This window comes from Punica granatum, chromosome 8 (assembly GCF_007655135.1).
Source record: "Punica granatum isolate Tunisia-2019 chromosome 8, ASM765513v2, whole genome shotgun sequence".
Classification (NCBI taxonomy): domain Eukaryota; kingdom Viridiplantae; phylum Streptophyta; class Magnoliopsida; order Myrtales; family Lythraceae; genus Punica; species Punica granatum.
In genome coordinates this window covers 19,293,476-19,419,142 of record NC_045134.1, presented here as the reverse complement: position 1 = coordinate 19,419,142, position 125,667 = coordinate 19,293,476, and the positions used below count along the sequence as shown (strand labels likewise).

Here is a 125,667-nt window from a genome sequence, read left to right as displayed (position 1 = left end):
CTTTATGATATGAAGACTCGATATTTGTTCATGTCATGAGATGTGCGATTTTGTGAAACTATTTTTCCGTTTTCCACAGAAAAGAGCAAGGCAGATAATTCGAAGAAATGTTGCCCATTGTTTCTTGATGCAACCTCGCCAATTTTCAGCTCTAGAGATTCAATCTAATGTGAGCTTGAAACGTAGCAGCAGCCCAGGCTGGATTTTGCTCCACCCAGACTATTGTTGTCAGAACTAGATCGGATCGGCTGGTTCGATCGGTTTGATCGGAAACCGGCATCCTCACCGGTTTGGTTCTCAATAAAACTAGATATGCATGATTAAACCGTTAAACCCAAGAAACCGATCGGTTTTTAAGCAAAATCCCTTTGAACCGGTCGGTTTAATAGGTTATGTGGCTTTGCTTTTTGTGTTTGAAAATGTTCAAAATTAAGATGTTTGGGGCAAGAGTAGAACTCCAAACCTCCCACCACCCGCCATTAACACTAACCACACAAGCCATGCTTCTTGTTTGGTCTACGTACTCGACTTTACAAGCTTTATAGTCATTGAATAATTATGTTAAACATCAACTTTCGTAAATGATATAAATAAAATTTTAATTTTAATTAAACTTGCAGTTCGACCCATCAAATCCCTGGTTGAACCCGTAAACCCATGAACCCATGCTCCTTCCGGTTCAACGTCCGGTCTGGTTCTGATAACACTGGCCCAGACAGCGTAGGGCTGAGAGGCAATCGTTCATGCCCATTTCGCAAAGGGCTGAGGGGGAGTCATCATCGAAGCAGAATGAAGGGCAGCGGGGGCCCAATTTCAATAGCGAGCTAGTTTTGCTCGGACCAAACCACGAAGGACAGTAGGCAGCTCAGATGTGTCAGATAGCCCAGTGGAGTTGTGGACAAAGTCAGAAAATGGACAATCTGACATAGATAAGGATGAACAAATGACCAGTTCAGATGAAGATCGGGATACCTCTCTGAAGAAAATGGAGATGGTAGTGCGGCGTTCGAATTGAATCATGAATATTCCTGGACGTTCCAAGGGTTTCATTGTCCACACAATACGGTATCAAAACCCCCCTCACTTGCCCGCTTCATCGGACTCCTCAGGTATACCCCATCCCATTGAGTGATTTATTGATTATTCTCGTATTTCTGATCGTCACAAGGCATTTCTAGCTGCAAGTGATTCTGACAGAGAACCTATGTCTTATCGAGAAGGTGCACAAGAACGACAATGAAGAGATGCAATGGCGGAAGAAATTTGCGCTCTCGAGTCCAATAATACTTGGACCATTGACAAGCTTCCTCCTGGTAAACACCTGATTGGCTGCAAATGGGTAAATAAGGTGAAACAATGTGCAGATGGAAGTGTTGAGTGTTATAAAGCTCGGATAGTAGTGAAGGGTTTTGCCCAAGTGGAAGGAATCAACTATCATGAGACATTTGCAGCAGTGGCCAAACTGGTAACAATATGGTGTTTGTTAACCATCATGTTCATGAAGGGATTGGAGATACATCAAATGGATATGAACAGTGCTTTTTGCATGGACATTTAAATGAAGAAGTTTACATATAGTTGCATCTGGGATTCTCTTCTTCCAAGGAAGGAAATATGCGTCAACTCTAAAAGTCATTATATTGGCTTTAACAGGCGTCGAGAAATTGGTTCTCAAAGTTTGCCGATGCACTTCAAAAATATGGATTCGCCAATCAGGTGCCGATCATTCCCTTCTTGCCTTTACTCGAGGCAGAATATTCCTTGGTGTGTTGGTTTATGTGGATGACTTGATCATAGTTGGAAATAGTTCCAGTCATTGTGCCTTGTGTCAGCACCTAATTTCGGTCCATCGGCTCCGAGGGGGGCAAAATTGTCATTTCCCAATTTATCACCTTTTCTAAAAAAAAAAATTAAATTAAATTAAATTATATATGTATATAAAAAAAAAGAAGAAGAAGAAAAGATTCGGGCAAGGCCGGGCAGGCCGGGCAGCGTTGACCGGCTGCCCGGGACCCGCCGGCCCTAATTTAAAAAAAAAAAAAATCGGGCAGGCCGGGCAGGGCCGGGCATCTCTCGTCGGCTGCTCGCGATCCCCGCCGGCCCGGAACTGCCCCCAAATCGCGGTTTTCCGCGATTTTCTCAAAATTGGCTGAAATTTCAACGGAAACGGGGAAGAAATTGCAATTAAATGGACAGAAATGGAATTCGAATAGGGGGAACAGGACCCAGCAAACGAAATCGAAAAATTGGCTCTCGTTTCAGAGAATTTGGAGATCGGAGAATTCGGGGAACCGTCGCCGAAAGACCGCAAAAACCCCCCGATTCCGACCACTTAAACTCCGGTGAGGCCCAGATCGACCACGGCGGAGTGCCGGCGGCGCCCAAAGCTACCTCCCGCGTCCATTCCGGCCGTCGTCGCGGCGTCCAGGGGCGAGAACCGCCGCCCCCAGCCTCGTCGCCGCCGCTGCCCAGATCCCGGCCGCCCTTTGGCTAACGGGCCTTGGCCCAGTTCGTTCTTTTTTTCGCAGGCCCAACCAGGCCCAACGCCCAGCCAGGCCCAATGCCCAGTTCGGCCCAGTTTCTCTTCTGGGCGGTTTCTCCTTCGGGCGGGCGATCCGATCCGATCCGACCCGATTGTCCGGCGATTTTTTTTATTTACAGAGAAGCCCCTCAACTTTCCGGATTAGGTAAATTCTCGACTTAGTGGCATGATTAGGGCTCATTTCCTGAATATTATTGCTTGCTTGATGGATATAATGTGAAATGAGTATTCGTGGGTCGCATGGGTGATTGGATTTGTCCCGAACTCGATTTTACGAACTTTCTGTTTTGTCACACTTCAGTCCAGAGGACGTATTTTATTTTTTTAAGATCTGCCCTGAATTTAAAAATTATTTTCAATCAAGCCCCGGTCATTTTTATTATTTTATGATCAGTCCTTGGATTTTTCAGAATTTTTCGAAGAATCCCAAAGAACTTTTCAAATTGTTTCAGTTTAGTCCCGGGACCATTTTTCACCCTTTTCAGATCTGCCCTGAATTTCAAAAATTATTTTCAATAAAGTCCCAGTCATTTTATTATTTTCCAATCAGCCCTGGAATTCCCAGAATTTTTCAAGAACCCCTAGGAACTTTTCGAGTTGTTTCAGTTTAGTCCTGGGGCCATTGTTTTGTGTTCGAATCAGTCCCGATTTTCAAATTCATTTCAAATAAGTCCTAGGACATTTTCAGTAAATTTTTTACACAGTCCCCATTTTTTAGAATTTTCAGATCAGTCCCCAATTTCTTAGAATTTTCAAATCAGTCCCCAATTTTTTTCAGAATTTTCAAATCAGTCCCTGCTCTTTTAAAATCGTTCAATTCAGTCCCCTGGACATTTTCTAAAAATATCCGGCCCTTTTCTAAAAATATCCGGCCCTTTTCTACTTGGATCACCCACCGACAATGTATATGCCCCATTTAAATATTTTATTTTTGTAATTATGTGAGCATGTCGGAAATTAGAGTTTATCGGGCGGTCAACTAATGGCCATCTCGACGGCTCGAAATCCGTAGACTAAAGCATTCGGCAAGTTTTTTTTAATTAACCTAAAATTCTACACACAGGATAATCGGGACGTTAAATTTGGCTAAATTAAATCACTTGATTTCTTTAAATGGATTGCACGAATTGATTAATAATTTGTAATCGCGTCAACGGTTCAAGAACTGTTAGTCATGCTCTTTTCAAAATTAACAATTTCAAAAGCACCGAGATACGTACAACGTAATCTTGATTTTCATGCACACACATATTTACCAATTCAAGGGCATGATTACCGGTTCTTGTCCTGCCGTGATCCTAGCGTAGGTTTGTGCATAGAATTGGTCAAAACATGGGAAAACAAATTAATCACAAACTCGGCTTAAATCAAACATGGGCAATAGTCGAATAGAGGGTTAGGTTTTGGGTTTTTAGGTGAAAATACTTTTAATCTGTAAAAGTCATATCGTCGCAATACAGAATAATCTAAAAATAACCCACTCATTCGAGACTTGACTATGAACATCATGTCTATCGGGTCCGTTAAATGATGCCGAATGCTACATACCCTATCCATCATCCTATTTGTTTGTTTTAGGGTAGAATTTGTATGCCAAGATACCCCGGATAATAATTGATTAACTCACATAAATTCGGCAATAACAAAATCTCATTGTTTGTTTATTTGCGCTTACTTGTTGCATTTTTACACTTATTTGTTATGCGGGTCGAGCCCGATCCTTTAGGATACGATTCACTGGGTCCAATACCCATAACCTTCGATCACAGGGTCCAATGCCCCCATACACCGAGTGCGTATTTAATTTAATTTCCGGTCTTTTCTAAGATCATACGGTGAGCATGAGTGAAATAACGGCCGAACGCGAACCGACCGGGATTCAATCGTTGTAATTTATCTTTTATTTGAGAGAACAATGTAAGGGTTTTATGATGCATATTTATTCATGTAATAATCCCGGTCGGAGAGTGGACGGTTCAAGTGTCTATTCGAATTTACGGTGTCAAAACGCGTAAGATGAGCGGAACTTAATTAAGCGGAAATTAAATAAAAATGGCAAGCCTAGACAAGCTAGAGTACCAATAGGGCATGCGAGATATTGGCTCGCATGTAACAGAACCCCCGAATTCGGAACCTCGGGTTTCGCAGACCATATGCCTTAGCAATTAGGTGTACCCCGTACCCTTAGACCCGGGCAACTCACCGGCCCTTGACCTTCGGGTCGTAAACAGGTAGTGGCGACTCCTTTTCACGTGCGTTCGTCGAGCGTCCCCGGGAAGGTGGACACTCCCAAGCCGCGTTGCATTTAGGCGCGCGCATGCGTGCCCCGACGAGACGAAATTCGGGTGCGCACAGCTTGTTTAAAGGATCTATGGATAAGTGCTTTTGCATAAATGACTTGGGATCTCTGAAGTATGCTCTCGGCATCGAAGTGACTTGGATGGATTCTGGTCTTTTTCTCAGTCAATGCAAGTAGGTGAGAATGATTGAGAGGAAAGTTTACAGAATGACAAAGTGGAAAAAGGAAAATGTGGCTCCGAGAAATTGCTCGAGGTACTTATTTTCATGACAAATATTGCATTAACATATATGGTTTAATCTCAGATTTTGCGTTAACTTAGTTTTCTCCTCCAAAATTGTGAAATATCCAAGAGGAACACTAGAGACCAACGAGAAGGCGGACAAGGCGAATGATAAAAAACGTGGAGTCTTCCATATTGACAGAGGGAAATCACAATTTATTTTACTGTAGCATTTTTTTTTTCTCTTTGGTTTGAAGTACAATGGCAATAATAATGCGTGTTCTCAGCCGCTTCTTAGTAATAGTATGTAATATCCCTTTTGTCGACAATATATTGAAGAGTCTCAAAGCCATCTCCATCCGAGTCTGTTTGAGGTTTTAGACATGGTGGGACGGGACTCAGTATCACCAATCCCCTCTCTGCATGGCAGAGACAGAATTTGGGGAGCCAAATCTAACCAACTGAAAATTTTAGGCTCGGTGTGTCAATCGTTATGCAGTTTGCATAACTAAAAAATTTCTAGCGAGGACTAGAGCCTCAAAGTCCCGTGGGTTCCGTCAACAAGTTATAAGCTGCTCAGGGAGAGTATCTGGACTTCTGCATCCCCACTAACTCCGGCCCTGCCTCAGTTCCCGCATTCTTCTGCACCGCAGCAGCATTTAAGACGAGAGGTCACACGGGCAAGATTCTCTCACATTCCGGAGAGAGTGGAAAGTTTCTCTCGATAAAGTTTGTAATAACGTCGACTCAAACTCCCGCAAGGCAAATGTCATAAATAATTCAATCACATTGTGGGCAGTTTCAAGACATCGGGAAACACAGCAGCAGCTCAGTTAAACTGCTCCATTCTATCAAGTTCAAATCAGTTCAACACTGCTTCGTCTTAACAATAGCGACTTCTTTCGAGAATAAAATTCCAAAATTTCATCGGATATCTGAAGGCACTCAAGGGGCTCACCCTTTCACATGACAACATGACCAGCAACATCCCCACTTATGTGGGAAATCCAATTGGCATTGGCAACAAGAGACAGAGTTAAAATGCGTTGCAGGAGGAATAACATTTCTTCATGATGAAGCGGAAACTCAGAGACTTTTTTCCCTTAGCACTCCAATCGACAATCTAGTCCAATCCCTCTAATTGTATCTTTAAGAACATCAGTTACCGAGCATCATGTACAATATTCAGATTTGTAGCTGTCACTAATTTCACAATCTCAGCAGCGAAGGGCATCAATCCCATCAATTATCAAGCCGAGCATATTCCTCAATCCCTTTCCGTGTTTCTACAGTGATCTTTGTTCCAGCATCTGAAAAAGGAGGAAAAGATATGGACAACTACCAACATCTACCCCTTACTAATCTTGTACATTTGCCTTAGCGGTAATCATTCCTTATCTGAAAATGACTCTCCTGGAATAATTATGACTATCAAGTGAGGTTATGTACTGTATATATATGTCTAGCTTGCCAGCGTTTTCCACTAACTTGATCAACATTTAAATGAAATATGGAAATGAAGAGTAGACTTGCTGGTCAACTTAATTGTACTTTAAAATTCAGCTCGGAGCTGAATTAATCGGGCTCACTGGACTTCCAGATTTATGAAATGGACCCACCATGTTTGGATATCTTCATCCTCTCCTCTCATATTATATTTAAACTTCATAGTGCTTGACTTAAACCTTTAAAAACCGTGTATTTGTTAGACAGGCTAAGCTGGCCTCGGGATAGAATGGCAGTGTGTACTTATTGGTATTTGACATCGTACATGGAGGCAATATATCAATGATTAAGTGGCAGTATATCCCGATTTCCATTTTCAAATGGAATGATGGAAATCACGTGTTCTGTTTCTCCATAATGAAATGAAGCGTCTAAATGAGATCAATAAAATCTGAAGCATTTGTCTTGAGTTTCTTGACAGAGTGGTACTTATTGAAATTCGAGGAACCAAATCTATGAGACTAAAGATTCTCATGTATCAACAAGACAGAGACTCGTGTCTACTGTTATTTATAGCCAAAATTGTGCTCCCTCAGCACTGTAAAAGAATTGAGGCTAGAGATTGCAACACTAATTGAACAGCTCAACAAATGGAAACCAAACATTACAAGTTTGGCGTGTCAATCAAGACTCTTATGCACTCTTCATATCCCAAAATTTCGAGCTGAGAGTCGCACTTCATGAATGAAATGACGCCACTTTACTTATAAAGCTGTTCTTTTTCATTGAACAAGGATTGGAGCCACATTGTCCTATAGATTCCTTCAATAGTCATAAGCTACGGATTCTTTCAGTGTCGCCACAAACTCCTGCCCTGTCTCTGTTCCTGCATTCGCCTGCACCAGCATTTAACTTGAAAGGTCACCCAATGAAGATTTCCTCACATTCCTAAGCTATTTACAAGTTATTATTTTTTTTTTGCTTTTTGGAAATAAAAGATGAGGGAGGAAACGTGATAGGCTCTACTGCTGCAATGTGTTTTTTCGAATAACAATAAGTTTCTCGTGAGGCACAATCCAAACCCTCCTTTCCTATTCATTTTGCTTCAAATAATTACTGAAGATAACCTGGGAAAACTAGACAAATTTTCATCACAAACATGAAATGAACCCCAAATATTTTTCATATAGTAACAATTCCGATCAAAATGATTACACCTCAAGAAAAAAAACAAAAAAAAATCTCACCTTGTTCATGACTGATTTTGCACATTAACATGCGATTTTATCAGAATGAAAAAGGGCATAGTATGTACTCTAAACTTTTTTTTTTCCTCCTTTCCATAAACAAACACAAATTAATCAGAAGGAGCACCTGAGGCTAATAAGATTGAAGGAGGAGCAGCAATAAACAATGCACGTGGAGGATTCCATCAACCAAGGGTTATGGCAACTTATCAATGATCAAGCAGAAAGCTCACCTTTTTCAATCCATAAGCATCTTTATTTTTTTTTTCCATTTTCAAGTGGAACGATAATAATCGTGTATTTTATTTCTTCATAATAAAATGAAGCATATGGATTAGATTAATACAACCTGAAGTGTCTGTGTTTAGTAGAGTGGTACTTATCAAAAATTGAGGAAACAACTCTTCGAGAATGAAGATTCTTATGCATCAAGACGACAAAGACTTTTGACATGTCCAATATTTGTTACTTATAGCCAAAACTGTGCTCTCTCACCACTGTAAAAGAATTGAGGGCAGAGATGGAAGCAGAAACTAATTGAACAGCTCATCAAATGAAACCAAAGATTACAAGTCTGGTGCGCCAGTCAAACTCACAATATGCACTCATCATATCCCAAAATTTCAAGCAGAGAATCGCTCCCCCCGGAATTAAATGGAACCTCTCACTGATCAATCCTTTTTTTTTAATTGAACGAGGACAGGAGCCACATTGTCCTAATCCTTCAACAGTCGTCAGCTATGGATTCCTTCAGCGTCACCACAAACTCATGCCCTGCTTCTGTTCCTGCATTTGCCAGCACATCATTTAACTCGAGAGGTCACCGAATGAAGATCTTCTTGCATTTGGAAGAGATTTACAGACCACGATTTTTTGCTTTTTGGAAATAAAAGATGAGAGAGGAAACGTTATGTGACAGGCTCTATTGCCACAATTTGTTTTTTTTTTTTTTTCAGAAAACAATAAATCTCTCATAAAGCAATAAGAATCCCTTCTTTTCTTTTCATTTTGCTTCAAGTAATACTTAAGAGAAAGTGGAATTGCCAAAAAACTCATCTTCATGGCAGCCATGAAAAGGAACCAGGCTTTTCTAGTAACAATTTTTCATATCAAAATGATTACATGATACATAGGAAATAGTACACAGGCTTCCCAGATAATTTCTTCTATGTCAAAATGGTCACATGATACGCAGGAGATGGTACACAGGTTTTCCAAACAGTTTCTTCTGTATTCCGGTGAAAAGCCAAAGTATATACCGTTCTTAAGGCATTAGCCTGATTTAGAGAGCATTCTAACCCTCAATCAAAATATCTTCTTTCTTTTCATAAGCAGCTCAAATGAAATATCCGCAGCAAATCAACAAACAACAGTTTAGAGAAACACACTATGAAACAAATTTCAAAGTGAACAAAAGAGGGATGATAATATCATAAGAAAGCGGATATGCGCGCATCTTAAATGAAGAAACCCCACTCCTAAACAGTTTCCTTTTGTAACATCCCAAAATTCAACTGCTATACACGCATATATATATATATATATATATATATATATATATTATATTTTTGACATATTCGCTAGATTTCATTGATAAATTATTTCATGCTTTTACGAATTTTAATAGGTAGATAATTATCGAGCTAACTTTCCATGTGTCATCTTATCTCGGCCATTTTAAGTTGCACGGCCCAAATACACAGAGAGGAAGGGTGAGTTTTATGTGAAATCGGAGGGGGGCCGAGAGGAAGAAAAAAATGTGAGAAAAATTCTAGAAAATAGAAAACATTCAGTTTTGGATGTTGGGTTTTGGGGGCTTGTCAAGGTGAATAACCCATTCCTAAGCTGGTATTTTTATTATCGTTCTGTTAGTAATTTTTAGAACTACAATGTCATTGCCATGTCAGTATCACGGATCATGCATGTATTTTTATACGATCGATTATGATATTTGAAAATGTGTTGTGAGATTTTGAGTAGTGTAATTGAGATTGATGGGAGTTGGTGAATCATGTAGTGTCCTGAGCTAGTCGTAAGCCGAACAGTAGGAAATGGTTGCCTGGAGTAGAGAGCCACTGTGATTGGGAGTTGGGAATGAGCACAGGGACGATTTGAGTTCTGGAGATCTTAGCGATATTTTATGAAATAACTAAACACGTGTTGTGATCCGACTAGTTTAGGTTGCGGTTATACACTGGGCGGCAAGCTCACCCCCAAAATATATTATCTTGGTTGTTTTACAAGTCAGAATGGCAGTGAGTTTGGGGCATTTTATCGAAATTTTCACTCATTTGGTCGAAAATTGTAATTTTCTGATCATTCCTCGTTTGTATGGAAATTCATATGTATTTATCGATTTTCATCTATAAATTTTCAGATTTACACCTTTCTTTATCCAGTTAAGCATACAATGTTCGCATTTAAGGCATAAGCTTTATTCAGATAGCTGGTCTTTCTGCCTGGCAATCAATACTATCAGCATCAAATGAACAGAAGGAAGACTAGCAATGCAGAGAACACAATCGCACCAATCCAAAATATTCAACATGATTGAACTTTGAAGTGAATAAAAGAAGGATCATAAATTTTTTTTTGGCTCATAAAGCAAACATTCTATCATTAATATCCGAAGAAAGGGTCGCAGGCATCTTAAATGATTAAAAATTAGACGAGGAAGAACAGAGCATACACAGAGAAGAGTCAGAATGTACGAAAGACTGACGGGAGCCCGAAGATTCATGTGTAGGCCCCAAGTGGAGTCCTGACTACATTAACATTATATATCCCTATTCGATTTGATCCCAAAGAAACTGATTAACATCAGGAGACTCATGTCTACTGCATGTCTTAAAAAAAAAAAAGGGTCTGAATTAGCCACCCAAAAGTATTCCAGATTATATGAATGCCCCAGTCATATATCTTCAAGAACTAGGGTGCTTATGCCCAATGCGCATGTCGCAATGTCTAATTGAGGAAGACAATGCAAAGTTCGAAATTACTTTTCCAAGTTAACTAGATGTGAAGGGGAAGGTATGTTGTCTCTTCATTACGCGGGAAATCTTTTTGCGGCTTCCGTTGATCTTTTGCGATGATGACTTCTTCATTAACCAGATAGATGTCAATCTCTATGCGAACACATTCACAGAAGCATTAAATTTGGGTAAAAGAGGAACGAATCAGATGCTGCTTGGCTTCGAGTCAGGATGAGTACATGCAACTAAACCGGATCAAACTCAACTATAAATGCAAACTAAACCAGTCTTCCTAATTTGAAGAGCGTTTTCTCAAGAAGACGGGGGTTGATTGACTCCACAACTATCCAACAGAGTCATCAGCTTGCTGGGAATTGTATATGTATTATATTTCCATTATAAATAAGTAAAAAAAGGAAATGGAGGACCATCTGAAAGTGACACAAAGTATATATGACGAGGCACCTGAAACAACACCAACTATGTATGTTCGTATATATCTCCGACTTTTGGGATCATTGTCTATCTCTAGGGAACTTGCCAAATTAATTTTCCATAGCTCGGTATGAACAGAGTCTATAGAAGCAATGAATTGGATCAAAGAGGCATACATCATATGCGCGTTTTGCTCTGAGTCGATAGAATGATTCGTGAAAACATGCAACTAAGCCCGATAAGACTCATATTAAATCACATCGAAAACATTTTAGTTTTAATTAATAATCATGCAATAGCTATAATTGGTCCAAATTATCATACTACGTAGTAAAAAGCTTTGAACTGCTTGTTAAACCAAACTGTTTATGTGACAACGCATGGATCTATTCATAATAGCAACTCAGACTAGGACATATGATAAATCTGTGCCAGGCCCACGTATGGAATCCATTGTGTTGCCGTAGTCTACATTGCATATTGAACTGAAACTTTCCATCCATAGCCAAAAAAAATCAAAAAGGAAAAGAATAATTTGTTAGCTGTCAATATTAGGAAGAGAAGAACTATTGGGGAATATGAAACTATACACACACACACATATATAAAAGCGAGGTACGATATAGGCCCAGCCATAAGGTTTCAGAATGCTCCATTTCAAAATGAAATTTTCTCAATTTTGAGTTTTTAAAGTTTTAAATTATTTTAGATTACAAAATTATCAACAAATCCTTCCAAAATTATAGATTAGATAATATTTTTATAGGTATTATATAAATTATATTTTATTTTCAAAAAATAAATCAAATTTGTTCTCTAAAAAAGGAAAATAAATTAGATTATATTTTATTCAGTTTTTGTGGGCCCGATCAAATCCCGATTTTTAAATGGAACTCTCTAGATTTCTTAAATTTTAATTTTTGAAATTATTTTTAATAGAAATTTTTTTAATGATATCTCATCATAAAATCCGCTTTCTTGATTTCTTTAATTTTTATAATCTATATTTATATAACAGGAATGCATTTGAAATAAATATTGAATCTTTTAAAATAGAAGGTAATATTTCATCACATAAATAGTATAATCAAAATAAGCCTATTTTAGTACAAATCCATACATAATATGAATATATTAATATGTGGTTACGTGTACAACCTTTTAGTAAATAGTAAGAAAAAGTATATATGAATTATATGTTTTTATAGTTATCTATTTTTGAAAATAGATTAGATAATAGTTTATAGATATATAAATTATATTTTTTTTTCAAAACAAATTAGATTTGTCCACTAAAAAAAGGAAAATAAAGCAAATTATATTTTATCTAGATTTTGTACAATGGTTATAAATATGGATCGTCATACACATAAACCTGAGTCTATTCAGCTCTCAAAGAATACGTTTACAACTAGACGCGAGCTCTCGAAGCATATGTCTATTCCTAGATGCAAGTTAGTTGATTAAATTCATGGTTTGATTTCTTTCTCTCATTTTTATCGAGAATTTTCACTTTTTATTTTTCTCTAATTTTTCACTTTTTTCCTTGTATTCTTTTTCAAGATTGGTGATGTGGGTTTTATCCCTCAAAAGGTATTGCTATCCCTATGCAAGCTCTTTAGAAAGTAAGTTTTAACACTAAATGTGAATGTTGTTTGTTTGTTTTATACATTTTCTTTCACTTATGATTCTCAAATGAGTTTTTGTTTTTAATTTTTTGGTATATATTTTCTTTAGGTTAGTGGAACTATCTCGTGTAACGCATGAGCTCCACGACTAATATATATGAAAGCAAGATATGAGGTGGGATTCCTGTATATATGGGCTTCACATCTATATATATGTTTCTATAGTGGAACTGCAATGGTCCTAATCAAATGATAAAAGAATCACTCAGTTTCCTAATAGATTTTTTTGGGATTTTTTATTTTTAAATTAATTTTTTAATAAAAATGGTTTTTTTAATCTTTAAAAGATATGGTAGGATAAAATCTGATTTTTTCTTTTTTTGAGTTATTAAATTTTTATAATTACTTGTACAAAATATATTTAAAAAAATTGAACGATATTTTTTTGATAAAATCAGAGGAAAATAAGATATTTTTCTAATTTTTACGTAAGATATTGTTCACTACAAAATATATAATTTTAAAATACATATTTATTAATTCAAAGATAAAATGAATAGTTTTTAGTTAAGATATCAATATAACATAATATTTTTGAAAATTTTTAGAAGATTTTATTACCTATATGATAATCTTGAATTTTAGTTTAAGATAAAAATGGAATATCTAATCAGGTAAATATAAGTATCAAAATAAGTATAGATTAATATAAGGTTATTTATGATAAAAGGGTATATATACATAAATTGCTACCATATTAATAAGAGAAGAAAACCTACATGCAACATTTCGCTATGGAATGAAGGGCTGACTACATATATATATATATATATATATATATATATATATGAGAGGATATAATATGAAATTAACTTGAGGTGGTGATGGAGTCAATGAACCCGACCCAGTCTTCTCGAGGAAATGATCTTGAAATTGGCGCTTCTTAGGGACATGGGGGAAACTGTCATCTGATAGATTTGTCTTTTTCTTCGGTAGGCAAATATTAGTCTTCCCCCTTTCGATTTTTTTGGCTATTGATAGGGAAGAGTCCGTTTAATTTGGAGTATAGACTAAGACAATTTGTTAATAGACTATATTCATTCGTTTCGAGTCCACGGTTACGGAGTCATCGGCTGAGATGCCTTTGCGCGTCAAGTGAGGGCCGACAAATGGTTGCCGTATTGGTGAAGGCTTAAAAGTCTGGTGTATTATTGGTGAAGGTGACACAATATTGTTTGCAAATGAAGTAACAGTTTGTCAAGGAAAATCCGGAAAGGATGAAAAATCAAAATTCCCGATCCTGTCTTATGCAGATTGCTTCTTAATTAGTTGGATCTTTCCAATCTCATGCAGGCTTAAGCAGGTGAATAATAAAAACTTTAGCGACTTGGACAGCTGCTTGACATGGTTGACGTCCAGCTTGACTTTGAATAATGTCAGTCGCCTCTCCCATTACATTCGTACAGCCATTACTTCATCATCACTTGAGTTGCCCTTATATCTACCAGTCAGAACCCACCATTTCTTATCTTAAAATGACCTCGTGGAATGATGGGTCAGGATGGATCCGTGTATTATAAATGGAATGTAAAACTTAGTGGTATTTCATAATACAAGAAATTCGGCTCATAATGAAACAAACCCTTTTAGCATACACACTCGCAGAAGCCCAATTGAGCTTCGTATGTCTACGGTCAGAAGATTAAAATATTTATAATTCCGGGATTGAAGGAAGATATGTGAGCATCGTACTGTCTTGGACGAACTTGATCATCGAAGCAGACCCCATAGAACGACAATGGAGGAGGGAAAAGCCTAGGTAGCTATCTTGATTTACAAATTTCTAACCCCTATGGAAAGCTAAATCGAAAGAGAATTCAATGTGGAATTTTCTTAAGAGAGGACTTCGGGGTTGACTTGGATTAATTGGTCCTTCACTCTGATAACGAGTTACAAGTCAATAATATTGTGGAATATCTTAAGCTGTGGCCGAGGTTGCACCCATCCATCAGTTCCCATCATGAGCTGAACAATGTGAAGGGGATGAGAGGAGTAAGTAAATTCTACGTCGAGGAAGAGATAACTGTAGCTGGGGAAGGATTACTAAGGTTCAAAAAAGATCATTTCTGAAGACGATGAAATGGCTACAGGCAAGATGTGTGTTTATAGTGAAAATTTGTTCAAATAAACCCAGACGAAATATTTGTAGGAAAACCAAAGAGTAGATATTTTTTATGAGAAAATCTCTGACGATTCAATGGAGTCTCTAATTTTATATTATACTAGGTGATTCCCTATGTATCGAGCAGGAAATTTTTTTAATTTTTTAACAAAAGTAATATTAAAATTAAATACGTTATGAATTTTTATTCAAGGAAAACACATTGTGAATTAAAATTGTTTCACTTTAAAATGAAATAAGTTCAGTAGAAAATTATATTTCATGAAGAGCAGAATTTTAGGGCTTGTTTGGTTTTAGGATATTATTTTAGAATCACAATTCTAACTTTAACTCTACCCATTACAAAACAAAATGACTCATACAAAGTCAAAGAGTATGCCCCATTTATACCACTTTTTTCCATAACAAAACAACATAACTCATACAAAGTCAAAGGGTGGGCCCCACTTATACCACTTTTTTTCAAAATTAAAATCTGATTTTAAAATCCTACTATGAAACCAAACGCAACATTAATATCTAACTATATTGTGGAAAAAGGAAGTGATGTGCCGGTTTTTCAAATATAAGAAAACGTAAATCCTAAATAATTGTTCTAGAAAAGCAAGTAATTGTTGCATATATTTATTTTCGTCTACGCTCTGTTTGGATCAAGGGAAATAGAGGGAAAGAAAAGGGAGGAAAAGAGAGTCACTATAAGATTTTACGGATTTTCTATAGAAATTTCCTTTCCCCTTAGTTTCCTGTGTCAAAGGAAACAAGAGACTAGTCCACCGAAAAAAAAAAAAAACTAGAGACTATTTATATTTCTATTTAAGGGATGAAATAATGGAACTCCTTCCATCCCAACTCAACATTTTATCATCATTCAGCCTTACTCCCGAGACAATATGAGGAGAGATGTTTGGGTCTTCCTCTTCCTCAGCGTCCTATTGTTCTTAATCTCAAGCCATTCGATAATAATAGCCGTCGTTGTTACCAGCAATACATCATCCCCTTATTCGTCCCAACGCCCAAGCCCTGCCAGTGAGTGCGATGCCCTGCTCCAATTCAGTCAATCATTTACCATCTCGAGGGATGCCTCTGCAGATTACTGCGATTATCCGACCAACACTTCATATCCGAAGACAGCCTCATGGAAGAACGGCACCAATTGCTGCTCATGGGATGGGGTCACATGCCACATGTCAAAAGATTACGTGATCGGCCTCGATCTCAGTTGCAGTAGGCTTCGGGGAGCCCTCCATTCCAACAGCACTCTCTTTTCGCTCCGGAATCTTCAGCGGCTGAATCTCGCTGGTAACAATTTCACTGGCTCACCAATTTCATCGAGGTTTGGTATACTTACAGGATTGGCACATCTCAATCTCTCTGGTTCTTCCTTCTCGGGGATCATTCTTCTGGAGATGATAATTCATCACCATTCCAACCTGATTTCACTCGATCTCTCTGTCAGTCTGATTCCATTCTATCTCTCTGACAGTCAATATTTGACAATAGAAGAGGATCGTAGTTTCAGAAGGTTTATTAGTAATCTCACTCAGCTGAGAGAACTTGCTCTTGATGGTGTAGACATGTCTAGAATTTCTCCTTCTTCCCTCACGAACCTCTCTTCCACTCTAACATCTTTGACACTTGATGTGTGCCTTCTGCAAGGGACATTCCCAATTAACATCTTTCGTCTCCCAAACCTCCGCATTCTCTCTCTTTCTGATAATTCTAATCTCACGGGTGCTCTCCCCCAAACAAATTGGAGTAGTAGTCCACTCGTCCTCTTGAGTCTATCATTTACAAAGTTCCACGGACCAATTCCTGATTCAGTGGGGAATCTCACATCCTTGGAATATTTGCACCTCAAAGGGAGCGAATTTACTGGATCGGTACCACCAACACTTGGAAACCTTGACCGCCTCTCTTCCTTGGCCCTCGGTGGTCTCAACCTTAGTGGTACCGTTGATTTTGATATGTTTGCAAGGCTAAAGAATCTTGAGGACCTTTATCTTTCGGGGAACCTTAACGTAATGCTTCCAAACAATGGGAACTGTTCCTTCCCGAGGCTCAAAGAGTTGATACTGCAGGGCGTCAACTTGACCGAGTTCCCATATTTTTTGAGTTCTTCAGAAGAGCTGGAATTGCTGGACCTTGTTGGAAACAAGATCAGTGGTCCAATTCCTGAATGGTTTGGGAGAGTGTGGAGCAACACGCTGGCATACTTGGATCTCTCTTCTAATAATTTCACTGGAGAGATCCCATCCTCAATCTGCCAACTGAGTTCACTCAGAGATCTAGAACTCTTAGATAATCGACTGGGCACCATCCCGAGATGCTTTGGAAAATTAAGCAATCTCTCTTATTTGTCTATCTCTTCTAATAATTTCACCGGAGAGATCCCATCCTCAATCTGCCAACTGAGTTCACTAAGAGATCTAGACCTCTCAGATAACCGACTCAACGGCACCATCCCGAGATGCTTTGGAAAATTAAGCAATCTCTCTGTTTTGTCTATCTCTTCTAATAATTTCACCGGAGAGATCCCATCCTCAATCTGCCAACTGAGTTCACTAAGAAGTCTATATCTCTCAGATAATCGACTGAAAGGCACCATCCCGAGATGCTTGGGAAATTTAAGCAATCTTCTATTTGTCTCTCTTTTCTAATAATTTCACCGGAGAGATCCCATCCTCAATCTGTCAACTGAGTTCACTAAGTGATCTATCATTCTCAGATAACCGACTCAACGGCACCATCCCGAGATGCTTGGGAAATTTTAGCAATCTCTCCTATTTGGATTTGAGCCACAATCAATTACAAGGTCCACTGCCGCGATCTTTAGCAAACTGTACAAGCTTACAGAATCTAGATTTTGCCAATAACAATTTAGACGGCCCACTTCCGATTCCACCGCCCACTGTTTGGTTCTATTCCGTTGCAAACAATAAGTTTAGTGGAGACATTCCTCATCAGCTCTGCAACGCCACTCAGCTAGACATAGTCAATCTCTCCAATAATAGCTTAACCGGTTCCATTCCTCACTGTTTCATAAATTTAAGAGCATCAGTGTTGGACCTCCAAGCAAATGAGCTTGTTGGTCATATACCAGATATATTTTTCTTAGGGAATGACTTGAGGACGATTCGGTTGAGTCAAAATCGACTTGAAGGTGCTCTGCCGCGATCTTTGGCGAATTGCAAGAATTTGGAAGTTTTGGATCTCAGTGAAAATAAGTTGGAGGATCGCTTCCCTTATTGGTTGGACACTCTTCCGAATTTGCAAGTGCTTGACCTAAGATCCAACAAGCTCCGTGGTCTGATTAACAGCTCCGGGAAGAATAATCATCCCTTCCCGAAGTTGCATATTTTTGACCTCTCTGACAACAAATTTTATGGTCATCTTCCGGCTAAGTACATTGCCAACTTCATAGCCATGAAGGATAAAGCAAGAAGTGCTTCACAATACATGTGGGTAAATAATACTCGGGCAACTTATCAAGATTCCATTACGGTGGTCATGAAAGGATATACCATTGAGTTGGTGAGAATTTTGTCAGTGTTTACGACCATCGACTTGTCAAGGAACTTCTTCGGAGGAGATTTGAAGCTACTCAAGGGACTCAACCTTTCTCACAACAATTTGACCGGCAAAATCCCTTCTTCTGTGGGGAACCTGACGAATCTTGAGTGGCTGGACCTCTCCTCGAACAAGCTCAACGGGGAGATCCCTAGAGGATTAGCGGATCTTACAATGCTCTCCTGGTTGAATCTCTCAAATAATCACCTCGAGGGACTGATTCCTCAAGGCAGGCAATTCGACACATTCAACCACCCCTTTGACGGGAATCCTAGATTGTGTGGGTATCCCTTGCCAAAAGCTTGAGGGGCCGATGAGCAGCAGTTACCGCCTTCGACTTCCTCGGGAGATGGAGAAGAAAAGGCGCAATTTGGGCACTGGATTGAATGGTGGGTAGTGGCAATGGGCTATGGATGCGGAATTTCATTCGGGATATCAACGGGGTATATTATTTTGGAAACCAAGAGGCCAAAATGGCTGGTGAGAAAGGTTGAGCGATGGCTAATGAGAATGGTCGAGAGGACGAGACGAAAAAAGACAACTAGGTCGAAGAAAAATGCTGCTCAGAGAAATCATGCGAGGTACTTGTTCATGACCGATTTTGCACATTAACATGTGATTTTAAAAGAATGAAAAAGTGCGTTTAGTATTTACTCTAAACACTTTTTTTCTCCTTTCCATAAACAAACACAAATTAATCAGGAGGAGCACCAGAGGCTAATAAGATGAAGAGCAGCAAAAAACAATGCATGTGGAGGCTTATATCAACCGAGGGTTATGGCAATTTATCAATGATCAAGAAGAAAGCTCACCTTCTTCAATCCATAAGCATCTTCATTTTTTCTTTTTCCGGTTTCAATTGGAATGACCGTAATTGTGTATTTTATTTCTCCATAATAAAATGAAGCATCTAAATGAGATCAATACAACTTGAAGCGTCTGTTTGGAGTAGAGTGGTACTTATCGAAAATTGAGGAACCAAATCTACAAGAATGAAGATTCTTATGTATCAACACGACAAAGACTATTGACATGTCTAATGTTCGTTACTTATATCCAAAACTGTGCTCTCTCACCACTATAAAAGAATTGAGACCAGAGATTGTAGCACTAACAAATCGAATAGTTCATCAAATGGAAACCACAGATTACAAGTTTGGTGTGCCAGTCAGACTCTCATTATGCACTCTTCATATCCCAAATATTTGAGCTGAGAATCTCTCTCCCGAAATTAAATGGAACCTCTTGCTGATCAATCTGTTTTTTTTCCCTTCATTGAACAAGGATGGAGCCACATTGTCCTATGGAATCCTACAACAGTCATGAGCTATGGATTCCTTCAACGCCACCACAAACTCCTGCCATGCCTCTGTTCTTGCATTCGCATACACCACCATTTAACTCGAGAGGTTGCCAAATGTAGATTTTCTTACATTTCGAAGAGATAAACAGACTATGATTTTTTTGCTACTTGGAAATAAAAGATGAGGGAGAAAACGTTACGAGACTAGCTCTACTGCCACAATCAGTTTTTTTGGAAAACAATAAATCTCTCGTAAAGCTATCCAATTTCTCATTTTGCTTCAAGAAATACTAAAGAGAAAGTGGAAATACCAGAGAACTCATCTTCATGGCAAGCATGAAAGGGAACCCCAAATATTTTTCATCTAGTAATAATTTTTCATATCAAAATGATTACCATTCAGTCTAACGTCTACAACAAGTAGAATGAAGAAAATCTCTTTATCTCAGTTTTAGAAAGAACATGAGGTGGACACACAACGATATCCACCTCATGAATGATAAAGGAAAATCCAGGTTAAGTCACATGAGATGGTACACAGGCTTCCCAAACAGTTTCTTTTATATTCCGGTGAAAAACCGCAGTACATACCATTCTTAAGGCACAAGCTTGATTCATAGTGCATTTTGTCCCTCAATCAAAATATCATCTTTCTTTTTATAAGCAGCTCAACCGATATACCAGCAACAAATAAGCAAAAAGTTTAGAGCAATACACAACGGAACAAATTTAGAAGTGAACTAAAGATGGATGATAATTTTAGAACAAAGTGAATATGCAGGCATCTGAAATGAGTACGAACCAGATCATGACCTGCGGCAGTGTTGCTGACAGATTTTCAAAAAGCCTTTGTTTTGTCATCCTTTTCATCCACCGAATATTCTGCGATAAGGAGCAAATAAATAATTAGTAAGAACTTCATACCCTAATCTAGTTATTGACAGCTGATTAAGGAGCTACAAGGCGCTACATTTACCCCTAATTATCGACATTTACAGTGTACCAGCTAGTCAACTAACATTGGTGGTATTCTTAAGATCATTTCAGTGCAATAACCTGAAAATTGTTTCATAGCGTTTCTTAGGTGCCGCTATTCGAACACTCTTTTATAACATCCAGAAATTTTCACAAAATTATACCCTTATATTTTTCCATAATTATTTCATTTCAATAGAATTTAATAATTGATTACTGATGAATTAAAAACAGTATATAATTTTAGATAAGTTTCATGATGGGCTTTGCATGTGTCAACTTTTTATTAAGCTTAGTCATTTTTTGCCTCGACCCTAAATTCTGACGAAGTTTCCCCTAAAATTTCTAATATTCCATACCAATCAATAACCTGCTATGCATCTCCAAAAAAAAAAAACCATCTCAAAAGATCAACTGGCATGATCATCATGCATCACCCATAGGATAACTAAACAAAATTTTCGGGTCATAACCATCATTCTACATATGCTTACTTTCAAAACTAGGAGTAGATCTAGCTGCCAAAAATCTTCACGTTGATCCTTGATATCCAAAAGTTTCTCCTCCACTGATCTAGCCTCTAAGTCATCTGAATATATATATATATATATATATGCGGGGGGTGAGCTGCATTTCAATGAATACTATATTATAAAGCAAAATGAACTAATATACTATAATATATTCACATACAATCAATCGTATACATATATAATCACATATATTCATATTCTATAATAATTCAAGTCCAATACTAGCATATTCTCTCACACAATTAACTCACCAGTCAATCTCAAGCAACAATAATATAGCCACAAGATCCCAATCCTCACGACATAATTGTAACGGTACCTTGACCCTACATATTTCAAGTAAATCATCCACTTCTTCCCGCTTCCTCTCATAACCCATATCTCACAAGCGGGGGTCGCCCATTAACCTCTAACAGTAAGAGTTTACCATCATTTATATTTTGTCGAGTTTAGCAGCCGATCATACCCCTATTTATATTTCGTTGGATCCAACGGCCTGGCTTTCGATCATTAATAGGAGTAGGAGGTTTAGGCAAGCGAGCAACAACAGGAGGAAGAGTAGAAGTTGGAACTTCTGGTACTCAAACTTGAATGATATGCCCAATTGATGTCTAGAAAGGTATATTTCTTTGTCTTTGATAGGCTAAGCTTCAAGTGGCTTTCCCCGCTACAGATAGATGGGGAAATCACCATTCCACACCAATAATATTGATGAAGATGGGATAGAAAGAGGTAGTCTAGCTATTTTACTTACTTATTACTTAATAGTATAGAAATGCAGCCATTATATTTCACCATGTCCAGCCGCCGATCAATTCCCCATTTATATTCCACCAAGTCTAGCGACCTATCAGGCCCCTATTTATATTCCTAAGTCAAGTGGCCAATCAGGCCCCTATTTATATTCCGCCTAATCCAGCTATCAATCAAGCCCAATTCATAATCTACTGGGTCAGTGGTTTCATGACTATAATCAAACAATAATACCAGTACTCTCACGTTTAAATCTGTCACACTATTCTTCCTAATTTATTATATATTATAGGGATATATATATATATATATCATTTCATAATGGAATAGAGTACTTACAAAGATTCCAAGAAATAACTCAACGAGTTGAGTCTTCCGGATGCAAGGGTTCAGTCTCTTCGGTCCTTATATACCATAAACATGACAAATCACTGAGTTATATCAAGCTCATACTATCCAAATATATGTATATATAATATGACAAATGGTGCCACATCATCCTTAAAGAAAACTCCTTCAAAACTCGTTGGCTCCTAATTATAGATAAGTAGTTAAAGCCACTAATCATTTCGAAGGAAGCAACCAATTTGAAAGAGTTGCTTAATAATTAAAGGCAAAAGAAAATCCCCTACTGCCTTGCCATCGCAACCAATTCTACCACCTAAGTATTAGCTCACTATATATCAAGAGCTCTAATCCCTTCAATTCTTCAATTACAATGCTCTAAAATTTTCATTCTAACGAGTTCTTAAGAAGTACTAACACGCACAAAGAGTTCAAGAATCAGATACAAACGTATAGCTGAGCTTATTGAACCTAGCTTTGATCGTTTAGCGAAAATCAACATAAAACAACTCTACATCAACCACATGCAAGAAGCCCAAATAACAAGTCAAAAGAAAAACCAACATGCAAATCACCCACATGCAAGATAAACCAAATAACAAATAGAGAGAAGATCAACAAACACAACAAAGACAACAATTTCAGCTCTGACATACCAAACCGTGTTGATTATCTAAGCAAATGCAAGCCTCAGCTTCAATTCCAAGATGTCCTACCTATATCCCAACTATCCCTACTTCATTTCCCTCGATTTTGCTCTGTATGATTCCTCTAACTTAGCACCTTAGACTACTTCTAGCGGCAGTCTTTGCCACGTCTCTTATGCCCACGTGGCATGAGAGAGAGACACGCGACAGCATCTCTGTCATTGGAGTGTGCCTCTCATTTGAGCATGAGATACCAATGGGAGGCTGCCGCGTGGCAACCCATGGGCCAACGCTGCAACTTTTGCCCTTTTTTCTCTCTTTTTTTAAATTCAAATTGTAGAACCCACTTTAGAGATTCAAAATAGAGACTCGTGGGAATGGTAAATCTCCCTTTTTGTTGAGTGTATTTGAAAATTAATACATTAAAAATTATTTACTTTATGGAGAAAGATAATTTTGTTTTTAAAATAAACAAGCTTTGGAGAAAACTATCAATTTAATACTCCAAAGACAGTTCTGTCTAACAAAGTACAGATCGTTTTGTCTAACAAACTAGTCCCAACATCAACTCCCTTATAAATCCCTTCTAAATTCCGAATATATATTTCTCCTTTCAAAAGTTCCATGTAACTCTATCAACATGAGAAACATAATCTACTTATTTTACTTCACAAGTTATTATAATTTTATACAAGCATAATTAAAAATTAATTCGAAAGCTCTATATTACCATTTTTATCATAATATAGTTCATGCATTTGATAATCGAGTAAATTAATGATGTGATTCTTTCTGGCATAAAAAAATTATTGCCTATAGTTCCCCGACCGCCCGCTCCTTCTTCGGCTGATGGCAGCTCATTCTCTCCAAGCTCACCTCCCTCCTTTTCTCCCTCTCCTCCTGCCCTCATTGGTCCCCTCACCCCCTTCTCCTCTCCATCTTCCTTTCCTCCTTCCTCTCCACCGTCTCCTTCCTCCACTTCCTCTCCCTCCAATGCTCCCTCTCCTTCCGACGCTTCCCTAACAAACTCCTGATATTTCTCGCCCAGCGTATTCAAATAAGATCTGTACAGTTTACTCGAAGACGCTACTTCATGGCGGAGCAATCGGCAGGTCGGATTCGAGTGGGGCTCCAATCAAAATTCAGAGGAGAGGGGGGTGGGGGACAGGTTCTCCCAACAAGGGGACAACAATGGTGATTCGCCGATGAGCTGATGAGCTACGGGTGAGAGAGAGAGAGAGAGAGAGAGAGAGAGAGAGTTGTGCTACAAAGAGGGAGGCCGAGCTCGAGGAGCAGGGGCGCGGCGCTGGAAGTCTAAGAGAGGAGATGGGGATTTGGAGAAGCAGAGAAGAAATGGGGGTGAGACTGAGAGAGGAGGGCGGAGAGGACCTTGAGGTTGCAGTTGTGGGTGGCAAAGGCGGTTCGAGTCTCGTCGAGGATCTTGTCAATTTTCTTGGCCAATTGGTTTTGTTTCCGAGCCTCTCTGTCGTCCATGCTTCTTCTTCCTACCCTACTTCAGAATGAATGGATGGACGGACGCTGAAGGTGATTCTGGTGGGCAGCCAACCGAGGAAGGGAAGGGAATAGCAAGCAGCAGCCACGGGCGAGGCCAATGGAGCAGAGGTTATATCAGCTCTGCCTCCACCGCTTCCTCCGTTCCTCCCTCCCCCTCGTCCACCACTTGGTCCCCTCCCCCCGCCTCGTCCTCCACCGCGGCTTCACTTCCTTTAAGCCCACTCAACCCATCCCTCTTCTCTATGTCCTCATTTGCCAAAGATTTTTTTTTCCATATTTGTTTTGAAATTTATCAGATTATATTAAATCGTATAATACTTCATTAAAGAATTAAAAAAATAAAATGATTTTTTTAATGTTTTCTGTCCAATTTTTAACGGAAAATTGATGAAAGGATCGATTTGATGTACATTTGGTCAGTCAGAGTCAAAATTGATGTCAAAAATTTCTTGAGGTCAGATTTGATGTAACTTGATCTCTCGAGGACCAAATCATTAATTTACTCTTGATAATTTAAATTGTGGAGGAATATTTGCGGAGACCTTATTAATTAGAAATAGCCAAATATAACATATTTATGAAAGTAAAAATAGTTTCTAATTTTAATATAATTTGAATAAGTTTGAGATATAAGTTTTCAAGAAATGTAATCCGCATCAACGTGCGGCATGAGATGCAACCCCTCGTATTATGCAAATTACATACATACCCTAATAAAAAAATATATATCGTCTAATTTATTGAGAAAACTTTTGTTTTCTGAAATTTTTTTAATATCTATTCATTATGAATGTGGCTTTTATTGTCAACAGACCTTTTAATCTTTACCTTCGATTTTTCATGAACAATCAGACTCTCCGAGTAATAGAAAAGACAATTAACAATGAGATGTGGGTTCAAAATAATGAATCATGGCAAGTTCTCATATGCTCTCCAACTTTTATGTATAATCCATACTACAAAGAGAAGAAGGAGTTCATTCGTCTTTCTATTTTCTATTTTACCCCTATTGTTTATGTTATATTATTTAAGGGCCATTAGATTAAGGAGATAATTGTACACTTATATAAAAAAGGGAAAAGTACAAAAAAACTCCTATTGTGGTTTGAATTTGGGATAAATTAAATCCTGTGGTTTTGTGAAGGATAACTAACGCCTTGTGGTTTACTTCATGAGATATAAGGGACTTGACCGTTAGTTTCTTTTGTCACTTTTGGTCCTCATACTTTAATTTGCCATTATTACCCTCAAACTATCAACATTTTTCAATTTTGTGCTAAAATTCCGAAAAAGAAGGGAAGGGGTTGGGGCTGCCGATCGGTGGCTCCAACCCCACCACCGAAGTTGCCTGAACCCACAAAGGATGCTAGCGACCATGGAGGTGGGGTTGAGGTCGTCGATTGGTGGTTTGGAGGCTGGGACCACCAATTGGTAACTTCGACCCCCACCCTCGAGGTTTCCGACATCCTTTGTGGTTGTCGACGACCTCGGTGGTAGGGTTGGGGTCCTCGGCCAATGGACCTAGTCCTTTTTTTTTCGAATTTTAGGATCAAATTTTAAAAATTAAAAGTTTGAAGGTAACAATGACAAAAAGAAAAATATGAGAACCAAAAGTGACGAAAAACTAACGGTAAGATCCCTTATATCTTATGAAGTAAACCACATGGTATTAGTTATCCATAAAAAAATCACAGGATCCAATTTGTCCCAAACTTAAATTGTAATGGGAGCTTTTGTACTTTTTCCTAAAAAAAAAACCTACCCACTCTTTCATTCTCTTTCCCTCCCTCTTCTCTCTCCCCACTAACTCATCAAATGTGGTTGTGGCCATTTTTTTTCCTTAATCACATGAGATAATTGAGATTAAAAAGGTAGCAAAGTCAACAGGATCATAATGATGAAATTAATACCAAAAGGTAGGGGCATAAACGAGCCGAGACATTCGCATACGGCTCGGGCTTGACTCGATGAAAACTCGGATTCCGCTCACTCTTATAAAACTTGAGCTCTTCCTGGCTCGAGCTCGCCAGTTAAAAAAGCCGGGCCGAGCCTAAACGAGTCTAAACGAGCCCAGCCTGAGCCCTTGCTTGTGCCAACAAGCCGAGCTCAAGCCTGACTGCTTAGGCTCGCAAGAGCTCGGGCCCAAGCTCAAGCTTGCTATATTCGGGCTCGGCTTGGCTCATTCACACCCCTACCGAAAGTGAACAAACGAATGGATTTATTATGAATTTATTTTCATATTAAACGCGCGGTATGTGCAGACATCATCTAGTAATACTAAGTTGCAGCCTGCGCGTTACTCGTGTTTGTAAAAGAATCAATAAAATTTAATTGACTCAAGTTCTATTAAGAATGTTTTAGTTTATCTGAAAATTATTTTTCCAAATCCATTTTAATATTTATATTTGCGGTATGAGAACATTCAAAGGAATTCATTCACATAAGCTCCTATGAATTTACCTGTTTCTTTTTTGGCAATACTTAGGTTTAGTACCAAGAACCTCTTCTGACAAAGGATTCTAGATTGCATATATCCTCAGTCGAGTCTCTGAGGAAAAAATCACATCAAACTTGCAAAGTATATAACTAAACAAAGCGGCAACTAAAAAAAGAACGATAGAGGTTGACTTGCCCCTTCGTTTCATGAGTCCAAAAATAATATGGCCTACATTAATCCTCCAAGATTTCCAATCTCAACCCTAGATTGTGGTTGCAACCAGATTCGACATCTATTCGACCACTTGGGAAACTTATTTAAACTCTCCAGCAGATTCTCCTCGTCCACATAGTCCTCGGGAAATCGGATAACCATTTCTCTCACAGCCACAGCCTTTTCAAGGAAAACCCCAACCATGTAAAGTTCTTCCTGACCATCTATCCCATCACGAAACTTGACAGAAATCTTTGTGAGCTCGGTGAGGAAACACGAAGGCACTTGGTGTAGCAACTCATCCCCTCCATTTTCCGGATAGTACTCGAATCCCTAATTGTCATGATAATGAAACAACTTATGACCAATGTCTTCAGCAATTAAAGCAAATGGTCGAGTGCATCAAGAAGTTACATTACCACTCTAAAGTAGAGGCTTCGAAGATAAAGAAATCTTCTCAGTATTGCCCAAAGGCCCTAAACTGTCATAGAACTTATCCAATCCAATGTTATGTTGATCATATAACTGAACAGAGGAAGCTCATTCCTTGTGGCAAGGTCCTAAAGATGCAGCAAAAAGGCGAGCCTCAGAGATACAAACAAAATAAAATCACAGCTAGAGAGGAAAATGTACTAAAGGAAGCTTGGCCTCTATAATCGAGAAAGATAGGGTTAACTCCTTCACATTAGAGAAGACCCACAGGAGCTTCTTGCCCAGGGCTACTTCTCTATCTCCAATGCTTTCTAAATCTCAGTAGTAGCTTGGCCTCAACTAGCTGTGTGGCGTCTCCCAATATGCGGCACTTGAAGAGACTGCCAAGATAGGGGAAGGATTTAAGACAAGCTCCTTTGATGTGTAGGATGCAGTCTTATGAATAAGTTTTTAGTAATGTTACTTTCTTTTAAAAAAAAAAAATTGGTACAGTTATTCTCAAATTTTCTTTTGACATAGATTACTTTTCTTAATATGTTCAATTATAATATTAATAAGATTTATTGTTTATGAATCTCAATCAACACGTAAAAATCTAAACAGTCTATATCTATATCTATATAAAGCATAAAAACCAAAGCAATTCATCGGGTGATGCCACGTAGGACAAAGATAGTTTGTGGTCGAGTGACTTTTGACGTTCCAACTAACCATAATACGACAGATGGTGTGCTATCCTCTTGCCATGTCACTCTCTAAATTCCAAAGATCTTTTTAGTTATAAAAGTAAAAAATTCTTTTCATATAACTCAGGCAATACATACCAATACACGTTGATAATCTATGCTCAACCCCTCTCTCTCTCTCTCTCTTTCTCTCTCTGTTGGTTTGGTTTCCACCCAAACAGCTCCTCTTCTTCCCCCAAGCTCTCTTTGTCTCGCCCTCTATCTCCTGTCTGCTCTTCGTCATCTCCTCAGCTCAGAACAGACCAAAAAGAAACGAAAAAGAAAGAAGAAAGGAAGAAACAAATGAAATGGACAAGGGATGGCGGTGGAATGGGTTTGCTTGGGGAAAATGGGGCCACGTGGGGCCCTTTCACCCCTTTCTTTTTTTTTTTAGTCACAGAAATTATAGTATATAATATACATGTATATTACATAAGCATATATATATATATATATTTGCAAAAATACATACCGCGTCTCACACTCTCTGAGTTTCAAAGATCTTTGTAGTTATAAAAGTAAAAAAATATTTTCATATATATATATATATATAAGTATTTAGGAAATACTTATATAAAAAAGTGTTACTAAAAGTTCATCATTTGTGGATACCCGAGCTCAACATTTTCACAGGAGCAAAACAAAAACTCTTCTATCTAATGGATTAGGTACACCCTCAGCCTTAGGGAAAAAAGAAAAAAGAAAAAGCAACGTTACCAAATATGGTTATTAAGAAATAAACTTTAACCAAACACGTAGTTGAAACAAAAAAGAGCTTGAACTAACTTATGGACAAAGTTGCAAGTGGTTTTTGGATATATGTTCGATAATTCTAGCCCGTGCATAAGCAGGGGCTTTTCATTTAGTTTAATAATTTTTCAGTGATGTTATAAATTTTAGTTTCTTTTGTGATGTTAATTGGTCATCAAATGGTTAAAAAGGTAACTATGCCGTACAACAATTGCAACATAGAATATTTTATGAGAAAATAATATCTTATCGATTGTCACGACCCGAAATTTCAATAACGTTTCCCCCATATTTCCTGGAATCCATTATAACATTCAAACTGACTTCTCATAAATTTTCAAAGTATATAACCAATCCATCAACTCTAATATGTATATACACTTTTCCGGAGATTTGTTATCGCTCTCACATCAGTGATACAACTAAACCAAATCTTCAGGTCGTAACATTCTCAAGTCCATTCTATACAAAAAAGATATCTATCAAATAACTAAGGTTTCTACCTAGTCCTCCAAGCTGATCCCCGATATCAAAAAGTGGTTCTTTCGCGCAATCGGAATCTTATCCGGAAAAATATATACAGGATGTGAGCTGCATCTCAGTGAGCACTAAATTCCAAAGCAAAATTAATAATATTAAGTGATAAATATATTTTAGACAACCAAATATTCATATAGATAGTAGTAGCATAATCAAGTCTATCAATTAATTCACCAACACGACATATTAGACAATACGTACAGCTGATTATTAAGTTCATTCATCAACAATCAATTGCCCTTATAACCGTATAAAACTATTATTAGAATTAACATTCAACCCAACATCATCTTGCACTCATAGCCTAACTAAATCAAATTAGCAACAACACGGCTTTCACATAATAATTTAGACAATCATAACAATCATCACATTTACAGCAATCCAGCCAAACAAACAATATACAATACAACCAAATCAATATAGCCATAGGGTTACATTTCTTCGCAACAGAGTTGTGACGGTACCGTGACCCCGCACATCTCATTCATATCATCCTCAACTCCCAATATTTATATCTCATAAGCGGGGACCGCCTATTAACCTCCGGCGGTAAGAGTTGACCTCAATTTGAATTCCGCTGGGCCTTAGCGGCCGATCGGGCCCTTTTTTCTATTTCGCCGGGTCCAGCGGCCGATCAGGCCACTGTTTATATTTCGCCGGGTCCAGCGACCGATCATGCCCCTATTTATATTCCGCCGGGTCCAGCGGCCGATCAGGCCCCTATTTATATTCCGCCGGGTTCAGCGGCCGATCATGCCCCAATTTATATTCCGCCGGGTCCAGCGGCCGATCAGGCCCTATTTGTATTCCGTTGGGTCCAGCGGTCGATTAGGTCCCTATTTATATTCCGCCGGGTCCAGCGGCCGATCATGCCCCAATTTATATTCCGCTGGGTCCAGCGGCCGATCATGTCCCTATTTATATTCCGCCGGGTCCAGCGGCCGATCATGTCCCTATTTATATTCCGCCGGGTCCAGCGGCCGATCATGCCCCAATTTATATTCCGCCGGGTCCAGCGGCCAATCAAGCCCTATTTGTATTCCGCTGGGTCCAGCGGCCGATCTGGCCCATTTTGTAATCCGTCGGGTCCAACGGTCCCATGGCTATAGTCACACAACAATCACAAGCACAGTCAACTGCAGCCATGCCATCACACATCATAAGCCCACACCAAATCCTTATTCCCAAATTATCACAGTTCCGTATACATAAACACAACCACAATCATTTTCCAATTGAATCACATTATCATCATATTTTTCTTACGCAAGCCACATACTCAATCACACTGCATATCCCAAATCAAGGTGAAACATAAAAGGCCATATTTCTCAGATCCTTTCCCACAACATTGCAAGACCGATTCCTTAATCTAACTACCACTATATTCGTCTTAGATAATTTATATAATTATAACACATAATTTCACAAGGAAATAGAGTATTCATATAACATACTATAATTATATATATCATTTCACAATGGAATGAAGTACTCACCGGAAACTCGCCAAAACTATTTTAATGAGTCAAACCTCCCGGGTGCATGATTTTGATCTCCTCTGTTGCCTATCATTTGAAGCATCAAACTAGATTATGATCAACATACTAATGCAACCATACTTATCGGTGCTGGCAAGTATCCTCCTGATAGAGAAAAAAACACATCGATACTTTCATAATCAATCACATCTCTATTTTACCCCATATTACCCATTAGCCCCTATCAACATGTTACTTAATTGCTATAACTTAATCACGTAATACCATTAATTTGAATCAATGCCTATCTTTAGATCTTTCGAGAATCACCCCCTAAATGATGTTTAACCTCCACACTCTGCTTAAGCAATTAAATGAAGAAAAATATGCATTTCGATTATCAACAAGATACTTATATTAATAAAAAAAATGATTTCAATGGTGGAATTCGCGAAAACAATTAGCTTCTCAACTCAACCAAGAAAAGCAAGGTTATAGGTAAAAGAAGCTCAATCAATTTAAATTCCGCATTTCACACTCAAGCATATCACTAATTATAAACTTAATCTCTTCACTTATTGTCTTCTCAACCTTTTATCCATTCCCTTCTTTCCATGCTCTATTCTATTTTAAGTAATTCCACTGACCTAAAATATTTCAATTCTCAAATAGAGCACTATTAACAAGAGAGATGGAAGAAGTAAACCTCAGCTTATATTAGTCATTTAACTGCCCCTAACTTGTCAATCTAACAATCCACTTAATCATGATTATAGCTCATCAAATGAAATGCATATATGAGCAAGAAAAGAATCTTATAGTACAAAACTTATGAAATCAATCTCATTTAATCTAATTAGTTGAACTCACGATAATTAAGCAAAGCTAAATCCATAGATATTTCTATCTTTTATCCAACTGATTACGTCAATTGGAATCATCATACATAAAATGAGATCATGAATTCAATCTTGCAATTTTTTTTTCTAATATTGATCAAAATCACCCGAATTTCATAGATCAATTCATACAAATGCCAATTCAACTCAGCCACCACACGTCAAATTTACAGCTAGACAGCCACATAAACTCAATTCTCTGTTAATCCCCATAAAACTCAAGCAATCACAACTAATCATTCCTCTTCACTACTGAATTAATCGAACCCTAGGCTGAGCTAAGATGAAAGAAGAATAACTTAATCGGCACCTAATCATATTGAATAAGAATGTCTAAGGTGAGAAGAATCAACTTACTTCAAGAACCCGAGCCTAGCCTTGCTCTCCTCTTAAGTTTCTTCTTCAGCTCACTCTGTTCTATCTCTCTCCGCTCTCATCCTCTATTTCTCTGTTTTCTCCCTTGACTTCCCACAGCAAAATAGAAGAATGGAAGAAAAAGAAAGCAGCAGAACAAAACAAGAAAAAAAGGAAGAAGTGGATGGCTGCTCACATTTTCGTTCTTCTTCTTCCCCCCAGCTGTCTCTGTTTTCCTTTCTATCTCTTGCTCTGTTTCGTCTTTACGTTTTCCAGCCCAAAAGCATAACAGAGTAAAAGAGAGAAAGGAGACAAGACAAATGAATGAAAAGAATGGCGGTGGAAGACTCCAGGGGGAAAATTTTGGGGGACACGTGGGGCCCTTTCACCCCTAATCTCTCTCTTTTTTTTTTGTCAGTCACCTATATAATATATATATATATATATATATATATATAATAGCACATGTATGTTTAAGTATGCATGTTTCAAAATTCCCAGTTTCAAACAAGCCTTCACTCTCTCTTCTTCTTCTTCTTCTTCTTCTTTTCCTAATGCTCCAGCTTATGCATGTAATCTATATATATTTGTATATAAACATGTAAGTAAATGTACGTGTATATATATATATATATAAACTATGTGAAATAAAAAAAAATTTCAGGTCTCACAATCTCCCCCACTAATTAAAATTTCGTCCTCGAAATTTGTTTATGTGATACCACAAAAATTAGAGCATTAAGGATTATAGCATCCTCAGGTTCCCATGTTTCTTCTGAATGACTTTTCCAAGCACCTTCATAGATCACCAAGTTTCCGTTGAGCCACTATAATAAATCAGATGATATGAGCCCAAATCTTGTAGAATATCCAAATCTCCATCTCGAAAGCAACTCTAAGATTCCTGAGTTCGAATACCGAAAACTCTATCAAAAACCTAATCAATAGAATTCCTTCCATGTCGCTGGGATATGTATTAACTGAAATAAACCCCAAATCTACCTTGGATGATCAAAAAATTGATATATGTCTCTGCTGATGGTAGAATTGGCCAATCTCAACCGGATAGCTTTTCCAGTAGAATTACCCATGCCAAAGTGGATTGCTGATAGCGGTAATTTAGAATACCAGAAACCCATGCTGAACTCATACGATGATGCCAGACTAAAATATTAATCCAAGCAATAATAGAATCCCAAGATCAATGATAAGAACCAAGTAAGATTCTGTTGAATAAGCAGAGCAACAATTCCCTCAATCCCGTATGATCAATCCCATGACAACATCAACCCTGACTGGTTGCAGATATAAAGGAGAAATAATATGGAGTCACCATTGCTAGAATCGGAGAACGCAGGATGGCAGACAACATTGAAGAATTAATAATCTAGGAAATATTCCAATAAAGGAAATCTGACATATATGCTCAAAGGTCGTGGGAACTTCCTGAAAGAATATCTCTGAACCTGATCTGTAAAGAATCCTTGTAAAACCATATATGTATAACCGAAATGTATCTTGACCCTGATACTTAACTGAATTCAGCACTCGTTTGAAACTCGAAGAATAGCTGATCATAATGCTGATTCCGTGAGAAACTTAAACTATGGGGAACCTGAGGTGCCTCCCTTTACTTAGGTCTTAATAGTATTATAATAATTATGTAGATAGATCTCGAAAAATATCCTTAAGTTCCAAGCTTATTCTTTAATCAAGCACAAAGAAATTAATGAATATCAACCTCTAAAAAAATCTTACTAATATGTCCGTAAGGTAATTAAAGTTTCTCATGAGTAAATTCGGCAATTAAGTTCGGAGCTAATCGAATAACTAACATAACAACTAAACAAGGAAATCACAATTAAAGCTTGGCCACATTTGCTTCTAATTTGGTTAACCTTCATTCTGAATCTCCAATTTAGATCTTGTTCTTCGGTTTTCTAATTTAGTAATACACTAAATTAGTCCATGAACAAGTCCTTCTCTTACCTACCCTAGAAAGATAAAACTCCAATAGATTAACCATCTACTTTCCAATTTTATTCTTCGATTTGCTCATTCCATCGAATTACAAGGAATACACATTCAGACACAAGAAGAAATCAAATCGTTATCACATACACAGCACTTCCAAAGCTACTGATTTCAAGCCCAAATTACTACTTAAGATCATTCTTTAAATTCCGATTCTGATAAGTCTCCTAAACAATCAAAATAAACCACGTAACATATGCTTTCTATTTATGTGTCTCATCTATCCTTACTCCGCTTCAGACCGAATCGTTAACCAATTTATAGAGAAGGAACGTAATTTAAGAAAAAGGAACACCCGATCAATAGGAACTCAGCGCATACAAATTCTGATAATAATTTTGCCAAAACCAAAATCGAGTCTTCTTTATTTTTCCTTATCGTCATGAATTCAATCAATCACCCATTTCCTACTATTCTTGACCCCCAGATTATCCTTATTTGACTTTCTTCCTATTCTAAGCTCCTAATCAAGCTCTCTATCACTGTGTTTCTTTCAAACAGAACAACTCTCCCAAATATAAGCCAAGTCCACTTATAATTTTACAAGAATATCAATACACACGTGCCAAAAGTTTATGTTTTCTTCTTTTTTTTTTTCATTGTTTACCAAAAGAAGGAAATAACAAACATGACAGCAAATATTGAATTTAATCGGAGATCCAAACAATATTCCGACAAACTAAATCAATATATATATATATATATACTCAAAGAATTTCAAGCACTTCTGTAAAACCTGATGTGCAAAACCTAATTCTTTAATGATATTTCCAATCCTCAACTGCTTAGTCTCAATTTCCCTATTGTACAATGCAAATATAAATTTCAACAAGCAGACATAAGCCCATGCTTATTCACTAACAGATCCAAAGCATTAACAACTCAATTAACAAGCATAGAATTCATAGAAATCCTAGCAAAATCTCCACAATTATCCAAGAATTACTCGGGGATCAAGCTTCAACTTAAGTCTACAGGATCTCCTAACCTAAGCTCTGATACCAAAATTGTCATGACCCGAAATTTTAGTAATGTTTCCCCCATATTTCCTGGAATCCATTATGACATTGAAACTGACTTCTCATAAATTTCTAAAGTATATAACCAATCTATCAACTCTAATATGTATATACACTTTTCCGGAGATTTGTTTTCGCTCTCACATCAGTGATACAACTAAACCAAATCTTCAGGTCGTAACATTCTCAAGTCCATTCTATACAAAAACGATATCTATCAAATAACTAAGGTTCCTACCTAGTCCTCCAAGCTGATCCCCGATATCAAAAAGTGGTTCCTTCGCGCAATCAGAAGCTTATTTGGAAAAATGTATGCAGGGTGTGAGCTGCATCTCAGTGAGCACTAAATTCCAAAGCAAAATTAATAATATTAAGTGATAAATATATTTTAGACAACCAAATATTCATATAGATAGTAGTAGCATAATCAAGTCTATCAATTAATTCACCAACACGACATATTAGACAATACGTACAACTGATTACTAAGTTCATTCATCAACAATCAATTGCCCTTATAACCATATAAAACTATTATTAGAATTAACATTCAACTCAACATCATCTTGCACTCATAGCCTAACTAAATCAAATTTGCAACAACACGGCTTCCACATAATAATTCAGACAATCATAACAATCATCACATTTACAGCAATCCAGCCAAACAAACAATATACAACACAACCAAATCAATATAGCCATAGGGTTGCATTTCCTCGCAATAGAGTTGTGACGGTACCGTGACCCCGCACATCTCATTCATATCATCCTCAACTCCCAATATTCATATCTCATAAGCGAGGGCCGCCTATTAACCTCTGGTGGTAAGAGTTGACCTCAATTTGAATTCCGCCGGGCCTAGCGGCAAATCGGGCCCTTTTTTCTATTCCGCTGGGTCCAGCGGCCGATCAGGCCCCTGTTTATATTCCGCCGGGTCCAGCGACCGATCATGCCCCTATTTATATTCCGCCGGGTCCAGCGGCCGATCAGGCCCCTATTTATATTCCGCCAACTCCAGCGGCTGATCATGTCCCAATTTATATTCCGCCGGGTCCAGCGACCGATCAGGCCCTATTTGTATTCCGCTGGGTCCAGCGGCCGATCAGATCCCTTTTTCTTTTCCGCCGGGTCCAGCGGCCGATCAGGCCCATATTTATATTCCGCCAGGTCCAGCGGCCGATCATGCCCTAATTTATATTCCGCCGGGTTCAGCGGCCGATCAGGCCCCTATTTATATTTTGCTGGGTCCAGCGGCTGATCATGCCCCAATTTATATTCCGTCGGGTCCAGCGGCCGATCAGGCCCTATTTGTATTCCTCTGGGTCCAGCGGGCGATCTGGCCTATTTTGTAATCCGTCAGGCCCAGTGGTCAACTACAGCCATGCCATCACACATCATAAGCCCACACCAAATCCTTATTCCCAAATTATCATAGTTCCGTATACACAAACACAACCACAATCATTTTCCAATTGAATCACATTATCATCATATTTTTCTTACGCAAGCCACATACTCAGTCACACTACATATCCCAAATCAAGGTGAAACATAAAAGGCCATATTTCTCATATCCTTTCCCACAACATTGCAAGACCGATTCCTTAATCTAACTACCACTATATTCGTCTTAGATAATTTATATAATTATAACACATAATTTCACAAGGAAATAGAGTATTCATATAACATACTATAATTATATATATCATTTCACAATGGAATGAAGTACTCACCGGAAACTCGCCAAAACTATTTTAATGAGTCAAACCTCCCGGGTGCATGATTTTGATCTCCTCTGTTGCCTATCATTTGAAGCATCAAACTAGATTATGAACAACATACTAATGCAACCATACTTATCGGTGCTGGCAAGTATCCTCCTGATAGAGAAAAAAACACATCGATACTTTCATAATCAATCACATCTCTATTTTACCCCATATTACCCATTAGCCCCTATTAACATGTTACTTAATTGCTATAACTTAATCACGTAATACCATTAATTTGAATCACTGCCTATCTTTAGATCTTTCTAGAATCACCCCCTAAATGATGTTTAACCTCCACACTCTTCTTAAGCAATTAAATGAAGAAAAATATGCATTTCGATTATCAACAAGATACTTATATTAATAAAAAAAAATGATTTCAATGGTGGAATTCGCGAAAACAATTAGCTTCTCAACTCAACCAAGAAAAGCAAGGTTACAGGTAAAAGAAGCTCAATCAATTTAAATTCCGCATTTCACACTCAAGCATATCACTGATTATAAACTTAATCTCTTCACTTATTGTCTTCTCAATCTTTTATCCATTCCCTTCTTTCCATGCTCTGTTCTATTTTAAGTAATTCCACTGACCTAAAATATTTCAATTCTCAAATAGAGCACTATTAACAAGAGAGATGGAAGAAGTAAACCTCAGCTTATATTAGTCATTTAATTGCCCCTAACTTGTCAATCTAACAATCCACTTAATCATGATTATAGCTCATCAAATGAAATGCATATATGAGCAAGAGAAGAATCTTATAGTACAAAACTTATGAAATCAATCTCATTTAATCTAATTAGTTGAACTCACGATAATTAAGCAAAGCTAAATCCATAGATATTTCTATCTTTTATCCAACTGATTACGTCAATTGGAATCATCATACATAAAATGAGATCATGAATTCAATCTTGCAATTTTTTTTTCTAATATTGATCAAAATCACCCGAATTTCATAGATCAATTCATACAAATGCCAATTCAACTCAGCCACCACACGTCAAATTTACAGCTAGACAACCACATAAACTCAATTCTCTGTTAATCCCCATAAAACTCAAGCAATCACAACTAATCATTCCCCTTCACTACCGAATTAATCGAACCCTAGGCTGAGCTAAGATGAAAGAAGAATAGCTTAATTGGCACCTAATCATAGTGAATAAGAATGTCTAAGGTGAGAAGAATCAACTTACTTCAAGAACCCGAGCCTAGCCTTGCTCTCCTCTTAAGTTTCTTCTTCAGCTCACTCTGTTCTGTCTCTCTCTGCTCTCATCCTCTGTTTCTCTGTTTTCTCCCTTGACTTCCCACAGCAAAATAGAAGAATGGAAGAAAAAGAAAGCAGCAGAACAAAACAAGAAAAAAAGGAAGAAGTGGATGGCTGCTCACATTTTCGTTCTTCTTCTCCCCCCCAGCTGTCTCTGTTTTCCTTTCAATCTCTTGCTCTATTTCTTCTTTACGTTTTCCAGCCCAAAAGCATAACAGAGTAAAAGAGAGAAAGGAGACAAGACAAATGAATGAAAAGAATGGCGGTGGAAGACTCCAGGGGAAAAATTTTGGGGGGACACGTGGGGCCCTTTCACCCCTAATCTCTCTCTTTTTTTTTGTCAGTCACCTATATAATATATATATATATATATATATAATAGCACATGTATGTTTAAGTATGCATTTTTCGAAAATCCCAGTTTCAAACATGCCTTCACTCTCTCTTCTTCTTCTTCTTCTTTTTCTTTTTTTTTTCCTAATGCTCCAGCTTATGTATGTAATCTATATATATATTTGTATATAAACATGTAAGTAAATGTACGTGTATATATATATATATAAACTATGTGAAATAAAAAAAAAATTTCAGGTCTCACATCGATATTTCTTTTTATAATATATATATCTTGTTTCTGTGCTTCAAGTACTTACTGTTTTCATTAATTATTGATAATAGTTGTTTTTATGCAATTTTACTATATACACATATATTATGTTAAGTTTTATACATTGCACGGTGAACGACGAGAGCTCTCCCATATCCTTCTTTCTTCAGTATTACGATTCCACAAAATCAAATCTATTTTGTTCCACTTATTGTATCACGTCGAAAGACACTAAAATAACCTTGTGTTTAAAATTTATCAAGAACACAAATTATTTATCAATATTAATTTAAAGAAGTAACGGCGAATCTTTAAATATATATTTTTTACTCTTAATGTTTAGCATAGTTTTGCCATCTAATTTTACTTTGTTCTAAGTTTGAAATTTTACTCGATGATCATTTTTTTCGAAATATCACATTAGATATTTAGAAATTGGAAAATGTAATAATCAATGTCATCCCCTTTTATTAATTTTTGTATGAATAACATCTATATATGTATCTATATCTATACATCTATATTTAATATACAATGCCAAGATGAAGTGTGATGATGAACGAGGTTCCATGACATCCTCATTTCTTATCGACCCTAACTCCATAGTTTCCCAATCTTTTAATTTCACAACTAATTAACTACATCATTGAAATTGTGAAATGATGTTTAAAATATTTATAAAATTTTAAAAATTCTATATCAATATTAAATACACTTTTAAAATACATGTGTTATATATATATTTTCATAAGTAATTTGTAAAACCGGCATATTAGTTATAAATATTAAAGTATAGTGGTAAGATATAGTGTGAGGATGATTTTTAAAATAATTTTATTTGTTTGTACTTTATCCTTAGACTAATTAACATATATATATATATATATATAGGTTTATATTTAGAGTGAATTAACAAATTTCAGTTAGTAAAAGTAATAGTCTCAGAACTATTCCTTTATTTCGGGAATAATACATTTTTTTTATATATTTATCTATACTATTATAAAGTCAAAATAAAAATTTTGTCTAACTTTTAGTTTCCTAAAAGCTCTTTAGAAAAACAAGTCGCATTAATAGTTGGCACAAAATGAAGATATAATTGTAGTTTTATCTAAAGAACTACACATATCCATATGTGGTATGTAATAAAAATAGGCTCTTGTGCGGTAAGGAGCCACTGTTCACATGATGGGAATTCATCACATAAGCTTCTACCAATTTCGCAGTGTATGGTTAAACCTCTTTTCGAATTCCTATATGTTTAATTACCTATAACCTATTTTTTGTTATAAACAATATATTTATGTATATTTACCCCTGTTTGAAGTGGAGACCCAAATTAATAGTCTATTGACTAAAAAAACTGTCCGTTTAAAGAAAGATTTTATTATGTGCTAATAAGTATGAATGAATGCATACGGTATTTCTTCAAAACTGATGTGGAGAATGAAAAAAATAAGGACCATTGAATCAGACAGAACCTGAATTTACCCAAAAGAAAATTCTTCAAATCAAACCCCGTACCGTCAATCACCGTAAGCTAAATTCTCCAAAATTGATGCAACTATGAGGCCCCATTAGGTACACCGGAATAGAATGAAAATGAATGTGATGAATTTTCATATGGTGCATTTTATTATATTTAGAGAAACAGAGAGTTTTTTTTTTGTTGAAATAGAGAATATGAAGGATTAATTTTATTTAGATGAATGCATTTTTCATGATATCATTCTATATATCAAATATTTAGATATATAAAACTAAAAAGTAATATATAATATATATATATATATAAAACTTAGTAGAAATGATGTAATGAAAATTCTGTATTAAGTTTTTTTTGAAGAAATGATCATTCCATTACGTTGTAAAAAAATTTCTCTCCAAATGGAAATACTCTTTCTAATTCATACAAGTGTTTCCATTTAAGAAAATGGAGTAGAAGAATGAATCTTTATTCCATTCTAGCATACCAAATGATACAATCTAAAAATATTAACTTTAAACAACAAAAATTTATTTTGAAAGACAATTCATGTCAAAATCCTATGTAATGCACGGGTAAAGCACAAATTTATTGTGCATGACAATATTGATTATTATTTTTCGCAAGTATTTATGAGATCTATTGACGTCGCGGTATGAGAAAATTCATGACAATTCATTCCCATAAGCTCCTATGAATTACCTGTTTCTTTCTCCCATGACTCAGGTCTAGTTCAAGAACCTCTTCTGACCAAGGATTCTGGATTGCATACTTCCTCTGATGTGCCTCTATAGACAAAATTACATCAAACTTACAAAGCATATAACTAAACAAAGAGACACCTAACAAAATCAAGATAGAAGTTCATTTCACAAATCAAAATATCACGATAGACTAAATTAATCCTACAAGATTTTCCAATCTCAACCCACAGGTTGTGCTTGCAATGAGATTCGACATTTCTTTGATCCCATGAGAAACTTGCTTAAACTCTCCAGCAGATTCTCCTCGTCCACACAGTCCTCGGGAAATAGGATAACCATTTCTCTCAAAGCCACAACCTTCTCAAGGAAAATCCGAACCATGAAAAGCTCTTCTGGGCCACCTATCCCATTACGAAACTTGACAGATATTTTTGTGAGCTCTGTGACGAAACATGAAGGCACTTGGTGTAGCAACTCTTCTATCCCTAGTTGTCATGATAAAGAAACCATTTATGACCACTCTCTTCCGCAACTATTATGACCACTGTCTTCAGCAACTAAAGCAAAGTTTTGAGCAGGTCAAGAAATTACAATACCAGTCTAAAGTAGAGGCTTCGAAGATGAGGAGATCTTCTCAATATCCCCCAAAGACCTTTAATGTAGCCCCAAAGGCCCTTAACAGTTGTAGAACTTATCCAATCTGAAGTGACCTTGATCATATTACTGAACAAAGGAAGCTCATCCCTTGTGACAAGGTCCAAAGGATGGAGCTTGCCTCTAGAATTGTGTAGATAAACTCCTTCACATTAGAGACGACTGACAGGAGCTTGTTACCCTGGGCTACCTCTCTATCTCTTACGCTTCTAAAACTCAGTAGTAGCTTGGCCTCAACTAACTGTCTGGCGACTCCCAATATGCAGTGTTCTTTGACGAGAACACCATGATAGTGGAAGGATTTAAGACAAGGTCCACTGATATGTAGGATGCAGTCATCTGAACTGTGAGAATACATTTTGATATATAAATGTTGAAGCCTGGGGGCAGAAATGCGTATTCTTTTGGGTTTCACCAACTAACAATCGTCAATTTCTAAAGTTTCAAGTAACGGACTGGCAAACAACTTCTCCATCGGAATCCTCAAATGCAACTCCTGAAAGCGTCAACACCTGGAGTTTTGAAAGGCACATTGAAGAAGGCTGTTTGAGGAAGTAACCTGATTGCACCCGAAGCTTTTCTAAGGTTGAACATGTAAATATGGAGGAAGGCAATGTAGCTTTAGGGAGGAATAGAGAGAGATTCTGTACACCACATGTCACAGCAGATGTGATCAATTCCTTGATGTGGGCTTCAGCTCCGTCTGCCTTACATGAGAGAGAAAAAGTTCTCATAGGAGATCCCTCGCGAAGAGCAAAGGCTCTTCCCACAAGGCCCAAGAAGAACGGCCTCTTAGATAAGTCAGAATCCCTGAAGTGAAGATCAGGAACCAAAGCCCACAGGTGTTCCCACTGCAAACTTCAGTGGGAGCAGAGACGGGGATCTGAATGAGAACCTCATCAGGTAAATTACAAAACTGATTTGAGCAATCAGCAGCCTGGCCCTGATTTGTCGGTACAAATACTTTCTCCTAGATATTGCATAAAGAGAGGAAAAGGCCATGTTAGTATTAAATCATTACAAGAATGTCTCATCTTTTAATCTACCGAACCATTTAGCTTTCCTAAGATGCAATAAGAAGTTCTTGTCACAATCTAAAACTAAAACAGACCTAGCATTCACCTCTGCAATGAGAAGCTTTATAAGTCGACCACTATCTGACCCGTAATCTCGAAGGTAAGTCGATCAAATGAATAATCGGTAAATCATAACATGAACATGCTTCACCTCAGCAAGTCGATCCTATAATTCTATTAGAGATATATCAGCCTTTTGCTCAATGCACTGCATTTCACGGGCAGAGGATTCAGGGTCTTGGTCGACATATTTAAGCCGATCTTCACAGCCAGCATGCTCATCATCAGTGCTTTGCAGCAGAGGTCTCTCCTGACCAATCTTAACGGGACTGCCTACAATTAACCACACATAAATGATAATTAATGTAGCTCACACCACAACCCGAATCCGAATTCTTGGGGATGGGAATCATCAGATCCGTTTCCCTCACAAATTTTCAACTTGGCTATAGAATCATGTTTCAATTGCGAAAAACTTGTTGGCTGCGCAAATCGGTCGTCAGTTCAGCGTCTGAAAAAAACGGATGGCGTTCACTTTCTACAGCTAGCCCTACCAATCTGCAGCAGTTGAAGCTGTTCCCCATGAAAGCTGTCTAAGAAGTGGGCATGGGAGCTAGAGAGAAAGAAGAGGCCATCTGATTCGCACCTTCAGCCGTTTCCATTCCCAAAGCCAATGTTTACGTACGGTCGCCCCCCAAAACACCAATCGGCGGTTGATTGAGGTTCGATCGAGCCAGTGAGCTTCCCCGGAGCCGTCGTTTCGTTTTCTTGTGTTCGTTTGTACAGTGCCTCTGCACGGGAAGGGACCCAGCGGGAGGAGGCGTTTCCCAGCACGTCTAGTGGCGGAACTTTTCGTTTCCAAATAGGAAGAGATACTTGTAATGTAATTATTAATAATCAAATTAGGGAGATAATTGTAATTTAACATATAAAACTATTTCCACTTTTTCCTCCCACTCACTTTCACTCTCTTTTACACCAAAAGTTGATTCTTGGAATGTGAAGGCCGTTCTCTATCAACTTTCTTGCTCCAAAGGCTAAGTACTATGATGAAGATATCGGACTTACCCGTTTTGAGGGTCATGACGCATATGGGATCCAATTGGAGTTACGGTCATCAAACAACTCGACCCTCATCAATTATTGGCTAATCCAACTGTTTCTTTGCCTCAACCCGTTTTGCTAGTTGCACCCTGGCGAGGACTACACCAATCATCGAAGAGATAAAATGAATGCGCCAACTCATGGCGGGAGATGATGACCGAAGCCACGGCCGCTATCCAACGTCTCTTGAACTTCTACACAGAGGAAGCTCGAGAGGCTGAAAGTTCGAGCATGCAAGTGGGAAGGGTCGTTCGTTATTTATGAGGTTCTACCCAATAAGGCTTATTGGTTAAAGGACTCGGGAGGTGGCTTCATTTGAGGGACATTAATGGCCAATATTTGAAGAGATATTATCCGACTATGTGGGAGACATGAGAGTCAAGAACAGGTCAAGTGGATTCCGAGAGCAGGCTAAACCACGACCTAAAAGATGCTGCCATTTAAGTCCACCTCACAGCTGTGAGGTTGGGCACGCACTAATTATCAAATGAGTAGCCGAGTCTTTGAGGTTCGATTATATTTTCTTATAGCACGCAGGTTTACGAAAAAGTCCATATACACTATCTGAAGCTCGTATTGGCGTGATTCCAAGTCCTGTAGAAAGCTAAGAAGAAGAGCTTCAACTTTTTCATTTTCACCTCAATCCGATTCTATGCAGAAGAGACTCAGCTACTATGAAAAAGTGCCTGCAGCCAGTTCTTTCTAATCTTTGTGCAGTTTCGGGCATAGTTGCATATTTTGCTCTTTGGAGCTTGGATTGAGACAATTCAAGGTGTTGCGGAAAGCTAACTTTGAGATCTACATTTTTCATGTTTTGAGTTTTGCCCAGTTTAGATTGAAATATGCTCGAAACTAGGGTTGAAATGAAGCTGAAACAGAGAGAACATAATTTATGTTTTGGAGATAGAAGTTCAACAGTGTTCGTGCCTAACTTGTTCATAACGACTATTTAGCCATAAGGTGCACTTATTTTGTTTCTTTTTATTTATGTTCATCATAAATATCCGTATGAAGTCCCTCTCAATGTTGTTTCGCGCGACTAGATATGCGAGGGTATTGTTTACACTCATTTTCCATAATACATAAGGTATGCTGAGTCGATATATATAATAGGTAATTTCGATGATTTTCCTGGGTTTTAGGAGCATATTGGTCCTAGTTAAAGTGGGCATGCTATGATCAAGCCAAGTCGGATTGAGGTCCATGTAATTGAAGATAGCCCATGACATTGGAATTTGGCCCAATTGAAGGAAGCCTAGTCTGGCAGCTTATCATGAAAGAAATTGATTTGGCTAGAATATATGCATGGGCATGGACTTGTGCTTTGGAAGAGGGGGTAGAAGACTTTTGGCAGCCGATTCCTACTTGTAGATCAAGGAAGCAATATTTCAAGTCATCTTGCGATATCTTTAGTCAAATAAGTTGGATATTTCTCCTATATATTATGTTATCTTATATCTAGGTAGGCTAAGAGTTAGTTTCCTATTTTGATGATATCTCAATATCGTATATTGTGGCGTATCCGCTCTAGAGAGATTCTCTAGAATTTCTTTATATCGCTTTTATATACGTGTCTTCTAGTTCGTTGTAACTCTCCGCATATTAATCAATCAAACCCGTACTTTCATTCTATCTTTCATTTATCGCACTTTACCTTTCTTGTATTTTCGTTTACTGCACTTTCATTTATCGCACCTTTCAATACCTGCATTTTCAATTTCATACCGTTTACCTTCAACCGATCCCCCATGGATCAAAGTTACTTCCATTCTTGGAGCTTCCGGGCATCAAGATGAGGATTTATAACCCTTCAGCATCACCAACCGAAGCTTGCTTCAAGTTCGGGTTCACTTATTTGAGTGAGCTCAACCAATCTTAGGCTCGGCTCCCAAGCTGAGTTTGTTGGTTGAATTCTTATTGAGCAGGCCATATAGCCGCTTGGTCGTGTTCGGGCTCGAGTTCGTGTTTGTGTGTAGAAAAATTGGTGGAGAACCTTAAATGGTTAAATTCTCGGACCGTGAATCGTCTAAGGCCTACTCTAATCTCCAAGATCTAAATCTAGCCGCCAAGCAATCCCGCGAACTTCTAGAGTGTGGTACACGCTTTGTTTTGGTGGGACCGACTAGTGACATATGGATATATTTGGAACCACTTCCTAGCACGCTTGGATTTTTCAGTCATGTTACGGATTAGGTGTCGAGCGTATTTAGCGTGAACATCAGTGTTCTATCTTTATATTATATTCGGTTTCATCTTTTGATAATACATTTATTTTATTTATATAATAATTATATATATTTAAAAATAATTTGCTTCTTAAGAATCATAAATATAGAAAAAAAAATTCCACACGATAATCTTTGAATTATACCATTTGATGAAGTTGGTCAAATTAACTTATTCAATTTTTTAAAAAAAGGTTCTCTTACAAATTTGATTTTTATATTTCTTTACTCAGTTTTATATATTTTAATTTCTTTCACATGGCAATAGTTTATGGCTTGGTTCTATATATGATCAATTAATTATTTTTTAACATAAGTTCTATAATAATATCCAATTAAATATTTCATAGTTATATAATTGTAAATTGATCATTTTAACCCTGCTAACCATGACCATATGTAATGCAAAGAGGAGTTACTATGGACTAGTTATTGATCATATGCATTCCACAGATTATGTCATGAAAATTTTATTATGAGAAGTTAAATATTAAGACGATAAATGATATCAATTTGTAGTTTATATTAACATACATAAATTTGATTTTATACAATATAAATTTTAATACATTATATTTCAAATTTACGCCAAATAATGCAATTTAAGAGCTCATGAGCAATAATTCATGTAAAATATTATTGTAGACATATAATCCCAAGTATCAATTTAATCTGTGAGCAAATTAGAATCCTAAAACTTCAAAATCCCTAGATATAGTTAATGAAATATTGATAATCATAAAATCCACAAAATTTTAACGTTAAATATTCACCCTTATCTTATTCTTCGTCATATTTCATTTATTAAGTTTTTTGAATCTGAATAATTTAAAAGAAATGATTTGCTTAATTTAACATTTATAAGGTTAACAATGATTGTTAAAATTAATAAATTAAAGTGGAGTATAATTTTAGATGATTCTTAATTTTTTCAAAATTATGTATATTTATTTACTAATAAAATAAAATCAAGTGAATGGCATCCTTCTTTAATATTTCTTTGCACACATTTTCTTTAATTACAATATAGCATACTAATTTATTAAGATATTTACTATCCTACCCTATTTATTTAGATTGTAGTGTATATTTTATTAGTAATAAAATATTTCTTTGGATATATGTTCTTTAATTATAGTTATAATTGTTATTGTTATTATTATTATTATTTAATGTCTTTACATCATATTAAATATAAAGGCATTTTCTGTCTCACCTCTATTTATTAGCATGTAGTCGAGCTTATATATATAGAGAGAGATAATTGTTAATATCATTATTATTTAATTTGTATACAACATATTTAATAATAAAGACACTTGCTATTTCACCCCATTATTAGTGCGTAGTCAAGTTTATATATTATATAGATATAAGTGTTATTATTATTAATATTATTTAAGTTCTATACAACATGTTAAATTATTAAAGCATTTACTATTTTACTCCTATTTATTAGGGTGTAGTCAATTTTATATAGATAAAGACCTCCACCATACCTTTCTTTCTTCATATCACATAAAAATGAACTTACTTTTCAGGAGATCGATTCCCCTGTGAATGATTGTCTTTCTTGATAATTCTCGAGAAAGTGATATGCCCGAAACAAAAGAATCCCTGGTGATTACAATTTATTCTGCACAATAGTATCGATTATTACTTGTCGCAAATATTAGTGAGATCTATTGATGCTGCCGTAAGAAAAATTTCATAAGAATTCATTCACATAAGCTCCTTTGAATTACCTGTTTCTTTATCCCATTACTCAGGAGATCAAAAACCTCTTCTGACAAAGGATACAAGATTGCATATTTCCTCTATTGTGTCTAATTACATCAAACTCACAAAGTATATAACTAAACAAAGAGACACCCAACAAAAGAACTCGTTTTACGAGTCAAAATATTTCGATGGCCTAATTTAATCTTTATTTTATAGGTACTGCATTTATTAATCTAAATTGTAATTGTTTGGGGTATTATAAATTTCTTAAATAAATATAAAATTTTAATCAAATCAAAACATAGCTTGAACAAATGTGAGCTGACTTGAGGTGGTTTAGCACCTCTTCCCTTTAAGTAAGGCCATAATTTTGAGTTTTCAGAATGGAAAAAATTCACGATTGAGAGAGTTTTACTCCTTAGTGAGCCGATCCGGTTCAAACAATAATTAACCTAAGCCAATTGAGCTTCCAGATATCTAGTATTCCACTTTAAAGAAAAAGGACCATAAATTATACGATTTTCGAGAACTTAAAATAAATTGAAAACAGATTTCCTTCAACTCGTAAGTTTATAGCTTACTTTAGGTAATACCTTTGAAAGTTGGTTTCTGGTTATTGAAATTGGTCATTAGTTCTCCATTTTTCTTTTAGTGTGCACCACCCGATATTTGGACGCCCAATGGATCTCTAGTTTTAAATGGGACAGCTCAACAGTCTGTGACCATGATGAAGTTATTTTAACTTCAAAATTTTAAAAAAAATGGGCAAACAGAAAGTTGAAATCTTCGATGGGATTGACCTTTCTCTTGTCTTGATTCCTCATCTCATCAAGTAGATGACAACAAAGAACCTTGGAGATGAAAGGAGATCATAGATTTCTTCGTTTAACAATGATATCAAATTGATCGTAACAGTATGAAATGCATCATATTTCGTAGAAACGAAGATAAGAGTTGATGATTACATATCGGACATACTTTACAAGTCCACGCAATATCAATATCGTAGATACACACTTCATCACATAGATAAATGAACCACACTGGGCAACTGTACACATACTAGACAAAGGTTCAAGCGTCCAACCAGGAAATGTCCATCCACCCCCAGTCATCGCTGTCCTGGGGAACTCCCAGGGCCTCCCATACAGCGCGGGATGCATCGACAATATTGTTAGCACATGGAGGCTGATAGTCGTGGTCGTCATCACATCCCATGGTGGAGTCACATTCGTCCACCACCATAGCTGTCACGCTCCTCCCATTCCCATTTATGGTAATGTTACGATGGCACCTACTTCTGTGGTTGAACCACCCCGTTGACAGAGCCACAATCGGGATGTCATCAGAGTGGTACTGGTTATCGCATTCTGACGGGCCTCCCCCGTCCTTGCCCTTCTCAAAGCTGTTGATGGTTAGAGTGGCCTCGGTGTTACCCGAGACTGTCGGCGAGCACTTGTAGACTGGGTACATTTTCCCTTCCTTGCAGCAATCCGAGTCATTTCCCGTGTTGCATTGCCCTGGAGGAGGCTTCTTGCCCCTGATTTGGCCACTGGGACGGCAGCTCTGAGCTTCAGAGCCTGGCCACTGGGTGGCCACAAGGATGAGAAGCATGACACACAGAAGTTTTAAGCTAAGACTCGTCATTTTCTTTTTCAGTCGGATTTGTTGAGCCAATTTTCCAAGTCTGTGGTGCAGCAAGATGCCGGGTTGGGCGGTGTATTTATAAGGACTGTTTAATAATGCTGTGCCAGATTAGGACTCCAATTCCAAACAGGGAATTGACTACTACCATGTTGTCTGTGACAGAAGGGGGCATTATTTGGCAGAACAGTGTTCAACAATAGCGAAGCGACCCAGTTGCAAAGGCAGTGCCTTTTTACAAACCCGAGTGCAGCCGTTGTCTAACTATATCGAGTGCGACCTCTTGTTTGGACTTAAGTCCTTCGATGCGAAGACTGTTGTCTTGTGTTGTTTTCATCTGATTGCCTTATCGGAAACTTGCAGCTTCACTTAGCACATCATTGGTGGGGTCTCCAACTTTTATTGTACGCACCCTTTTAGATTTTAATTTGTTGCTTTCTGTCATGTTACAATGAACTTGGGAGGATCTTGTGGCCTGCAAACCTTGTCTCTTTGTCATCAATAGCTGCAAGGTGGACTCGGTTTCTCAGATAACAAAGATTGATGGCTGCTTGCAGAAATGTTGTAGCTCATTCAATTGAAAATGAAAAGAACAGAACAATATCGCAGGTTTGATATAATTTCGATGGACTTATTAGGACAATACAAATTCATGGACTTAAAAAAATCGTTTTTTTTTCCTTTTATTTTTATATTTCAGTTTCAATGGATTCTTTTGAGGGGACCGTTGGTTAGATTGTGCCAGGTTTAAGGCAAAAAGGAAATAGCATCTTTATTTGGATACCGTCTCAACCACTTTTTTTGGAAATTCTGTTTCCGATAATTGAACACCACACTTGTATGGCCTAGTCTTATTCTATATTGAAACAGGAAATTGAAAACCATCCAACAGCCTTTACCGGCATCAGGCAACTCATCACTAAACATCAGACAGAGTAATCTCCATCCCACCCCATTTGCAACTGTCCCTGGGACCCCCAAGGTTTCTCACTGGACCTGTGACTGATCGACAATGTTGTCATCACATTAGGGTTGATAATCGTGTTCGTCATCACATCCCTTGGTGTAGTCACATTCATCCACCACCATGGCTTTCACGCTCCTCCCTTTCCCCCTTATGGTTACGTGTCGATGGCACCTACTCCTGTGGCTGAACCATCCTGTCGGCAGGGCAACAATAGGGATGGTACCAGAGAGGTAGTATTTGTTGCACTCCAACGGTCTGCCAATCTTGCCCTTCCCGAAGCTGTTGATGGTTTAACATGGCCTTGGAGTGGCTTGAAACTGGCGGAGAGCACTTGTAGATTGGGTACATCTTGCCTTCCTTGCAGCATTCTGAGCCATTTCATGTGTTGCATTGGCCCGGAGGAGGCTTCCTGCCCCTTACTTGGCCGCTCAGGCAGCAGCTCTGAGTCTGGGACATGTTCTTCATTTTCTGAAGAGTTTGAGTACCAAAAATATGACTCTTGCAGAGTTACTTATAAGAGACGTTTTGAGTTGATCTTCGACTTTGGGACTTAAAATTATAATGGTGGATTCTTCCACCGGATTTTGTGAAAGGGTTAAAATTAATTAGAGCCCTCAGGGCCCTTGTCAAGAATATTTTCAGTTGCATTATGATTTTTAATTTGTTTTGCTAGATGCCTGTTTTTGGAAAATGTGTTGATTTTGCTTTTCCAATGCAAATATTTTGCTTGCTTATCTTAGCAAAAAGAAACACAACTATTTTGCTGAAATGACATTGGAAAAAAATAATTAAAAAAAGCTCACAATTATAATGACAAATAACTTTTTAAAAGAGTAACTGTATCTCCACTAAAGCATATTCATCTGATCTAAACGAACAGTACACATCACTATCGTGGTAGTAAAACAACACATGTACAGTGGGATATTAAGACATTGGATAGATTGCTTTCACCTTAGAAAGCAAAAAAGTTTATACAGGATGGGTTAACCATACAAATATTCCCTAAGGGTATTCCACTGGAAAGTAAGTGACAAAGAAGTAACCCTACTATGACAAACTAGCACGCCTATTTCTAGAGATGCAGAATAAAGACTTTCTTTGGCAAAATTATCCTTTAGGTTAAACCAACACCCTTTATAATTTACCTAAAAGACACTGAGAATGTGTTTCAAAATAGAGATTCACCACTCCTCGTTTATGCAGCCACGACAGTATTTATTTAGTTTTACTGAGCATCAAAATCCTTACTAGTGTCAATGATCTGGCTATAGTATTAACAAAAAAATTACAAAGAGAATTATTTCTTACATGTATATAACCCATCTCCCTCACACCATCAGGCCCAATGTCTTCCTATGCAAACACAGGTATTTAATGAAGGCCGTCAATAACCAGGCATCTCATCTGGTACAGACAACAGAGAGAAGGGGGTGGATAGACGAGAGTGACACAAAAATGGGGAAGACAGTGAGAGCAAAGGGACAAACGGAGGTATAGCGGCATGATGGGCACCGACAGGGTGTTGCTGGCCACCCTAACACCTACTTTGGTTACAGAACAGCATTGCTGGCCACCCTAGCACCTACCCTGGTTGCAGGACAGCATTGTAAGCAATCAAGGCTTAGCTCTCTCCCTCTCCATTAGCCAAGGTCCTTTTTTTTTTTTTTTCTCCTTTTGCTATTTCAGAAAATCGTTTGGTAATGTTTTCAGTTTAACCAGATGATATGGCACTAACAAAAATTTTGGTGCCCGGTGAGCAATTAAAAAATTAATATATATCGGCACATCAGAACAAAAGGAAGGTGAAAGTCATGTTTCGAAACAGAGTTTTAGTACCTTTAAACTATGTTTATAAACTTAACATACCGCACTGTTGGTTGAGGGCTTCAGGAAGAGCCAGAGGCAGGCCATATACAGGCTCCTTCCAATCATGAATTTGAGCTTCTAACATATCATCCATATCTTCACTAAGCGGCTCAGCTAAATAAAAACAGCAAAAACTTCCATGCTTTGGTTCAACCTGTCATAGATAAGAAGCTTCAAAAGTGCTGCCATTGATTGCATATATGAAGCAGAAAATATTTTAAACTGCAACGACTTCAGGGATACTGAACTATTATCTCCGAACTACCGATCAGGATGACCAAATTGACTACACTCCCCTAGTCTTCAGGTCAAGACATCCAAATATATGAAAACTTTCACACTTTTAAATAAAACCAGATTTGAGATTATCGAAAGGCTACTGAATCCAATTCATCCAAGTAACATCAAGATTATTTTGCATTACTTTTCTAAAGACTTATTGCATGCTACTCAATGAGCACCGCGGTTCAGTTTGTATTCTTCCAATAAGAGGAAATGCTTTGATGTCTTTAAACATAAAAGAGAATATAAAGGAACCTTTAGGATCGAGAGCACACTAAAGAAAATGAGAATGTGCATGTAATGCTTATTCTTTTCCTGCTGAAACTAAGCTACACGTCTGTGCACTTCACATGTATGTTCATAAAAGGGCTTATAACACTACAACTGCATTATCAAAGCAGTCCATGCATCTTATAATTAGTCTAATCCTGGTAGTTGTTGGAAATCAGATGTGGTCACAATTCACATGGGAAGACAAAAATAAGATCTAAAAGGATGTAAGTGAAGTTTCTTTAAGCTATAAGCCAACAATGAACAACTTAAAAAGTAAAAAATAAATAAATAAATAAATAAATAAATAAAATTCCAACAATTTAACTTTCAATTATCAAGAGTAAAGATTTGCAATTGATTAGCAAATATAACAGCATCTGAAAATCAAAAGCTTACCATCAACCTGCCAAACTTCATTGAATGAGGATGAAAATGCTCTAAGCCGATAATATCAGAAGACAGGCCCTTATCTGGACAGTTAAATTAACTTTAGAAAAGCCACTTGTGATGAAACTTACAAAATTTAAAGTACATATACAATTGCATAGAGACAAACAGCTGCAGCCTTGTATCATTCATCATCTACAATCCATGTCAGTAGATATAGCTGCTTCAAGTACTAGCAAGACATTTTAGTAATTGCAGCATTTTCCTTTGACAATAGGCAAAATACTACAACTCTCCATACAATATAGCATTATTTATCTCAAAGATTGCATAACTAGGGCAGAGAAAAACTAAACCAGAGGGTCATTTCATAAGAGTCTGATTTCGCAAACACTGTTATTTATCATGTTAGAAAATATGTGTCATAGAGGGTCTAGTTATATTCTGGAATCTGTTACAAAGGTCTTATTACAAAAAACTGGGCTATAACCAATTATGGTTAAGCCACTTTAATTCCCTACTCTCTCTCTTTCTATCCTGAATAACAGATCGGTAAGCGAGGAGAATCATCACTCCAATGCGATAATAATGAGATCAATCCGGGAAAAAAGGGCATGGAAAGTTTGTCCAATTTGACAATGAAGTTACAAATCTAGACAAACCCAAACTTCATGTCTTACTTCATATAAACTTCCGGAGATGGTGAATCATTAAAAGAAAAGGGAATGCATCTCCTAAGCCAACTTTAACAATAATATGATCAGGAATTAGGAATAGTAGAATAATGCAGTAAAGTTCAAGAACACAGTGAATCACCTGACCGACCATTATTGTACTCTAATCCTACAGATGTGGTATCTGTATCAACTCCTCCAGTATAGTTACCCGGTTGAATGTTACGAGATAGAAGACTTAATTGAAGAGGCACAACCACAGCAGCCATATTATCCATACTGCCCCTTTCCAAAGCAGTTTCCACTATACAGTCAGCTAATGAGTAAGAGCATGATGAAGATATCTCTGATCTTGAGTTGCCATGACTCTGTGCTTCCCACAGTATATCACAAACATCTTGTGGGCTCAATTCTTCAAAAACACCATCTGATGCAGCTACCAGATAGCTATCATTGATGTTGAGGGATTGCCAATCCATAACTTCTGGTGCTGCTATTACACCAGAACTGTCATCAAACTCATAAAAGTGAATAAGAAATCAGAAACGGGTGATTGGGGAGACCACAACCACGAGTGAGTATGAGAGAATAAAATCAACAAATTTTATAGCTCCGTTTTCCCTCACCTTTTAAATTTCACATCACCAATGGCTCGTGAAACAGCCAGTTGGCCATTGACTCGAGGAACACCACTCAAATTAAGAACATAACCACCCGCAGCTTCTACTCGAGACCTTTCATCATCCCTATCGGGACTATGATCTCTTGTTAACTCCTGAACAGAAAAGTGCGTCAAACCATTCAAACTAGCCAACTTAAAGTGCTCACTGTATTTCATGGGCATAATAGCACCACCCCGCCTTTTCTCGCGATGTAATCTTAGTAAAGTCGCTGCAATTAGTAATTTTATAATTAGTCACAGAACTGCTGAAGCAAGACTATATATGATCGGTACTAGAATACATGGACTGACACATGACGAATAATAAACTAATATTTCTAGTTAAATCACTCAAAAGTAAGTATAACCCGGTGAGTATAGTATTGCAAAATATTTATTATGTTAAGAAGTTATAAAGGTGGAGTAGCCTTTCAACCTAGACATGTATAAGAGCTATATGTGTATAGGTATAAAATTAAAATTTTCCAACCTCTAGCATCCGCGGGGGACTGGAACCTTTCAGAGCATAAGAGAGCCTTTGAGTCTCCAACATTCGCAACTAAAATTTTGCCATCTGCCACGAGTATAACTGTTGCTGTGGATCCTGAATTAAGATTGCTTCTGGATGCTTCCTAAACAATTGAAAAAAAGTAAAAATGTGGTCAAAACTTAAGTGCAGGCGAAAAGTGTTGCAACAATATATGCATGATTGTGGAATACATCAAAACTTGCCTTTGAAAATTTTGCATCAATATCCCAGATTGCCCTCGTCAATGCTTCCTTCAGAATTTCCAAATGATAGGAATGATCAAATTCTACTGTCCTTGAGGACTTAACCCTGCGAAATCTCTTATGTTATATCATACAAAACTATGGACAATAAAACAAGTGTTAAGACTAAAACTGCATCTGTTAACGTTCATGTAACTTCATAACCAGTTGAATCATTGCTACAGACACACATACTGGATAATATGACAAATAAACAACAAAGATAAACAGGCACATAGTTGGCCTTGCCAAGCTATACGCCAATCATGTATTGACATAATGAAATTCAAGCCTTTATTGGTAATAGCACTTCAACAACAAAAGCCTCATTATTTGCAGAAGTATATTTTGTCCTACGATAAACCACTCAACATTTTTCTTTTGCAAATGTTCATATACTCCAGTCGAATTAAGAAAATTTTATGTTTTATCATTTGGAAGGTTCTGGTTAGACAGACATAACTGCACGTGAAATATAAGTATCCCATCTTCCTGTGCATCTGCCCTTATCCTCTGTGTACGTGTAGGGTGGCGTCATGTTATAAGGGGTGGTTTCAAGGTGGTACCACGCCAGCATAACATCATGGGAAAAGTGCAAAAGATCATGGTTTGCTAAGTCAATTTCAATCTTATTCTTGGGAAAGTGCAGTAATCATGATTTGCTAAGTCAATTTCAATCTTATTCTTGGGAAAGTGCAGTAATCATGATTGCCTGCAACAATTAAAACCGTGGAAATATACAAACCTTCTCCTTTAATTTAATTGGGCAGAGATGGAACCAGTAACTAACCGCTAATGGGTAACAAAAGAGACAGAAAGAGAGTCATTTGTCCAAGAGAGACACATAGATTGTCAAGTTGCAATGAATAGGATAAAGCTTTCCATGGGGAGAAAATTGATTGCAATATAGGTTTCTTAATAAACGCACCTTTCTTGATCCTGATACTGCCAACTCAAATCTTCATGCCAATTGAGAACTTGAAAAAGACCATCCAGATCTCCTTTTCTCCCCAACTTTCCCATGAATTTCTTCAATGCGACGGAAAAGGTTGAATCCAGGAGGAAGTAGGCATGCAACATGAAATACTCAAACAGATGCTTAGACGCCATCTCACTAGCTTCTGCTCCGTTATGACCATCGAAAACAGCTATTACTCCAACAGTCACCTCCTTAATCCCTGTACTACCTGCCAGCAACATTAATATTTAGAGTGTTAGAAGCAACAAACAGCTTCACTCCGTCTTTCGAAAGGTTTTCATGGCGACTACACATGAAGCAGCGTTTCCGAATATTGAAAGAATTACTCATATTTACTAACAAGCAGCACGTTTTCGATGATTGCATGAAGTTGTGCCCATTGAACATGATTGCAAACTTCGAACGCTAAAATGAAGCACAAATTTCATCACTAAATCCGATTACTCTCGATTTCGTGAAAGATCATCCCACCAATGGCCCCATTACCCATCCAATCAAAGAAGAATGTGAAAGTGATGAAGTTTACTGGGGAAAGGGATGCGGACGTCGAGAGCGCAGAAGGTGCGATCCTCCTGGTACTTGCGGCTGCCCTGGAGCACGGCCACCTGGCAGAGCTTGCCGCCGGTGGCAGAGGCGCGTGTAGGGGAGGCATGGCCGGAGAGCTTCCAGCGGGGGGCATTTTGGCGACTGGAAGACCGCCGGGGCGCCGCCTTCTCGGTACACCGTCAAGCAGGTCGATGATTCCCCCACCACAACGATGACTGCGTGAGCGAAGAGGAGAGAGAGAATGGCTGCGAAGGGCTTGAATGAGTGAAGAGCCATATCATGTCATGAGATCGAAGAGGAGAATGGCGGGAAATTTGCGCCTCCAAAGGCCGCGGAGGGCGGAGGAGAAGGCGGCGGTTGCTGGCTTGCAGCCGGTTTATATTATGACTCAAATACTCATCCAATTAAAAATGACGACCTGCGATTTGGTCCCAAAAACATAACACGCTTGATAAATTGATCCCGAAAGGTTTTTTTTTTCTTTTTTCTTTGTACCCGCTATCTAAAAGTCCAATAGGTTTAGACTAATTTAATTCAAGTCGAGTCGATCAACTAAGGGGTAAAACTCTCATAGTATGGATTTTTTCTAATCACAATATTCGAATAGGAGATCTTACTTAAAAAAAAAACAAGTGTCGTACAGTTTGAATCAATCCATGTTGTTGCTCGCAAGATTTTTAGTAACCTAATTAGTCTCCTTACAATTTAAAGTGGTGAAAATGGGTCGGGAATAACTTGCTTAAACCTTCCAGTGAGACCAATTAGATTATTAAAAATTTTCCAAGGACTAATTTATCAAGCAATGTATCTTTCTGGGATCAAATTATATGTTTTGTTAATAGAAAAACATAAGGTTTATTGTGTTAGCAATTGCAACATTTGGTCTCAATTTGAACTCTACCATAATGTTTCACTGTTGAAAAAGAAAAATCTGTGTTTATTTATTTATTTATATATCTATAAGAGTTAATGACGTAAATAAGCATGTGATTTGGCCAAATTTCCTCATTTAACACGGTATTTTTATATAATTAATTACATAAGGATACGTGATTTAAATTTTATCTTAATTCTAGCACAACCGTCAATGTCTCTCAAAAAAACCCATTAAATATTTATGTGGCACTTTTGCTGGCCCACCATTGCGCACAGGGACATTAGTTGGTGTGCTAGGGGCCTCAACAGATACTAAAAACCCATTTTGTCCTCAAATTACCATCCTCTTCCTCTCTATTAATCGAATGAGAAGGCAAACTCTACTTCAAAATCAAATCATTTCACTCTCAAAATTGACTCAATTATTTGTAAAAGTCAAATTTGTTTGGAATTTGAAATCCATTGCCATCATAGATTGTACAGTTGTAAAATAGGGGATTTTTTTGTATATTGGGTATTTACTATAACTGATAGCCTCAGATAGTCGTCTGAGAATATTGCAGTTTTGTTTCCTTTCTTGTTGGGCTCTACAGCCTATTTACTGGTCCTATGTTCATAATGGAATTTGAGTTTGAATGCTACAAACTTACTATGGTATCATAGCACCTTCATTATGGGACCAATCGAATTCTCTCTGTGATTGAATTCTGAAAGTATCTATCATAGAGGATGGCGAATGTTAGTGATTCCGAGAAGAGCCCGAGGAAGGGATCAAATTTCCAAAGACCATTGAGAAAGGACATGGCTCGATCAGGAGGGCTGAAATTCCAGCGGTGTATCAGCTCACATTGTCAGATGGCCCACGCAATATGATAATCGAATGCAACCTAAATGGCAACAATTACTTGACGTGGTCACATGTAATGCTGACTACATTAAGGGCAAAAGGCAAACTACCCGTCATCGATGGGACACTTCAGAAGCCAGAAGAGAATGATCAGGTACGAGAAAGGTGGGAGATTTGCAACTGCACGCTCATAGCGTGGATGTTCAATACAATGAAGAAATAGCTCCAGTTTACAGTCAGGCGTCGTGGATGCAAAGAATTTGTGGGATGACCTCAAGGAGAGGTATTCACAAGGGAACCAAACTCGGATTTACCATATTAAGTTCGAGACATATATGCTCAAGCAAGAAGGGCGGTGTGCAAGACTATTATGCCAAGATGAAATCGTTATGGAATGAACTTGAGTTTTATCTTGAGAACCTAAGCTGTAGCTGTGGAGCAAATGGCAAGATCATGGCTTAGCGGGAGACGGAGAAGGCATTCCAATTTCTCATGGGACTCACCTTCGCATTCAACACAGATCGGTCCAACATACTTCGTATCGAGCCGATTTCGAACTTGAACAAGATTTATCAAGAGGTTGTGCACGAGGAACGTCAAAGCCTCGTCACATGATCACATGAATCAGCATCGAAAGCAGCAGTTTTTCTCGCAAAGGGGGCAATTCATCGAACGGTGCTAGTTCTAGTGGTTTCGGCAAACAGCAGCACACATCTTAGGGCAGACCCATCTGTGAACATTGTGGCAAGCCAGGCCACTGGAAGAGCAATTGTTGGGCCTTAAACGGCTATCCAGCGGATTGGGGCAAGGGAAGGAATCCCACTAGAGGCAAGGGACCCGGGCAGGGCCAGTGGAAGCAAGGTGGGGTTGCAAGCGAAAGCCTAGCATCAATGAGGTCTAGATCGCGCAAATGCAGCCCCGACTACACAAGGAAGTCGGACACGGGTTGAACGTTTGGGGGCCCTAGCGGATGATCAAATTTAGAAATTATTGAGTATGCTCACACCAGACACAACCGATCCTGATCGACTTATCGATAACGACTTTGTTTTTGTGAATTTGGAGAATGAATGGATATTAGACACTGGGGCTTAGAGACACATGACAGGACATCTTGAGAATTTTTTGGAGTCTCTTTCAATTAAAGATGGTGCGCCCATTTACGTTCCTAATGGGGGGCAAAGTGCAGACCACCTGAATCAGAAAAGTGACAATTGCTGACTCTATCAAGCTTTCTAAAGTCCTCTATGTGCTCACTTTCAATTGCAATTTAATTTCAATTTCACAATTATCGATGGAGATGGATTGTCGCTTAACCTTTTGCTCAAATTTGTATTTAATTCAGGACTGCACCTTGGGGGGAGGGATTCTACTATTTGCGACGCGTGGCAGAGGCTTGGTCATCCATCTTACACAGTAAAGCTGCATGGTATTAATTTGAGTTTAAAAGAAAAGGGTAATAAGGAGTGCGATGTGTGTCTTAGAGCAAAGCAAACACGCTCACAATTTTATTTGAGTATGAATAAAGCCAACTTTCTGTTTTAGTTGATACACAATGACTTGTGGGGGGCCGTATAAGATTAAATCTATATGAGCCAATTATTTTTTTACTATTGTTGATGATTTTACTCTACGTGTGTGGTTACATCTATTGCGTGAAAAGTTTGGAGCACGACATTTTCTCATGGATTTTTGCAATCTGATTAAGAACCAATTTGATCATACGATTAAAATCGTGAGAAGTTATAATGGGATGGAGTTCTTATGAAAGGAGTTGTAGGGCTTCTTCTCTATGCATGTATTATACACCAGACATCTTGCACATATACACCATAACAAAATAGATGGGTTGAGAGAAAACACCAACACATAATCAATGTTGCTCGAGCACTCATGTTTCAGGCTTCACTTTCAACGCATTTTTGGGGTGAATGTGTTTCATCCGTGGTTCATTTAATCAACGTCTCACCGACACCTCTGCTTGAAAACTGAAGTCCTCATGAGGTACTTTTTGACAAGCCACCTAATTACTCGAATCTTCGAGTTTTTGGTTTGTTATATTATGCCCACATTCGAACCAATGATAAATTCCAGGAAAGATCTCCAAAGTGTATTTTCATTGGATATCCACATGGAAAGAAAAGTTAGCAGCTTTATGATATGAAGACTCGATAATTGTTCATGTCAAGAGATGTGCGATTTTGTGAAACTATTTTTCCGTTTTTCACGAAAAAGACCGAGGCAGATAATTCGAAGAAATGTTGCCCATTGTTTCTTGATGCAACCCCGCCAACTTTCAGCTCCAGAGATCCAGTCTAGTGTGAGGTTGAAACGTAGCAGCAGTAGCCCAAGTCGAATTTTGCTCGGCTCAAACAACGTAGGGCTGAGAGGTAGTCGTTCAGCTCATTTCGCAAAGGCCTGAGGGGGAGTTATCATCGAAGCAAAATGAAGGGCAGCGCAGGACCAATTTTAGTAGCGAGCCTAGTTCTGCTCGGACCAGACCACGAAGGGCAGTGGGCAACCCAGATATGTTAGATAGCCTAGTGGAGTTGCGGACAAAGTCAAAAAATGGACAATCTGAAATAGATGATGGTGAACAGATGACCAGTTTAGATGAAGATCGCGACACCTCTCTAAAGAAAATGGAGATGGTAGTACGACGTCTGAATTGAATCACGAATCTTCCTGGACATTTCAAGGATATCATTGTCCACACCGCACGATATCAGAACCCCCCTCACTTGCCCACTTCATTGGACTCCTTAGGTATGCCCCATCCCATTGAGTGATTTATTGATTATTCTCGTATTTCGGATCGTCACAAGGCATTTCTAGCTGTAGTTGATTATGACCGAGAACCCACGTCTTATCGGGATGCTGCACAAGAACGGCGATGAAGAGATGCAACGGCAGAAGAAATGCTCTCGAGCCTAATAATACTTGGACCATTGAAAAGCTTCCTCCTAGTAAACACCCGATCCGCTGCAAATGGGTAAATAAAGTGAAACGACGTGCAGATGGAAGTGTCGAGCATTATAAGGCTTGGATAGTAGTGAAGGGTTTTGCCCAAGTGGAGGGAGTCAACTATCATGAGACATTTGCACCAGTGGCCAAAGTGGTGACAGTATGGTGTTTGCTAACCGTCGCGGTTGTGAAGGGATGGGAGATACATCAAATGGACATTAACAATTCATTTTTTCATGGAGATTTAAATGAAGAAGTTTACATGTAGTTGCCTCTGGGATTCTCTTCTTCCAAGGAAGGAAATATGTGTCAACGTCAAAAGTCATTATATGGGCTTTGACAGACATCAAGGAATTGGTTATCAAAGTTCGCCAATGCACTTCAACAATATGGATTTCGCCAATCAGGTGCCGATCATTCCCTTCTTACCTTTACTCAAGGCAGTATACTCCTTGGTGTGTTGATTTGTGTGGATGGCTTGATCATAGTTGGAAATAGTTCCAGTCATTGTGCCTCGTTTAAGGGATATATGGATAAGTGCTTTTGCATAAAGGAATTGAGATCTCTGAAGTATTTTCTTGGCATCGAAGTGACCTGGATGGATTCTGGTCTTTTTCTCAGTCAATGCAAATATGTACTTGATATTTTGATTGAGTGTGGTATGCTGGGGTTGCCACCATTGCCCTTCCCCAAGTATAGACTTCTGGTTAGGAGGCTTACTTATTTGACAGTCACAAGGCCAGAGCCTAATTATTCTCTACATGTCTTGGTGCAATTTATGCAAAAATCTTGCAAAGATCATTGGGATGTTGCAATGCGAGTTCTTCATTACTCAAAACAAGTCTCGCGATCATCAGCAGAAGCAGAATATTGTGCTATATCAGCAACAGTCCATGAGATTATATGGCTGAAAAATCTACTTTCTTCACTTGGGGTGCAGATGGCAAAACCAACTCAATTATTCTGCGATAATCAGTGGCACTACACATTGTAGCGAACCCCCGTTTTTCACGAGCGAACAAAGCATATCGAGATTGATTACCACTTTGTTCGCGAGCACCTCAGATCAGGTGTAGCGACTACTGTACATGTGCCTGCGAAATTTTAACTAGCTGATATCTTCACCAAGGCACTAGGTAGAGATCATTTCTGCTTTATCTTATGCAAGTTAGGCATTTGGGATCCTCACGCTCCATCTTGAGGGGGAGCAATATGGATTGCACAGTTGTATAATAAGGGATCCTTGTATATTTGGTACTTAGTATTATTGATAGCCCTAGATAGTCGTCCAAGAACATTGCAATTTATTTGTTTCTTTTTGTATATTTGGTAGTTAGTATAATTGATAGCCCTAGATAGCCGTCCTAGAATATCGTAGTTTATTTGTTTCCTTTCTTGGAAGGCGTTACCGCCTACTTACTTGTACTGCCGTTCATAATGGAATTTGAGCTTGAATGTTCCAATCTTATTACTTGCTATAGGATATTAAGCATGACAGTAGTTCCAAGCCTCCAACTGCAATTCTGCTAGTTCCCCCACCTACAACCAAACCGGCATGATTTTGTTTCTCTAATCTATTGGGCTATGTTTGATAGACTAGATTAGAGGGAGGATAGCATTTTTAAAATCCTAATCCGATGTTTGGTGGCGACGTGATTGGGATTAGGATTGGGATTTGGTTTGGAATAGGTCAGGATATAATATTAAGCAACTAATCCCGGGGTAGGGGTGGGTTAAACCCGGATTGGGATTAGATTATTAATGAAATAACAGAAATACCCTGGCTCTCTTTCTAATTTTCGGAAAATGCCATCGAACTAGATTAGCATGGAGGGGTACGTTGGTGGTTCGATTTTGATCACTGCCGCCCCGGCGAGGTCGTTGGCACACCTAGAGGGCGCCGACGATCGGCCAACGCCTGACATAGGTGACAGATTGACTGCTTTCCTCTTCTTCTTTTTTTTGGATATTTTTTTTTATTTTTAGAAATTCTTTAATAATAAAATATTTTAAGGGCACATTTGTCATTTCAGTCTCATATTCTAATCCCAAAAAGGAGGTGTATAAGATTCATGATGTTCTCCTCTTACAAAACTGCACAGCACAGAGAACTACTTAATGTTTGGGGAGTTTCATAAGTATTTTCCTCTTCATCTGCCTTTGAGTTTGGCTGTAAGCTGTTTGTGTTGTATTTCAGATTTGTTACTCTATATCACTGGCTGTAAGCTCTTTGTGTTGTATTTCTGATTTTTTTTTAATGCTCCAGCAACATAAAAGTATAATATATAATATGACACAAGTGTATGTATCTATGCATGTGTATTTACATAAGCATATACAATTACGTATGTATATATACATGTCTACCAACTCAGTTAGTTCCGCCAACTCGGTTGTCTAGCCTTGGTGTGATTTATTACAGTTCCTGGAAAATGACCAGAAATCTTTTGAAAGTGCGGGAGGAAATCGGACTAGCTAGCAAGTGATGCGATTCCCGCCAAGAATGACGAGACCCGACAACTAAAGGAACCCAAGATCGTTCCACGATCAGATTTGATGGACGAACCCTCAACCCGTTGCTTACAACATAAACAAGAACCTTGGTATAACTGACCTCAACCCGTTGTTCAATGCGAAACAAGAACCTCGGTATATAGGAAGACGCCACAAACGGTGATGGAAAGCCCCTTGATAAGTCGATGAAGACGCCACAAACGGTGGTGGAAAGCCGTTTGATAAGTCGATGATGAACGCCACGGAAACTTCCGATAAGTTCGATTAGTTCTTCAAGAACCAAAGAGAATACTCTCACAATTTTCTGAATGTTCCTTTTTATTAAAAATTGACTAAGATGAATTTATATAGACATATACTAATCCTAATCTGGCCATATCTCCTCTAAAGATAAGGAAAATAAAACCTAAAATATCGATAGAGATATGACATAATCTATAAAGATATGAAATCTAAATATCCCTAGAATATCTCCATGAGATTTAAACTTTAAATAAATCTAATGATATATTCTCTTGATCATCAAATATTCTAGAAGTTTCCTTAAACACTTGCTGAATTTAGCCTTGTCCGGAATCTTCTATAACTTGAATCAAATTGAAGGATTTTTGTTGATCACGTGATTCATGTCCAATGGGCCTCCACGAATTTGCTTGAGCCCAAACCTCTTGAATTAGGCCGTTGAGTTCATCTTTAAACTTCTTTGCTCGTGCTCGCGTAATCGGTCCAATTGGAACTTGAACTGGATCCCTTGAAGTCGTGCTACGATTTGCATCATTCCCCTCCTCTTGAAAAGGATTTGTCCTCAAATCATCACCTACATCAAAAGGAAGCAAATCAGAAACATTAAAAGTAGCACTTACATTGTACTCACCAGGTAAGTCTAGTTTATAAGCATTGTCATTGATGCGCTCCAGGACTTGAAAAGGTCCATCTCCTCTTGGAAGCAGTTTGGAACGTCTTTGCGCCGGAAATCTCTCTTTCCTCATATGCAACCAAACCCAATCTCCGGGTTCAAAAATCAACTTATGACGGCCCTTGTTGGCGTGTTTTGTATACTGCTCCGTTTTTCGCTCAATGTTGAGTCTTGTTTTCTCATGAATCTGCTTGACAAATTCAGCTTTCTTTTTGCCATCTAAATTAACATGCTCAGTCAAAGGTAAATGAGATAAATCCAATGGAGTTAAAGGATTAAATCCATAAACAACTTCAAATGGTGAAAATTTAGTAGCGGAATGAACAGATCTGTTATAAGCAAACTCAACATGTGGTAAACACTCTTCCCATGTTTTAATGTTTTTTTTTATGATTGCCCTCAACAAAGTAGACAAAGTTCTATTTACTACTTCCGTTTGACCATCAGTTTGTGGGTGACAAATAGTAGAAAATAACAGCTTAGTACCTAACTTACACCACAAAGTCTTCCAAAAATAGCTCAAGAACTTAGCATCTCTATCCGAAACAATTGTTCTAGGCATGCAATGTAACCTCACAATCTCCCTAAAGAACAAATCAGCAACATGCGAGGCATCATCCGTTTTGTGACATGGAATAAAGTGTGCCATCTTAGAAAATCTATCCACAACCACAAAAATTGAATCTCTCCCACGTTTAGTCCTAGGTAATCCTAACACAAAGTCCATTGAAATATCAATCCAAGGCTCACTAGGAATTGGTAAAGGAGTATACAAACCGTTAGGCTGCACTCTGGATTTAGCTTGCCTACACGTAATGCATCTACCACAAATTCTCTCAACATCTCTTTTCATATGTGGCCAATAGAAGTGTTCTTGCAAAATAGCTAAAGTCTTTGCTACTCCAAAATGTCCCATTAATCCCCCACCATGTGATTCCTGCACTAATAACTCTCTCAAGGAACAATTTGGCACGCATAACTTATTCTTTCGAAACAGAAAGTCATCATGCCTAAAGAACTTACCACAAGGAATTTTCTCACAAGCTCGATATTCCTCACAAAATTCATGGTCATCAGCATATAAATTTTTAATGTGCTCAAAACCAAGCAATTTTGCATCAAGTGTAGAGAGTAATGCATACCTGCGAGAAAGAGCATCGGCGACCACATTCTCCTTACCTTGCTTATACCGAATGACGTATGGAAACGTCTCAATGAACTCCACCCATCGGGCATGTCTTTTGTTTAGTTTGTGTTGGCCCTTCAAGTATTTCAAGGACTCATGATCGGTGTGTATCACGAACTCCTTAGGCCATAGGTAGTGCTGCCACGTCTCTAAAGCTCGAACCAATGCATACAACTCTTTATCATAAGTTGGATAGTTTAAGGCTGCCCCGCTTAGTTTTTCGCTGAAGTAAGCAATTGGTCGTCCTTCCTGCATGAGAACTGCACCTATACCAACACCTGAAGCATCACATTCAATCTCAAAAGTTTTAGAAAAGTTAGGTAAAGATAATAAAGGAGCGTTGGTCAGCTTCTCTTTGATTAGCTGAAACGCCTTCTCTTGTTCTTCTCCCCATCTAAATCCAACGTTTTTCTTGATCACTTCAGTAAGTGGTGCTGCTATGCTACTAAAGTCCTTCACGAACCGCCGGTAGAAACTAGCAAGTCCATGAAAACTACGAACATTACTTACACTTGTGGGACTAGGCCACTCTTGGATTGCACGTACCTTCTCCTCATCAACCTGTATACCTTGTGCACTTACAACAAATCCCAAAAAAACAAGCTTATCGGTGCAAAAAGTACACTTCTTCATATTAGCAAATAACTTTTCCTTCCTAAGCACATCTAAGACAGATTTCAAATGTACCTTATGATCATCCAAGTTTTTGCTGTAAACGAGTATATCATCAAAGTAGACAACCACAAATTTACCTATAAATGCACGCAAAACATGATTCATAAGTCTCATAAAAGTGCTTGGAGCATTAGTCAAACCAAAAGGCATAACTAACCATTCGTACAAACCGTATTTTGTTTTAAAGGCAGTTTTCCATTCATCTCCTTCTTTCATTCTAATCTGATGATAACCACTCTTTAAATCAATTTTAGAAAATACACAAGAACCATGTAACTCATCTAACATATCATCTAAGCGAGGAATAGGATGACGATACTTTACCGTTATGTTGTTGATTGCTCGGCAATCAACGCACATTCTCCACGTCCCATCCTTCTTAGGTACAAGTATTACTGGAACAGCGCATGGGCTCAAGCTCTCCCTCACGTACCCTTTCTCTAACAACTCCTTTACCTGCTGTTGAAGCTCCTTTGTCTCCTCAGGATTGCTCCTATAGGCTGGTCGGTTTGGAATTGTTGCACCGGGAACAAAATCAATTTGATGTTCAATCCCTTGGATTGGAGGTAAGCCATGTGGTGTTTCCTCGGGAAAGACATCCTCATACTCCTGCAAAAGAGAAACAACAGAACTAGGAAGAGAGATATCAAGTTCGTTAGTATTGAAAAATGCCTCTTTGTACAAAAGTACAATCATCGGCTGATTTAAAAACATTGCTTGCCTAATTTCTCCCATGTTTGCATAAAAATTCTTTTGTTTTCTCTCTGATTTTCTCTCATCGGCCGAATTTTGATTTTCTTTTTCTCTCTCATTTTTCTCGGCCTCTCTCTGATTTTCACTCTTTTTCTTCTGTTCACTCTCTTTCTTTCGATCACTCTCTTTTTGCAATCTCACTTGATCCTCATATACTTGCTGCGGAGTCAATGGTACAAGAGTGATTGATCGTTGATTAAGTACAAAGGAGTATTTGTTCGTAAAGCCATCATGCTTCACTCGTCTATCAAATTGCCATGGACGCCCTAGCAACAAGTGTCCTGCTTGCATCGGTACTACATCACACAACACTTCATCTTCGTATTTACCGATTCGAAATGCAACTAACACCTGCTTGTTCACCCTTATCGCACCACTATCATTCAACCATTGCAGCTTGTACGGCCTAGGGTGCTTCACCATGGGCAGTCTTAATTTTTCCACCATTGTTGCGCTTGCGACATTAGTACAACTACCACCATCAATAATCACACTACATACCTTGTCTTTGATGTAGCACCTAGTGTGAAAGATGTTCTCCCGCTGCACTTCTTCAACTCCTTTTGTTTGCAAGCTTAATGCTCTCCTTGCCACCAATGTCAATGCATCTGGAGCTAAATATTCCTCCTCGGGAACGTCCTCCAATGGGGGCATGTCATCGGTGTCGGAATCTTCAGTGTCGGTCACAATGTCACCATTGTCTCGCATCACCATGACTCGCTTGTTTGGGCATTGACTTGCTATGTGTCCCCTGCCTTGGCATTTAAAACACTTAATGTCACGATTCCTGAAGGTAGAAATGTCGGTTTTACCTTGAGGAACATGGCTGGTTGCTTCTTGCTTTTGCTCGGTTTTCAACATCGACGTGGATTGCTTCTCATCTTTCTTCCACCGATTCGGTTTCCAAGTGGATGTGCTTGGACTTTGGCTTGCACGTGTATTGCCTCTCCTCTTGAACTGGTTCTCAATCTTGATGGCCATGTGCACCATATCCTCCAACTCCACATAATGTTGTAATTCCACGGCATTTTGAATTTCTCGGTTCAATCCAGCCAAAAATCTTGCCATAGTAGCCTCTCGATCCTCCTCTACGTTAGCTCTAATCATGGCCACTTCCATCTCCTTAAAATATTCCTCTACACTCCGGTTACCTTGCCTAAGACTTTGTAACTTATTATACAGCTCCCGGTAGTAATAACTAGGAACAAATCGCTTCCTCATCACCCTTTTCATTTCCTCCCACGTATCTATAGGTGGCTCTCTATTTCTTCGCCTATTTATCATCAATTGATCCCACCAAACAATTGCATAATCCGAGAATTCAATGCTGCCAATTTGACTTTCTTCAGCTCGGAATAACTATAACAATCAAATACAAACTCCACCTTTTTCTCCCACTCAAGGTATGCTTCGGGATCACTCTTTCCTTGGAACGATGGGATTTTCATCTTAATACTACCCAAGTTATTATCTTCCCGATTCCTATCTTCTCTAAACCGCCCTCCATGTTTCTTATTACTAACAACTGAATCTCGATCATCTTCATCAAAACCAACCCTCACTTCCCTCGGTTGAACTCTTTCCTCCCTACGTGCATTAGGAGCGTTTTGTGGCTGCTCCACACGTTTATTCTCCATCATATCTATCCGTAAATGAAACTGCTCAAACTCCAACCTCATCACACGCCTCATCTCACTCATCATGGCCTCTATAAGTATTTTTGAATCAGCCAATTCCGTAACACCTTCGGGAATACTCTTAGCACTGTTGTGAGACATGATTGCTGCAAAATAAAGTTAGAAAAAAAAATGGACCTCACAATTCTCTCCCTTACGTGTTTACACTCAAGAAAGTGAATCACTCTACACTCGTGTTTTCACACAACAAAATATGTGGCTTTTAACTCTCTAATGTTTTCACCGCTCTTGCCTTTTTCCACTCGACAATTCTCTCTCAGTTCTTTTGGAACTAAACAAACAACTCCAAATTTTCAAGCAACAATTCACCAAGAACTTATCAAGGAAAATTAATGTTCAAAGGAAATTTCAAGAAGAAAAGAAGCATGAGAAAAGGCAACCAGAATGAAGTATATCAGAATGTTATATGAAATTATGGAATCATAATCAATGTAGATCCAAAGAAAGGGAAATAACAACTTTAGAAAGGTCTGATGTAAAGAATTTGGATCAAATTGACAACGATGTCTTATTTCTTTTCTTTCGATCCTTCTTTTTTTTTTCAGCTCTGTATTTTTTTTGGCCGAATTTTTTTTTTCAGCTCTTTTTTTTTGCTGCTAACAATCCACAAAGAACAAACTCGATGAAGTGAAACTCAGCAAATTGAAACAAAAAAAAAAGGATAGGATAAAACACGATTTGGAGCCTGATGCTCTGATACCAAATGATGCGATTCCCGCCAAGAATGACGAGACCCGACAACTAAAGGAACCCAAGATCGTTCCACGATCAGATTTGATGGACGAACCCTCAACCCGTTGCTTACAACATAAACAAGAACCTTGGTATAACTGACCTCAACCCGTTGTTCAATGCGAAACAAGAACCTCGGTATATAGGAAGACGCCACAAACGGTGATGGAAAGCCGCTTGATAAGTCGATGAAGACGCCACAAACGGTGGTGGAAAGCCGTTTGATAAGTCGATGATGAACACCACGGAAACTTCCGATAAGTTCGATTAGTTCTTCAAGAACCAAAGAGAATACTCTCACAATTTTCTGAATGTTCCTTTTTATTAAAAATTGACTAAGATGAATTTATATAGACATATACTAATCCTAATCTGGCCATATCTCCTCTAAAGATAAGGAAAATAAAACCTAAAATATCGATAGAGATATGACATAATCTATAAAGATATGAAATCTAAATATCCCTAGAATATCTCCATGAGATTTAAACTTTAAATAAATCTGATGATATCTTCTCTTGATCATCAAATATTCTAGAAGCTTCCTTAAACACTTGTTGAATTTAGCCTTGTCCGGAATCTTCTATAACTTGAATCAAATTGAAGGATTTTTGTTGATCACGTGATTCATGTCCAATGGGCCTCCACGAATTTGCTTGAGCCCAAACCTCTTGAATTAGGCCGTTGAGTTCATCTTTAAACTTCTTTGCTCGTGCTCGCGTAATCGGTCCAATTGGAACTTGAACTGGATCCCTTGAAGTCGTGCTACGATTTGCATCAGCAAGTTGATATGCTTTTCTGAGCTACTGAGTTTGTCAAAGTGCTAGGGAAAGGCATTGCTCTACCTTTAAGTGTGCTAATCATCAATCTTTCCGTGATTCTGCAGTGGTCTTTACTCCAGCATCTGGTAAAGGAGGAATATGGACACCTACCAATATCTGCCAGCCTTAGAGGTAATCATTCCTTATCAGAAAACAATCTCGCGTGGAATAATTACGACTAGTCTACTCAATATTTGAATTAATGAAGTGCAGTTAAGTACTGTAAATATGCGTCCAGCTAAGCTAGCCAGCATTTTTCACTTAATTAAATATCAGATATCAAATATCAGGGCTAAGCCTCGGGATATCCTTATACTTGGAATTTGACTGATGAATCATCATAACGTCCTGTAACACGCAGCTTGGAAAGCTAAAATTAAAACATGTACCACCCTCAGCTATTCGAATAAACTGAGATAAAAGGGTACTCTAGCATTCAGGGGATTTCACTGGTAGATTTCTCTACTATGTTTGAAGCTCTCCAAGTACGGCTCCATATTCAAGTGGCAGAAGATCCAATCGAACCGTAGATGCTACCCCAATGACAGACTTCTCATCTACATAAGAACAACTTATACAAGAATATCCAAATTTTCTTTTTTTTTATATTTCATTAGGATTTTTTGTCGACAATTTAAATTTCATTAGGGTTTTTTTTACAATATTGATATCAATATTAAGATGAGTAGATATAGTAAGGAAAATTAGATATTAAATGTGGTTTCTACTGTTTGAGTTTTTTTTACTAGCAACAATCTATAACTTCTCGAATGAAGGTTGTATTTCTCCTATTTCTTTATATGAATTTCGCACGTAGATTTCCCCACTATGAATTATGTGTTTTTTTATACCAATATAACAAGATTTATATCAATATGATATTATGACATAATTCTTTTCAGTAAATATTTTGTAACCTTTCTAATCAATGGAATTATAAATATTTCCGGTGCAACGCGCGAGTTTTTATCTAGTTTGAAATACTTAATTGAGGTTATGTATTGTATGTATGTGTCTAGCTGAGCTAGCCAGCATTGAAAACGGGTACATAAGCCCTCGCCTGATGACCTATGGACCTCACTTTTTAATTAAAAGGTGGAAAATAAAGAGTGGATCTTGGGTTGACTTAATGACTTGCGGTTGATTTAGGAGGAAGCAACGGTTGGCGGAGTCGAAGGAACCAGCGACCATTTAAAATTAAGGGATGGAATTATATAATTCATTCCATCCCCACACAAAATTTCCTCATCACTCAGTATTACTAACAAGACAATATGATGGGAGATGTTTGGGTCTTCCCCTTCCTCTTTCTCTTCTCAGCTTTTCTTATGATTTTACACCACCTTTCCGTATCAGCTACTGTTCTCACCGCGTTAACCTGACATTATAATTTGAGCCATAGCCGTGAGTGTGATGCTCTTCTTCAGTTGAGTAACTCATTCATCATCGCAGAGGATGCCTCTGGATACTACTGTGATGAGCTCCACTCCATCACTTCACATCCAACGACGTCCTTGTGGAAGAACGGCAGCAGTTGCTGCTCATGGGATGGGGTCACATGCCACGTCCACAAATCATGTGATCGGCCTTGACCTCAGTTGCAGTTGGCTCAGAGAAGCCATCCATTGCAACAACACCCTCTTCTTGCTCCTGGATCTTCGATGGCTCAGTCTCGCTGGTAACGATTTCTACGGCTCACAAATATCCCCCAAGTTTGGTACCTTTACTCGAATGACACATCTCGATCTCTCTGGTTCTTCTTTCCAAGGGATCATTCCTCTGGAGATGATATCTCCCCTTTCAAAGCTAGTTAAACTCAGTCTCTCTGACAACTATGACCTAACAATAGATGATGATCATAGTTTCAGATGGCTTGTACATAATCTGACTCAGGTGAGAAGACTCTTTCTTGACGGTGTCAACATGTCTACAATCTCTCCGGTTTCTCTTATGAACCTCTCTTCCACTCTGACATCTGTAAGTCTATATAACTGCTCTGTTCGAGGGATATTCCCCATCAACATCTTCCATCCCCGAACCTCCGCAACCTCTCTTTCTCTAAATTCTAATCTAACTGGCACTTTCCCCAAAACAAACTAGACCGGTCCACTAGTCTCCTTGGGTGTACACAGGACGAAGTTCCAGGGAGCAATTCCTGTGTCCATGGGAACTCTGACATCCATGTATTCTTTGGACCGCTCAGACAATCAATTCACTGGTTCGGTACCACCGACACAGGGAAACCTTTGCCGTTTATCCTCCTTGGCCCTTGGTGGTATCAACCTCAGCTTGGACTTTGAAATATTTGCACGGCTTAAGAATCTTGAGTCCCTTGAGCTTTCGCAGAACCTTACTGTAATGCTTCCGAACAATGGGAACTATTCCTTCCCAAGGCTTTAAGGGTTGTATCTGCATGGCGTCAACTTGACCGAGTTCCCATATTTCTCTAGTTCTTCAGAAGAACTGGTAGAGTTGTACCTTTCCAGAAACATGATTAGTGGGCAAATTCCTTAATGGCTTGGAGGAGTAGGGAGGGCGCAACTGGGAGTCTTAGACCTATCGTCCGACAATTTAATTGGAGAGATTCCGTCTTTAATCTGCCAACTGAGTTCAGTGCAAGTTCTAGACCTCTCAGATAACGGACTCAACGGCACCATTCCCATATGTTTGGGAAACTTAAGCAGTCTCCAAAATTTGCAGTTGGACAATAATTTATTTCAAGGTCCATTGCCGCGATCTTTAGAAAACTGTACAAGCTTGGCGATTTTTGTTGTCCGTCTCAGTGGAATACATGACACTTTTCCACACTGGTGGTTAAATGCTACCCTCAACAGTTTGGAGTATCTAGATTTGCAGTCAAACAAGTTTCATGGGGTCATTAATGAAATTCCCCTCTCTCCTACGCTCAATTACCTCATACTCTCCAACAAACAGTTTTTTGGACAGATGCTGATAAACTTTTTCCGAGATTCAAGTGCTGAGTTCATCGACATAGACAATAACAATTTTGACAGCCCACTTCCGATTCCACCCCCCACTATCTTGTTCTACTCCATTTCAAGCAATATGTTTAGCGGAGACATTCCTCATCAGCTCTGCAGCGCCATTCGGATAGAGATCATCAACCTGTCGAATAATAACTTGACCAGCTCAGTTCCTCACTGTTTCATAAAATTAACTCTTTCAGTATTGGACCTCCAAGAAAATAAGCTTGTTAGTCAGATACTAAAGATATTTGTTCGGGAAAACAACTTGAGGACAATTCAGTTGATTCAAAATTGACTTGGAGGCACCTTGCCGTGATCTTTGCCAAATTGCAAGAATTTGGAAGTTTTGGATCTTAGCAGAAATGAGTTGGAGGGCCACTTACCTTATTCGTTGAAAACTCTTCCGAATTTGCAAATGCTCAATCTGAGATCCAACAAGCTTAGTGGTCTGATTAAGAGTTCCAAGAAGAATAATCATCCCTTCCTAAAATTACACATTTTTGACTTCTCTGACAATTGCTTTTATGGTCCTCTTCCGGCTAACTACACTGCCAACTTTATAGACATGAAGAATGAAGCGAGAAGCGGTTTACAATACATGCGGGTGAACTAAGGTCAGGGAATTCAAACCTGTCAAGATTCTGTTATGGTGGTCCTGAAAGGGGTCGAGATTAAGTTGGCGAGAAATCTGACTGTGTTCACGGCCATCGGCTTCTCGAGGAATTTCTTCGTAAGAGAAATCGCAGAATTAATCGGAGATCTCTCCTCGAACAAACTCTATGGGGAGATCCCTAGAGGTTTGGCAGATCTTTCGTCGCTCTCCTATTTGAATCTCTCAGATAACCAACTCGTGGGACCGATTCCTTGAAGCACCTAATTTGACACCTTCAACCACTCTTTTGGTGGGAATCCTGGATTGTGTGGGCATCGCTTGCAAAAAGCATGTGGGACCAACATGCAGCAGTCACCACCATCAACTTCCCCAGGAGAATGAGAAGAAGAGGCTGAATCTGGGCATTGGATTGATTGGAGGACAGTGCCAATGGGCTACAGATGCGGGCTTGCATTCGGGATATCAGCATGGTTCATTATGTGGGAAACCCTGAGATGAAGATGGTTGGTGAGAATGATTGAGAGGAAAATTTACAGAATGACAGGAAAAAGCAAAACATGGCTTAGAGAAATTGCTCGAGGTACTTATTTTCATGGCAAATATTGTATTAACATATATGGTTTAATGTCAGATTTTGCACTAACTTAGTTTTCTCCATGCAAAATTGTGAAATATCCAGGAGGAACACCAGAGCCTAATGAGAAGGCGGACAAAGGCGAACGATAAAAAACGTGGAGTCTTCCATATCGACAGAGGGAAATCGCAATTTATTTCCCTGTAGCGTTTTTTCTCTTTGGTCTCAATTAGAATGGCAATAATAATGTGTGTTCTCAGCCCCTTCTTAGTCATAATATGTAATATCCCTTTTGTCGACAACATATTGAAGAGTCTCAAAGCCATTTCCATCCGAGTCTGTATGAGTTTTTAGACACGGCGGGACGGGACTCAGTATCACCAATCCCCTCTCTGCATGGCAGAGACAGAATTTGGGGAGCCAAATCTAACCAACTGAAAATTATAGGTCTGTCAATCATCATGCAATTAGCATAACTCAAAAATTTCGAGCGAGGACTAGAGCCTCAAAGTCCAGTGGGTTCAATCAACAAGTTGTTCAGGGAGAGTATCTGGACTTCTGCATCCTCACAAACTTCTGCCCTGCCTCAGTTCCCACATTCTTTTGCACTGCAGCAGCATTTAAGACGGGAGGTCAGATGACCAAGATTCTCTCTCATTCCGGAGAGAGTGGAAAGTTTCTCCCGATAAAGTTTGTAATAACATCGACTCAAACTCCCGCAAGGCAAATGTCATAAATAATTCAATCACATTGTGGGCAGTTTCAAGATATCGGGAAACGCAGCAGCAGCTCAGTTAAACTGCTCCATTCCATCAAGTTCAAATCAGTTCAACACTGCTTCGTCTTAACAATAGCGACTTCTTCTGAGAATAAAATTCTAGAATTTTATCGGATATCTGAAGGCACTCAAGGGGCTCACTCTTTCTCGTGACAACATGACCAGCAACATCCCCACTTCTGTGGGAAATCCGGTTGGCTTGGCAACAGGAGACAGAGGTAAAATGCGTTGTAGGAGGAATAACATTTATTTATGATGAAGTGGAAACTCAGAGACTTTTTGTCCTTTAGCACTCCAATCGACAATCTAGTCCAATCCCTCTAATTGAATCTTTAAGCACATCGGTTACCGAGCATCATGTACAATATTCAGATTTATAGCTTTCACTAATTTCACAATCTCAGCAGCTAAGGTCATCAATCCCATCAATTATCAAGCCGAGCGTATTCCTCAATCCCTTTCCGTGTTTCTACAGTGGTCTTTGCTCCAACATTTGAAAATGGAGGAAAAGATATGGACAGCCCCCCTCCTAATCTTGTACATTTTCCTTAGCGGTAATCATTCCTTATCTGGAAATGATCTCATGGAATAATTATGACTATCAAGTGAGGTTATGTACTGTATATATGTGTCTAGCTTGCCACCGTTTTCCACTAACTATATCAACATTTAAATGAAATATGGAAATGAAGAGTAGACTTGCTGGTCGATTGTATTTTAAATTAAGACATCTTATCCAGCTCGGATCTAGATTAGTCGGGGCTCACTGAACTTCCATATTTACGAAATGGACCCACCATGTTTCGATATCTTCATTCTCTCCGATTTAAACTTCATAGTGCTCGACTTAAACCTTTAAAAACTGTGTATTTGTTAGTCAGGGTAAGCTAGCCTCAGGATAGAATGGCAGTATATACTTATTGGTATTTGACATCGTACATGGAGGCAATTTATCAATGATCAAGTGGAAAGCTAAACCACTTAAATCCATTAGCATCTTCTTCTCCCTTTTTTTTTTTTTTTCGATTTCCATTTTCAAGTGGAATGATGGCAATCACGTGTTCTGTTTCTTGACAGGTGGTACTTATTGAAATTTGAGGAACCAAATCTATGAGACTAAAGATTCTCATGTATCAACAAGACAGAGACTCGTGCCTACTGTTATTTATAGCCAAAACTGTGCTCCCTCAGCACTGTAAAAGAATCGAAGAGCTCAACAAATGGAAACCAAACATAACAAGTTTGGCCTGTCAATCAAGACTCTTATGCACTCTTCATATCCCAAAATTTCGAGCTGAGAGTCACACTCCATGAATGAAATGACGCCACTTTACTTATAAAGCTGTTCTTTTTCACTGAACAAGGATTGGAGCCACATTGTCCTACAGATTCCTTCAACAGTCATAAGCTACAGATTGTTTCAGTGTCGCCACAAACTTCTACCCTGTCTCTGTTCCTGCATTCGCCTGCACCATCATTTAACTCGAAAGATCACCCAACGAAGATTTCCTCACATTCCTAAGATATTCACAAGTTATTTTTTTTTTTTTGCTTTTTGGAAATAAAAGATGAGGGAGGAAACGTGACAGGCTCTACTGCAGCAATGCGTTTTTTCGGATAACAATAAGTCTCTCGTAAGGCACAATCCAAACCCTTCTTTCCTATTCATTTTGCTTCAAATAATTACTGAAGATAACGTGGGAAAACTAGAAAAATTTTCATCACAAACATGAAATGAACCCCAAATATTTTTCATATAGTAACAATTTTCCCGTTCAAAATGATTACAACTCAAGCAAAAAAAAAAAAACTCACCTTGTTCATGACTGATTTTGCACATTAACATGCGATTTTATCAGAATGAAAAAGTGCATAGTATGTACTCTAAACTTTTTTTTTCCTCCTTTCCATAAACAAAAACAAATTAACCAGAAGGAGCACCTGAGGCTAATAAGATTGAAGGAGGAGCAGCAATAAACAATGCACGTGGAGGCTTCCATCAACCAAGGGTTATGGCAACTTATCAATGATCAAGCGGAAAGCTCACCTTTTTCAATCCATAAGCATCTTCATTTTTTCATTTTCCGTTTTCAAGCGGAATGATAGTAATCGTGTATTTTATTTCTTCATAATTAAATAAAGCATCTGAATTAGATTAATACAACTTGAAGTGTCTGTTTTGAGTAGAGTGGTACTTATCAAAAATTGAGGAAACAAATCTACGAGAATGTCCAATGTTTGTTACTTATAGCCAAAACTGTGCTCTCTCACCACTGTAAAAGAATTGAGGGCAGAGATGGAAGCAGTAACTAATTGAACAGCTCATCAAATGAAAACCAAAGATTACAAGTCTGGTGCGCCAGTCAAACTCACATTATGCACTTGTCATATCCCAAAATTTCAAGCAGAGAATCGCTCCCCCGGAATTAAATGGAACCTCTTACTGATCAATCAATTTTTTTTCATTAAACGAGGACAGAAGCCACATTGTCCTAATCCTTCAACAGTCGTGAGCTATGGATTCCTTCAGCGTCACCACAAACTCATGCCCTGCTTTTGTTCCTGCATTCGCCTGCACATCATATAACTCAAGAGGTCATCGAATGAAGACCATGATTTTTTGCTTTTTGGAAATAAAAGATGAGCGAGGAAAAGTTACTTGACAGGCTCTACTGCCACAATTTCTTTTTTCAGAAAATAATAAATCTCTCATAAAGCAATAAGAACCCCTTCTTTTCTTTTCATTTTGCCTCAAGTAATACTTAAGAGAAAGTGGAATTGCCAGAAACTCACCTTCATGGCAGCCATGAAAGGGAACCCCAAATATTTTTCTAGTAACAATTTTTCATATCAAAATGATTACATGATACATAGGAAATAGTACACAGGCTTCCCAAATAGTTTCTTCTATATCAAAATGGTCACATGATACGTAGGAGATGGTACACAGGCTTCCCAAACAGTTTCTTCTTTATTCCGGTGAAAAGCCATAGTATGTACCGTTCTTAAGGCATAAGCCTGATTCAGAGAGCATTATGTCCCTCAATCAAAATATCTTCTTTCTTTTCATAAGCAGATCAAATGAAATATCAGCAGCAACTCAACAAACAGCAGTTCAGAGAAACACACTATGAAACAAATTTCAAAGTGAACAAAAGATGGATGATAATATCATAAACAGTTTCCTTTTGTAACATCCCAAATTTCAACTGCTATACACGCAGTTGAAATTATTTCACTAGATTTTTGACATATTCACTAGATTTCATTAATAAATTATTTCATGCTTTTATGAATTTTAATAGGTAGATAATTATCAAGCTAACTTTCAAATTGTCATCTTATTTCAGCCATTTTAAGTTGCACGGCCCAAATACACAGAGAGGAAGGGTGAGTTTTACGTGAAATCAGAGGGGAGCTGAGAGGAAGAAAAAAATGCGAGAGAAATTCTAGAAAATAGAAAACATTCAGTTTGGGATGTATGAGATTTGGGGGGCTTGTCAAGGTGAATAACCCATTCTTAAGCTGTTATTTTTATTATCGTTCTGTTAGTATTTTTTAGAATAGCATTGTCATGGCCATGTCAGTGTCACGGATCATGCATATATTTTTATACGATTGATTATGATATTTGAAAATGTGTCGTGAGATTTTGAGTTGTGTAACTGAGATTGATGGGAGTTGGTGAGTCATGTGGTGTCTTGAGCCAATCATAAGCCGAACAATAGGAAAGGTTTGCTTGGAGTAGAGAGCCACTGTGGTCGGGAGATAGGAATGAGCACATGGATGATTTGAGTTATGGAGATCTTGTCGATATTTTATGAAATAACTAAACACATGCTGTGACCCGGCTAGTTTAGGTTGCGGTTATACACTGGGCGGCAAGCTCACCCCCAAAATATATTATCTTGGTTGTTTTACATGTCAGAATGGTGGTGGGTTCGGGGCATTTTTCGGAATTTTAACTCATTTGGTCTAAATTGTAATTTTCTGATCACTCCTTGTTTGTATGGAAATTCATATGTATTTATCGATTTTCATCTATAAATTTTCAGATTTTACACCTTTCTTTATCCAGTTAAGCATACAATGTATGCATTTAAGGCATAAGCTTGATTCAGATAGCTGGTCTTTCTACCTGGCAATCAATATTATCAGCATCAAATGAGCAGAAGGAAAGACCAGCAGTGCAGAGAACACAATCGTACCAATCCAAAATATTCAACATGAATGAACTTTGAAGTGAATAAAAGAAGGATCATAAAATTCTTTTGGCTCATAAAGCAAACATTCAATCATTAATATCCGAAGAAAGTGTCGTAGGCATCTTAAATGATTAAAAATTAGACGAGGAAGAACAGAGCATACGCAGAAGAACAGTCAGAATGTACAAAAGACTAACGTGAGCCCAAAAATTCCAGATTCATGTGTAGGCCCCAAGTGGAGTCCTGACTACATTAACATTATATATCCCTATTCGATCTGATCCCAAAGAAACTGATTAACATCAGGAGACTCAACCCGATCAAGGGCAGGTACGTAAGTGAATTACATTACTGCAAGTCTAAAAAAGAAATGATCTGAATTAGCCACCCAAAAGCATTCCAGATTATATGAATGCCCCAGTCATATATCTTCAAGAACTAGGGTGCTTATGCCCAATGCGCATGTCGCAATTTCATATTGAGGAAGACAATGCAAAGTTCGAAATTAACTTTTCCAAGTTAATTAGAAGTGAAGGGGAAGGTATGTTGTCTCTTCATCACGCGGGAAATCTTTTTGCGGCTTCCGTTGATCTTTTGCGATGATGACTTCTTCATTAACCAGATAGATGTCAATCTCTATGTGAACACATTCACAGAAGCAGTAAATTTGGGTAAAAGAGGAACGAATCAGATGCTGCTTGGCTTCGAGTCAGGATGAGTACATGCAACTAAACCAGGTCAAACTCAAATATACATGCAAACTAAACCAGTCTTCCTAATTTGAAGAGCGTTTTCTCAAGAAGACTGGGGTTGACTGACTCCACAACTATCCAACAGGGTCATCAGCTAGCTGGGAATTGTATATGTATTATATTTCCATTATAAAAAAACAACAAAAAGAAATGGAGGACCATCTGAATGTGACACAAAGTATATATGACGAGGCATCTGAAACATCACCAAGTATGTATGTTCATATGTATGTCCGACTTTTTGGATCATTGTCTATCTCTAGGGAACTTGCTAAATTAATTTTCCATAGTTCGATATGAACAGAGTCCGTAGAAGCAATGAATTGGATCAAAGAGGAATACGTCAGATGCGCGTTTTGCTTTGAGTCGATAGAATGATTGATGAAAACATGCAACTAAACTCGATAAGACTCAAATTAAATCACATCGAAACATTTTAGTGTTAATTAATAACCATGCAATAGCTATAATTGGTCTTATCCTGTTGCGTAGGAAAAAGCTCCGAATTGCTTATTAAACCAAATTGTTTATGTGACAACGCATGGATCTATTCATAATAGCAATTTAAACTAGGACATATGATAAATCTGTGCCGGGCCCATGCATAGAATTCACTGTGTTGCCTTAGCCTACATTCCAAATTGAACCGAGACTTTCTATCCATAGCCAAAAAAGTCAAAAAAGGAAAAGAAGAATTTGTCAACTGTCAATATTAGAAAATCACCTCTCTATGAATCATGAATGAAGAACTATGTGGGAATACGAAACTATATATATATATATATATATATATAGGCAAGGTACGAGATAGGCCCGGCCAGATGGTTTCAGAATGCTTCGCTTCAAAATGAAATTTTCTCAATTTTTTGAGTTTTTAAAGTTTTAAATTATTTTAGAATACAAAATTTTTCGAAATTATAGATTGGATAATATTTTTATAGGTATTATATAAATTCTATTTTCTTTTCAAAAAATAAATCATATTTGTTCTCTAAAAAAGGAAAACAAATTGGATTATATTTTATTTAGATTTTGTGGGCTCGATCAGATCCCGATTTTTAAATGGAACTTTCTAGATTTCTTACATTTTAATTTTCGAAATTATTTTAAATAGAAATATTTTTAATAATATCTCATCATAAAATCCGCTTTCTTGATTTCTTTAATTTTTGCAATCTATATCTATATAACAGGAGTGCATTTGAAATAAATGAGAAGATTTGTTATATATACATATATTATTCAATAATATTGAATCTTTTAAAATAAAAGGTAATATTTCATCACATAAATATTAACATAAAAATAAACCTATATTAGTACAAATCCATACATAATATAAATATATTAATATGTGTGTGTACAACCTTTAGTAAATGGTAAGAAAAAGTATATATGAATTATATGTTTTTGTAGATATCTATTTTTGAAAATAGATTAAATTATATTTTATAGATATATAAATTATATTTTCGTTTCAAAACAAATCAAATTTGTCCACTGAATAAAGAAAAATAAATCAAATTATATTTTATCTTGATTTTGTGCAATGGTTATAAATATGGATCACCATACACATAAACCTGAATACGTTTGCAACTAGACGCGAGCTCTCGAAGCATATGTTTATCCTAGATGCAAGTTAGTTGATTAAATTCATGTTTTGATTTCTTTCTCTCATTTTTATCAAGAATTTTCACTTTTTATTTTTCTCTAATTTTTTTACTTTTTTTTTGTATTCTTTTCCAAGATTGGTTATGTGAGTTTCATCCCTCGAAAGGTATTGCTATCCCTATGCAAGCTCTTTACAAAGTAAGTTCATTTAACACTAAACGTGAATGTTGTTTGTTTATTTTATACGTTTTCTTTCGCTTATGATTCTCGAATGAGTTTTTCTTTTTAATTTTTTGGTATATATTTTTTTAGGTTAGTGGAACTATCCTGTGTAACATGGATTCCATGACTAATATATATGAAAGTAAGGTACGAGGTGGGATTCTAGTATATATGGGCTCCGCATCTATACATATGTTTCTATAGCGGAGCTGTAATGGTCCTGATCAAATGATAAAAGAATCACTCGGTTTCCTAATGGAATTTTTTGGGATTTTTTATTTTTTAAATAAAAATGGGTTGTTTTAATCTTTAAAAGATATGGTATGATAAAATCTGATTTTTTTTTGAATTTTTAAATTTTTATCATTACTTGTACACAATCTATTTTTTTAAAAAAATTAACGATGCTTTTTGACAAATCAGAAAAAATAAGATATTTTTTAAATTTTTAAATAAGATATTGTTGACTACAAAATATTTAATTTAAAAAATCACATATTTATTCATTTAAAGATGAAATGAATAGCTTTTAGATAAGATATCGATATAACGAAATATTTTTAAAATTTTTTAGAAGATTTTATTACCTATATGATAATCTTGAATTTAGTTTAAGATAAAAATCTAATCATGTAAATATAACTATCAAAATAAGTAAACCTTAATATATGGTTATTTATGATAAAAATGTATATATATAAACACAATAACATATAAGATTTATTACCACGAAAATTAAGAATAATTTGTTACGGATCTTGTCAAAATAAGCTCGTCCTAATAAGTATATCATGATAAAATAACGTTTGGTCACAATATCTTATATAACTTATGGTGATAAACTTATTTTCGCAATGAAAATGTTATATAATGTGTGTCACAATATATGAAAATATGTATATATATATATATATATATATCAGTTATTATGTAAATACTTGGTTTGTAACGCTTACACAATACTGAAGATATGTGTATACATATATATTTATTGGTATTTACATACATATTAAGTATGTGCATTATGAGACTTTACTTTGTGTAATTTAACATTCTTATCACAATATACAAGTTAAGCATGTATATACATGCATATTAGTTATATACATATATGTTAGTTATTAAGGAAATACTTAATTTTCGGCGCTTACACAATATTGAAGATTTGTATATACATATAAATATATATGTATCTACATACATATTAAGTATGTACATTATGAGACTTTATTTAGTGTAATTTAATATTCTTATCACAATATACTTTTCTTGTGATAAATTTCTTTCTTAGCAATAGAATTTGTCACTACATATAAAATTTCTTGTAGTAAAATTGCTACCATATTAATAAGAGAAGAAAACCTACATGCAACATCTCTCTATGGAATGAAGGACTGACTATACATACATATATATATATATATATATATATGAGAGGATATAATATAAAATTAACTTGAGGTGGGGATGGAGTCAGTGAACCCAGCCCAGTCTTTTTGAAGAAATGATCTTGAAATTGGCGCTTTTTGGGGACATGGAGGAAACTGACATCTGATAGATTTGTCTATAGGAGGTAGATATTAGTCTTTTTCCCTTTTCGATTTTTTTGGCTATTGATAGGGAAGTATCTGCTTAATTTGGAGTATAGACTACGGCAATTTGATAATAGACTACATTCATGTGTTCTGAGTCATCGGCTGAGATGCCTTTGCGCGTCAAGTGAGGGCCGACAAATGGTTGCGGTATTGGTGGAGGCTTCAAAGTCAGGTGTATTATTGGTGAAGGTGACACAATATTGCTTGCAAATGAAGTAACAGTTTGTCAAGGAAAATCCGGAAAGGATAAATAATCAAAATTCCCGATCCTATCTTATACAGATTGCTTCTTAATTAGTTGGATCATAGAGGAACTGATCAGATTACTCCCATGATCTTTCCAATCTCATGCAGGCTTAAGTAGGTGAATAATAAAAACTTTAGCAACTTGGCCAGCTGCTTTTTGATGTGGTTGACGTCCAGCTTGACTTTGAATAATACCAGTCGCCTCTCTCATTACATCCGAACAGCCATTATCTTCATCATCACTTGAGTTGCCTTTATGTCTACTAGTTCGAACCCACCATTTCTTATCTTAAAAAGACCTCCTGGAATTATGGGCCAGGATGGGTCCGTGTACTATAAATGGAATGGAAAACTTAGTTGTATTTCAGAATACAAGAAATTCGGCTCAAAATTAAACTAACCATGTTCGCATACACACTCTTAGAAGCCCAATTGAGCTTTGTACATACGGTCAGAAAATTCAAAAATTTATAATTCCGTGATTGAAGGAAGTTATGTGAGGATCGAACTGTCTTGGACGAACTTGATCATCCAAGCAGACTCCGTACAACGACAATGGAGGGAAAAGCCTAGGTAGCTATATTGATTTACTAATTTCTAACCCCTATGGAAAGCTAAATCGAAAGAGAATCCAATGTGGAAATTTCTTAAGAGAGGACTTCGGGGTTGACTTGGATTAATTGGTCCTTCACTCTATAATTAGTTATAAGTCAATAATATTGTGGAATATCTTAAGCTGTGGCCGAGGTTGCATCCATCAGTTCCCATTATGAGCTGAACAATTTGAAGGGGATGAGAGGAGTAAGTAAATTCTCCGTCGATGAAGAAATAACTGCAGCTGGGGAAGGATTATTAAGGTTCAAAAAAGATCATTTCCGAAGACGATGGAAACGGCTACAGGCAAGATATGTGTTTATAGTGAAACGATATATATGTGATCCGTTCAAATGAACCCGTTCAAAGAGTAGATATTTTTCATGAGAAAATTTCCGGTGATTCAATGGAGTCTCTAGTTTTATCTTATACTAGGTGATAACTTGCGTATTGCGCGGGAAATTTTTTTAATTTTTTAACAAAAGCAATATTAAAAGTAAATACATTATGAATTTTTATTCAAGGAAAACACATTGTGAATTAAAATTGTTTCACTTTAAAATGAAATGAGTTCAGTAGAAAATTATATTTTATCAAGAGCAGAATTTTAATATCTAACTATATTGTGGAAAAAAGGAAGTGACGTGCTGAATTTTCAAATATAAGAAAACATAAATCTTAAATAATTGTTCTAGGAAAGCAAGTAATTGGCGCATACCGTAGATCGGCATATATTTATTTTCATCTACGCCGTGTTTGGATCAAGGGAAACAGAGGGAAAGAAAAGGGAGGAAAAGAGAGTTATTATAAGGTTTTCTGGAATTTCTATAGAAATTTCCTCTCCCCTTAGTTTCCTGTGTCAAAGGAAACGAGAGACTAGTCTACTGAAAAAAAAAAAAAGGAAACGAGAGACTGTTTATATTTCTATTTAAGGGATGAAATGATGGAACTCGTTCCATCCCAACTCAACATTTTATCATCATTCAGCCTTACTCCCGAGACAATATGAGGAGAGATGTTTGGGTCTTCCTCTTCCTCGGCCTCCTCTCATTCTTAATCTCACGCCATTCGATAATAATAGCTGTTGTTGTTGCTGTTCCCACCAGCAATACATCATCCCCTCATTCGTCCCAACGCCCGAGCCCTGCCAGTGAGTGCGATGCCCTGCTCCAGTTCAGTCAATCATTTACCATCTCAAGTGATGCCGAAGACAGCCTCATGGAAGAACGGCACCAATTGCTGCTCATGGGATGGGGTCACATGCCACATGTCAAAAGATTACGTGATCGGCCTTGACCTCAGTAGTTGGCTTCAGGGAGCCCTCCATTCCAACAGCACTCTCTTCTTGCTCCGGAATCTTCAGCGGCTGAATCTCGCTGGTAACAATTTCACTGGCTCACCAATTTCATCAAGGTTTGGTATACTTACAGGATTGGCACATCTCAATCTCTCTGGTTCTTCCTTCTCGGGGATCATTCCTCTGGAGATGATGTCTCATCACCTTTCCAGTCTAATTTCACTCGATCTCTCTTTCAGTCAATATTTGACAATAGAAGAGGATCGTAGTTTCAGAAGGTTTATTAGTAATCTCACTCAGCTGAGAGAACTTACTCTTGATTATATAGACATGTCTAGAATTTCTCCTACTTCCCTCACGAACCTCTCTTCCACTCTAACATCTTTGAGACTTGATGGGTGCCGTCTGCAAGGGACATTCCCAATTAACATCTTTCATCTCCCAAACCTCTGCATTCTCTCTCTTTTTGATAATTCTAATCTCATGGGTGCTCTCCCCCAAACAAATTGGAGTAGTAGTCCACTCGTCCGCTTGAGTCTATCATTTACAAAGTTCCAAGGACCAATTCCTGATTCAGTGGGGAATTTCACATCCTTGGAATATTTGCACCTCGACGGGAGCAAATTTACTGGATCTGTACCACCAACACTTTGGAACCTTGACCGCCTCTCTTCCTTGCGCCTCGGTGGTATCAACCTCAGTGGTACCGTTGACTTTGATATGCTTGCAAGGCTAAAGTATCTTGAGGACCTTTATCTTTGGGGGAACCTTAACCTAATGCTTCCAAACAATGGGAATCGTTCCTTCCCGAGGCTCAAAGAGTTGATACTGTCTGGCGTCAACTTGACCGAGTTCCCATATTTTTTGAGTTCTTTAGAAGAGCTGGAATGGCTGAACCTTTATGGAAACAAGATTAGTGGTCCAATTCCTGAATGGTTTGGGAGAATGTGGAGCAAGACGATGATAATATTGGATCTCTCTTCTAATAATTTCACCGGAGAGATCCCATCCTCAATCTGTCAACTGAGTTCACTAAGTGATCTATCATTCTCAGATAACCGACTCAACGGCACCATCCCGAGATGCTTGGGAAATTTTAGCAATGTCTCCTATTTGGATTTGAGCCACAATCAATTACAAGGTCCACTGCCGCGATCTTTAGCAAACTGTACAAGCTTATGGAATCTAGATTTAGCCAATAACAATTTAGACGGCCCACTTCCGATTCCACCGCCCACTGTTTCGTTCTATTCCGTTGCAAACAATAAGTTTAGTGGAGACATTCCTCATCAGCTCTGCAACGCTACTCAGCTAGACATGGTCAATCTCTCCAATAATAGCTTAACCGATTCCATTCCTCACTGTTTCATAAATTTAAGACCATCAGTGTTGGACCTCCGAGCAAATAAGCTTGTTGGTCATATACCAAATATATTTTTCTCAGGGAATGACTTGAGGACGATTCGGTTGAGTCAAAATCGACTTGAAGGTACTCTGCCGCGATCTTTGGTGAATTGCAAGAATTTGGAAGTTTTGGATCTCAGTGAAAATAAGTTGGAGGATCGCTTCCCTTATTGGTTAGACACTCTTCCGAATTTGCAAGTGCTTGACCTAAGATCCAACAAGCTCCGTGGTCTGATTAACAGCTTCGGGAAGAATAATCATCCCTTCCCGAAGTTGCATATTTTTGACCTCTCTGACAACAAATTTTATGGTCATCTTCCGGCTAAGTACATTGCCAACTTCATAGCCATGAAGGATAAAGCAAGAAGTGCTTCACAATACATGTGGGTAAATCATTCTCAGGCAACTTATCAAGATTCCGTTATGGTGGTCATGAAAGGATTTACCATTGAGTTGGTGAGAATTTTGTCAGTGTTTATGACCATCGACTTGTCAAGGAACTTTTTCGGAGGAGATATCCCGAAGTTAATAGGAGATTTGAAGCTACTCAAGGGACTCAACCTTTCTCACAACAATTTGACCGGCAAAGTCCCTTCTTCTGTGGGGAACCTAACGAATCTTGAGTGGCTGGACCTCTCCTCGAACAAGCTCAACGGGCAGATCCCTAAAGGATTGGCAGATCTTACAATGCTCACCTGGTTGAATCTCTCAGATAATCACCTCGAGGGACTGATTCCTCAAGGCAGGCAATTCGACACATTCAACCACCCCTTTGACGGGAATCCTAGATTGTGTGGGTATCCCTTGCCAAATGCTTGTGGGACCGATGAGCAGCAGTTACCGCCTTCGACTTCCTCGGGAGATGGAGAAGAAAAGGCGCAATTCGGGCACTGGATTGAATGGTGGGTAGTGGCAATGGGCTATGGATGCGGAATTTCATTTGGGATATCAACGGGGTATATTATGCTGGAAACCAGGAGGCCAAAATGGCTGGTGAGAAAGGTTGAGCGATGGCTAATGAGAATGGTCGAGAGGAAGAGACGAAAAAAGAAAACTAGGTCGAAGAAAAACGCGGCTCAGAGAAATCATGCGAGGTACTTGTCCATGACCGATTTTGCACATTAACATGTGATTTTATAAGAATGAAAAAGTGCGTTTAGTATTACTCTAAACACTTTTTTTCTCCTTTCCATAAACAAACACAAATTAATCAGGAGGAGCACCGGAGGCTAATAAGATGAAGAGCAACAAAAAACAATGCATGTGGAGGCTTCTATCAACCGAGGGTTATGGCAATTTATCAATGATCAAGAAGAAAGCTCACCTTCTTCAATCCATAAGCATCTTCATTTTTTCTTTTTCCGGTTTCAATTGGAATGACCGTAATCGTGTATTTTATTTCTCCATAATAAAATGAAGCATCTAAATGAGATCAATACAACTTGAAGCGTCTGTTTGGAGTAGAGTGGTACTTATCGAAAATTGAGGAACCAAATCTACAAGAATGAAGATTCTTATGTATCAACACGACAAAGACTATTGACATGTCTAATGTTTGTTACTTTTATCCAAAACTGTGCTCTCTCACCACTATAAAAGAATTGAGACCAGAGATTGTAGCACTAACAAATCGAATAGCTCATCAAATGGAAACCAAAGATGACAAGTTTGGTGTGCTAGTCAGACTCTCATTATGCACTCTTCATATCCCAAAATTTTGAGCTAAGAATCTCCCTCCCGAAATTAAATGGAACCTCTTACTGATCAATCTGTTTTTTTTTCCTTCATTGAACAAGGATGGAGCCACATTGTCCTACGGAATCCTACAACATTCATGAGCTATGGATTCCTTCAAAGCCGTCACAAACTCCTGCCATGCCTCTGTTCTTGCATTCGCCTACACCACCATTTAACTCGAGAGGTTGCCAAATGTAGATGTTCTTACATTTCAAAGAGATAAACAGACACTGATTTTTTTGCTACTTGGAAATAAAAGATGAGGGAGAAAACGTTACGAGACTGGCTCTACTGCCACAATCGGTTTTTTTGGAAAACAATAAATCTCTGGTAAAGCTATCCAATTTCTCATTTTGCTTCAAGAAATACTAAAGAGAAAGTGGAAATACTAGAAAACACATCTTCATGGCAAGCATGAAAGGGAACCCCAAATATTTTTCATCTAGTAATAATTTTTCTTATCAAAATGATTACCACTCAGTCTAACGTCTACAACAAGTAGAATAAAGAAAATCTCTTTATCTCAGTTTTAGAAAGAACATGAGGTGGACACACAATGATATCCACCTCATGAATGATAAAGGAAAATCCAGGTTAAGTCACATGAGATGATACACAGGCTTCCCAAACAGTTTCTTTTATATTCCGGTGAAAAGCCGGAGTACATATTATTCTTAAGGCATAAGCTTGATTCATAGTGCATTTTGTCCCTCGATCAAAATATCATCTTTCTTTTTATAAGCAGCTCAACCGATATACCAGCAACAAATAAGCAAAAAGTTTAGAGAAATACACTATGGAACAAATTTAGAAGTGAACTAAAGATGGATGATAATTTTAGAACAAAGTGAATATGCAGGCATCTGAAATGACTACGAACTAGATCATGACCTGCGGTAGTGTTGCTGACAGATGCTCAAAAAGCCTTTGTTTTGTCATCTTTTTCATCCACCGAATATTCTGCGATAAGGAGCAAATAAACAATTAGTAAGAACTTCATACCCTAATCTAGTCATTGACAGCTAGTTAAGGACCTACAAGGCGCTACATTTACTCCCTAATTATCGACATTTACAGTGTACGAGCTAGTCAACTAACATTGGTTGTATTCTTAAGATCATTTCAGTGCAATAACCTGAAAATTGTTTCATAGCGTTTCTTAGGTGCCGCTATTCGAACACTCTTTTATAACATCCAGAAATTTTCACAAAATTATACCCGTAAATTTTTCCATAATTTTTACATTTTAATAGAATTTGATAATCGATTACTAGTGAATTAAAAATAGTATATAATTTTAGATAAGTTTCATGATGGGCTTTCCATGTGTCAACTTTTTATTAAGCTTAGTCATTTTTTGCCACGACCCGAAATTCTGACGAAGTTTCCCCTAAAATTTCTAATATTCCATACCAATCAATAACTTGCTATGCATCTCCAAAAAAAAACAACCATATCAAAAGATCAACTGGCATGATCATCATGTATCACCCATAGGATAACTAAATAAAATTTTCAGGTCATAACATATTAACATCATTCTACATATGCTTACTTCCTAAACTCGGAGTAGATCTAGCTGCCAAAAATCTTCACGTTGATCCCCGATGTTCAAAAGTTTCTCCCCCACTGATCTAGCCTCTAAGTCATTTGAATATATATATATATATATATATATATATGTAGGGAGTGAGCTGCATTTCAGTGAATACTATATTCCAAAGCAAAATAAACTAATATACTATAATAAATTCACATACAATCAATCGTATACATAAATAATCACATATATTCATATTCTATAATAATTCAAGTCCAATACCAGCATATTCCCTCAAACAATTAACACTAGTCAATCTCAAGCAACAATAATATAGCCACAAGATCACAATCCTCACGGCAGAATTGTAACGGTACCTTGACCCTACATATTTCAAGTAAATCATCCACTTCTTCCCGCTTCCTCTCATAACCCATATCTCACAAGCGGGGGTCGCCTATGAACCTCTAGCAGTAAGAGTTTACCATCATTTATATTCTGCCGAGTTTAGAAGCCGATCATACCCCTATTTATATTTCATTGGTTCCAGCGGCCTGACTTTCGATCATTAATAGGAGTAGGAGATTCGGGCAAGCAAGCAGCAACAAGAGGAAGAGTAGAAGTTGGAACTGCTGGTACTCAAACTTGAATGATATGCCCAATTGATGTCTAGAAAGGTATATTTCTTTGTCTTTGACAGGCTAAGCTTCAAGCGGCTTTCCCCGCTACAGACAGATGGGGAAATCACCATTCCACACCAATAGCATTGATGAAGATGGGATAGAAAGAGGTAGTCAGCTAATTTACTTACTTATTACCTAATAGTATAGAAATGCAGCCATTATATTTCACCAGGTCTAGCCGCCGATCAATTCCCCATTTATATTCCACCAAATCTAGCGGCCGATCAGGCCTCTATTTATATTCCCGAGTGAAGTGGCCAATCAGGCCCCTATTTATATTCCACCTAGTCTAGCTATCAATCAAGCCCAATTCATAGTCTACCGGGTCAATGGTTTCAATACTATAATCAAACAATAATACCAGTACTCTCACATATATCACAACATACTTTTAAACAATATATCAACAACTAAATTCTCGAGTAGCAATCTGTCACACTATTCTTCCTAATTTATTATATATTATAGGGATATCATTTCACAATGGAATAGAGTACTTACAAAGATCCCCAAGAGATAACTCAACGAGTTGAGTCTTCCGGATGCAAGGGTTCAGCCTCTTCGGTCCCTATATATCATAAACATGACAAATCACTAAGTTATATCAAGCTCTTACTGTCCAAATATATGTATATATAATATGACAAATGGTGCCACATCATCCTTAAAGAAAACTCCTTCAAAACCCGTGGGCTCCTAATTATAGATAAATAGTTAAAGCCACTAATCATTTCGAAGGAAGCAGCCAATTTGAAAGAGTTGCTTAATAATTAAAGGCAAAAGAAAATCCCCTACTGCCATTGCCATTGCAACCAATTCTACCACCTAAGTATTAGATATATCAAGAGCTCTAATCCCTTCAATTCTTCAATTACGATGCTCTAAATATTTCATTCTAACGAGTTCTTAAGAAGTACTAACACACACACAGAGTTCAAGAATCAATACTAACGTATAGCTGAGCTTAGCTGAGCTTACTAACACACACACAGAGACAAATTTTTTTTTTGGCTTTTTTTCGGAGTTCTAGAAGCTAGCTCACATCCATGCATATGAGGCATCAAGTTCATGTATATTACTTGAAAAACATTTTGTAGAGGGAAGAATTGTGGTTTTGTTTGGTCCATTGAAAATCAAGTTGTCTATAAATAAGCAACTCCCTCTTTTTTTTTTTTACAAAGAGAATTATAGGTCTAAATAACCAACTCTTTTAACATAAAAAAAAAACCTTTCATAATTAGAATCATATTAGCATGACTACATTGATGAATCTATGTAAAATATATAATTGTTGGGTCAATCGCTAGACTCCGTCACGCATAATCAGTTGGCGAAATGAAAATTTCTCATGCATTTGTAGCGTTGATATTAATTACTTGTATGTAATTATCTTGCAAATTCAACAATTTTGTTTCCATAATTCAACATTCACTTGGTGATTCTTTAGGAAATTTGATTTTTTTTTTCAAAACATACTACTCTTGAAAAGATAATGTCAAATCCACGTTAATGAATAATAAAACAAAAGACATCAAAAAGGGTGTAGCGCATAGCACATGCTCTCACCTGATAATCTAGAGGTATAATGTTTGATACTCAATGAAACACCTCGTACTGTTTTATTAACCATTAAGATTTTAATTTCATTGTACTATGTCCATGGACCTCCCTATGTAATTGAAAAAAATAATAAAACAAAATACTTTGTTATTTTCTTTTTTTCTAAAAAATTGGTACAATTTTTCTCAATTTTTCTTTTGACATGAAATATTTTTCTTAATATGTTAAATTATTTAAGATATATATAGTAAAATCATAAATTTACTTATATATCAATACTGATAATTAATTTAATTTAAATTACAATAATAATAGGATTTATTCGTGATCTATAAATCTCAATAAAAATGTAAAAATCTGAACAGTTTTAATAAATTTTCAATTATGTTATAAAATTTAATTTCTTTTGTGTTGTTAATTGGTCATCGAACGGTTAAAAAGGTAATTATCCCATACAATAATTGCAACGTAGAATTTTTATGAGAAAATAATATTTTATTGATGTTTCTTTGTTTTGTTTTTGTGCTTCAAGTGCTTATTGTTTCATTAATTATGGAATAATAGTTGTTTTATGCAATTTTACTATTGTGTCAAATCTTATACATTAGACATGGTTTTTAGAACCGCGCATTGCACAGACTCTATAAACAAAAATTGACGATACAAAATTCCATTTATTTATAATGATATAAGAAATTGAATTCAACAATATTTGTTAATGTGGATTTTAAACTATATAAATTTAATATAGCTGGAATGAAAATACATAATTTAAGATTCTTCACTATTTTCACTTTTACATCATATTAATAAAACATATTTATTTTGTACATAGATGAGGTTATTTCTGTTCTTAAGGATATATTATATAAATTCTATGATCGTTTTATGAATTATATCATAATAAGAAAAAAAGTAAAAGTGAACTATTTTTTTGCATCTATTTATTAATTATAATTATAGTAAATGTGTAGAACTATATAAAGTCAAAAATTGCATTATATTTTCGTAATATAAAAAATTCGTCTCTTCGGAGGCATTCGATAAAATTGTAACGATATAGAGAAGATTAGCATGGCCCCTGCTCAAGGATGACACACAAATTGAGAGGGGTTATGAATGTTTTTCCTACCTTGGGCGTTGTTGCTACTCCGTCCACTATGTATAAGAATGGAGAATGGATATGGCCCAGGAGTTCTGATAGTCAAGCTGTTTTACTTCCTGACCTATTGACAACTTCCATGGTGTATGTAGGAGTAGATGGGGTTTGCTGGAATAGGAAACACTACAGACAAAAAGGGCTTTCAATGACGGAAATTTCCATCACTGAAGCGCGAAATTCCATCAATGAAGGTATCAGTGACGGAAATTTTCGTCACAATTCCGACGCTGAAAACCAAGTCTCTAATGCTCCAAGTCATGATTTGTGATGGGCTGTTCGGTCACAAATTTTTGTGACGTATATATTCCATCATAAAATCCTTTATAGATTTCTAAGAAGGGAACCCGATAGTTCGTCAGAAATGGTGATAGATTGTGTCCGATTAGTAACGAATTAGTTACGAATTGATGATAACATTGTGACGGATCAGTGATGGAATTGCGATAGACTTTTGTGATGGATCAGTGACGGAATTGTGATAGACTTTTCTGATCATGGTTATTAGAATCATGATTCGAATCATAGAGTCGTACGATTCTACGATTTAAGGGGTGGACACCGATTCTGATTCCATGCCATGACATGACTCGAGAAGGCAAAATCGTGGCTGAATCGGGTTCAAAATTGCAGAATAGTAGAATCAGTGGTGCACGGACCCGAATGTGGACTCTCGTCAGGGCCCGCATGCGCGCTTTTGGATCGCGCGGCTTAGGAGTGTCCACCTTCTTGGGGATGCATGACGGATACGCGTGAGAAGGAGTCGCCACTTATCATTTTACGACCCGAAGGTCGAGGGCGGATAAGTTACCCGGGTCTAGGAGTATGGAACACCTGGTTTTGCTAAGGCAATGGTCTGTAAGGAATCGGAAAGTCCGAGTTCGGGGATTCATGTTACGTGCGAGCCTATATACCGCACGCCCTTTCGGTACTCTGGCTTGCTAGGCTTGCATGTTTTAATTATTTATTGCGTGAATTAAATTGCGCTCGACTCGCACGTTTTGACACCGTAAATTCGATAAATTAAGCGATATCGGTTGAGAAGCCGAAAGAGAAGTAAATCTATGTGTCGGGGAATTGGTTCATAATCTTGCATTACAGTTCATCAAACCGTGGAGGTTGAATTCCTGCATGAACCAGAACCACGAAATCTCGGATTTACTTTTGACTGGGCAAGCACGAAACCGATTCGAATGATTCGACTCTCGGACCGTTTACTTACCGACTGAGATTCTTACAAAATGAACGTACAAGATAAAAACCCTTACAATACTCTCAGAAAAATACAAAAAATTATAAATTACAGAGGGGCGAATCTCAGTCGACTCGTATTCGGTTATTATTCCACTCTAACTCAACATGAGTTTAGGGAAAAACCGATAAACTGAAATTCGAGTGCTCTCACTGAATAGGGCGTTGGACCCTGTAGGTGTTGATCAGGGCGTTGAACCCTGTGATCGATGAATAGGGCGTTGGACCCTAAGTGCAATGCGTCCTATGGGTCGGGTTCGACTCGTATGGACAAACGTTAAACATGATAAATAACACGTATTTTATAAAGGCGGTATTGTTATGATTTTGCAAAATGCATTTAAACATACAAGCATGCATAAATATGTTATGTATGGAATCGATAAAACAATATCGACTTCACGCACGTGGAAAAACACGAGGAAACTCGGGAATCGAACTTGGATCGGTCTAAGAAGGCCAATCTTAACCCGAGGAAAGCAAGCCAAGCCTCGGTCACCTCTTCTTGAGGCAAACCCGAGAGCTCTTTTGCTTGTTTCAGGTCGGGATGGTCTTCCGAGTGACGATCTAAATGTTTACCAACATGCTAACATGTTATATGATGACAAGCATGCATAATATAACGTGAAAACGAATAAAAATTAATCTTGCATATGGAATATGTCATATACTCCATATCACTCCATAGCCATGCAAAAATATAGAAGGCCCTAACTCCTTTAAGTCGAGAATGTTCTACCTAGCCTCGGGATACGAGGAAAGAGTCGGGGAAGTGTTTGAGAGTCGGGTGACTCGGTTGAACGCTTGGAAGGGTGCTCGGGTGCAAAGGATGCACATTCGGGGAAGGATGGGCATGGGGGCGCGCGGGCGAAGCGCTGGAACGCGCGAGCGTGTGCCCAGGGCGTCTGGCGGGCGGACGGTCGTCTGGCGCGCGGGCGTGCACACAGACGGGTGTATGGCGTGCGAGCGTGCGCGCAGATGGGCGTCTGGCTCATGGACGGGCGTCTGGCACGCGGCTGTGCGCGCGGGCGCGCTGCTGTACGCGTGAGGAACAGTGCGGGCGCGCGGGCGTGCGGCTGGGGTCGCGGCGACGGGTGTACTATTCACTCGAGAGCACGTCCTTCACCCGAAATGAAGAAATCAACTTGAAATAATGAGCAAATGACTTCAAACCAAAAATCTAAGTTCATAAATGAACTCCTTGGGTCCAAAACATGTGGTCCATGGAATTTGAGAATTTTCGAACTTAAGTCGGGATGATGAACATCGGCTTCCGACTTAAGAACTCAAAGCTTTCTTGGGGTTTTCTTCGGTTTTTCTCTCTTGGTTTTGAAGTATTGAAGCTTGTTGGTTTTGGCTATGGAGTTGAGAGCTTTTCTTGAGGGAGAAAGCTTGGAGAGAGTGTGCAAGAAGAGAAGTGATTAGCTTAATCACTTTGGAGCAATATATAGGCAAAGTTAATGAGCAATTAAGTGAAGAAAAGCTTGATTAAGGCAAGGCTTAGGGAGATCCGAATTTTCTAAGCAAGATAAAGATGAATGTCATCCAAGTATTTTTCATGGAGAAGAGTTAAGAGCATTGAATGCATGGATAGTGATGGTTGAGTGTAAGAAGGAGAAAGCCAGATATTTTGCATGCAACTTGGCTAGCTTTGTCTTGAGCAAAAGGGAAGAAGATGTCGTGGGTCCCGCTTGGGTTGGAATTGAGTCGGGAGGAAGCTCGAATCTCGATTGATCGCGCATTCGAAGCTCGTGGTTCAAATTGAAGGTCGAATTGTCGATATACGTGAGAAAACGGATTTAATGAGCCCAGGATTGGCAATTTTCGTGGAAAAATGCCTCAGGTCCGTATGAGGCTCGAAAGCCGGTTTTGCTCATTATAGGTGACCAGAGCGAAGTTGTTCGCTTCTGACAGCATATCTTGTGTCTGCATCTCACATTGGTCATTTTGACATGAATTGTCAGACAACGTGAACAATTGACCCTTAATCCGGTAATGCAAATGTGGAGCCGGAGATGTCCTAGGAGGTCGAAACTGAATTTCTCAGATTGTTTTCTGAGTTGCTTGGGCTCTCTGGAAATCATTGTGATCTCCGTTTGTCGAGATTTGATCTCTAAGGACTTGAAAAGTGTATCTGAGACCTCTAAAGCACTGCTCGGGAAGTCCAGATGAGTTGTGTGATTCATTCCGACGATTTCACGTTGAGCCTTGGGAAGGCTAGCACTGTGTAGGGTAAGCACCTAGCGTCAAGTTTCCGTAAAAAGGACCTCCGGATATGCATTTCCATTGAAAATGGCGATTTCTGCTCCTCGGAGGTTACTCAGGAAACTGAGAAGGGCTCTGCTGTCTGTTTTGCCCAATTGTGAATGTCTGCTAGAGTTTTCAGGGCAATACAGTACGAACTTCGTTTGTCGTAATTCCGTCAGATCAATCTCCGGTTATGCATTTTCGAAGATGGGTATGCCCGTTTTGTCACTTGGAAGTCATTTGGAGTGTCTGTGTGGCTTCCAATAGACCATCTGAAGTATTGCTTGTGCTCTGTATGCTTGTAGAGCATGGCCGCATCTGACATTTAGAATTAACTCTTCTCTAAGAAACCGGCATTGTTGGACTTCCACTGAAAAGTTGTCTGTATACAGAAAGTTGCTCTGTATAGAGCAGATGATTTACGAAATGCGTTTGAAGATACTTTTCATCTGTTTGGCATTGATGTGGATTTTTGAAGTCCAATATTGGCTATCTTCCGATGGACGAGCGAGTTATCGGAAAATAGGGATGTCCACGTGGTATGCTGGAAATGCCGGTTTTGAACGTTGTTGAGCTCTCTAGTCACTCTGTTGCTCTTTGGTGACCCTTGGAATCCTTTTGTCGTGTGTACATGTCATCTGCTTGATTTTGCTGAATTGAGAATGAATAGTGATTTCTCGCTCTGTGGAGCCTTCTTCTGTGACAACGCTCAAGTCGTGGCATTGTTTGCTATTGACGCACATTGTTTGACTTGTGGACCAAAATGGGGTGCTGACAGCTTGCCCCTCTTTGGCTGGATGCTCTGATAGAGGATTCGGCCAAAGATATAGAATAACCCCGTTTTGGTCGTGATGTCCAATATGGCTTCTCCCAAGACTGTCTTCCTCTTTTTCTTTGGATATGTGGGAAATACCGTACCTAAATGCCAGGTGAAAAAAACGAAATAAGGCATAGGCAAGCCTTGCAATAAATAGGAAGGTGCATAAAGGAAATGCATGTCAAAATGTGAAGTGGGCTTAATGAAAAATGCGAAACTTTGAGAAAAGTGTGAAGTTTGACTGAAAGAGTTGAGTTTGATGAAAAGTGCGGAGCTTAATGAAAGGTGTGTTACTTAAGTGAGTTTAAAACCCCAAAAGCAATAAATGTGGGGTGTGTAACTCGAAAATAGTAAATGTTGGGTGTATAACTCGAAAGCAGTAAATGTTAGGTGTGTAACCCGTGTGGGTGTGAAACCCGTGTAGGTGTGAAACCCGAAAGCAGTAAATGTTAGGTGTGAAACCCGTCTTGGTATGAAACCCGAAAATAGTAAATGTTGGCTGTGAAACCCGTGCGGGTGTGAAACCCGAAAGCAGTAAATGTTGGGTGTGAAACTCGAGTGGATTGGAAACCCAAAAGCAGTAAATGTTGGGTGTGTAACCCGTGTGGGTGCGAAACCCGAAAGCAGTAAATGTTCGTTGTGAAACCCGTGTGGGTGTGAAACCCGAAAGCAGTAAATGTTGGGTGTGAAACCCTTGTGGGTGTGAAACCCGAAAGCAGTAAATGTTGCGTGTGTAACCCGTGTGGGTGTGAAACCCGAAAGCAGTAAATGTTGGGTTTGAAACCCGTGTGGGTGTGAAACCCGAAAGCAGTAAATGTTGCGTGTGTAACTCATGTGGGTGTGAAACCCGTGTGGGCGTGAAACCCGAAAGCAGTAAATGTTGCGTGTGAAACCCGAAAGCAGTAAATGTTGCGTGTGTAATCCGTGTGGGTGTGAAACCCGAAAGCAGTAAATGTTAGTTGTGAAACCCGTGTAGGTGTGAAACCCGAAATTAGTAAATGTTGGGTGTGAAACCCGAAAGCAGTAAATGTTGCGTGTGTAACCCGTGTGGGTGTGAAACCCGAAAGCAGTAAATGTTGGGTGTGAAACCCGTGTGGGTGTGAAACCCGTGTGGGCGTAAAACCCTAAAGCAGTAAATGTTGCGTGTGTAACCCATTTGGGGTGAAACCCGAAAGCAGTAAATGTTGCGTGTGTAACCCGTGTGGGTGTGAAGCCCGTATGGGTGTGAAACTTGTGTGGGCGTGAAACCCGAAAGCAGTAAATGTTGGGTGTGAAACCCGAAAGCAGTAAATGTTGGGTGTGAAACCTGTGTGGGTATTGTCAGCACCCCATTTCGGTCCATCAGCTCCAGGGGGGCAAAATCGTTATTTTTCCAATTTATTACCTTTTCTTAAAAAAAAAAAAGTCAGGTCGGTCAGAGCTGGTCTGACCGACAAGACGGATGGGTCAAGGTCGGTCAGACCTTGTCTGATCGACTGCTGACCCCTTTTCAAAAAAAAAAGGGGGTCAGAGGCAACGGTCAACTTTGACCGTTGCCCCTCAATCCCCCCACCTATTTTGTCATCTTCCTCGTTCCTTCCTTCTTCCCCGATTCTTCCTTCTCTTCTTCCTTCTTCCTAAAAAAAAAACTGAAAACCCTAATGGAAGGAAAAAGAAAACGAAACCGTAGCCGCCACATTCTTCACCTCTCTTCTTCTTTTCTTTCAGCCGGATAAAAGGAAACCCATAACTCATTTTGGAAAGAAAAAAATCGCAGCTCATTATGGAAAAAAAGGGCAACACATTCGGCAAGAATAAAAATAATAAAACCCTAAGCCGCGACTCCCCCACAAAGAATGTCCGCTCTCTTGCTCTCTCTCCCTCTGGGTTTTTCGAAAGAAAAAAGAAAAGAACCCGTAGCTCGACTTGGGGAAGACGGGACCTTCCGGATTCCCTTAGCTCCTCGGTGTTACGACCCCACGACTCGTCCCCAACACTCATAGCTTGCTCGAGGATTCTACTCCCAGCCGACGCCCGAATTTCCTTGAGCTCGCGATCCCGTTAACTTCATCGATTCACCTCTTCTCCTCGGTTCCCTTTCAACACTAATCGGGTCGGTTTTCGTTCCTTTTGGGTCGTACAGGGAAGCCCGTGAACAGCCAGCCCGTTCGGCCCGCGCCCAGCGACACGGCCCAATCCGCCTCCATCGGTCCAATCCAGTAGAGGTCCGGATCTCAGCCCAGTTCGGCCCAGTCCAGTTCGGCTCAATCCAGCCCGGATCTCAGCCCATTTCGATCCAGCAGACAATTCGGCCCAGTCTAGCCCAACTCGGCTCGTTTCGGCCCAATCCCTCAGCAGCCCAATTCGTCCAAAACTTTCTCTATTTACAGAATTGCCCCCGTTCTTTTCAAACAAGGTAAATTCCCAACTTAGTGGCATGTTTAGGACTCCATTTCTGAATATTAATGTTTGCTTGGATGGATATGATGTGAAATGAGCATTATTAGGTCGCGTGGATGATCGGATTTGTCCCGAACTCGATTTTATGAACTTTCTATTTTGTCTCATTTCAGTCCTGAGGGCACTTTTCAGTTTTTTAGAAAATCAGCCCCTTAACTCTTCGTTACGTTTCAGTCAATTCCCGGATATTTTAATATTTCCCAATCAGTCCTTGAATTTTTCAGAATTTTTCAATCATCCCAAGGAACTTTTCAAATTGTTTCAGTTTAGTCCCGGGGCTATTTTCCGCCCTTTTCAGATCTGCCCCGAATTTTAAAATTCCTTTCAGTCAAGTCCCAGCCATTTTTACCATCTTCCAATCAGTCCCTGAATTTTTTTCAAAATTTCTAAACCTATTCCGAGAACTTTTCATGTTGTTTCAGTTCAATCCCTGGGGCATTTATCACTTCTCAGATCAGCCCAAACTTTCAAATTCATTTCTCAAAAGTCCTGGGACATTTTCAGTAATTTTAACATAGTCCTTAATTTTTTCAGAATTTTCAAATCAGTGCCCCGAACTTTATCCGAATTTTCAAATTAGTCCTTGTTCTTTTAAAATTATTCAATTCAGTCCCTGGATATTTTCTAAAGATACCCAATCCTTTCCTACTCGGATTCCCGACATGTGTGCCCCGCTCAAATAATTTTGTTTCAGTAATCATATGTATATAACATGATAATGTGTATTCTTTTATGTTTTCAAGCTTCCAAGAGTCGGTGCCGTTTGACTGATTCCGTTAATATTATGTTTGTGTATGTTTGTATGTGCTTATCGTGATCATGACGGCACCGATTATGTAAAAATATGTGTGTTTATCATGCTTGACGTGATAATGTGCTCTTGATCCGTGTTTGAATGATTTATTTTTTCGTTTTAATCGAAACCTCACATGAACCGGTTTAATCATGCAAACTCGGCCTAAAATCAAATTTAAAATTTTAAGATCGGAAATTAGAGTTTATCGAGCGGTCAACTAATGGCTATTCCGACGACTTGAAACCCGTGAACTAAAGCATTCGGCAAATTTCTAATTAACCTAAAATTCTACATACGGGATAATCGGGACGTTATATTTGGCTAAATTAAATCACTTGATTCCTTTAAATGAATTGTATGAACCGATTAACAATCTGTAATCACGTCGACAGTTCAAGAATTATTGGCCATGCCTTTCTCAAATTCACAATTTCAAAAGCACCGAGATATGTGCAACGTAATCTTGATTTTCATGCGCACACATATTTACCGATTCAAGAGCATGACTACCGATTCTTATCCTGCCGTAACCCTAGCGTAGGTTTGTGCATAGAATTGGTTAAAACATGGGAAAACAAATTAATCACAAACTCGGCATAATCAACATGGGCAAATAGTCAAGTAGAGGATTAGGTTTTGGGTTTTAAGTGAAACCACTCTTAATCTGTAAAAGCCATATTGCCACGATACAGAATAATCTAAAAATAACCCACACATTCGAGACTTAACTACAGACGTCATGTCTATCGGGTCCGTTTAAAATAATGCCGAATGCTACATACCCTATCCATCATCCCTTTTGTTTGTTTTAAGGTTGGATTTGTATGCCAATATACCCCGGTTAATAATCAGTTAATTCACGTAAATTCGGCGATAACAAGAAACCCCATTGTTTGTTTATTTGAGCTTGATTGTTATATTTTTGCACTTGTTTGTTATGCGGATCGAGCCCGATCCTTTAGGACTCGATTCACACTGGGTCCAACGCCCATAACCGTCGATCACGGGGTCCAATGCCCCCATGCACCGAGTGCGCATTTAATTTAATTTTCGGTCTTTTCCAAAACCATACGGTGAGCATGAGTGAAATCATGGCCGAATGCGAACCGACCGGAATTTAGTCATTGTAGTTTGTCTTTTATTTATTTAAGAGAACAATGTAAGGGTTTTTTATGTATATTTATTCATGTAATAATCCCGGTCAAAGAGCTGACGGTCGGAGAGTTTCTTCGAATTTACGGTGTTAAAACGGGCGAGTCAAGTGCAACCCTAAATCATGCGGTAAATAAATAAAATGGCAAGCCTAGCAAGCTAGAGTACCGAAAGGGCGTGTGGGATATAGGCCCACACGTAATAGAACCTCCGAATTCGGAATTTCCGGTTCCGTATAGACCATTGCCTTAACATACTAGGTGTATCCCACACCCCTAGACACGGGCTACTCACCGGCCCTCGACCTTCGGGTCGTAAACAGGTAGTGGCGACTCCCTCTCACGTGCGTCCGTCGCGCGTCCCCGGGAAGGTGGACACTCCCAAGCCGCGTTGCATTTAGGTGCGCGCATGCGTGCCCCGACGAGACGAAATTCGGGTGCGCACAACTTGGCGACTCCACTGGGGACATTTAGAGGGTTCATGCTCGATTCCGCTTGTCTGTTTGCTTGTTTATTTACTGCTTTCTTTTACTTACGGTTCATTTACTTTTCGCACATTTATTTCTTACACATACATTGCATATCATACTAGCTTTAGGTACCGATGGGTCGCGTCCCACGACCGATATTAGGAAATACAAGTTAGATAAGGGTTCCGAGTAAGGGTACGTCGCGCGGTTGGACTGTCGATTAGGCCCCCAAAGATCACCGCTCGATTTCAAGGAATTGATACCCTTGAGTTAAGAGCCCCCATCCCTAGATAGCACGGTCCTTATAGCACTAAAACCATGCATTCTGCAGGAGCTCCATGAAAACCTCCAACCCGACTTCAGCAACTGTCCTTTGGGTCGGCCTGCGTGCCATTTGAGTCTTTTCCTACTTCGAGAGAGATGTACGATGTATACTATCATTAAGCCGTTGGCATTTTATCTTCTGCATGCATGCATCATCCAATTTCAAAATTAGGGTGTCATTTGTATTAACTAGTCTTAAGTTGATCTTCCTTTCATCTTGGTAAGGGATGTCACGCCGAGTCTCCTACCCATACCTCGACAGAGTCACACCGCCACTCGAGGAGATTGCCCGCATATGGACGACGCTGCGCTCGGTCGACCGCAACTATATCGCTGCATTCGTATGAGATATTCCCTTGCTGGCCACCCGACGCGTAGACTGGAATTTCCTCGAGGCCGCAATCACATTCTGGAACCCAAGTCACGCCGTCTTCGACATACAAGGTACCGAGCTCACGCCGACCATTGAGGAATACCGGGCACTCATCAGTCGAACCGCAGTTGTCCACAGCATTGTGGAACCCAACTTCCACACTGCCCGACCAACCCTAGTCTCATGCCTACTCGGGGTTCCGACGACTCGTTTGAATGCTGAATTCGCATACTCCGGCAGCACAGAGATAGCAATCGAGAAACTCCTCCTTTTTATTGAGTCCCGAGCACACAGGGTCCAGGGGAATTTTCTTCGAACGGATTTATGTCATGCTGTTCTACTACTAATTTTCGGGACCCTCTTATTCCCTCGCTCGCATGTTCTCATCGACGCGGCCTTGGCTAGCATTGTCCTCCAAGTGGTCGGAGGGCGCGGTTACGAGGTTGCCCTTGTAGCTGAGATCGTTCGGTCCCTCGACCGTGTTTTGAGAACACGCGACCGAAAAATAAGAGGATCCCCCATCCTTTTACAAATTTGGTTTCAAAGCCACGCAAACCCCTTCGGTCTAATGCGCCCGATTATGTATTTTAATGGCCTGGAGTCGATCATTTCTCGATTGTTGTCCCTCCTGCGTGTAGAAGAACGCAAGGTCTCTGAGTGGATCAAAATTTTTTGTGAAATAGCACCTAGGGGCTTCAAGTGGCGTGCCTCGTGGATGCCACCCGGACCCATGGCCTTTAGGTGTCTTGATTTTTATGGAGTCCCACTCATGAGTCATGCGGGGTCCACCACTTATTTTCCGGCGCGAGTAGTGAGACAGCTCGGTGGCTTACAAACGGTCCCCGAGGATACGGCGCGAACTAGATTTGAACATACTTGGCGGGAGGATCAGACACCCGTAGATCGCCAAAGTAACATCGAACAGGTCCTGAATGCGTGGCGAACTGCGATTACCGAGCGTCCATACTTCCCCGAGCATCCGACCTAAGATGAACGGGACTTTTAAGCCACGGAGGAATATATCCTCCGCTTTTATCGATGGGATCCATCAGAAAATGATGATTTCACAGACTCTCCTCCGATCGAGAATAGCACATCATCCAGGGCACCGATACCGGACATGGCCATCCAAGTCGAGCTCGCCAATCTCAGGGCTAAAAGAGACTGCCTCCACCGGGCGATCGCCGAGAAGAATGAGCAGATTTGCAATCAGCACCAACTACAGAAGGAGCTTGCCCAGGCCCGCGCCCAACTGCAGAGGCGTGATCAGGAGTTGGCACAAGCGAACGCTGCCTTGGAGAGGTCCAGGACGAGGGCCCGTGGAGGTCCACACACACCCTAGGATAGACACTTCCACCAGGCCCTCACCTAGAACCGATGCTTTCCATGGCGACGGTCGCCTGCACCTCGGGAGCGGTGGAAGTCCGACTTAAGACTATCTTTTCAAAATTTGTATTGCACTTTGAACCATTCGGAGTTAATACGAATGACAGCATTAGTTTTTGAAAATTCATGCATCTCATGCATTCCCTCTCTTATTTATTACTTTGCATGTTTATTTTAAAGAGAATTTTCTTGCATCGAAACTCGCGCACTTATTGAACACAGGTGTTAACAACTAGCGGAGCCCCACCGGTATCCCACACGTTTCCAATTAAGAATGGCAGAGGAAAATCAACTCGCTGTCTTCGAATGGAATACACCACCGACGCCGGTTCATTCTCCACAGCCCACGATGAATGCGCCACGACCACTCACCCCTGCAGGCGCGCCACTAGCACATCATGGGGCTCCCTCGGCCCATCTCCCATAACCGATTTCAACAAGCATGTCACTACCACCGGGGTACGTGCTACCACCACCTGGGTACGTGCCGCCACCACCGACGTACGTGCCGTCGTCGGCGACTCAAGCACCACCGCCTGCTCATGATCCTACTCGCATGGCCACACTCGAGGGCAATGTCACAACTCTTCAAAACGCGGTGGACCTAATGGCCGCTAATATGGCCGAGATGATAGCCTTGCTTAGGGGGCCAAATCGTGCATCTTCAAGCTCCACCCCTCCTCTCGCACGCAAGCCAACTGTAGACCCCGCTCCTTGGGTCCCGCTAACCCATGCATCAGAGGGCGACATAGCGGCCGCCCCCGCGCCGACAATTATCCCAATGCCCGCTCCGGCAATTCACCCGGTCGACTTTGGCCTTCCTTAGTCCACCATTCCAGCAACCGCCTCACTTCCGCCCATGATGATTCCCGTGCCGGATCCGGTTATGTTCGCACCACCTCCCGTGTCCGTGCCAGCTCCAGCTACCGTTTATACTGCTCCTCCGCTGATGGGCTTCCCGACATCGAGCGACCCTGTTCCTGCTCACACAACTGAGCCTTTCCCTTACCAAGTTTCATAACCCCATATCAGCCTCCCCTACCAAGCTCCACCTCCCATAAATATTACTTTCTTCGAACCGGGCACTTCGACTCAAGCGGCCCCCAGAGCTCTACCCACAAATTTCTTTCCCGAAACGGAGACAGAGCAGGAGAGGAGAATGAAGAAGATGGAAGAGAATATTAGAGCCCTCCAAGCAAGTGATCCCCGACATAGCATGAGCTACCTGGATTCATCTCTCTTCCCGGGGATGCAGTTGCCCCCCAAAGTCAAAATGCCCGAGTTTGAGAAATACGATGGAACTAAAGACCCGCGGCACCACCTTCGCCACTATCATACAAAGATGCTCCAGTACTGAGACTATAAGCAGTTCGTTGTCGCCACTTTCCAAGAAAGTCTATCGGGATCTGCCCTTAACTGGTTCATGTCGCTCCAAGCGGAAAACATCCCATCTTAGGTCGAACTGGCCAAGAAGTTCGTTGAACAGTACCAGTACAACATAGAGACGCCTCGATCTTTCCTCGAGCTGAGCACAATGGAAATGGCAGAAGACCAGAAGTTCGAAAAATACACCACTGATAGGCGCTCAGAAGCAGCGAAGCACTTTCCCCCAATTTACGAGGCGCAACAGATACAGATGTTCCACGGAACACTCAAAGGGGCCTACTACTCTCATCTCATGGGTCACAAGTCCTCCTTTTCGGAGATGATTATGGCAGGGAAGCAAGTAGACTTGGGCATCAAGCTCGGAAGGTTAGAGAGTCCAACAAAGAAGGGGGAAGGAGAGTCCTCGAGGAAGACCGCTGCTGCAGCAGCCCCTATTAACGGCAGAAGGGGAAAGGAGGCTTCGATTAATGCAGTTAATTTAGGGCATCCGGGATCTCAACAATACTCTGTGAATTTCACACCTGCACCACCTTCCACTCCCGCATATGCTCCGTCGACTGTACACTATCAGCCTCAACACCCCGCTCAACTAGTTTACTATTCAGCCCCGCCGGCCCCGCAACAAATTGTCCACCACTACCCCCCTGTTTCGACCCAACAGTACAGGCCCCCGGCTTCAAGAGTTCCTCAGCCGACGCAATAAACCCCAGCCCCGCAGGGCCAATAGAGCGGTACGATGCAATCCCGGCAGCGCATACAGTTCACACCCCTGCCTACCCCGCTCTCCCACATATACAGACAACTATTAGCCGGCAACATGATCCGACCCACGGTTTCGGGTCCCAATTTCATTCCGGCAAACCAAGATCAGAATCTACACTGTGAGTACCACACAAGTGCTCCCGGTCACACTATCGACAATTGTTGGAAATTACGGGAGGAGGTTCAGAAGTTGATCAATGATAAGAAGATCTCGTTCAATGCCATCAGGCCCCCGAACGTGCAAGCTAACCCTCTCCCTGATCATGGGTCAAGCTCGGGGCCCACCATCAATATGATCAGTGATTGCACTATGAGAGAGGATGGGAGCCAACATGAGGACCCTGCTCCATTTGTAATCGAGTATGTCCCCGCGGAAGCCACTGTAGGGTTCACAGGGTCTAGTGCCGCGCCCGCCCCGTTCATAATAGAAGTCCCCGCTCGAGAGCCGTACCAGGACAGCAAGGTCCCCTGGACCTACGAAAGAAGTGTCGAGAACCTTGAGCAGCAGTTCAGTGTCATGGGCGTGACACGCTAGGGCCAGGTGTACACGAACCCGGAGATCGCAGGCAAGGGTAAGGCTCCCGCTGCATCCGGAGCTGCTCCAGAAGCCCCACCTATCCCGCAGAAGAAGGTGACCGAAGAAGAAGTTGAGGCTTTCATGAAAGTGATCAAGGCGAGCGAGTACAAGGTAGTAGAACAAATGGGTAAGTCTCCAACTCATATTTCACTACTCGCTCTCCTCTTGAGTTCAGAGCCTCACCGAGAAGCTCTCCTACGAGTCCTTACTGCAGCACAGGTTCCCAAGGAAACAACCCCGGATCGGATTGAAGAGACCGTCAGTTCGATTTTCTCCAATGCCATCTCATTTTCAGATGACGAGCTCCCGTCCGAAGGATGGGCACACTCACGGGCGTTGCACATCGTCTGCAAGTGCAACAATTTCGTTATTGGCCGGGTCATGATCGACAACGGTTCCGCCCTCAATGTTTGTCCAGTGTCCACGCTGAAGCAAATGAATGTGGACCTTAATCGCGTCCGCCCGAGCAAAACCGCGGTTCGAGCCTTTGACGGCTCACGGAGGGAAGTGAATGGGGAGATCGACCTCTTGATCGATGTCAACCCGTGCTCATTCAGCGTCACATTTCAGGTCCTTGACATCCCGAATGCTTTTAGCCTGCTCCTCGGGAGACCATGGATCCACTCAGCTGGAGCCGTTCCCTCGTCCCTGCACCAAAGGATCAAGTTCATCGCGGATGGTCGGCTCATTACGGTCAAAAGTGAAGAGGACTACGCTATCTACAAGGAAACGACTGTCCCTTATATTAGCATCGGAGACGATGAGAACCTTCCATTCCATTCATTTGAGACCATCTCTGTCATTCGGGACTATGGAGAGGTTCGTCCGTCTCGTGCTGACCGCATGGTTGGGAAGGTCCTCCTGCATCACAACTATGTTCCCGGTACCGGGCTTGGAGCACAGGGGCAGGGGATCAATTGCCCCATCGAGATTGAAGAGTACAAGAACAGGAGGGGACTCAGTTTTCACCCTTCCTGCCACGAGATTATCGAGGCACGCAGGGGCAAGCACCCCCACTGTCTCGCCGCGCATTACGGGAAGATCAACAGGGGCATTCCGGTTCCCTCACTCTCTCACTTTTTTCCCGCACCGCCGCACATCATCGGAGGTATTCTTGACGGCCCTTTCTCGGTTTTAGAGGATGAGCCTGTCGATCTGTCAGCCATATGCGCCGTCATTGAGGAAACTCCTTTAGGGGTCCATATTCGTCTCGCACAGGAGAATGAGGAGGTTAACAACTGGACCTCAGTCCCGCGCTACTCGGTTGTGATCGCAGATGTGTAAGGCTATCTGTGTTTGATGTTTCCCCGCGTGTCGGCATAGCCATAAGCCACATGACAGAAGAGGAATTTTGTTATGGCTTCACGCTTACATCAATAATGAAATCTCTGCACGCATTTTTGAATTTCCGCGTCTACTTTCTCCTTTCTTTCACTTATCTCGCAATGCTCTAAATTTCTAAGACTACTCGTTTAAATTTTTAGGTTCCACTCGAATCCAAATCTTCGACACGTCGATTCGAACTCATCCGAGGAACACCTCGAAGAGTCTTGACCCATATACTTCGGGGAAGGACTCGACGAAGATGCCCCGAGATAAAGGAGAGTTTGCGCCGCCTTAAGAACCGTCAATTCACTTTAGTTGAGCCGACAGAAGAGTTCAACGTGGGTACCGAAGAAGAGCCTCACATCCTGAAGATCGGGACGGGTCTCGACCCCATACAACGAGGACGGATGATCGAGTTCCTAACAGAGTACCAAGAGGTTTTTGCTTGGTCCTATGCCGATATGCCAGGCCTCGACCCTTCAATAGTCAAACACTTCCTCCCGCTCGATACAGAGAGGTTTCCACCTAAACGGCAGCACTTACGGCGTCAGCGAGCCGGCCTTCTCCTCCGCATTAAGAAAGAGGTCGTCAAGCAAATCAACGTAGGCTTCCTGGAAGTTTGCAACTACTCCGAGTGGGTGGCGAACATTGTGCCTGTAGAGAAGAAAGATGGAAAAGTCAGAGTCCGCGTCGACTATCGGGACCTCAACAAGGCTAGCCCCAAGGATAACTTCCCCCTGCCTCACATTGACGTCTTAGTCGACAACACAGCATGCCACACATTGTTCTCCTTCATGGATGACTTCTTCGGGTATAACCAGATTCGGATGGCCGAAAATGACAAGATCAAGACGACGTTCATCACAATGTGGGGCACTTTCTGTTACCGAGTCATGCCCTTCGGCCTCAAAAATGCCGGGGCAACATACCAAAGGGCCATGGTCACGCTATTCCACGATATGATGCATAAAGAGATCGAGGTCTACGTCGACGACATGATTGCTAAATCAAAAGAAGGAGAGGATCACCTCGTTAATCTAAAACGCCTCTTCGACCGACTCATGAAGTACAAGCTTCGACTTAACCCGGCAAAGTGCACATTCGGCGCCAAGTCAGGGAAACTGCTAGGATTCGTGGTTAGCGAGCGAGGCATCGAGGTCGATCCCGACAAGGTGAAGGCAATCAGGGAGTTACCTCCACCATCGATAGTCCGTGAAGTCCAAGGCTTCCTGGGACGGCTGAACTACATTGCCCGTTTCATTGCAAACCTGATAGAGAAATGTCAACCACTCTTCCGCTTGCTTCGCAAAAATGCAGCGATTAAGTGGGACGAAGAATGTCAAAAGGCCTTCGACACTATCAAAGCATACTTGGTTCAACCCCTGGTATTGGTCCCGCCTACTCCAGATCGCCCTCTTATTCTCTATCTGACAGTGCGCCGGCAATCCCTGGGATGCATGTTAGGGCAGAAAGACGAGTCCACGCACGCGGAACATGTCATTTACTATTTAAGCAAGAAGTTCACCGAAGGGGAGTCCAATTACCCAGAGATTGAGAAGATGTGTTGCGCGTTGGTGTGGGTCATGCAGAGGCTCCAGCAGTACACTCTCTTCCATACTATCCGCTTACTGTCAAGGGCAGATCCCCTGAAGTACTTGCTCGATAGTCCATCTTCCATGAAGAACATTTCAAAGTGGCGATGTTAGCTGACTGAATACGACATTGAATATGTGCCCCGCACATCGGTCAAGGGGCAGGCAATTGCGGATCACTTAGCAGAGTTCCCGATCGAAGATGATACGCCAATCAACTCTGACTTTCCAGACGAAGGAATCCTACAAATGGACAGTGAGGAGAACAAATTCGCATGGAAGATGTATTTCGACGGCGCAGTAAATTTCACTGGGTTCGGCATTAGTGCAGTGCTAATATCCTATGACGGACGCTATTACCCAATCGCAGCAAAGGTAGATTTGCCCTGCACTAACAACGTGGCCGAATACGAGGCATGCATCCTTGCCCTGCAGGCGGTGATCGACTTCCAGGTGAAGGAACTAGAAGTGTTTGGTGATTCCATGCTTACAATTTTCCAGACGTTGGGGCAATGGAAGACGAAGGACGCAAAGCTAGTGCCATATCACGAGTATCTCGAGGGGTTAGCGGAGAACTTCGAGAAAATCTCATTCACATACACACCACGCATCAAGAACCAATTTGCAGATGCACTTGCGACGCTCGCATCCATGGTGAGTATCACAAAAGAAAACCTCATTGAGCCACTTGAAATCGAGATTGCCAAGGGCCCTGCACACTGCAACGCAATCGAGGCAACTGACGAACAGCCATGGTATGAAGACATCAAACATTTTCTGCAAACCGGCCAATACCCGACATTCGCCAACCAGTGTGACAGAAAATAACTTCAGCGACTCGCAGCACATTACTTCCTGAGTGGAGAGGTTCTTTATCGCCGTTCCTTCGATGCCACACTACTCCGGTGTGTCGATGAAATTGACGCACAACGCCTTATGGGAGAGATACACGAGGGAAGTTGCGGACCTCACATGAGCGGGCTCATGCTCGCCAAGAAACTTATGCGTTTGGGTTATTTCTGGTCCACCATGGAGGCCGACTGCGCCAAACACGTCAGACACTGCCACTTGTGCCAAGTCTACGCCGACCAGATCAAAGCACCCCCCAATGAGCTACATCCAATGGCGGCCCCGTGGCCCTTTTCAATGAGGGGCATAAATGTGATCGGCCCTATCAATCCTAAAGTATCTAACGGACACCTTTTCATTTTGGTGGCAATCGACTACTTCACCAAGTGGATCGAGGCCATAACGCTTGCTTCGGTCACTGCAAAGGCCGTGGCACGCTTCCTCAAGTGCAACATCATCGCCCGATACGGAGTCCCCGCGACAATCTTCACTGACAACGCTAAGAACTTGAACAACAAGATCATCGATGAGCTCTGCGAGCAATTCAAAGTGCAGCATCGTAACTCCACGCCGTACTGTCCCCAAATGAATGGTGCGGTGGAAGCTGCGAACAAGAACATCAAGAAGATCATCGAAAAAATGACGGTGACCTATAAGGATTGGCACGAGATGCTCCGTTTTGCTCTCTTAGCATACCGAACATCTATCCGCACTTCAACCGGAGCAACTCCGTACTCTTTGGTCTACGGCATGGAAGCTGTCCTCCCAATCAAAGTGGAGATTCCTTCCATAAGGGTCCTAGCCGAGTCCGAGCTCGAAGAAGCAGAATGGGCGAAGCAACGCTACGAACAGCTCAATCTCATCGATGAGAAGCGGCTAACAGCGCTATGCCACAGCCAATTCTACCAACAAAGAATGGCCCGAGCGTTCAATGCAAGAGTCCGCCACCGCGAGTTCAACCCTGGTGACCTTGTCCTGCGAAAGGTTCTTCACATTACACCTGACTCTCGGGGCAAGTTCGCATACAAGTATGACGGGCCCTTCGTCGTTAGGGAAACCTTCTCTGGAGGGGCAATTATCTTAAGTGACATGGATGGGACCGAAAATGCGCTCCCAGTCAACGCTGACGCCCTCAAGAAGTACTATCCCTGATAGCCTTCTTGGTCATTCTGCAGCCTCTTTATGTCCCCGCAGGCTGCAAGCCACATTTCCGACATTTGTCTTCTTCTGTATTATTCAGACTCCACGCTCATGTCGCCTCAGTGCATTCTGTCATCAGTACCTGTACTCTTTCCATCTAAGATCACCTTTGAGAGAAAAGAATAAATTTCCCGCTAGGTCGAAAACCTCCTCGAGGCGACCTAGGCAAAAGTTAGGGAACGAGGAACACGGCTTAAAATCCTGCAAAGGGGAGCCATGGCAAAAGGAGAGCATAAATCATATCCTTGCTAGGCTGAAAACCCGCAAAGGGCGGTCTAGGCAAAAGTTAGAGGAATCGAGAGATGCGATCGAACCCTATCTTGGGCGGTCGTAGTAAAAGGAGAGCATTCATGAGAGAAAAGTCAAAATAAAATATCCCGTCAGGTCGTCACGCGTTTTGCGGCCTGGGCAAAAATTAGGGGCAATTGTCGGTTCGACCACGAAAGAATAGCAGCACCCTGCGTGAAGCTACAACTAGAAGTGGTTCGACAGTCCTCAACGCAAGCAAACTCTCTTCGACTCTCAAGGCTCGAGATACGCCTCGAAATGGGGTCGAATCGTCGTATCCTTGATTTGGAGGATCCTAAAGATCTTTCCATTTACCTTCACTCAAAGCTCTGTGGGCCATGCCCTCATTTTGCGAAAAGCCTTTCTTTTGGTCAAACATGAATTCGGGACACGGCCACCCCTCAAATGGCCACCAACTTCAGATCCCTGAAGTATCATTATATAGATTTCCTTTGCACATCGTAATTCCACCAATTTTACGCGATTGACAACCGCCGTTAGCTGCCACCCTCCTATGCAGGTACGGGCATGTGGATCCTAAGAGGCGTCTCCCCCTGACGGATTCATGTCTGCCTCATACAACAAGATCGCAATCTCAAACTCGAGCGAAAGGCCCTCAAGGAGCCACCTGGCACCATCATCTGACAAATCCGTCAGCATCAACGGGCCCATGTCAACTCTCTCGCGTTCTCGGGCCATCCTCGATGACCGAATCCTTTTACTGCTTTGGGTTTGGACACCCACCTTTATTGCTTTAGGTTTGGACACCCACCTTTTAATGCTTTGGGTTTGGACACCCACCTTTTAATGCTTTGGGTTTAGACACCTACCTTTACTACTTTGGGTTTGGGCACTCACATTTACTGCTTTGGGTTTGGACACCCACCTTTTACTGCTTTGGGTTTGGACACCCACATTTACTGCTTTGGGTTTGGACACCCACCTTTTATTGTTTTGGGTTTGGACACCCACATTTATTGCTTTGGGTACAAACGCCCACCTTTTACTACTTTGGGTTTAGACACCCACATTTTACTGCTTTGGGTTTGGACACCCACATTTACTGTTTTGGGTTTGGACACCCACATTTACTGCTTTGGGTTTGGACACTCACATTTATTGCTTTATGTTTGGACACCCACTCTTTACTGCTTTGGGTTTGGACACCCACCATTTGTTGCTTTGGGTTTAGACACCCACATTTATTGCTTTGGGTTTGGACACCCACCTTTCTGTTGCTTTGGGTTTTGACACCCACCATTTATTGCATTGGGTTTAGACACCCACATTTATTGCTTTGGGTTTGGACACCCACCTTTTTATTACTTTGGGTTTTGACACCCACCATTTATTGTTTTGGATTTGGACACCCACTTTTTTACTTTCTTTGGGCCAGTAAACCCATCTTTACTGCTTTCAGGGCCATAAGCCCACCTTTATTGCTTTTGGGATCCATAAACCACCTCTTCACTACTTTCAGGTACATACGTTTATCAAACTCCCTCCCATGAATCCAAAACCATAGAGAACAAGTGGCTATGGGGGAAGACGCCAGGACGGTCGCCGAGATCAGACGGGGTGCTTCTTATGGTCTTTGGCTGCATCCTCTATCCGAGCACACAACCAAAAAAGGGCAAGCTGTCAGCACCCCATTTCGGTCCATCGGCTCCAGGGAGGCAAAATCGTCACTTTTCCAATTTATTACCTTTTCTTAAAAAAAAAAAGTCAGGTCGATCAGAGCTGGTCTGACTGACATGACGGATGGGTCAGGGTCGGTCAGACCTTGTCTGACCGACTGCTGACCCCTTTTCAAAAAAAAAAAAAAAGAAAGGGCAAGAGGCAACGGTCAACTTTGACCGTTGCCCGTCAATCCCCCCACCTATTTTGTCATCTTCCTCATTCCTTCCTTCTTCCCCGATTCTTCCTTCTCTTCTTCCTTCTTCTTCCTTCTTCCTAAAAAAAAACAAACCAAAAACCCTAATGGAAGGAAAAAGAAAACGGAACCCTAGCCGCCACATTCTTCACCTCTCTTCTTCTTTTCTTTCAACCGGATAAAAGGAAACCCGTAACTCGTTTTGGAAAGAAAAAAATCGCAGCTCATTATGGAAAAAAAAGGGCAACACATTCGGCAAGAATAAAAATAATAAAACCCTAAGCTCACCCGGATGGAAGGGAGGCCTCATAAAACCCTAGCCGCGACTCCCCCATAAAGAACGTCCGCTCTCTTGCTCTCTCTCCCTCTGGGTTTTTCGAAAAAAAAAAAAAAAAAAGAAAAGAACCCGTAGCTCGACTTAGGGAAGACGGAAACTTCCGAATTCCCTTAGCTCCTCGGTGTTACGACCCCACGACTCGTCCCCAATGCTCATAGCTTGCTCTCGAATTCTACTCCCATCCGACGCCCGAATTTCCTTGAGCTCACGATCCCGTTAACTTCATCGATTCACCTCTTCTCCTCGGTTCCCTTTCAACACTAATCGGGTCGGTTTCCGTTTCTTTTGGGTCGTACAGGGAAGACCGTGAACAGCCAGCACGTTCGTGCGCCCAACGGCCTAGCCCGTGCGCGTCCAGCAGCTCGACCCGCGCCCAGCGACGCGGCCCAATCTGCCTCCATCAGTCCAATCCAGTAGAGGTCCGGATCTCAACCCAGTTCGGCCCAGTCCAGGTCGGCCCAATCCAGCCTGGATCTCAGCCCATTTCAGTCCAGCAGACAATTCATCCCAGTCTAGCCCAACTCGGCCCATTTCGGCCCAAACCCTCAGCAACCCAATTCGTCCAAAACTTCCTCTATTTACAGAACTGCCCCTGTTCTTTTCAAATAAGGTAAATTCCCGACTTAGTGGCATGTTCAGGACTCCATTTCTGAATATTACTGCTTGCTTGGATGGATATGATGTGAAATGAGCGTTATTGGGTCGCGTGGATGATCGGATTTGACCCAAACTCGATTTTATGAACTTTCTATTTTGTCTCATTTCAGTCCTGAGGGCACTTTTCAGTTTTTTAGAAAATCAGCCCCTTAACTCTTCGTTGCGTTTCAGTCAATTCCCGGATATTTTAATATTTCCCAATCAGTCCTTAAATTTTTCAGAATTTTTCAATCATCCCAAGGAACTTTTCAAATTGTTTCAGTTTAGTCCCGGGGCTATTTTCCGCCCTTTTCAGATCTACCCCGAATTTTAAAATTCCTTTCAGTCAAGTCCCAGCCGTTTTTACCATCTTCCAATCAGTCCCTGAATTTTTTTCAAAATTTCTAAACCTATTCCGGGAACTTTTCATGTTGTTTCAATTCAATCCCTGGGGCATTTTTCACTTCTCAGATCAGTTCAAACTTTCAAATTCATTTCAAAAAAGTCCTGAGACATTTTCAGTAATTTTTACATAGTCCTTAATTTTTTCAGAATTTTCAAATCAGTGCCCCGAACTTTATCCGAATTTTCAAATTAGTCCTAGTTCTTTTAAAATTATTCAATTCAGTCCCTGGATATTTTCTAAAGATACCCAATCCTTTCCTACTCAGATTCCCGACATGTGTACCCCACTCAAATAAATTTGTTTCAGTAATCATATATATATAACATGGCAATGTGTGTTCTTTTATGTTTTCCCACTTCCATGAGTCGGTGTCGTTTTACCGATTCCGTTAACATTATGTTTGTGTATGTTTGTATGTGCTTATCGTGATCATGACGGCACCGATTATGTAAAAATTTGTCTGTTTATCGTGCTTGACGTGATAATGTGCTCTTGATCCGTGTTTGAATGATTTATTTTTTCGTTTTAATCGAAACCTCACATGAACCGGTTTAATCATGCAAACTCAGCCTAAAATCAAATTTTAAATTTTAAGATGATTGGAAATTAGAGCTTATCGAGCGGTCAACTAATGGCTATTCCGACAACTTGAAACCCGTAAACTAAAGCATTCGGCAAATTTCTAATTAACCTAAAATTCTACATACGGGATAATCGGGACGTTAAATTTGGCTAAATTAAATCACTTGATTCCTTTAAATGAATTGCATGAACCGATTAACAATCTGTAATCACGTCGACAGTTCAAGAATTGTTGGTCATGCCCTTCTCAAATTCACAATTTCAAAAGTACTGAGATACGTGCAACGTAATCTTGATTTTCATGCACACACATATTTACCGATTCAAGGGCATGACTACCGGTTCTTCTCCTGCCGTAACCCTAGCGTAGCTTTGTGCATAGAATTGGTCAAAACATGGGAAAACAAATTAATCACAAACTCGGCATAATCAACATGGGCAAATAGTCAAGTAGAGGGTTAGGTTTTGGGTTTTAGGTGAAAACACTCTTAATCTGTAAAAGCCATATTGCCATGATACAAAATAATCTAAAAATAACCCACACATTCGAGACTTGACTACAGACGTCATGTCTATCGGGTCCGTTTAAAATAATGCCGAATGCTACATACCCTATCCATCATCCCATTTGTTTGTTTTAAGGTAGGATTTGTATGCCAATATACCCCGGTTAATAATCAGTTAATTCACGTAAATTCGACGATAACAAGAAACCCCATTGTTTGTTTATTTGAGCTTGCTTATTACATTTTTGCACTTGTTTGTTATGCGGATCAAGCCCGATCCTTTAAGACTCGATTCACACTGGATCCAACGCCCATAACCGTCGATCACGGGGTCCAATGCCCCCATACACCGAGTGCGCATTTAATGTAATTTTCGGTCTTTTCCAAAACCATTTGGTGAGCATGAGTGAAATCATGGCCGAATGCGAACCGACCGGGATTTAGTCATTGTAGTTTGTCTTTTATTTATTTGAGAGAACAATGTAAGGGTTTTTTATGTATATTTATTCATGTAATAATCCCGGTTAGAGAGCTGACGGTCGGAGAGTTTCTTCGAATTTACGGTGTCAAAACGGGCGAGTCAAGTGCAACCCTCAATCATGCGGTAAATAAATAAAATGGCAAGCCTAGCAAGCTAGAGTACCGAAATGGCGTGTGGGATATAGGCCCACACGTAATAGAACCCCCGAATTCGGAATTTCCGGTTCCGTACAGACCATTGCCTTAACATACTAGGTGTATCCCATACCCCTAGACCCGAGCGACTCACCAGCCCTCGACTTTCGGGTCGTAAACAGGTAGTGGCGACTCCCTCTCACGTGCGTCCGTCGCGCGTCCCCGGGAAGGTGGACACTCCCAAACCGAGTTGCATTTAGGCGCGCGCATGCGTGCCCCGAAGAGACGAAATTCGGGTGCGCACAGGTATGAAACCCGAAAGCAGTAAATGTTGGGTGTGAAACCCCTGTGGGTGTGAAACCCCTGTGGGTGTGAAACCAGAATGCAGTAAATGTTGGGTGTAAAACCTGTGTGGGTGTGAAACCCGAAAGCAGTAAATGTTGGGTCTGAAACCCGTGTGGGTGTGAAACCCGAAAGCAGTAAATGTTGGGTGTGTAACCCGAAAGCAGTAAATGTTGGGTGTGTAACCCGTGTGGGTGTGAAACCCGAAAGCAATAAATGTTGGGTGTGAAACCCGTGTTGGTGTGAAACCCGAAAGCAGTAAATGTTGGGTGTGAAACCCGAAAGTAGTAAATGTTGGGTGTATAACTCGTGTGGGTATGAAACCCGAAAGCAGTAAATGTTGTGTGTGAAACCCGTGTGGGTGTGAAACCCAAAAGCAGTAAATGTTGGGTGTGAAACCCGTGTGGGTGTCGAAGACCGACATTGCTGCTGGAGCGGTTGTACTTTCGCTGAAAGGCGGTTTTGCTGTTTGGCAATTGTACTTTCGCTGGCGATGCCCCAGCCGTGAGATGAGGGATTTTGCCTTGCAGGATGTCGTATGTTGAAGGACTCAAGCTCTAAGGTGGAGCGCCTACGTATCCCGAATGGTCGGGAATTAGAGTCTGTCGTAGTTCTAACGATGGTTGTGATACCCGTGAACCTGACATTACTAGTAGATCATAAGAGAAATACTAACAAGTGATAGACACATGTAAGCATGAAAATGTTGTTGCAATACGCAAATCTTCAGTTTCGGGTCGCCTGAGCAACCCATGAAGATTTTTACTTTGACAGTACAAGTAGGTCCCATTCTTGGAGGCCTAGATACGAGGCCTCCAGGGACTCCCGTTAGCCATGCATGGGCATATCGAGACTTCCTCGACGATGCCCTACCGGCTCTATCGTTTGTTTAACACGCTCGTCAGCTTTAAACCCTTCTCATCGGGGTGCCATAGGGCGACTGCGTTTGTAACCCGCACGGGGTTTTTTTTTTTTCCCCAAATTTGATCAGACTCGGTCTGACCATTTCCAGAATGCTATGACTAGACCTCGGAAAGGAATGTCTGGGATTTTGGCTTTGTGGTAGCCTGTTGAAGGGTGGCTGTAACCCATTTTGGAGTTATGCAAAGACAAAGAGAAAAGATAAAGCTTGGGGGAACGCGCTGCCCCAGGCTAAAAGGATACACGAGTTCACGCCTGCAGCGAGATGTACCATTTTTCCTCTGTTCTTCTGTTGTGTAGGTTGTATCAAACTGCTTGGATAGCATGCTCGGTTTGCCCACTGTGCTTGAGGAGGAATCCACACTGGACGGTTGAGCTGTGTTGGAGGGCTGATCGAGGATCATGTTGGAGTAGATAATCTGGCAACTTCCGTTGAGGATCCCTAGTCCGCACGATGTGTGAGGAACCAGGGGTCATTTTTATCCATCTCTCGTTTAACTCTCCTTTTGCTACGGTCACCCACCTTGGGGCCGCACCTCTCAACCTAAAGGGGAAGAGCCCTCCTTTTGCCACGACCGCCCCAAAGGGTTTCCGGTCGTGCCTCTCTTTTACCCTAACTTTTATCTAGGCCACCCCAAAAGGGGTTTTCGACCTAGCGGGCTCGATTCTTTTATCTCTCGAGTTTGCAAGGGTGAAGATTTTGAAGGATTCAACCTCCGAGTGCATTGTTTTCTGTCTCCGTCGAGAAGTGATGTCTGCTGCTTCCCCTTTTTTGTTAGGGTTTATTGACTGCTTTTGAATTGGAGGAGCTGGTGCTTTTGGTGAACGCCGGCGTTGCCTTGTTTTGTTCATTGGCGGGTTTTTCCCGCGTCTTTTGCTCTCTCTCTTTATTGGCAGGTTTTTCCCGCTTTTTTTTTGCTCTGTTTTTTTTTCTTTTGCAACTGGGGTTTGTTTTGTGCCCCGTCTTTGTTTGAAACTCCTCGATTTTGCATCGCCGAGGCCACTTTGGTGTGCTTCGCCTCGTGGAGACTCATTGTGTGTTGCTAGCCCTATTTGTGAGGACCGGCTTTCTTGGAAGTTTTTGACTCTCATGCACTAGAAAGTTGAACTTCGTGTCATCTGCCATTGCAAGCATTATATGTGAATTTTTCCAGTTGTTGAATTGCCCCATGTGGATAGGGAGCCGAGGTTGCCCCAGTGCGAATGTTGATCGGGGATGTCCCGGTCTTCATTTGTGGAAGTAGCCTGTGGTAGGCGCCTTGTGCGATGTCTCCGATCATCTCTTGCTATTCTTTGTAGTACGTGCCTCTTGGAGGGTGCACGCTGCTGAAGTCGCTGGATGTTCAAGGAAGACGGTTGCATCAATGCCGAATGATTCGCTCGATTGTTCTCATCTTCAACTTCGTAGGGGGTACCTCATCGTTGGACACCTCCCTCGTCAAAGTATAAAGAAAGGGTCCGAGACAAGTTCTCGGGGAAGCGTGAACTCGTGCATCGCTCTTCACCTGTGGTCAATGTGCCCCTGTGAAAGATGACAAAGAAGATAATGCATTAGGAGATTATGCGGGGGAATATGTGGTAAGAAATATGGGGTGGTCCCATGGGAAAATCCTTTTTTGTCCCGCGCGCGACCCATGGGGTGTCGCGTGCAGGCAACATTTATTTCCGGGAATCTAGTCATCACCACTCTGGAGTGGTTAGACCGTGACTGGGGTCGCATAAACATGCTTTCCCTAATTGCGAGTAGGCCTGTGCAGCCGTCCTAGGGAAGGCTCGAGGAGCTGGGTCTCATGAGAACAAGTGAGTCGAACAGGTCCAACAGAACTAATAGGGCGTCTTCGAGACTATCCTAATGCTCCATTGAATGATTTGTTCATGTCGGGAGCCCATCTGTGGGAATGCATTTAAATTAAAGCAAAAGAGAGTTTAAAGAAGACTGTGCGTGTTGCCCCCGTATTCAATCGGTGACCACAACAGAGGTGGATGAGATCCTTTCTTTGATCAGAGGCATGATCGTGCTGGTATCTCCTGCGATCGAGAGTTGGGTCATGCTCTGCTTGTGGAGCTGTCACTTTCGGTCTTTGCAGTAGAAGGATTAGACTTGCTCCTCGGAGTATCGCTTTGATGAATTTGAATCCAAGTCGATTTTGGATTTCAGATGAGCCTGAAAGTAGTAAATGCGAGGTGTCAAAACCTGAATGTAGTAAATGCTAGGCCGGAGCCCAAAAGTAGTAAATGCTGGGCCGGGGCCCGAAAGCAGTAAATGCTGGACCGAGGCCCGATGAGGAGCCGAAGCCCAAAAGTGGGGCCTAAGCCCGATGCGAGGCCAAAACCCAAAAGCAGGCCCGAAGCCTGATGCATTAAATGCAGGGCCGGAGCCCGATGCGGGGTCGAAACCCGATGCAGTAAATGCGGGGCCGGAGCTCGATGCAGGGCCAAAGCCCGATGTAGGGCTGGAGCCCAATGCAGTAAATGCGGGGCCGGAGCCCGATGCGGGGCCGAAGCCCGATGCAGTAAATGCGTGCTCGATAAGAAAGTGCAAGAGATGCAAAAGCAAAGGTCAATGCTGAGGAACAGTGCAGGGCGCGCAAAGCGGTGACTCGGATTTGCTTGCGGTCTTGCTCCGTGGAGCACAGATGGGGACTTAGTGTTGAAATCCCAAGGAGTTGGATGAGAGACGTTCGTTGTCTCAATTGTGGTCGTTCAGTATTCAAGCTGTCTTCTTGTTGAGAATTTCCTACAATGGGAAAAGAAAATAATGAAGGAGCATGAACTGTTCAGGATTTCAATGCAAGAGTGTAGGGAAGCGAACTGGCCTGTTAGGCGTTGTACGAACCCGCCGAGAGACATGCATTGATACTCTGAGCGTGCGTACATGAGTTGGTGTGAACATGCTTGGACATGTATGAGGCACGCTTGATCGTTGGTAGATGCGTGGGGTCACGCGGAGAGATGGGTGTCCCATCATGCGGTGACGCTCTCTGTTAGGAAGAAATTATTGTTGGTTAGTCTAGCCTTGGAAGGTGGGTCGGCCCTCGGTCCACGGCTCGCCTTGCCATGGAGGAAGGGTAAAAGCCGCAAGTGACCTGCCTGCGAAGGTTGGCACGACTCACCTGTCGTGCGGGGTGGGTGGTCAGGATGAACGGCATCTAGTCACAGCCCATCTGCCATGAAGAGGTGAAGACCGCAGGTGGTCTACCTGCGAAGGTTGGCACGACTCGCCTGTCATGCGGGAGATAGTGGTTGCTGTGCAAACATAGAAATAGATAGAATGCATGCAATGCATGAGTTTTCAAAAGCTAATGTCGTTGCATCGATTTAATTCAAGTTCCCAGATTTGCAAAGATAGTTCATTTGAAAAAGGGAACCTAAACATTAAACCAATGCAATGTCCTAGTTTGTTTAAAAATGTGCATGCAGGTGCATAAATAATAAATTATAATTGTATCTGTTACAGTGTACATCGCTCTTTGTGAAAAACAGCAAAAGGGCCGCCTAAAAGAAAAACTAAGGGCCGACTCAAAGACTCAACTTTGGATCGGTTGACGGCATGAAGGCAATTTTGGTCCAGCATGACGGTCCCTGTTTATGCATGGTTTAGGTGCTACCGGGATAGAAACTAACTAGGGATGGAGGCTCCCGACTCAAGGGTATCAATTCCTTGAAATTGGGCGGGATTCTTTTCAAGGCCTAAGCGACAGTCGAACCACGCGCCGTACCCCTACTTCGAACCCCTGTCTAACCTGGGTTCCTATCATCGGTCGTGGGATGCGACCCATAGGGTACCTAGTGCTATCGTGATATGCAATGCGAGTGCTTAAATAAAAGTGCGTAAAGTAGATAAGCGGGAAAGTTCCAGAAAGTGGTAAATGAATGTGCAAGCAAGCAAACGGGATCAAGCACGAACCCACTAAGTATGTCCCCAGTGGAGTCGCCAAGCTGTACGGACCCGAATGTGGACTCTCGTCGGGGCCCGCATGCGCGCTTTTGGATCGCGCGGCTTGGGAGTGTCCACTTTCCCGGGGATGCGTGACGGACACGTGTGAGAAGGAGTCGCCACTTATCATTTTACGACCCGAAGGTTGAGGGCGGATAAGTTACCCGGATCTAGGAGTATGGAACATCTAGTTTTGCTAAGGCAATGGTCTGTAAGGAACCCGAAAGTCCGAGTTCGGGGATTCATGTTACGTGCGAGCCTATATCCTGCACGCCCTTTCGGTACTCTGGTTTGCTAGGCTTGCATGTTTTAATTATTTATCACGTGAATTAAGTTGCGCTCGACTCGCACGTTTTGACACCGTAAATTCGATGAATTAAGTGATATCGGTTGAGAAGCCGAAAGAGAAGTAAATCTGTGTGTCGGGGAATTGGTTCACAATCTTGCGTTACAGTTCATCAAACCGTGGAGGTTGAATTCCTGCATGAACCAGAATCGCGAAATCTCGGATTTACTTTTGACTGGGCAAGCACGAAACCAATTCGAATGATTCGACTCTCGGACCGTTTCCTTACCGACTGAGATTCTCACAAAATGAACGTACAAGATAAAAACCCTTACAATACTCTCAGAAAAATACAACAAATTATAAATTACAGAGGGGTGAATCTCAGTCGACTCGTATTCGGTTATTATTCCACTCTAACTCAACATGAGTTTAGGGAAAAACCAATAAACTGAAATTCGAGCTCTCTCACTGAATAGGGCGTTGGACCCTGTGAGTGTTGATCAGGGCGTTGACCCCTGTGATCGATGAATAGGGCGTTGGACCCTAAGTGCAATGCGTCTTATGGGTCGGGTTGGACTCGTATGGACAAACATTAAACATGATAAATAACACGTATTTTATAAAGGCGGTATTGTTATGATTTTGCAAAATGCATTCAAACATACAAGCATGCACAAATATGTTATGTATGGAATCGATAAAATAATACCGACTTCACGCACGTGGAAAAACACAAGGAAACTTGGGAATCGAACTTAGATCGGTCTAAGAAGGCTGATCTTAACCCGAGGAAAGCAAGCCAAGCCTCAGTCACCTCTTCTTGAGGCAAACCTGAGAGCTCTTTTGCTTGTTTTAGGTCGGGATGGTCTTCCGAGTGACGATCCAAACGTTTCCCGACATGCTAACATGTTATATGATGACAAGCATGCATAATATAACGTGAAAACGCATAAAAATTAATCTTACATATGGAATATGTCATACTCCATATCACTCCATAGCCAGGCAAAAATATAGAAGGCCCTAACTCCTCTAAGTCGAGAATGTTCTACCTAGCCTCGGGATACGAGGATAGAGTCGGGGAAGTGTTTGAGAGTCGGGTGACTCGGTTGAACGCTTGGAAGGGTGCTCGGGTGCAAAGGATGCACGTTCGGGCAAGGATGGGTGCGGGGGCGGAGCACTGGAACGCGCGAGCGTGCGCGCTGGGGTGTCTGGCGCTCGAGCGTGCGCACGGACGGGGGTCTGGCGCGCGAGCGTGGGCGCGGACGG

The 125,667-nt window shown here is 40.0% G+C and overlaps 7 protein-coding genes, 4 long non-coding RNA genes, 1 other non-coding gene and 1 pseudogene across 14 annotated transcripts; 6 read left to right on the top strand and 7 right to left on the bottom strand.

Moving 5' to 3' along the window:
• Positions 1 to 15,799: 15,799 nt before the first annotated feature.
• LOC116187266 (receptor-like protein Cf-9) lies at positions 15,800 to 17,775 on the top strand. Its single transcript, XM_031515923.1, has one exon. The coding sequence runs from the start codon at positions 15,865 to 15,867 to the stop codon at positions 17,629 to 17,631; it is 1,767 nt and encodes a 588-aa protein (XP_031371783.1). The 5' UTR covers positions 15,800 to 15,864; the 3' UTR covers positions 17,632 to 17,775.
• Positions 17,776 to 18,397: 622 nt separating this feature from the next.
• LOC116188816 (receptor-like protein 52) lies at positions 18,398 to 18,847 on the top strand. Its single transcript, XM_031518285.1, has one exon. It carries the CDS (start codon positions 18,398 to 18,400, stop codon positions 18,845 to 18,847), a length of 450 nt encoding a protein of 149 aa, XP_031374145.1.
• A 928-nt stretch (positions 18,848 to 19,775) lies between these two features.
• LOC116187269 lies at positions 19,776 to 24,927 on the bottom strand. The gene is made up of 3 exons (XR_004152017.1): positions 22,445 to 24,927; positions 21,314 to 21,408; positions 19,776 to 20,726 (listed from the first exon to the last, which is right to left on the bottom strand). It is a non-coding gene; the product is annotated as an uncharacterized LOC116187269 (long non-coding RNA).
• A 2,192-nt stretch (positions 24,928 to 27,119) lies between these two features.
• LOC116187271 lies at positions 27,120 to 32,825 on the bottom strand. Of its 2 annotated transcripts, XR_004152020.1 has the most exons (5): positions 32,450 to 32,825; positions 31,212 to 31,280; positions 27,947 to 28,074; positions 27,682 to 27,822; positions 27,120 to 27,595 (listed from the first exon to the last, which is right to left on the bottom strand). It is a non-coding gene; the product is annotated as an uncharacterized LOC116187271 (long non-coding RNA). The 2 variants fall into 2 exon arrangements; XR_004152019.1 differs by having other exon boundaries at positions 27,682 to 28,074.
• An 8,384-nt stretch (positions 32,826 to 41,209) lies between these two features.
• On the bottom strand, positions 41,210 to 42,625 carry LOC116187270. The gene is made up of 2 exons (XR_004152018.1): positions 41,942 to 42,625; positions 41,210 to 41,830 (listed from the first exon to the last, which is right to left on the bottom strand). It is a non-coding gene; the product is annotated as an uncharacterized LOC116187270 (long non-coding RNA).
• Positions 42,626 to 42,728: 103 nt separating this feature from the next.
• Positions 42,729 to 43,951, bottom strand: LOC116187268. 2 transcript variants are annotated; one of them, XR_004152016.1, is made up of 3 exons: positions 43,722 to 43,951; positions 43,122 to 43,408; positions 42,729 to 42,969 (listed from the first exon to the last, which is right to left on the bottom strand). It is a non-coding gene; the product is annotated as an uncharacterized LOC116187268 (long non-coding RNA). The 2 variants fall into 2 exon arrangements; XR_004152015.1 differs by lacking the exon at positions 42,729 to 42,969 and having other exon boundaries at positions 42,977 to 43,408; positions 43,722 to 43,950.
• A 5,077-nt stretch (positions 43,952 to 49,028) lies between these two features.
• On the bottom strand, positions 49,029 to 49,881 carry LOC116188814 (putative ripening-related protein 1; the record flags this gene model as incomplete). Its single annotated transcript, XM_031518284.1, has 1 exon — positions 49,029 to 49,881. A coding segment is annotated over one exon (681 nt), but the record flags the coding sequence as incomplete, so codon positions are not given.
• Positions 49,882 to 50,525: 644 nt separating this feature from the next.
• Positions 50,526 to 57,580, bottom strand: LOC116187265 (probable protein phosphatase 2C 51). Its single transcript, XM_031515922.1, is given in 10 exon segments — positions 50,526 to 51,205; positions 52,607 to 52,760; positions 53,558 to 53,631; positions 54,365 to 54,729; positions 54,849 to 55,113; positions 55,374 to 55,515; positions 55,616 to 55,721; positions 56,583 to 56,841; positions 57,160 to 57,307; positions 57,309 to 57,580. Coding segments are annotated over 10 exon segments (1,974 nt in total). The 5' UTR covers positions 57,456 to 57,580; the 3' UTR covers positions 50,526 to 50,891.
• Positions 57,581 to 65,051: 7,471 nt separating this feature from the next.
• LOC116188813 lies at positions 65,052 to 69,367 on the bottom strand (annotated as a pseudogene).
• A 3,248-nt stretch (positions 69,368 to 72,615) lies between these two features.
• LOC116188812 (receptor-like protein 9DC3) lies at positions 72,616 to 74,442 on the top strand. The gene is made up of 3 exons (XM_031518283.1): positions 72,616 to 73,053; positions 73,399 to 73,515; positions 73,861 to 74,442. Exons 1-3 carry the CDS (start codon positions 72,616 to 72,618, stop codon positions 74,440 to 74,442), a joined length of 1,137 nt encoding a protein of 378 aa, XP_031374143.1.
• Positions 74,443 to 86,136: 11,694 nt separating this feature from the next.
• LOC116187412 (receptor-like protein 9DC3) lies at positions 86,137 to 89,580 on the top strand. The gene is made up of 2 exons (XM_031516096.1): positions 86,137 to 89,135; positions 89,256 to 89,580. The coding sequence occupies exons 1-2, from the start codon at positions 86,500 to 86,502 to the stop codon at positions 89,272 to 89,274; spliced, it is 2,655 nt and encodes an 884-aa protein (XP_031371956.1). The 5' UTR covers positions 86,137 to 86,499; the 3' UTR covers positions 89,275 to 89,580.
• Positions 89,581 to 94,585: 5,005 nt separating this feature from the next.
• LOC116189698 lies at positions 94,586 to 94,688 on the top strand. The gene has a single exon (XR_004152467.1). It is a non-coding gene; the product is annotated as a U6 spliceosomal RNA (small nuclear RNA).
• A 13,489-nt stretch (positions 94,689 to 108,177) lies between these two features.
• On the top strand, positions 108,178 to 109,983 carry LOC116188811. Its single transcript, XM_031518282.1, has 2 exons — positions 108,178 to 108,504; positions 108,658 to 109,983. Exons 1-2 carry the CDS (start codon positions 108,178 to 108,180, stop codon positions 109,981 to 109,983), a joined length of 1,653 nt encoding a protein of 550 aa, XP_031374142.1.
• The last annotated feature ends 15,684 nt before the right edge of the window (positions 109,984 to 125,667 follow it).

Excerpts from the sequence above, each read along its gene's own strand:
- LOC116187266 (XM_031515923.1), top strand. The coding sequence starts at position 15,865 with ATGAGGAGAGATGTTTGGGTCTTCCTCTTCCTCAGCGTCCTATTGTTC.
- LOC116188816 (XM_031518285.1), top strand. The coding sequence starts at position 18,398 with ATGAAGGATAAAGCAAGAAGTGCTTCACAATACATGTGGGTAAATAAT.
- LOC116188812 (XM_031518283.1), top strand. The coding sequence starts at position 72,616 with ATGCCTCTGGATACTACTGTGATGAGCTCCACTCCATCACTTCACATC. Across the intron at positions 73,054-73,398 it reads TTGTACATAATCTGACTCAG|GGAAACCTTTGCCGTTTATC; the intron begins GTGAGAAGACTC and ends CCACCGACACAG. Across the intron at positions 73,516-73,860 it reads AGCTTTCGCAGAACCTTACT|TTGGACAATAATTTATTTCA; the intron begins GTAATGCTTCCG and ends CAAAATTTGCAG.
- LOC116187412 (XM_031516096.1), top strand. The coding sequence starts at position 86,500 with ATGCCCTGCTCCAGTTCAGTCAATCATTTACCATCTCAAGTGATGCCG.
- LOC116188811 (XM_031518282.1), top strand. The coding sequence starts at position 108,178 with ATGATCCGACCCACGGTTTCGGGTCCCAATTTCATTCCGGCAAACCAA. Across the intron at positions 108,505-108,657 it reads ATGTCCCCGCGGAAGCCACT|GGCCAGGTGTACACGAACCC; the intron begins GTAGGGTTCACA and ends GTGACACGCTAG.